Below are 141,078 nucleotides of genomic sequence, written 5' to 3'. Positions count from 1 at the left end.
TAGCTGCAGTAAGCAGGTGTGCCGTCAACTCTTCACGAAAACCCCTGGAGGGACAAAAGGTTCCCCCCCCCCCAGGGCCAGAGAGCAGCGGGTGATGCCCACCAGCCCTCCTTCAGCCAACTCAGACTTTGCATTGCTGGCTCAGCGGGAGGGAGGGGTGTCCGAGGGCAGCGGTCTTTTCGGGTTTACATTCGCTCCAGCCTTGCCGGCCAAGGTCAACATTTCCCCAGCTGTTGGGGCCACTGGCAGGCCTGCTTCTGATGACAAAGTAACTTTTCCACAAGAGGCGCTTTTGCCAGGCTGCCGAAAACACAAGGCGCCTTTCAGCAAAGGTGGAAGAGGCTGGCCGAGAGAAAAGGTTAAGTGGATCTGGAGGGTTCAGGGATAAGGCAGCACAAGAGGCGGGGGGGGGGGGGGGGCTGCTGTTACAGGAATTTCCAGGAACCACCCAATTGCACAAGCACAACACACACACACACACACACACACACACACACACATGAAAATATTTCTTCCTCTATAGTGTTTCTGTTATAAATTCCTATAAATTAACTGTATATCAGATCTAAACCGTTCCACTTTTGTTCTGCACTATCAAAGGGGGGAGACCTGTGATATAAAAAATTCTGTAACTGGGTCCGTCTCCAGAAGGGAGTCCGTAACCCCGGGAAGAGCGCTATAATTTAAGAGCCCCTTCCCGACAACGCAGCACAAAGACAAAGACAATACCGAGTCTCCCAAAGCAAGGCAGATGCCCCTGGTTTACTAGGAACTGTTGCAACAGGGTGTCTTGCAAGCAAAAGACCTAGAACAATGGAGCACAAGCTCCTATATAGACTTTTGAAATTGCCCCCCTCCAGCTCAAGACCACCCCTCCATACATCATACATACATCAGAATTACATCACAAATTGGGATTGTTAGAGGAGGCAACCTGAGAATTCTCACACCTGTGCCATCCCTCCCAGACACACACTTCAGCAAAACAAAAGTGTTCATGGTTTCCTAATGCAGGGCTAATGACCGTCCTTTGTCCAAATCCATGGGAAATGGCCCATCAGAATGCCAAAGATTATCACTCAGGCCTAGAGAAACAGTTTGTCAGTTTGGGAGTGAAAAAATGGTGTGAGGCCTGTTCTTCCTGTGTTTGCTTGGTGAATTAATAATATATATTGTTGTTGTTCAGTCGTTCAGTCGTGTCCGGCTCTTCGTGACCCCATGGACCAGAGCACGCCAGCCACGCCTATCCTCCACTGCCTCTCGCAGTTTGGCCAAACTCATGTTAGTAGCTTCAAGAACACTGTCCAACCATCTCATCCTCTGTCATCCCCTTCTCCTTGTGCCCTCCATCTTTCCCAACATCAGGGTCTTTTCCAGGGAGTCTTCTCTTCTCATGAGGTGGCCAAAGTACTGGAGCCTCAGCTTCAGGATCTGTCCTTCCAGTGAGCACTCTGGGCTGATTTCCATAAGAATGGATAGGTTTGATCTTCTTGCAGTCCATGGGACTCTCAAGAGTCTCCTCCAGCACCATAATTCAAAAGCATCAATTCTTCGGCGATCAGCCTTCTTTATGGTCCAGGTCTCACTTCCGTACATTACTACATATATATTATATATATATATATATATATTATATATATAAATAAAAGACCTTAAATTCTTACAACACCTGGTGTGCCCACAAGGCAGCCATAATCCCCTGAGCATACCAGCACTGTCCACAGCGGAGCCCTGCCAGGGGGGTGTACCCACCCAAAGCTGCCAGACTATGGGACATTTCACTCACAAAGGGCCCACCACTTGGAAATTGGTTCAACTCGGGCTAAGAGAACCTCATGAGAAGAGAAGACTCCCTGGGAAAGACCCTGATGTTGGGAAAGATGGAGGGCACAAAGAGAAGGGGATGACAGAGGATGAGATGGTTGGACACAGTGTTCTCGAAGCGACTGGCATGAGTTTGGCCAAACTGCGGGAGGCAGTGGAAGACAGGAGTGCCTGGCATGCTCTGGTCCATGGGGTCACGAAGAGTTGGACATGACTGAACGGCTGAACAACAACAAAGACAAAGGATGGCCATTAGCCCTGCCCGGGTAGGGCGGGAAACTGTGAACACTCTTTTGTTTTGCAGAAATGTGTGTCTGGGAGGGGGTCAAGGAGGGATGACACAGGTGTCAGAAGACTCAGGTTAGCTCCTCTGACCCTCCCAGTTTGTGATGTAGTTCTGATGTATCCATGATGTAGTAATGATGTAGTTTGGGGATGAATCTTGGGCGATTAGTAAGTAATAAAAGTCGGGGTCTCTTCCTGTTTGGGGCTTGCATCGGGTCTCTTCCTGTTTGGGGCTCGCTTCCATTTTTGTACCACCTGGTGGCAGGTGGGAGCCCTGTCGTGACAGTCTTCAATAAAGACCAAGCCCCCGGCTGCTGTTTCGCTCAGGCATTCCTGGCTGGTGTCCTTGTTTTTTGTCCAAGGGAGCCCTCAGATTTCTCCTTTAACACTGCTTCGGATTTCCCGGGGTGTCCTGGTTTTTACTTTTTGAAATATGGCAACCCTACAAGAGGGTGGCCATGGAAGAAGCAGATCTAGGCCCCGGAACTTGTTTCTGAGGCTGGAGCTGAAGTCCTGGAACCATGCTGTGCAGTAACTTTGGGCCTCTCTGAGCATATGCAGAGCTCGTTTCTAGTCCCACTGAGAAACGAGTGGAACGGGTGACCGCAGAAGATGGTGGACTCTCCTTCAAAAGGACATAAGAAGAGATTGCTGGATCAGGCCAGTGGCCCATCTAGTCCATTGGCCAAACAGTTGCCTGTGGGAACTGAGCACCAGAGCAACTCTCCCCTCCTGTGGTTTCCAGCAACTGGGATTCAGAAGAACCATGCTGGCTAGCAGATATTGAAAAGTCCTCTCCTCCTCCATGAATTTACAGTGGTCCCTTGGTTCTCAAACTTAATCTGTTCTGGAAGTCCGTTCCAAAACCAAAGCGTTCCAAAACCAAGGCTCGTTTTCCCATAGAAAGCAATGCAAAATGGATTAATCCGTTCCAGACTTTTGAAAACAACCCCTAAAACAGCAGTTTAACATGAATTTAACTAACTAACGGGACCATTGATCCATAAAACGAAAGCAATAAACAATGTACTGCAGTCACACCATCAATCACTCAATCAGTAGCTGAACTGGGTTCCACTCACAGTCACAAAAAAAAAGCAAACGAAAAGGCCGCGAAGACAGAAACGCAAAATAAATTACAAAAAGAGACAGACCTCAGCATAACACCCAAAACGGAAGCGTGCCACTCAAAATGGAGCACGTTCGGCTTCCAAAAAAGTTGGCAAACTGGAATACTTACTTCCGGGTTTGCAGTTTTTGGGTTCCAAGTTGAGTACCAAGGTGTTTGAGAACATCACTGCCTCCTGTGGGAAAGAGTTCCATAGTTAAACTAACCTCCATTTTTAAAATAGACCCTTTAGCTTTGAGTCCTGCATTGCATTGGACTAAATGGCCCTTGGGGGTTCCCTTCCAACTCTACAGTTCTTTGATTCTATGATTCTTCTCTGGGCAAAATGAGCCACTGGCTAGCCAAGGAAACAGGAGGCAGTTAACCCTCTGGGTTTGCCTCCCCCCACAACAGCACCTATGGGCCGCTCCGGTGGGGGCTGCATGCTCCCTTCCGCTCCACGGGAAGCCATTCCTTCCTTTTTAATCATCTCCTTTGGTGGCGCTTTGTCGCTTGGCATCTGCTGATAACAAGGGCGATAAGTACCATTGTATTCCGCTCTGGTCAGACCTCACCTGGGATACTGTGTCCAGTTCTGGGCACCACAGTTCAAGAAGGATACTGACAAGCTGGAACGTGTCCTGAGGAGGGCAACCAAAATGGTCAAAGGCCTGGAAACGATGCCTTATGAGGAATGGCTTAGGGAGCTGGGTATGTTTGGCCTGGAGAGGAGAAGGTTAAGGGGTGATATGATAGCCATGTTCAAATATATAAAAGGATGTCATCTAGAGGAGGGAGGGAGGTTGTTTTCTGCTGCTCCAGAGAAGCGGACACGGGGCAATGGATTCAAACTACAAGAAAGAAGATTCCACCTAAACATTAGGAAGAACTTCCTGACAGTGAGAGCTGTTGGACAGTGGAATTTGCTACCAAGGAGTGTGGTGGAGTCTCCTTCTTTGGAGGTCTTGAAGCGGAGGCTTGACAGCCATCTGTCAGGAATGCTTTGATGGTGTTTCCTGCTTGGCAGGGGGTTGGACTGGATGGCCCTTGGGGTCTCTTCCAACTCGATGATTCTATGATTCTATGATTATCCGTTACTTGTGGGACTGATCAGGTTGCAATGAGGCACCAGGGGGTGATTTCCCCAGATAAGGAGAGCCTGCTGGAACAGGCCAATGAAGGGCCCATCGAGTTCAGCATCCTGTTCTCACTATGGCCAACCAGATGCCCATTATAGGAAACTCGCAAGCACAAATTTGAGAACAAGAGCATCACTCTCCCCTTTTGCGGTTTCCAGCAACTGGGATCCAGAAGCCTTGCTGCAGAGCAGAGCCGTCCTGCCTAGGAGCCACAGATACAGCCTTCTACTCCATGAATTTGCCCAACCCTCTGTCAAAGCCATCCCAGTTGGCGCCCATCTCTGCTTCCTGCCGAAGGGAGTTCCACAGGTTAACACCTGCGGCAGCCCTGTTTAGGGAAGTTTTTAATCTGTGATATTTTAATTAATGTATTTTAATGTTTGTTGGAAGCTGCCCAGAGTGGCTGGGGAGACCCAGCCAGATGGGTGGGTACATGGGAAAGGAGTACGACAAGGCTGTATATTGTCTCCCTGCTTATTTAACTTATATGCAGAATTCATCATGCGAAAGGCTGGGCTGGATGAATCCCACGCCGGAATTAAGATTGCCGGAAATAATATCAACAACCTCAGATATGCTGATGACACAACCTTGATGGCAGAAAGTGAGGAGGAATTAAAGAACCTTTCAATGAGGGTGAAAGAGGAGAGCGCAAAATATGGTCTGAAGCTCAACATCAAAAAAAACTAAGATCATGGCCACTGGTCCCATCACCTCCTGGCAAATAGAAGGGGAAGAAATGGAGGCAGTGAGAGATTTCACTTTCTTGGGTTCCATGATCACTGCAGATGGTGACAGCAGTCACGAAATTAAAAGACGTCGTGCTCTGGTCCATGGTGTCACGAAGAGTCGGACACGACTGAACGACTGAACAACAACAATTATTATTATATAACACACAGAGTGAAAAAGAACTTTCTTTCCTCCGTCCTGAATCTTCCAACACTCGGCTTCATTGGATGCCCACGAGATCCAGTGTTATGAGAGAGGGAGAAAAGTGTTTCTCTGCCCATTTTTTCCATGCTGACTCAGCTGGCACTGCGAGAGAATCAAAACCTCTTGTGCCTGCTCTGTGCATCTGATGAGAAGTGGGTTCCTGCATCTGGAGTTGGGTTGCTTTCCAGAGCAGCTGCCAATGACTGGCCGAGGCTGATGCGTCCAAAACACCTGGAGGGCTCTCCATGGGGAACGCCTGTTCTGCAGCAACTCAGAGGAGGAAAACAAGGAGATAGCCCACTCCATCAGCCGCCCTGGAGCTGGGAGGCGACACCGAGGAGCTCAGCGCTCCAGCCCAGAGCCTTCAACGGCCACCGTCTTTGGCTGGCTGTCAGATGATGCTGCCTGGCTGATTTTTCACAGAATCACAGAATCCTAGAGTTGGAAGGGACCCCCAGGGGCCATCTAGTCCAACCCCCTGCAATGCAGGAATGGCAGCAGAAGAAGACCCTGCCAGAGGGCCCCCACCTTCAGAGGCGATCTATTGCACTGTAAAACAGCTTTTACCGTCTTCCTAATAATTAGTCAGAACCTCCTTTCTCGTAACCGGACTCCACTGGAGCAGGTCCTACCCTCCGGAGAAGCAGAAAACAAGTTGACTTTTCGAGGTTTTCTGCTAACGTGATTGAAATTCTACTCTGCAGTCCCTCTGCAACCTTGCCAGCCTCTCCTCCTCCTCCCCCCTCTCCCCTCCCTATATTAACAACCATAATGTGCTACCTTAGCAGAATTTCCATCCCCGCAGAAAAGTATTTCAAAAAATAAATGTTGGGAGCTGCCATCCACAAATAGTGGCCTGTCAGACAGGCAGCCCCAAGCTGCCCCACAGCGATCTAATGTCCTCTTCTGGGAGGGCTTGGAGACCCTCTTTCTTCTCCCCCCCCCCCACTTCCACCCCTTGGTTTGCTGTTGGAGTGCCTCTGCCCCCCCCCTCCCTCTCTCCTTCCCAACGGAGATTTGCTCTCCTTGCCATTGCAGCCTGGAGGGGTTCCAGGAGTTCATGGGAAAGAGGCCCCTTGCTTAGTCTGCAGCTCTGCGTGGGGAGAGCAGTTGTTTTGGAGAGAGGAAGCTGCTCGGGTATTTGCCAGCTCGCCCCTCCTGTGCCCTGGCATGACCTTAAAGCAGGCACGGCCACCTGCGAGGGAAGCCCGGCCAGAGGCAGCAACATGAGTTTATTTGTGTGCCACTTTTCCGTGGCAGAAGCAGGTTTAAAGCAGCTCTTGACAACATAACAATATAGGAATTCTAAGGATTGATGCTTTTGAATTCTGGTGCTGGAGGAGACTCTTGAGAGTCCCATGGACTGCAAAAAGATCAAACTTATCAATCCTTAAAGAAATCAGCCCTGAGTGGCTCACTGGAAGGACAGATCCTGAAGCTGAGGCTCCAGTACTTTGGCCACCTCATGAGAAGAGAAGACCCCCTAGAAAAGACCCTGGTGTTGGGAAAGATGGAGGGCACAAGGAGAAGGGGACGACAGAGGACGAGATGGTTGGACAGTGTTCTCGAAGCGACTGGCATGAGTCTGGCCAAACTGCGAGAGGCAGTGAAGGATAGGCGTGCCTGGCGTGCTCTGGTCCATGGGGTCACGAAGAGGCAGACGCGACTGAACGACTGAACAACAACAACAACAAAGGTCTTATATATATAAATTAAATGTTCATAAATGTACAAGGTAAACACATGCATAAGTATATAAAGTATACACTGAAACAGTATCTGAAGAAGTGTGCATGCTCACGAAAGCTCATACCAAGAACAAACTTAGTTGGTCTCTAAGGTGCTACTGGAAGGAATTTTTTTTTAAATTTCTTTATTTTGTTTTGACTTTGTTGTGTTGTTCAGTCGTTCAGTCGTGTCCGACTCTTCGTGAACGACTTGTTTTGACTACAGCAGACCAACACAGCTACCCACCTGTAACTGGGCATATTTGTGTATGACTAGGGTGAGCCTGTGAACTGGATTCAGGAACTAAATATTTAGCATCTCAAAAGGAATGGCCAGGCTGCCCAGGTAAAGCAATTAGGGACCATATCAGGTATCCTGACAAATAGGATTTCTGTTGTAGACCGCCCCTTCTGTGATGTATGTATGATGCTTTTGGGGGTGGTCTGGAGCTACAGGGGAGGAAATTTCAAAAGTCTATATAAGAGCTTGCACACCATTGTTCAGGGTTCTGGGCATGTGCAGAAGCAGAGGGTGGGTGGCTTGGTTTGGGGGCAGCTCCGAGAAACGAGGTCCAGGTCCGCTCCAGAATCCAAAGGTTCAGCATGGAGTCAGTGCAACAGAGCCAAGGCAGGACACGGGGCAGGAAACCAGGCAAGGACTGTAACGGAAAATCCCAGGTGTGGAACTGCCCAGCCACCTGGCCCTTAGGGATAGGCCCACTGGTTTCTGCGGAGTTAAATAAAAGAAGTCCAGCCACTGGAGCAAGGACAAGACAGGGTTTATTGCGCAATAGGTTACAGTCAAACTGCACACACCCAGAGCAGCATTACAAGAACTTTTAAAAACTCCTACCATATCCCAGAATACAGTTTGGAAACATCATCACTACATCGCGAAAGGGAAGGGTTATACATGATTGACATATAGGAAAAACAAGATTAGCATATGGGGGAAACAGAGCAATATCAGGGAGATAGTCCTGGGCCAATGTGAATTGGTGTTAAGTATTGGCAAGGATACCTTGAGCACTTATCTGGGAGAGAACAATGGGATTCCGGTTGAGGGATATTAGCCCAGTGGCTTCCTGAAGCACCCAGAGATTACCTGCTGAGGCATCTCCCTGTGTACGTGGTCTCTCGCCTACTGGATCATGGCAGAGAGATGGGTCCCCTTAGGGGCATCACTCCATACCCCAAATGAGTTTACTCAGGAGGAGACTTTGCTTAGGTGACCCCCCCCCCATAATTTCCGTAACAGACAGGCACAGGATCTCAACCAGGACCTGGCGTACAGCAATGTTGCTCCCACAACCTGGGGCAGGGTCCTACAGCCTTTTATCTGTGTCGGGGCAACAGCCGGTCCCAATCCCCCGGCGACTCACCTCCCTGTTTTGCCTGAAGGCAAGAACTCCTCCTGCGAGTACTCTCCTTCTCTCAGACCTGAGTCTCCACAGCTCAGGAGACGCCAGTTGGTTACTGGACCCAGGGGCCGCCTCAGCCTCCCCTGACCAAACCGGTGGTGGAACAGCTGTCAGTGATGGCCCAGCTGGCGGTAATAAGGTATTATCTGCATCTGGAGCCAGGACAGGATCAAGCCCCTGACTTGGCCCAGCTGGTGCTTGCTGCAGGGGAACCTGTGCAGACTGGGACTCTTCAGGATGAGGCCTCAGACTTGGTTCAGATGATGTCTGAGGCAGAGGATCTGGTGCGGAGTGAGACTCCTCTGGTTCCGAGTCCGAGCATGAGTCCCAGGCCATCACAGTCGTCCAGTAAACACATGGGACGTCTGGGCCAAGGATGGGCTACTTCCCTTCTGTGATGCAGTGGGGGGGGGAACTTTTGTGGACCAAGAGGTGGGGCAGGAAGTGAGATGGGACTCATCTGGGGCTGATGGGAGTCCAAAACTGCTGGAGGGCACCAGGTTGGCAAAGGTTGCTGTAGCCTATTACGGGTTCTGTGCATTGGGAGCTGAACCTGGCTGTGCACAGCGCTGATTGGCTGGAACCAGTGACATCATGAGCCCCGTTTGCCACCTCCTCAGAGCAGTTTTTATCTGCTTTGGAAATTATCTGGCTTGCTTCTAAATCTCCTAACCATTAACCTGAAGTCCCCCCTTACACACACGCATACTCAAACTCAAATCCATAGAATTTATTTACAGGTAGGTAGCCGTGTTGGTCTGCCATAGTCAAAACAAAATATAAAATCAAAAAATCAAATACCAAAAAAAAAAAAATAGAATTTATGTTGCAAATACAGCAAACTAACAGAAGTTTCATTGCAGGGGTCAGCAAACTTTTTCAGCAGGGGGCCGGTCCACTGTCCCTCAGACCTTGTGGGGTCGGGGCGGACTATAGTTTGAAAAATAAAATAATAAATGAACAAATTCCTATGCCCCACAAATAACCCAGAGATGCATTTTAAATAAAAGCACACATTCTACTCATGTAAAAACACCAGGCAGGCCCCACAAATAACCCAGAGATGCATTTTAAATAAAAGCACACATTCTACTCATGTAAAAACACCAGGCAGGCCCCACAAATAACCCAGAGATGCATTTTAAATAGAAGGAGCCAGGGCTGTCATATGTGGCGCCGGAGTGCAAAGATCAGCCCAGCGCTGTCTCCCCCCCCCCCCCCCGGTTGCCCAGTCCTAGGCGCGCAGAAGGGCAGAGCTGGCCAGCTGCCTCAGTGTCTTGCTAGCTTGGTCGCCCCCAAACGAGCCCAGCCTGGTGCTCCGACAGACGGGCGGGCTCTTCCCCGGACTCAGCTCTCGGGCCCTGGACTCTCGGCCTGGTGCCCCCGTGAGCCCGGTGCCCGGGTGCCCTGCACCCATAGTGGCTATGGGTAAGATGGCCCTGAAAAGGACACATTCTACTCATGTAAAAACATGCTGATTCCTAGACTGTCTGCGGGCCAGATTTAGAAGGCGATTGGGCCGGATCCTGCCCCCGGGCTTCAGTTTGCCTACCCATGTTCTATTGACTTCTAGGACTTCTATTTCTTCCTTTCTTTACTTGTCAGTTCCGGAGTCTGAGCGTTTGAACTTTCGAGACCAAAAGTCGCGTAATGGCCACAGAATTCTTGCAGGCGGAGCAGATCTTGTTCCATACCCTCCAACATTTCCCCGATGAAAATAGGGACGTCCCATTCCATAATGAGAATTTTACTGTTTATACACCCCACATCTTATTGGGTTGTCCCAGGCACTCCGGGCAGCTTCCAACATATATAAAAACATAAAAGAATTAAACTTTTTTTTTTTAAAAAAAACCTTCCCTATACAAGATTGCCTTCAGATGTCTTGGTTCTCGCATAACTCCATGCCCTCCAACATTTCTCCAATTAAAATAGGGGCATCCTAAGGAAAAGTAGGACATTCCGGGATCAAATCAGAAACCGGGGCGGCTTCTCTAAATCAGGGACGTCCCTGGGAAATAGGGGCGCTTGGGCTGGGGGTCTGCATGTTCACCCTGCTTGATCATTCACTGCAGGAAATAAATTAGAAAGGTTGCAAGGACTCAGGCCAGGACGGCAATAAACAACGGTTTTCTCTATTTTTGTTGTTGAAAGTATAAAACAAATTCCAGTCCTTGCAACCTTTCTACTTTATTTCCTGTATTCTCCAAGGACTCCAGTTTTCTAACTGATCGTTCACTGCAGACACATGGCATCTCCCCTAGTGCTCTTGCGCGAATCCCATTCATCTGAATGGAACAGACGCTGGAGGCATCCTTGTCGGGCTGAGCGCTTGCCGTCTTTCAGCTGTGATGCCCAAGCTGCGGAGACTTCAAGAGCTCCGCCGGATGATGACCACTGAGCCCCGCTGCTCTCCACGTTGGTGGTTCTGCGGCTTGTCTCTTCCTCCCCACAGATGCCATCCCCTGCAAGTCTCTTCCTGTGAATGGCTCCCTTTCTCCCACAATCGCAGGGTAGCGTGTAAACCTCGCCTGGACGCCTGTCAACAAGGCCCCCGGCCAAACTTTTCCGTAATGCAAACCAGGCCGCGGAGCTCGGAGGGGAGATTCCTTCCGCCCCAGAATATGCCTGAGCATTTGGATCCTGAAGATGATTTCTCCCTGGTCACGGGACACGGAAACCTCCTTTCCGAGCCTGCTTTCTAGTGCACAGAGGCGGGGAGTGGGGGGGGGCATGGATTACTCCAAGCTGGGCTAGCGACAGAGGCATGTTCACACCACTCCTGCGGGCAAACGGTGGTACCAGTGGGGTTTCACAGGTTTGGAAGAGGATTTATACAAGTCCAGCCTTGATTTGATATCCAACAACATGCTGGTGAAGCACAGACTTTGCAGTGACCTCCAGGAGTTAGAATAATAGAATTGTAGAGACGGAAGGGAAACCCAAGGGTCCTCTAGTCCAACCCCCTGCGATGCAGGAATCCCTGCTAAAGTATCCATGACAGGTAGCCACCCAACCTCTGCTTAAAAACCTCCAGGGAAGGGGAGTCCACCACCTCTCATCATGGGCGTCTGTTCCACTGCCTAACAGCTCGTACTGTTCTTTCTGATGTTTAGTTGGGATCTCCTTCCTGTCACTGGAATCCATTGGTTTGAGTCCTACCCTCTAGGCAGCGGCGGAGCTTGTGGCTGGCGTGACACCCCTCCTCGCTAGTCCACCCGGCTCTGCCCAGGGAGCCCAGTGGCGAAAAAATCCGCTGAAGGGGGGTGGGAGGAAAACAGCAGGCACTTCAAAGCTTGAAAGCGCCTGCTTTGTCTTCCTTTCCCGCCCCCTTTCAGCGGCTGTTTTTGCCGCTGGCTGGAGGCGCCGATCTCGGGGGGCAGGGCCCCGCCCCGAGTGTCAACCCCCCCAGAGCGCTACCTGGGGTGGACTGCCCCCCTGCGGCGGAGCAAGCCGATCAGCTAAGGGGGAGGCAGCAGGTGGACCGTTTGGGGCAGCGTGGAGCCTGCTGGGGCCCAGGCCACCGCGTAACTCCCAGGAGAGACGCATGGCTCGGGCATGCTGCAGGCCCTGTGGTGAGTGCTGGCCGGCATTTGGTCACCCCCCCCCTCAGTGGTGACACCCGGGGCAAACCGCCCCCACTGTCCCTTCCAGGAGCAAACCGTGTGACAGCCCTTGAGATATTGGAAGATGGCTCTCCTATCTCCTCTCAGTCTCCTCTTTTCTAGGCTAAACATACCCAACTCCTTCGACCGTTCCTCATAAGGCTTGGCTTACAGACCCTGGATCATCTCGGTTGCCCTTCTCAGCACACCATCCAGCTTGTCAACATCCTCCTTAAATTGTGGTGCCCAGAAATGGACCAAGGCAGAACAGAGTGGGACTATTCCTTCATTTGACCTGGACATTATAGTTCTGTTGATGCAGCCTGGAATAGCATTTGCTTTTTTTGCTGCTGCATCACACTGTGGACTCGTGCTCAGCTTGTGGTCCACCAAGACCCCTAGATCCTTTTCCTATGTACTCCTAGCAAGCCATGTGTCCCCCGTCTTATATTTGTGCACCCGCTCATTCCTGCCTCATTCCTGCCTCAAGGTCACAACCTTGATGGCAGAAAGTGAGGAGGAATTGAAGAACCTTTTAATGAGGGTGAAAGAGGAAAGCGCAAAATATGGTCTGAAGCTCAACATCAAAAAAACTAAGATCATGGCCACTGGTCCCATCACCTCCTGGCAAATAGAAGGGGAAGAAATGGAGGCAGTGAGAGATTTCACTTTCTTGGGTTCCATGATCACTGCAGATGGTGACAGCAGACACGAAATTAGAAGACGCCTGCTTCTTGGGAGAAAAGCAATGACAAACCTAGACAGCATCTTAAAAAGCAAAGACATCACCTTGCCAACAAAGGTCCGTATAGTTAAAGCTATGGTTTTCCCAGTAGTAATGTACGGAAGTGAGAGCTGGACCATCAAGAAGGCCGATCGCCGAAGAATTGATGCTTTTGAATTATGGTGCTGGAGGAGACTCTTGAGAGTCCCATGGACTGCAAGAAGATCAAACCTATCCATTCTCAAGGAAATCGGCCCTGAGTGCTCACTAGAAGGACAGATCCTGAAGTTGAGGCTCCAGTACTTTGGCCACCTCATGAGAAGAGAAGACTCCCTGGAAAAGACCCTGATGTTGGGAAAGATGGAGGGCACAAGGAGAAGGGGACGACAAAGGATGAGATGGTTGGACAGTATTCTCGAAGCTACTAACATGAGTTTGGCCAAACTGCGGGAGGCAGTGAAGGATAGGCGTGCCTGGCGTGCGCTGGTCCATGGGGTCACGAAGAGTCGGACACGACTGAACGACTGAACAACAACAACATTCCTGCCTCAGTGCAGAACCTGACATTTGTCCCTACTTAAATCCATTTTCAAAACAAAATCGAAAATTCTTTCTAGTAGCACCTTAGAGACCAACTGAGTTTGTTCCTGGTATGAGCTTTCGTGTGCATGCACACTTCTTCAAATCCATTTTGTTACTTTGGGCCCGGTTCTCCAATCCGTTAAGGTCACCCTGAAACCTGATTGTTTTCAAGTACCTCCATCCTATGCTGAGTTTGTGCATTTGTGCAAATAAAACCAAATATCCTAAAGACCCCCACGGTCCCCGCTGAACTTCCTCCAATGCAAGGAAACCGAACTTTCGAAGACTGCTGTGGTGTGCAATAATATGTTTGTGTGTTTGTGTAAGAAAAGCCATATTGCGTGAGGCTGGGTAATTTACTTTGCAGAATGGAAATCCAGCAATGGTCTCTCTCCCCACTTGCTGGAACAGTTCTTCCAGTCTTGGGGGGTGGGGGGTCGGGGGGTTGTGGTTTTATTCAACCCTTCATTTCATTTGAAGGCAGTCAGCACCATGGCTATTTCCCACACTGTTGGCTGCTCCGAAAATGCAGGGTGTGTCTGCGTGTGTTTGGGGGGGGGATGTTTGGAGAAGGGGAGGTGGAGAAGAGCTTTGTTTTAATTCCTCAGCCCTTCATGGCTTTTCTGGAGCCAGGAAGGCTGCCTGGGGTGGATGTGGCCTGGGAGGTGGGGAGATGAAGTGAGATAGTCCTGCTAAGCAGGGATTAAGTTTCAGGGACCCCCAGCAGCTAGGGATGGAAGGCGAGGGTGTCTGAGGCTCCCACTTCCAACGATGATGGCTCTGCTCTGCTTCTACTGGTCGGACAGAAGCAGCAATACTTCGGAATCCCAGTTGCTGGAAAACACCGCAGGGGTGCTGCTCAAGTCCTCTATGTGGGTTTTCCAGGGGGAGTATCTGGCTGGATGCTGGGATAGATGGGACACCAGCCTAATCCAGCGGCCTCTTAAAAGCTGGTCTCCCTGGAAGCCCTGCTGCTGCTCTCTCCCTTTGTGCCTCTATGGGCAAATCTTTGCCATTGTTATAAGAATTTTAAGGTCTCAAACATAGAATAAATATTCATAAATGCACACATATCTGTCTCTGGAATAGAGCAATCCTGGAGCCATTTCAACTCTCCCAGTGACCTCCAATATTCCCCTGCAGGAAGGGAGGCTGTTATGTACTGAGCTGAATAGGATCCAAACTGCAGCAGTCTGACTGGTCCCAGAACAATAGGATTGAGATTGCAGCAGTCTGATTGGTCTGCAGGAGCCACCCAATCCAGCTCCAGGTGGAACTGAATCCGCACTCTGATTGGCATACAGGAGTATCCCGGAATTAGCCAATCACGTGGGGCCCATTGTGTAAATAGTGTATATAAAGCAAACGTTTTGGGGGAACTACACTCCTCACTACTATGAGCAGAATAAAGAGCATGAAAGTCACACTGGACTCCCTGCAAGACTAATTGCAGCCGTTTAGAGTCGTCAACAGGTTTTCCACACTTATCAGCCTATCACCCATTCCCACCACCCTTCTGAGTAATACCCCTCCCCACTCCCCCACTATATTTAAGGATCTGGTGACTTCTGTTTCAGTGTATCTGAAGAAGTGTGCATGCACACGAAAGCTCATACCAGGAACAAACTCAGTTGGTCTCTAAGGTGCTACTAGAAAGAATTTTCGATTTTGTTTTGACTGGACTCCGAGTATCTTTCAGAGGCAAATGGGGAAAGCCTTCATTTTTCCTTGCAAATCCTGTCTTAAGGGAGTATATGTGTGTGAATAGGGTGAGCCTGTGACCTGGACTCAGGAACTAGAGTATTGACCATCACAAAAGAATGGCCAGGCTGCCCAGGTAATGCAATCAGTGACCATTATCAGGTATCCTGGGGACCCCATGGACCAGAGCGCGCCAGGCACTCCTGTCTTCCACTGCCTCCTGCAGTTTGGCCATACTCATGCCAGTCGCTTCAAGAACACTGTCCAACCATCTCATCCTCTGTCGCCCCCTTCTCCTTGTGCCCTCCATCTTTCCCAACATCAGGGTCTTTTCTAGGGAGTCTTCTCTTCTCATGAGGTGGCCAAAGTACTGGAGCCTCAACTTCAGGATCTGCCCTTCCAGTGAGCACTCAGGGCTGATTTCTTTGAGAATGGATAGGTTTGATCTTCTTGCAGTCCATGGGACTCTCAAGAGTCTCCTCCAGCACCAGAATTCGAAAGCATCAATTCTTCGGCGATCAGCCTTCTTTATGGTCCAGCTCTCACTTCCGTACAACACTACTGGGAAAACCATAGCTTTAACTATACGGACCTTTGTCGGCAAGGTGATGTCTCTGCTTTTAAAGATGCTGTCACATCTCCCCTAGATGGCTTTAAAAGAGGGTGAGACAAATTCATGGAGGAGGAGAGGGCTATTGATGGCTGCTAACCAGGATGGCTGAGTTCTGCCTCCAGTCCACAGTTGGCAGCAGCAGCGCTTCTGAATACAGCACCAGTTGCTGGAAACCACAAGAGGGGAGAATGCCTCTCTTGTGCTCAGGTCCTGCTTCTTATGGGTTTCACTTCGGGGCATCTGCTTGGCCACTGTGTGTGCATGGTGCTGGACCAGTTGGGCCATCCTGGGCCTGATCCAGCTGGTTCTTCTTCGGTTCTTTGGTTCTTACGTCTTTGCCGGAAGGACTGACGGGTCGTCCTCCAGCGTTTCTGCATCTGCCTTTCCTTTGCTTAATTTTGCCACATGCTTAGGGCTACAGAACAAATAAGGTTTTGGAAGAAGAGGAGCTGGAGAAGGAGGTGTCTGAAACAGAAGTGTTGGTGGTTTAAAAAGAAAGAAAGGCCTGTTTAATTCTTGGGCAAGAACTTGTGCATTTTTTATTTCTTTCTGTGATTTAAATAGCATACCAGCTGGCCAGCTGTGGCTTGGTTGGTCAGCAAATATCTGGTCCATTTAAGAAAGGCCAGCAAATGATCAACACATGTGTGACTTGACCACAAAAAGGAAAAAGTTGGGCTTGATATTTTGTGCCTGTTTTCCGTTGTCGATCTTGCCCCACCCCCACCCCCACCCCACCCCCCCACTTTGCAGGGGCATCTTAAGACAAGGGCTGGACCTCCTTCTCTTTCTCTCCAGAATCAGGGCCCAGGGGTTGCTTTGAAAAAAATCTGGACTAGCCCTGGTGGCAGAGCAAAGGGCAATGTAGATAATAATAATAATAATAATAATAATAATAATAATAATAATAATAATTTTTTTTTATTTATACCCCGCCCTTCCCCACCAAACAGGGCTCAGACAGGAGACTTTAGCAGGGGGCTCCATTGTGTCCGATGGAAAGCACTCATGGGAGACTGCGCCTTCTTCTCTGGCGATCACTCGTAGCCCAGTAAGGGGACTTCTTGGATCATTCTTTGTCTAGCTCCTTCCCTTGGACCTTACTGCCTTGGGTGACCCTGCTGGGGGTACGAGATTCCCGACAGCCTCGCTCACAAGGGTCATAGGAACGTGCAAGCCCATTCACCACGACGAGGTGATGATCCAGCGAGTAGGAATGGGAGGCTCTGTGGCGGAGCTTCGTTCTCCGGCACCGGGGACGGGGAGCAGGTGGGAGCGGGGCTGGCACGCGTCCCAGGGGCGTGGTGCACCGCCCAAAGGGGGAGGGCACACATACTTGGGGTGTGGACGGGGGGCGGGGGCAGCCACGATGGAACCCCACTGGCATCGCGCCTATGGGGTGGTGTGCTCCCATTGCCCCCCCTTCCTCCGCCCCTGGGAAGACTGCAGTTGGAAATCCAAGCAGGAGGGATTTTGAGTAGGAAAGGCCCTGGTGGCGGGCGGGGGGGGGGAGCTTAAATGCCCCTTTAATACCCTTCCTCTCAAAACTGCAGCCTCTTGAAGCTGCCTTTCATTTTTTAAAAAAGCTCTTTGCCAGGCTGATGAAGAAGAAGACTGCAATTTAAAAATACAATATACAGTGGTGCCTTGGTACACGAACGGCTTGCCTCCCGAACAAATCAGTCCCTGAACACCGCAACCCGGAAGTGTGTGTTCCGGTTTGCAAATGTTCTCCGAACATCCGACGCGGCTTCTGTTTGAGTGCAGGAAGCTCCTGCAGCCAATCGGAAGCCGCGCTTTGGTTTTTGAACGGTTTCTGGAGTCTAACGGACTCCCAGAACGGGTTAAGTTTCAGAACCAAGGTACCACTGTATAAAAATACAAAATATTTCCAATAAATTAAACAAAACAATACACCAACCCCCAACTTCACTTGTCAGGCTTTTTTTTTTTATCATCCTCCTTTGTAACATTTGGGCGCACCACCCAGCTGATGCTCTGCATGCTTACTCAGAAGGTAGCTCCACTTATTTGGGGGGCGGGCAGGAGTTACTCCCTGGTAAGTGTGTGGAAGACTGCAGCCTCAATGCTTCTTGCTCTACGTCTTCAAGAGAGATCCGGCCTGTTGTGAAATCAGTTCCTACTGTCAGGATAAGTCTTGTTATTCTCCTGCATCAACCCCCCCCCCTTATAATTCAGGGCAATCAGACCCACGTCCCCCCGTGGGCCATTCCCAGGCACTCGCCCAAACTGGGAACTGGTCAGAAGTTGGGACGGTGTGATTTTATCGTGGATTGAGCTTGTTGTGTTGCATCACAAAAGCGTTTCCAGATAAATAAACATCCCTCCCACCCCCACCTCCGAGCTCCCAATTTTCCAGAGGCTAAATTGTTTGATTTTCTGCCTAAAAAAAACACACCAAAACACAACAGATTGGATACGGGTTGAAAGATTAGAATGACCCACTTCCTGAATAAAGCCAGATGGGGAAAGAACTGAAGGCAGCTGGAAGGCCCTCCTGCGCAGACCACAACCCCTCTGGGTCCCTCTTTTGCTGTTTATTAATTTCTGGTTATGCTTTTCAATCTTCTTCCTCGGTCCTTGTAGGCTTAGCCTTTGCCCTTTCCAGAAGGGACGGAAGGATCTGTCAACGACTGTTGTCTCTGTTCCTCATTCTTCCATTTGGGTCTGCACATTCCTGGAGCGGGTTTTGTTTTAATTTTTAAGAAAGATATTCTCATGCAAATTCATCAGCATTTCAGTGATCACGTCCCCTGATAAACACAGTTTTGAGTCATGTACACATTTTTGAAAACAACGTGATGCATTTTTGGGTGCTGTGTTCACCATACATTCAGTCGGTAGAACATGTGACTGTTAATCTCAGGGTCATGAGTTTGAGCCCCACGTTGGGCAAAAAGATTCCTGCCTTGCAGGGGTTGGACTAGATGGCCCTTGGGGTCACTAAAGGTAAAGGTAAAGGACCCCTGGACAGTTAAGTCCAGTCTATGGCGACTATGGGATTGTGGCACTCATCTCACTTTCAGGCCAAGGGAGCCGGCGTTTGTCCACAGACAGCTTTCCGGGCCATGTGGCCAGCAGGACTAAACCGCTTCTGGTGCAATGGGACACCATGATGGAAACCAGAGTGCACAGAAATGCTGTTTACCTTCCCGCCACAGTGGTACCTATTTATCTACTTGCACTGCTGTGCTTTCAAACTGCTAGGTTGGCAGAAGCTGGGACAGAGCAACGGGAGCTCACACCGTTGCGGGGATTTGAACCTCCGACCTTGTCATCGGCAAGCCCAAGAGGCTCAGTGGTTTAGACCACAGCGCCACCTGTGTCCCTTTGGGGCCACTATGATTCTATGACTCTATGGCTCACGCTGCCCAGCACAGACCCTCCGAATGCCTGTCCACAAGGCTCAGCGTTCCTCTGAGGATGAGAAAAGTATTTGCTGTCCAGCGGCTACTCTGCTTTCCTTTTCTACATCCGCTTTCCATCCGGGAGCAGGCCTGGGGCTTCGGGGAGCTGTTCTCCAGATGCTCGCAGCTGGGAGTCGAGCGAGGAGGCGCCTGGAAGCCCTTGCAACTGCTGAGCAGAAGAGTCCACGTCTGTCCACGGAAGCCATGTGGATTTGCAAAGGGGGGTTTATGAGCATGAGGCGTGCTGGTGTGGGCACAGGGGGAGCGTGCCCACGTCTTTGTCAACACGGAGGAGGCGGAAACAGGCCCTCCCCTCTCCCGTTAATACACCACGACCATCTGGCTCGCTGCCTGCTCAATACTGTCCTTGGGACTAATAGGGCAGAAGGCAGGGAGCCTGGCAGTAGGTGGCGCTAGAGACAACGACAGGCAGAGACTTCCAATTCTAGTTTGGTCCCCTTTCCTACTCCTCCCTGCTGCAAGGGCAACACAGAGATGATGAAGGAGGAGGAAGATGGTTGGCGGGGCCCATAGCAGCCAACTCCTAGGGACTGAGGTCCATTCTGCAGGGGTGTACCAAGGGGAGAGCGGGGTGGCGGCACGCTCCCTGCGCCACGTCTCCAGGGCTGACTGTCAGGGTTGAGCCAGATGAGGAGGAGTGGTGGCAAGCCCCTCCCTGGTGAGGCTGCACCCACGGAAGAACCTGGGGAAATGGAGGAGTTCGTACCTGGAGAAGACTGGTGGCGGCACTCCTCGGAAGAGGAAGAGTCAGATGGAGAGGGGGAAAGACCAGAACAGGAGGAGGAGGAAGTCGAGCCAGAATCAGGCCCTTGTGAGGAGAGAAACAGGCAGGGCCCTTCCCCTCCTCCCTTCTCAGCTGTAGAGCGTAGAGCTGAGAGACGCAGGGAACAATTAGAGGCAGCTGCAACTCGTAAGAGACATGGTTGCAGGCCAGCTACTTAAGAAAGGCTGACTCCTCCCTTCACTAGCACCTGCAACTGCTATGCTGAGTGCATGGTTGCTCTTGCTCGTTCTGTTCCTGACTCCTGGCTTGTTCCTGACCTCGGCTTGTTCCTGACTCCTGGCTTTTCCCTGACTGACTTGGCTGGTTCCTGACTTGGACTGTTCTGACTTCGGCTTCTCCTGATCCCATACTGATACCTGACTTCCGCTGGCTTCTGACCCGGACTGTTCGACCTTGGCTTATCTGACTGTCTGCTGCACTTCAGCACGCCAACTTGTTGGCACCCTAACACTGACAAGGCATGTGGTTTGCCGCCACTGCTGCTCCAGCGCCGTACGGTCGGTGCCGGGATCCTCTGCTCGCGGCTGCAGCCGCATGTAGAGGATCCTCCGTTTGTGGCCGCAGCCGCGAGCAGAGGATCCTGGCACCGTCTGTATGGCGCTGGAATGCCAGCGCCGACAACCTGCTACGTAGCACGCATGCGCAGTGTTACTACGTAGCGACGCATGCGTCATATGTAGCAATGCTGCGCATGTGCGCTATGTAGCGACACCCCGCCCCCGGGTGCACGTCACGTTTGCCGCTCTGGTTGCCCAAGCGGCTTCCTACACCTCTGCCCTTCCGTCCCCCCGATAAAATATTTGAGGGGGCTTCCCCCCAGTTGATGGGCATTGCCATTCAAATGGTCTGTGTGAGAGCTGCATCTCGTGATGGATTGTGTGGGACGGGGCTTACCCCCCCCCAATATTGTATTCAAGTTGGCACCCCTGGCAGGGCCACTCCCTAAAATGGGCATGGTATGAAGGGAAGGCCTTTTCAGTGTTGGCTCCCAGGCTCTGGAAGTCTGTGCAGGAAACAGGCCGGCTCTTTAATAATAATAATAATAATAATAATAATAATAATAATAATTATTATTATTATTATTATTATTATTAGTACCCTGCCCATCTGGCTGGATTTCCCCAGCCACTCTGGGCGGCTTCCAACAAAAATCAGATACAAAAATATCACACATTAAAAACTTCCCTGAAAAGGGCTGCCTTCAGGTTTTTTCTGAATGTCAGGTAGTTGTTTATCTCCTTGACCTGTGATGGGAGGGCGTTCCACAGGGCGGGCGCCACTACCGAGAAGGCCCTCTGCCTGGTTCCCTGTAGTTTTGCTTCTCGCAGTGAGGGAACCGACAGAAGGCCCTCGGCGCTGGATCTCAGTGTCTAGGCAGAACGATGGGGGTGGAGACGCTCCTTCAGGTATACTGGACCGAGGCCGTTTAGGGCTTGAAAGGTCAGCACCAACACTTTGAATTGTGCTCGGAAACGTACTGGGAGCCAATGTAGATCTCTTAGGACCGGTGTTATGTGGTCCCGGCGGCCACTCCCAGTCCCCAGTCTAGCTGCCGCATTCTGGATTAATTGCAGTTTCCGGGTCACCTTCAAAGGTAGCCCCACATAGAGCGCATTGCAGTAGTCCAAGCGGGAGATAACCAGAGCATGCACCACTCTGGTGAGACAGTCCGCGGGCAGGGAGGGTCTCAGCCTGCGTACCAGGTGGAGCTGGTAGACAGCTGCCCTGGACACAGAATTAACCTGTGCCTCCATGGACAGCTGTGAGTCCAAAATGACTCCCAGGCTGCGCACCTGGTCCTTCAGGGGCACAGTTACCCCATTCAGAACCAGGGAATCCTCCACACCTGCCCTCCTCCTGTCCCCCAAAAACAGTACTTCTGTCTTGTCAGGATTCAACCTCAATCCGTTAGCCGCCATCCATCCTCCAACCGCCTCCAGGCACTCACACAGGACCTTCACGGCCTTCACTGGTTCTGATTTGAAAGAGAGGTAGAGCTGGGTATCATCCGCATACTGATGAACACCCAGCCCAAACCCCCTGATGATCTCTCCCAGCGGCTTCATATAGATATTAAAAAGCATGGGGGAGAGGACGGAACCCTGACGCACCCCACAAGTGAGAGCCCAGGGGTCTGAACACTCATCCCACCACCACCACTTTCTGAACACGGCCCAGGAGGAAGGAGCGGAACCACTGTATAACAATGCCTCCAGCTCCCAACCCCTCTAGCCGGTCTAGAAGGATGTTATGGTCGATGGTGTCAAAGGCCGCTGAGAGATCCAGCAGAACCAGGAAACAGCTCTCACCTTTGTCCCTAGCCCGCCGGAGATCATCGACCAACGCGACCAAGGCAGTTTCAGTCCCATGGTGAGGCCTGAATCCCGATTGGAAGGGATCCAAATGGTCCGCTTCTTCCAGGCGTGCCTGGAGTTGTTCAGCAACCACCCGCTCAATCACCTTTGATTTGGGGAGCCTGGTCGAAATGTTGTTTTTGGCAGCTCTAGAACTTTAATCAGTTCTTATGATTGAAGATCTCTGGCTTTTGTTTTTCTCATTCTTGCTCTTTTGTGTTTTATTTATCTTGTCTTTCTTTTTCCGCTTTGCTGGCTGTTGCACCATTTGTGTATTTTGCAATGCCTTGGTCTCTCTCTCTCCCCCCCCCCATTATTATTATTATTTTGTCAAAACTGAAATGCTGGAAGGAAGGAAGGAAGCTCTTTGTTTCAAGCTCTCCTAACCTGCTCTGCTCTTCTAACCTAGCTGGAAGCAGGATGAGGCCTCAGCTGAGGACCTTAGGTGGTGCATGGCTTTACAATTGCCTAGGGTACCAAAATGGAAGGGGCGCTGGCCAGGCTTGGGCGGGACGGGCTAGCCAGCCCCGTCTCGTCCATTGGGGCAAGAAAGATTCCACCTAAACATTAGGAAGAACTTCCTGACAGTAAGAGCTGTTGGACAGTGGAATTTGCTGCCAAGGAGTGTGGTGGAGTCTCCTTCTTTGGAGGTCTTGAAGCGGAGGCTTGACAGCCATCTGTCAGGATGCTTTGATGGTGTTTCCTGCTTGGCAGGGGGTTGGACTGGATGGCCCTTGGGGTCTCTTCCAACTCTACGATTCTAGGATTCTAAGCCTCCGCTTCAAGACCTCCAAAGAAGGAGACTCCACCACACTCCTTGGCAGCAAATTCCACTGTCCAACAGCTCTTACTGTCAGGAAGTTCTTCCTAATGTTTAGGTGGAATCTTCTTTCTTGTAGTTTGATTCCATTGCCCCGTGTCCGCTTCTCTGGAGCAGCAGAAAACAACCTTTCTCCCTCCTCTAGATGACATCCTTTGATATATTTGAACATGGCTATCATATCACCCCTTAACCTTCTCTTCTCCAGCCTAAACATACCCAGCTCCCTAAGCCGTTCCTCATAAGGCATCGCTTCCAGGCCTTGGACCATTTTGGTTGCCCTCCTCTGGACACGTTCCAGCTTGTCAGTATCCTTCTTGAACTGTGGTGCCCAGAACTGGACACAGTATTCCAGGTGAGGTCTGACCAGAGCGGAATACAGTGGTACTATTACTTCCCTTGATCTAGATGCTAAACTCCTATTGATGCAGCCCAGAATTGAATTGGCTTTTTTAGCTGCTGCATCACACTGTTGACTCATGTCAAGTTGATGGTCTGCCAAGACTCCTAGATCCTTTTCAACTCGATGAGAGTGGGGGAAGCTTTATTATATACAGCTTAGCTCCAACTGTCTGAAATGCCATATTCCCTTGCATGAACCTACCCAGGCCCTGAGGTCTTCTCCAGCCTCCCAGGGCTGCTTGGTGGAAATGTTGGAGAGGCAACTTTGGAACTCCCTGCCTAGAGAAACTAGACTGCTTTCCTCCTTGTTGTCTTTCCACTGGTAGGTGAAGACTTTCTTCTTCCATCAGGCCTTAAGGAACTGGCTTGTTTTTAAGGAAAGGGCCTGCAGCAACGCTGTGCTGCTGCTGCTATTATGATGATTGTTACTATTATCATTTTTTAAATTTCTATACCGTCCTTCATCCAAGGATCATGGGGTGGTTTACAATAGAAAAAGACAAAAATGCATAGCACAGTAACAAACAAAGAATTGTCTGTATATTAATAGATCTACCAGAACTTAATTACTGTTTAATTATTATCTTCCCCACTTGTTTTGGGTTTTATCTGTGTTGTTTTAAATTTTGTGAGCCGCCTTGAGGGAAAAGCTGGGATAAATGGAATGAAAATATGGGTATGTCACACGTCCTTTGCCAGTGAGTATGAAAGAGCCCCCCCCATATATCAAAGGTGAACAGGGACCCCTGACCATTAGGTCCAGTCGTGTCCGACTCTGGGGTCGCGGCGCTCATCTCGCTTTACTGGCCGAGGGAGCCGGCGTACAGCTTCTGGGTCATGTGGCCAGCATGACTAAGCCGCTTCTGGCGAACAGGTACCTATTTATCTACTTGCACTCTGACGTGCTTTCGAACTGCTAGGTTGGCAGGAGCTGGGACAGAACAACGGGAGCTCGCCCCGTCGCGGGGATTCAAACCGCTGACCTTCTGATTGGCAAGCCCTAGGCTCAGTGGTTTAACCCACAGTGCCACCCACGTCAAACTCTTTATGAAGCCTTTAAACAGCTTTCTGGTGGAATGCAGGCAACCAGGTGGGTCCCCTTTGCCCTCTGTCTCTCCTTAGTTTTAGGGTGCTCCCCCCCGCCCTGCACCCAAGGGAGTCAGGCAATGAGGCTCGTACATCCGTATCTTTATTGGTCTTGGAATTATACATGTGGCTGCTGTTACATGATACATGGACACCAGGGTTACACATCGGCGGGGGACTGATGACGCAAACCAGCTGCACCATGGAACGGGCGCACGGGGATGCATGCGCGCACAGAAACAACACAACACGCACGCAGCAGGAAGCACTGCAACCGATCCTCACAACACACACACAGCTGTCGCAAGAACGGGCAGCCTTGTGGGGCAACAATATTTTGGAGGGTGAATATAATCTTGCCCCCCACAGTCCTTTGCATCACTGCAGAGGGTACATTGGGGGCACCTTTTGGGATTGTGGGGTGCACGTGTGCATCCTTTTTGGGGTGTCTGCAGCTGCCTCCAGCCCACTGAGGTCTTCCTCAGCCAGAGCTGGCATGTTGGCGCACTGCCCGCTCCTCATCCAGGCTGACCTGCGGGTGGTGGGGCACCAGTTCCTGAAACGGGGGCCGGGGGGTGGGTGGTTCACCGTGCGAAGGTGAGAGAGGCTAGAACACGCTTGTATATATTCTGTGGATCCAGCCCAGAAGGTCAGACGGAATTCTGTATCCTCTCCATGTGAAAGGTTCCGGGTTCAATCTCTGGCAGGATCGGCAGCAGGTTCTGGAGGAAAAACCCTCCTCTGGCCCGAGTCCCTGGAGAGTCATAGAATCATAGAATCATAGAGTTGGAAGAGACCACAAGGGCCATCCAGTCCAACCCCCTGCCAAGCAGGAAACACCATCAAAGCATTCCTGACAGGTGGCTGTCAAGCCTCCGCTTAAAGACCTCCAAAGAAGGAGACTCCACCACACTCCTTGGCAGCAAATTCCACTGCCGAACAGCTCTTACTGTCAGGAAGTTCTTCCTAATGTTTAGGTGGAATCTTCTTTCTTGTAGTTTGAATCCATTGCCCCGTGTCCGCTTCTCTGGAGCAGCAGAAAACAACCTTTCACCCTCCTCTATATGACATCCTTTTATATATTTGAACATGGCTATCAGATCACCCCTTAACCTTCTCTTCTCCAGGCTAAACATACCCAGCTCCCTAAGCCGTTCCTCATAAGGCATCGTTTCCAGGCCTTGGACCATTTTGGTTGCCCTCCTCTGGGCACGTTCCAGCTTGTCAGTATCCTTCTTGAACTGGGGTGCCCAGAACTGGACACAGTATTCCAGGTGAGGTCTGACCAGAGCGGAATACAGTGGTACTATTGCTTCCCTTGATCTAGATGCTATACTCCTATTGATGCAGCCCAGAATTGCATTGGCTTTTTTAGCTGCTGCATCACACTGTTGACTCATGTCAAGTTGATGGTCTACCAATCTCCTCCTGACTTGGGATAAGGCCGCCTCCTCAGGACATCACTGGAGGCTTTTAAGCAGGGGCTGGATGGCCACCTGTTAGGGATTATTCAGCTGTAAATCCTGCATTGCAGGGGGTTGGGCTAGATGGCCCTCGGGGGTCCCTTCCAACTCTGCAGTTCTGTCCTATGATTCTGTGATTCTGGACAACGGAGGTGTTGCCCTGCCTTGCTCCCTGAGAGGCTGGGGATGAGGAAGACCACTGGGTTCATGGGAATTGCTCCCCCCTCTACCCGGACGTGCCGTTGGGGATTCAACCCGAGACGTTCTGCATGCAAGGCAGCTGCTCTGCTCCCTTAGTGAATGACAAGGCCATCTCCAAACCTGCCTTGCAGTGTGGCTGACTACTCTGACGGCCAGCAGCTCTGCCTAAAAGGGCCTTGTGCAAAGCAAGACATCCATCCCTGATCTGCTGCCTTTCAGCTGGAGAGTCCAGAGATCAAACCTGAGGCCTTCTTCTGCATGCAAAGCCTGGGCTCTACCAATGAACTACGGCCTGTCCTAACCAGCTCTCCTTTTCTGCTGCTGTGGGAGAAACAGGAATCGTGGGGAAACAGCCTGTGGACGTTCTACTGGGAGCGCTGAACATCTGTGCCGCCTGCCCTGCTTCTTTCCTTTCTGCAAAAACCTGCATCTAGAAATGTAGCAGCTAAGGCTTTTCCTGCCATGGGAGCAAGAGGGAGGAAGAGTATCACCAGTTTAGAAGAGCCTACTGGGTCAGGTCAGTGGCCCATGCAGTCCAGAATCCTGTTCTCAAAGTGGCCAACTAGATACCTTAATGGGAAGACTGTAAGCAGGATCCGAGTGTGAGAGCCCTCTCCCCTCCTGCGACTTCCAGCAACGGGTATTCAGAAGCATCGCTGCCTCTGACTGTGCAGCCATCCAAGTTGGCAGCCATCTCCAGTGGGAGGGAGTTCCATAGCTTAACTGTGCGTTTTCATGTGCTAAAAGGCGCAGGAGCAGGGCAAGGGGAAAAGGTGGCAACCTTTCGCACGCACATATGCACACACCCAAATCTACACATGTACACATTTTGCTCTTCCACTGCAATGGAAAACACCCTCCCTTCTTTCCCCGGCTCTCGCGTAGGTTGACCAAAGGAGTCAAATAGCCAGGGATCTGGTGATCTGTTTAGCGGCTGGATCTCAGTGGTCCTGGGGCGGCAGTAGGGGGGGGGAGCGGAGGGCAAAGAAGGTGCTTGAGACAAGGCGGGAGGGTGGCTGGAGGTTAGCAGCTGCAACTCTTTGCCTTGGGTGGTTCTCCAGTTTCCCCGAAGCTGCTGCAAACGGTGCCCTGAACTGTGCAGAATAAATGAGGGCAGGAGCTGGGGTGGTGGGTCTGCACCTTCCATGGGTGTGGGGGGCAGGTGCCTGCAGTAGAAAAGAGTCTGTCCGTCTGCCCACCTCCAACACATCAACCACCAGCCCTTTTGTATGGGGGACAAAGGAACTGCTCACATTCCCGGGGGTCCCGGGGGCCCTGGTAACCCCGGCCGACCCTGAATCCCAGGGTCCCCTTTTGGCCCGGTTGGCCCAATGGGGCCTGGTGGCCCCATTTTCCCTGGGATGCCCGGCTTCCCCTGCAGCCCAGGAGGTCCAAGTGGTCCCGGTGGCCCCCCAGGCCCTGGGGCCCCCACATCGCCCTTGGGGCCCGCTTGCCCTTTGGCGCCCCCTTGTCCGAAGCTTCCCTTGGCCCCTTTGAAGCCAGGGAGGCCTTTTGCGCCCATGGGGCCCCTCTCGCCTGGAGGGCCTGGGTTGCCCGGGGGGCCCTGGGCTCCTGGGGGCCCAGGTGGCCCCAGGCTCCCGGAGTCGCCTTTTGCTCCTCTGCTCCCGGTCGGCCCTTTGACGCCAACATCGCCTCTGAATCCTCGAGGGCCGGGGGGGCCAGGGACACCTGGAGAGGAAGAGAGGGAAATATAGGGAGGGGTCAGCAACAGCAAACTATGCAACAACATCTAGGGCAGTGTACCACTATGAGATTGTGGTGGGGGGTCAGTCTGGATGATGCCCCGAGTCCCCTTTCCAATTTTTGGCCTCCTGTGCCCAGAGAGGCTTGGGATCCTATAGAAGACATTGATGAACTGTACAAGTTTCTTTGTAAGAAAAACGACCACTTTAGTGTCGTCATCAGCATCCCAAAATAATGGTCCGAGTTGTAAGAGCTACAGCTAAGTGCTGGGGCCCTTCAGTGTCTGGAGGCGGTTGGAGGACGGATGGCAGCCAACAGATTGAGGTTGAATCCTGACAAGACAGAAGTACTGTTTTGGGGGGACAGTGGGTGGGTGGGTGTGGTGGACTCCCTGGTTCTGAATGGGGCAACTGTGCCCCTGAAGGATCAGGAGTGCAGCTGGACTCACAGCTGTCCATGGAGGCGCAGGTTAATTCTGTGTCCAGGGTGGCTGTCTACCAGCTCCATCTGGTACGCAGGCTGGGACCCTCCCTGCCCGCAGACTGTCTCGCCAGAGTGGTGCATGCTCTGGTTATCTCCTGCTTGGACTACTGCAATGCACTCTATGTGGGGCTACCTTTGAAGGGGACCCAGAGACTACAACTAATCCAGATTGTGGCAGCTAGACTGGTGACTGGGAGTGGCTGCCGAGACCATATAACACCAGTCCTGAAAGACTTACATTGGCTCCCGGTACGTTTCCGAGCACAATTCAAAGTGTTGGTGCTGACCTTGAAAGCCCTAAATGGCTTCGGTCCAGTATACCTGAAGGAGCGTCTCCACCCCCATCGTCCAGCCCGGACACTGAGATCCAGCGCCGAGGGCCTTCTGGCGGTTCCCTCCCTGTGAGAAGTGAGGTTACAGGGAACCAGGCAGAGGGCCTTCTCGGTGGTGGCACCTGCCCTGTGGAATGCCCTCCCACCAGATATCAAAGAGAAAAACAACTACCACACTTTTAGAAGACATCTGAAGCGCTGTTCAGGAAAGTTTGTAATGTTTGATCTTTTATCCGGTTTTTAATGTCCTGTTGGGAGCTGCCCAGAGTGGCAGGGGAAACCCAGCCAGATGGGCGGTGTATAAATAAGTTGTTGTTCTTGTTGTTGTTGTTGTTGTTGTTAATGGGTGGGCCATTTCTCCAGACCCTTCACCCAGCTGCAAGGTGGGAGAACATGAGCCAGAGTTTTTGGGGTGTGAGTTGAGCCGGAAGCAGGCTGGGAGCTGGAGACACAGAGACCTGCTTGCTCTGTGTTGGGAGACAGGGCAGTGTTGGTCTCCTATGGTGGGAAGCTGGGAGAATAAAATAAGGATCATAGAATCCTAGAGTTGGAAGAGACCACAAGGGCCATCCAGTCCAACCCCCTGCCAAGATCCCAGGTGAAAGCTGGGAGGGGCTACTACCTTTTCCTAGAAACATAGAATCTTAGAGTTGGAAGGGCACCCAGGGGTCATCTAGCCCAACCCCCTTCGAGGCAGGAATCTCCACTAAACTAACTTGTGGGAGGTAAAGGACGACATGTTCTGTTTGTATTTTCCATAGCTGATCTTGTTTTTTATTTACATTCGTATCTTTGAGCACCATGGGGCAAGAAAAACCCTTTAATAAAAATCTTAATAGACAAGCAGAATGCCCTGCTAACCGCGGGATAACCAGTGCCTCTTTTTTTGGAAAAAGGTGCCACACTTTTAACATTCTGGGGAAATGTGATGTTACTGCGTACAGCCTTGAGTACCCCCAGGAAAAAAGCACTAGGGGGTAAGTCTTGCTTGTCGCAGTGTCCTCTGATCTTCCCACAAACCAATCAGAACGACTGCTGAATAAATAGAGCTGAGGTCAAGTAATCTCTGTGCAAACAAATTGGGCCAAATGCTCCTGGAACAGGTCATTTGGAATCAACCTGTGCAGAATGCGGCCTCTAGCAACCCCCCTCTGGAGGGTTCGACAGAAGCAAAGCAGTCTTGCTGAGATTCTTGGCTCTTTTGCTCTCCTCTAGGATTTGGAAGCTGAGCCGGGACATTTGCAAACAAACAGGTCTTTCTGCAACATGTCACGGGCACCTGTGATGTTCTCCTTGCCAAACTGAGGGTGAAGAGGGGAGGATCCAGCCTGGGAGTGTTTGAATCTGGCTACCTGGCTGGGAGGGTCTGGGAACTCAATGTGCTCAGAGATCAACAGCAGCCTCAGCTCCCACCCAGAGAAAGCCAAAGAAAACCTCCAGGAGGTTCGCCCCCCCCCCCAGCTGGCGTTTGCAAGCTCATAGCCCTGCCGGTTTGGGATGCAATCCTGTATTGACTCAGACCATTCTGCCAGGCCACGCACATAACTGGCCAGCCTGAGGCGGTACCCAGGGGTGGTTCTGCCTTGCGCCAGCTCGCTGTGCATTGCACTCTTTTTCCATAGCAATAAAAAATATAAAAATAACAGAGCTCAGCAGCAGGAAGGATAAACAGCACTCGGAGCAGCTGGGCCAGGGAAGTGGGGGAACATTGCTGAAGCTGCGGCAACAGGGCAGCTCCTAAGAGGGTCGAGACTTAAGGGAGGTGGGGGGCGAAGGTCCCGGCTTGGCACCCTAAATCTACGGCTTTGTTTGATCGAAGGCTCAGCTCCAAAATCAGGAACTCTGTCCTGAAAGGTGCATGGAAGAAATAAAGAGGGACTCTGAGCATATGCAGAGTGCTCTCATCACTAAGTAATTATTGCCAGCTTCCAGGCAGCTAGGGAGACTCAGACCAGTATCAGACTTGGTCCACTGCATCAATTCTAGGAAGCCAATGGTTGGTCTAGCCCAGCATCCTGTTCTCACAGGAGCCAATCAGATACCTGCGAGAAACCTCTGCCAGCTGGATTTGAACACAAGAGCAACACTCTTCCCTCCTGGGATTTCCAGCAACTGGGCTTCAGAAGCATTGCTGTCTCTGACTGTGGAGGCAGAGCTAGTGGCATCGACAGCCCTCTCCTCCTTCACGAATTTGTCCAATCCTCTTTCAAAGGCATCTAGGTTGGTGGCCATCACGGCCTCCAGTGGAAGTCAGTTCCACAGTTTAACTATGCACAGGCCCAGGTCTGGAATTTCGGCAGCGCGCAAAAAGTCCAATGCGCTGAGACGACAGCCGTAGCAGCAGCAGCAGCAGCGATTCGCCTTGGGGGGGGGGGTCTGAGCAGATCCTCGCATTGCAGCAGGGTCCCCCTCTCACGCCACAGACTTCCACTCCCTGCTGCAATGTGTGAAGCATCTTTCTAAAAGGCAAACCCTCTTTCTTTCCACCCCAGGAGGCCGGAGTCACAGCCAGAGCGCTGACACTCAGCTGCTTCTAATCAAAGGCCCGTGTGTTTTTATGATGCAGGTTGCAGGGCTTGTCAAATGGCAACCGGCTGCGGGGACCATGTCCTTAATGCTGCTGCGTCCGAACGGCGCACTCATGTGCGAACAGATGAAGGAAGGCTGGCATTGTGCCTTGTCTCTGGCCCACTTAATGCCTAGGTCACTCATGGCCTGGCAGCATTTTCAAGGGATTGTTGTTCTTCAGTCGTTCAGTCGTGTCCGACTCTTCGTGACCCCATGGACCAGAGCACACCAGGCACGCCTGTCTTTGCAAATCCTGTCTTAAGGGAGTATATGTGTGTGAATAGGGTGAGCCTGTGACCTGGACTCAGGAACTAGAGTATTGACCATCACAAAAGAATGGCCAGGCTGCCCAGGCAATGCAATCAGTGACCATTATCAGATATCCTGGGGACCCCATGGACCAGAGCGCGCCAGGCACTCCTGTCTTCCACTGCCTCCTGCAGTTTGACCAAACTCATGCCAGTCGCTTCGAGAACACTGTCCAACCATCTCGTCCTCTGTCATCCCCTCCTCCTCCTCCTCCTAATTTCAAGGGATTAGATAAGGTAAAAGTCAAGGACCCCGGGACGGTTAAGTCCAGTCAAAGGCGACTATGGGGTTGCAGCGCTCATCTCGCTTTCAGGCCGAGGGAGCTGGCATTTGTCCACAGACAGCTTTCTGGGTTGTATGGCCAGCATGACTAAACTGTTTCTGGCACAACGGGACACTGTGATGGAAACCAGAGCGCACAGAAATGCTGTTAACATTCCCGCCACAGTGGTACCTATTTATCTACTTGCACTGCTGTGCTTTCGAACTGCTAGATTGGCAGAAGATGGGACAGAGCAACGGGAGCTCACCCCGTCGCAGGGATTTGAACCGCCGACCTTCCGATCAGCAAGCGCAAGAGGCTCAGTGATTTAGACCACAGCGCCACCAGCTCCTTCAAGGGATTAGGTGGCAGCCTGGCAGCAGATCAGCCCACAAATGGTTGAGGGAATTGGGGATGTTTAGCCTGGATAATTATGGTGAATTATGGTGCTGGAGGAGACTCTTGAGAGTCCCATGGACTGCAAGAAGATCAAACCTATCCATTCTCAAAGAAATCAGCCCTGAGTGCTCACTAGAAAGACAGATCCTGAAGTTGAGGCTCCAGTACTTTGGCCACCTCGTGAGAAGAGAAGACTCCCTGGAAAAGACCCTGATGTTGGGAAAGATGGAGGGCACAAGGAGAAGGGGACGACAGAGGATGAGATGGTTGGACAGTGTTCTCGAAGCGACTGGCATGAGTTTGGCCAAACTGCGGGAGGCAGTGGAGGATAGGCGTGCCTGGCGTGCTCTGGTCCATGGGGTCACGAAGAGTCGGACACGACTGAACGACTGAACAACAACAGCCTGGATAAAAGAAGTGAAAATCTTCACACTGAAAGGTGAAATGACAGACTGAAAGGTGACATGACAGACAACCTTCACACACCTTAAGGGCTGTCCTGTCCCATGGAAGATGGAGCAAGCTTTTCTGCTGCTCCAGTGGGGAGGATCTGAACCAATGGCTTCAAATTGCAAGAAAGGAGATTCCGACTAAACCTTCGGAAGAACCTTCGGATGGTAAGAGCCATTGGACAGTGGGACCGACTCCCTCAGAAGGTGATGAACTCTCCTTCATTGGAGGTTTTTAAGCAGAGACTGGATCCATCAAGGATTCTTTAGCAGTGATTCCTGCACCACTGTGGTTTCGACTAGATGACATTTGGAGGTCCCTTCCAACTCCACAATCCTATGATAATATTCCCAGCAGGAGTTTCTGCCTGCACATTAATCCTCCATCGATCATCTTTGGCCTAAAAGAAGCAAGTTTGGAAACTCGTTCTTTTCCTGCAAGTCACCAAGTGAACGGATGACTTTAATCAGCTGAAATGAGCACATATCTTCTTATGCTCCTGCGACCACCGTAGATTGGAGCTGAAAGGGCAACCCAACATGACACATTGTCTGAACAGTTACAGGTAGGTAGCCGTGTTGGTCTGCCATAGTCAAAATAAAATAAAATAAAATAAATCCTTCCAGTAGCACCTTAGAGACCAACTAAGTTTGTTCTTGGTATGAGCTTTCGTGTGCATGCACACTTCTTCAGATACATGATGCATGCACACAAAAGCTCATACCAAGAACAAACTCAGTTGGTCTCTAAGGTGCTACTGGAAGGATTTTTTTATTTTTTATATTGTATTGTCTGAACAGGCATTTCTTCTGCTGCTGGGGACCCCGCAACTTATATTCCTGAGATGGGGAAGCAGATCTTTCCCATGAGGAAAAGTTGCAGAGTTTGGAGGCTTTTTAGTTTAGAGGAAAAGCAAGAAGGAGGTGACATGATAGAAAGTTAGAAAATTGTGCCTGGTGCGATCTCATTGTACTGGTTGTCTGTTTGCTTCCATGCAGGGTTTTTAATAGCTATTCTGGTTGGTGAATCTGGAATAATAGCAGGCTATCCAAGGCAACTAAAATGACTGAGAGGCTGGAGTGGCTCCCTTACGAAGAACGGTTTGGGACTTTTTGGCTTTGAGAAACAGCGAGGAAGATGTGACACGATAGAAGTTTACAGAATTAAGCATGGCATGGAGAAAGTGGAGGGAGGGAGGATTTTGTTTCTCCGTCTCCTGACGCTAGAACTCTTGGTCATCCACTGAAGCTGAATGCTTGAAGATTCAGGACAGATTAAAGAAAGGACTTCTTCATGCAGCGCAGAATTACTCTGTGGAACTCCCTGCCACAGGAGGCAGGGATGGCCACCAACCTGGATGACTTCAAAAGAGGGTGAGATAAATTCATGAAGGACAGGGCAATTGATGGCTACCAGCTATCACACTTGGAGGCCGCAATGCTTCGGAGTCCAGCAGATTTCCTTATGTTCTTTTCTTATATTATGGAAACCCACTTTGATTAGTCCCCGAATGAAGTTTGTTTCAAGTGGCCAGCAGCTGATGGGAAAGACAGCTCTTCAAATTGGCAAAAACAAGCTTATGAAATATTAGAGGTTGTCGCCCAAGCTCGTGACTCATCTATTTATTTGGGTTTTGCAGACCAAATAAACCTGCCCTGGAGATTCAGGAGAGGCTGCAAAAATCCAAAGCCACGCATCGAAAGCAGCCTTTACCATTCTGCTCCATGGGTGGCTGGGTGACTAGAGTGGCCCCCAGGGGTCCACAGTGTGCAGGTCAGGATCTAGGCCTCCCTGAGTCCGAACTGGATCACCTGGGGTCACGAGAACCCCTGGGGCAGTGAGGGCATAGAGTCCCTGCACAAGAGCTGGCCATGGGGGCAGGGAAAATGTCTTTCATTATTTCATTAATAATAATAATAATAATAATAATAATAATAATAATAATAATAATAATATATTTATACCCCAGCCACTCTGGGCGGCTTCCAACAGACCATTAAAATGCAATAATCTATTAAACATTAAAAGCTTCCCTAAAGAGTGCTGCCTTCAGATGTCTCCTAAAAGTCTGGTAGTTGGTTTTCTCTTTGACATCTGGTGGGAGGGCGTTCCACAGGGCGGGCGCCACTACCGAGAAGGCCCTCTGCCTGGTTCCCTGTAACTTGGCTTTTCATAGTGAGGGAACCGCCAGAAGGCCCTCGGCGCTGGACCTCAGTGTCCGGGCTGAACGATGGGGGTGGAGACGCTCCTTCAGGTATACTGGACCGAGGCCGTTTAGGGCTTTAAAGGTCAGCACCAACACTTTGAATTGTGCTTCCGGCATTTGGGAGCTGAAATGTGTAATGGCCTGGGACTCGGGCTTGGACTCAGAACCGGAGGAGGCTCAGTCCGCGTCGGGTCCTCTGCTGCAGGCATCAGCTGAACCTAGTCTGGGGCCTGATCCTGAAGGGCCTCAGTCTGCTCAGGTTCCCCTGCAACAAGCACCAGCTGGGCCGAGTCAGGGGCCTGAGTCTGTCCTGGCTCCAGGTTCTGAGGATACCTCATTGCCGTCAGCTGGGTCAGGAGAGGGTGAGGCGGCCCCTGGGTCTAGTAATTCTCCTGTGTCTCCCAAGCTGCAGAGACTCAGGGCTGAGAGAAGGAGGGACCTGAGTACTCGCAGGAGGAGTGCTCGCCTTTAGGCGAGACAGGGCGGTGAGTCATCGGGGGATCGGGACCGGCCATTACCTTATCAGAGATAAAAGGGCGGTCAGACCTCATCCCAGGTTGTGGGAGCAACATTGCTGCTAGCCAGATCCTGTTCCTGACCCTGCCTGGATTCCTGCCCTGCACCCTGCCTCAACCTTGTCGGATTGACCCCCTCGTTGACTCCTTGGACTTTGGACCAGACTTGGACCTCACCTCTTGGATTACCCTCGGGACCAGCACAAAATGTTTTAGTATCAAGGTGTCTGGGAACCAAGTTTCCACTGTAACTGTAACCATTTCAACTAGGCTTTGAACTATCTATGGCCTTTTCGAGTGGGTGAGATCCTTTAATGTATATCCTGTCCCCCGGTTTTAATGTATGCATCTATCGCTTTATTTTCCGTAAGTCGCTTTGAGTCGCCATCACGAAAAGGGCGGCTAATGCATTTAACGAGTAATAATAAAGACAGCCCTGTTCCTCCCGCTTGGCCCCCCCCCCCGACGCCGCTTCTCACCTCGCAAGACGGTGACGTTTCGGAGCATCTGCCCGTGGCGAGTGTCGACCGCCTTCATCTCCTCCATGACCATGGAGAGGTTCCGGATGTCAAAGTCCAGGCGGGCACTGAGAAGGCTGAAGCGCTCCCGCAGGAGGTCGGTGGCGCTGAGCATGAGGCCGACCGACCTGTTCAGGTAGTAGAGCTCCTCGGCGTGCGCATGGAAGCCCAGCGTGCACGAGAGCCGGACGTCGTCCAGGTATTTGAGCATGCTGTGGACGTGGCTGTCGGTGGCGTTGATGTTGGTGAAGATGGTGCTGATCTCGATCTCGTGGGAGGTCATGCGGCCCTCGAGGGTCTCGAACCGCTCGGCCGTCCGGTTCTGAGTGTAGCGGGCGTGGTACTGGAGGTCGTGCATGTTCTCCTCGTGGTCGTCCAGGAAGGAGGAGACGTTGTCCAGCTGCAGCTGGAGGCTCATCACCTGCAAGACCAGATCGTGCATGCCCTCCGAGTTCTGGCCGATCCTCTGCGAGGTGATGCCCAGGCTGGTCTGGATGCCCTTGACCAGTTCCCCGGTTTTGGAGGAGGTGGTCCTCAAGCCCCCCAGCAAGCGGGTGTAGTTCTGCCAGTCGGACACGATCTTCTGCAGCGTCAGGGTCTCCTCGTTCATCTTCCTCTGGATGACGTGCACCCAGTCCGAGGTCTGGCCCACGGTGAAGTTCATCTGCTGCACTGCGGCCTCCATGTCGAAGCGCTCTTGCGACAGCTCCTTCAGCGAGCTGCCCAGCTCAGAAGTGGCCCCCTGCCAGCCCCTCACCTGTGCCAGGAAGAGCGCCAGGCTCTGGTTGACTCGCTGGACGGCGGAGAAGCAACTGTCCACCTCGTCGTTGATCTTGTTGCTGGCCGACGAGAGCTGCTGGTGGGTCTGGCCAGCCCGGTCGAGCAACACCTCCTGCGCCAAGAGCTTCTTCTGAATCTCCTCCAGCTCCTCTTGCAACCTGCTGATCTCCTGTCCCAGCTGGCCGGCATCGTGGCAGAAGGAGCAGTTGCCCGCGGATTTCTGATCTGGATTGGAGGGTGGGGTGCAGAAAGAAAAGAAGGTTGAAGTGTCTGGTTAAACAGCTTCCAGCACATACCCAGCAGCCGACCAGGCCTTGTCCTTCCCCATAGCTGAACTGCAGAATGCACCACCGAAATAAAACTCTGCGAATTTGCCCGATTACTGTGCTCTGTTCTGGTCGCCTCAGCTCAAAAAGGGTATCGAACAGCAGGAAAAGGCACGGAAAAGGGCAACGAGATGGATCAAGTCCCCTATGAAGAAAGGATACAGCATTTGGGGCTTTCTAGTATATGTCAGAAGTTTATAAATTTATGCCTGGCATAGAGGAAGTAGATAGAGAAAAGTATTTTTCTCTCTCTCTAGCATAAGACTAGCATTCACAGACATCAAATGAAGCTGGATTCAGCATTCATGCAGTGCAGAGTTAAACTGTGGAACTCCCTCCCACAGGAGGCAGTGATGGTCACAAACCTAAATGGCTTTGAAAGAGGAGAAGGGGGGGGGGCCTTCAGTGGCTGTTAGCCAGGAGATGGCTCTGCTCTGCCTCTGCAGCTGGAGGCAGCAATGCCCCAAAAATTCCCGGGCTGAGCAGGACTGGAGGTATAAATGACTATCAGACTAACAAAAGTTGGTATCACTAGATCAAGTTCATCCGTTTCGTGGAATTAATTAAACTAAATAGTTTTAGCTGGATTTTGAAAAACGTAAAGGCATGCAATTAGTTGCTACTGTTTTGAATTTCATTGTGTTATTATCTTCTCAAGTGGGTTGTTCAAACCACTGTGATGAATAATGCTTTTTATGGGGTAGGAGGGGTAACAGTGGGGATGAGCTGGAAGCACGAGGGCAGTGACACCCCCCCCCAAAAAAGTTTGGGAGCCGCTGGACTAGAGAGCAAGCCCCCTTGGCATCTTGGCTTAGGAGGGGACTGCTAGACCGGCTTCGTCCAGCTCTTGTCAGTGAGTCAGAGACGTCCCTATCACTTGCAGATGCTTGCAAAATCCAACCGTCCGTTTGCTGACTGGCAACAAACTTTCTCGCACCCTCACAAGACGTGTTGCTCAGCAATTAAGCAGATGTTGGCTCTTCTCGTTTCAAAGTCTTACTCATCCACTTCCTCTGCAGCCAAGATCTTGCAAGACCTGCTAAACAGAGACCTCCGAGCGCAGAGCTGTTCCTGAGCACCTGACAGAAGCTCACATTTATAGTCACCAGGGTGGAAACTGCGCATCCCAGCAGCAGATACCACCATGGAAACCTAGCTGTGCGCAGGACCGTAGAATTGTCGAGTTGGAAGGGACCCCCGAGGGCCATCTAGTCCAACCCCCTGTGCAGCCTAGCAATTTTAATCATGCCAGTACCTACAGATCAATAACTCAGAGGAGGAGATGTCCCTTCAAACATCACCTGTTAAAGGAGCTGAGTTAGACACAGGTGGGGGGGGGGAAGTCTCCCTGCTCTGCTCTGAGAGCCAACAGAGAGGTGACATTGAGGCTGCAGCCTTTTCTAGATTTGGCGGAGGAGGCCGAGGTTGGCTGTGCTTTACCTGGGTCCGTGGTTCAAAGGCAGGACACCTGCTTGGCATGCAGAAGGTCCTGGTTTGAATCCCTGTCATGTTCAGGCAGGGCTGGGAGAAACCTCAGTCTGGGGAGCTGCTGTAATCAATACTCAGCTAGTTGAATCACAGAGTCAGAGGGGAACCCCAAGGCTCATTGAGCCCGACCCTCTGCAGTGCAGGAATCACAGGTAAGGAACCCCTGGCAGGTGGACACCTAAGCTTTCTATAAAAATCTCTAACTTACATGGGTGGCTCTGTGGTCTAAGACACAGAGCCTAGGGCTTGCCAATCAGAAGGTCGGTGGTTCGAATCCCTGCAACGGGGTGAGCTCCCGTTGCTCAGTCCCATCTCCTGCCAAACTAGCAGTTCAGAAGCACGTCAAAGTGCAAGTAGATAAATAGGTACCGCTCCAGCGGGAAGGTCAACGGCGTTTCCGGGCGCTGCTCTGGTTCGCCAGAAGCGGCTTAGTCATGCTGGCCACATGACCCGGAAGCTGGACGCCGGCTCCCTCGGCCAGTAAAGCGAGATGAGCGCCGCAACCCCAGAGTCGTCCGTGACTGGACCTAATGGTCAGGGGTCCCTTTACCTAACTTACCCAGCTCTTGGAGATTCTCCTGGACCGACTCAATTTTCTTCTCATAGTATGTCTGGGCGGAGTTAACATCGTCAGCTAGAGAATCCACCTTCTTGAAGACTGCAAGGATGACACAAAAAGTGAGCGCATTATCTTTGGGGCTACCTGGCTGTGAACACACGAGCTCACCTTGATAGCTGTGAATTCTGGGATGGGTTGCTGGAGCCTCCGCAGGAGGAGAACTCCCAGCCTTGGGGGAAAAGCTTCATTCTTTCATTTGCTTCGTTTTCACGCTTATACGGCAAGCAACACATGCTAGAAACGGAAAGGGCAGGTCCACACACTATCCAACACATGTTTGGAACACATGCCTTCCCCCAAAGACCCCCCCTTTACAGAGCTACAATTCCCAGCACCTTGAACAAACTACTGTTCCCAGGATTCTTCGGGGAGAAGTTGTGTGCTCTAAATGTGTTTCATTTAATTAATTATAAAAAAATACTTGTGCATCACGGTGTCAGCAAATATACATATCTCGAAGCAGTTTACAGCAATATAAACATAAGGCTGGATGATAAAAGCTGTACAAAAATAGTTTGAAACAGACATCAATGAACCATTGGGGAAGGATGCAGTCTTAATTTGCCTGCACAGGTCTGGTGGAACAGAAAAATTTTCAACGGTCACTAAAAAGTTGACACTTGCTGAATCTCCAGTGGCAGAGAGTTCCACGGGTCTGGGCTGATGACATAGAAGGCTCTGTTTCCGGTTATTGTCGAACAAGCCTCACCAACTTGGGGAACGACCAGCAACATTCTTGCAAGTGATCTCAGTGGCTGAGCGGGAATAGAAGGAGGTGCCCTGGGGTGCTGCAGGTACTTTAAATAAATGGTGCGGATCTGGCCCAGTATTGATGATAGTCCAATTGATATGAACTTCTGGGAATGAATCAACAAAGCTTTGCATAATTCATCTATGGATTCATTCAGGGCTGGATTTAGGTTTGATGAGGCCCTCAGCTACTGAAGTTAACGGGGGCCTCTATATTTCCAGCTGTCCTTTGTCAACAACAAATTGTCACTGTTTTTGTGTGTTGAATATATGCTATAGGGTCGTTTATGGACCCAACAGATATCTAAAGCCATTTGCACATAACAAATAGGAGCCTACACAACACAAAACACTGTCGCTGTATATAGGTTTTATTTTATTTGTTTTTTATCTTATATTTTGGAAATGTACATCCAGGGTTTTTTTTACCCTTTACATTTTTTGGGGCCCCCCCAAGAGAGTGGGGCCCTAAGCTATAGCCTGTTTAGCTTTTACGTAAATCCGGCACTGGATTCGGTGGACGGGAAGCATGTGGCAGGAATGATGTATCTAACAGCAATCTCTTTTCCTTTCCGCAAGCAGGACGCCCCGCTCTCCTGCCCCCCGATTTGCTGCGTTTTGCCCTTTGAAACTGGTCCGCCTCCTCCTTCCAGGGTGGAGATCCCGGCTGCAGCCAAGGGCTAAGCAGAGCGGAACTGTTTCGCGTTCTTTTGGCTAATGCATCCCCAAGAAACATCCCCTTTCTCCTGGCAATCCCCTGCTTTTCCTGACTCATGTTTCTCGCTTGCAGTCCACCGTATCCCACCGGTTCCTCCCAGCCAGCTGGTTATCTGATCCTCGCTTTTCGCTTAGTATTGTACCCTTGAGGTTTCCTTTCCCGGGGAAAATGAGGTGGAAAATGGGGATGCTGCTTGGTTGATGCAGTGTGTGTGTGTGTGTGTGTGTGTGTGTGTGTGTAGGATTTCATTCTTCTTTTTACGTCAAATCAGGTTTTGGCCAAATGTGCAGATTCCTTTAACAACCTTGCAATGTTGAAAATGCTTACAGTGCAGCCTATCAACAGTTCCCAAAGTTTCCGGCATTTTTCAAAAATGGATTCTTTATTTTTAAAAATACTCCTGACTCAGATCTGGTTTCTTTTCAAATCTATGATTCTATAATTTCCCCTTCCTACCCCCTTGCCAGTTTCAAGGATGGGCTTTGCTTTCCTCTTCCCTCCCCGTGTCATGTTCATTTTGTGCTGTGATTCTCTGTGAACATGCTGGTTGTAATCTCTGTACGGTGCTTAGAAAAGTATTGGTGCTGTATTTTATAAAATCCATCCAACACTTGAGGGTTGTTGTTTTTTTAAAGAAAAAAGCCCCTCAAAGCGATTTATGGGGAAAAAAGGGAAAGCAATAAAATGGTCAATAAGAGAAACTAACGACAGTAATTTAAGGCTTTTGAAAAGTGGAATGTTACATGTGGGTAGCCGTGTTGGTCTGCCATAGTCGAAACAAAATAGAAAATTCTTTCCAGTAGCACCTTAGAGACCAACTAAGTTTGTTCTTGGTATGAGCTTTCGTGTGCATGCACACTTCTTCAGATTTTGTTTCGAAAAGTGGAATGAACAATACGCTAAGAAAAGAACTCGCAGCAACTTTTTAAACATCTGGGTCTAAACAAAAATGTTTTTAGCAGGGGTTGAAAAGTGTACGCCGAAGGCTTGATATCAATAGTCAGGGGGTTCCAAAGTGTAGGGGCTGCTATAATAATGCCATGCTTAAAAGAAGGAGGTGTTTTTTTTTTACAAATGCAGAAAGAGTATTATGATCTCGTAGGTAAACTGGTCCCAAGTTGTTAAGGGTTTTTATTTTACTATTAGCAACATCCTTAATTTGGTCCGGTAGCAAAAAAAAAATATACCCCGCCCTTCCCAATCAAAACTGGGCTCAGGGCAGCTAACAACAAACATAAAAACATTGATTAATAACAAGTTTAAAAGCAGCTTAAAAACAGCATAAACACAACATAAATGTGGCATCACCAGGGCAAAACTGGCCAGATTAATTGGCAACCAGTGCAGATCTCTGATCCCAGGTGTTGTAAGCTGGCAAGGCCTCACTCTGGTCAGCAATCGTGCTGCAGCATTCTGCACTAACTGCAGGTTCCCAATTCCTATGGATAATTTTTTTGTGTTTAACATTTTTTTTTTTTTTTGCAAACTGCTTGGAGGTGTGTGTTTTTTTGGTGTTTTTTTTTTACGGTCAAGCGATGTGAAAACGTTATGAAAGAAAATAAATAAATAAATAGCCAAGCTTTAACCAATTGCGTAGCTTTGAGCCATACAAAGAAATCTGGCAGCCTTCCTCCCTTGCAACCGATGCCGAGATCTTGCCTTCTTCAGAACGCAGGCCAGCTGAGCCTTGCAACTGATTCTTGTAGAGTGGTACCTTCGAAGTCGAATGGAATCCATTCTGGAAGTCCATTCGATTTCCAAAACGTTCGGAAACCAAAGCGTGGCTTCCGATTGGCTGCAGGAAGCTCTTGCAGCCAATCGGAAGCCCCGTTGGACATTTGGGTTCCAAAGAACGTTTGCAAACCGGAGCATTCGCTTCCGGGTTTGCGGCGCTCGGGAGCCAAAACGTCCGAGTACCAAGGCGTTTGGGATCCAAGGTACGACTGTATTGCCAGTTTTAGGTTTGGACTGGCAGCCTGTTGGTGTTGTGGGGGCCAGCTGCTCAAAGTTATTGCATCTGCACCCCCCAACCTGGCCGGCTCTTGCCTTCACTTGCCCACCCCACCTGTCCTCTAGGCAACTTTGGTTGTCAACTGATGGCCTCATTTCTCTAGCCAACTGCAGACCCCACCTGCGTCTCCATCTGGGATCCTTGAATGTTCCTGCTGCTAAACTGGCTCAAGGGCAGGACTCGTTGGAACATGGTGGACTTGGCTAAAAATAAAAAAAACCAACCCTGAATTTTTGCACCAAGCAGACCCGAAATTCTGAATTCTGAGCGAACGTTGCAAACGGAGGACTCTTGCATCCGTCTGCACGATTTGCATCAGGCATCTGCCCCCTGAGGCGTGCTATGTGATTCTCTTCCAAGACCATAAGGAGAGTCTGGTGCTGGATCAGGCCAATGAATATTTGAACGCGGAGCTCTTTCGCCACCCAGGCAGCTGCCGGGGTTGCAGAATTCGTGGCTCTGCAGTGGGCTGGGACAGGACCCAAACCTCAGGCTCCTCTCAGCTGTGTGCCAGGCCCACATGTTCAGTTCAGCTTCGGGGCACGTGATCTCGAGAGAGAGGGTGGCCTCTCTCTGCCCAAAACAACACGGCAGGGAAGGCCACCTGGAGGCAGCAGGGAAGTTGCTGCCTCAGACCAAGGAAGGGCTCTCAGCCCAGGCCACCTGGTCTGCCAGCCATGCCGAGAGGCAGTGGGTGGTCTCAGCCAAGACCCAGAGATGAGGGAAGGGCCTCCTTTCCTGGAGAGCTGGCTGCTGGTCCAGGAAGTTGGATGCAGCGAAAGACCCCCCCAGGCAGAGAGGCCTGGGATGGAAAGAGGGGTGGCACCCTCCCTGTTCTTGCAGATCGGCTGGGAACAGACATTGTCTGCGTGTGCGAGAAGGCTTTTCATAGTAGAGCCTACTGTATCAGACCAGCGGCCCATCTAAGTCCAGCATCCAGTTCTTACAATGGCCGCCCAGATGCCCAAAGCAGGACTCGAACACAGAACCACTCTCTCCACTCACGCAATTTCCAGCAAGTGGCATGCAAAAGCATGGCTGCTTCTGAGTGTGGAGGCAGAGCAGAGCCACCCCACACGACAGGCCGTCAATAGCCTTCTCCTCCTCCGTCAGAGGCGGATTTAGGGAAGCGCAACTGGTTTGCCTGCACTGGGCGCCAAGCCGAGAGGGCGTCCCATGGGGAGCTGCAGCAAGGACAAACAACAGAAGGCCCGTTCTTGTGTTGCCAACCTCCAGACCTCTCATGGAGGAGGCACACGAAGAAGGGTCTCAGAGAATGATCTCAGGGTCTGGGTAGGTTCATATGCGAAGAGGCGGCCCTTGAGGTACTGTGGTCCTGATCCGTTTAAGGCTTTATAGGTCAAAAGCAGCACTTTGAATTGGGCCTGGAAACTCATTGGGAGCCAGTGCAGCTGGACTAGGATCGGTGTAATATGCTCAAACCGTCTTGCTCTGGTGAGCAACCTCCGCAACGACCATCCAAGTAGGATTGGAACCACCGCAAAGCGGTGCCACCCAACCCTAGTTCGGACAGTTGCTCCAGAAGGATACCATGGTCGATGGTATCGAAAGCCGCTGAGAGGTAGAGAAGAATTAACAGGGACATGTTTCCCGTGTCTCTCTCTCAACAGAGGTCATCCTACAGGGCGACCAAAGCAGTTTCTGTGCCAAAACCGTGCCAAAACCCCGACTGAAATGGATCCAGAAGACCAGTTTCTTCCAAAAGTGCCTGGATCTCTTTTAAAGCCCTTCCTTTGTCCCAAATCTTACTGCACTCAGCTTCATTGGATCTTCACTGGTTCTAGCTTTTTGAGAGAGGAAAACGATTCTCTGTCTGTCTGCTTTCTCCATGTGATGCTTAATTTTATAAACTTCTACCATGTTGCCTCTTCCTGGTCTTCTCTCTAAACTAGAAAGTCCCAAGGTTCTGTAACCTTCCTGCGTAGTGGAGCCACTCCACCCCCTTGATGATTTATGTTTCTGTTTCCTGAACCTGAGAGACAGACAGGAGGGTGTGTGTGTGTGTGTGTGTGTGTGTGTGTGTGTGTGTGTGTGTGTCCTACTCACCCAGAGCTGCCAGCACCACCACAGCCACAATGAGCAAGACGACAAAGACATACAGGACTTTGACGGACGTCTGCAGCGTCAGGGTCTTTTCGCACTGGCTGCAGTTGGTCCTCATCCGGCCTGGGTGGGGAGGGGGCATAAAGCAGAGATGGGAGACCATTGTGTGTCTAGCAGGTGTTTGTGTATCAGGGTCAAGTTTAAATGTCTTAATCAGAAATGCCGGAGTTTACGTTTGTCTGGAGGTTTCTCCCCTGGCCTGAACGCTCCACTCCCACCCCCAAAATGATCCAGAAAGTTTGCTGGCATCATAAAATCATAGAATTGTAGAGAAATGCAGGAATCTCAGCTAAAGCATTCATGACAGTCAATTATCACAGCCGACTTCCTGCTCTGTACCTGCCCATGCTCAGCTTCCCTTCTTTAGCGCATGCTGGGATGTGGACACATCGTAACTTTGAAGGACATTCTTTCCCTCAAAGAATTCTGGGCATTGCATGATTTTGTAAACTTCTATAATGTCTTCTCTTGCTTGCCGTTTCTCTAAACTAAGAAGTCCCAAATACTGCAGCCTCGCTTCGCAAGGGAATCACTCCATCCCCTTGATAATTTTTTGATCACGTTCATCTGACTGCATCACGAGCACAAAGTTTTTACAGCTGTTTAGCAGTGTAGCAGGTGCTGATAAGTCACTGTAATTAGCTGTGTCAGCAATTGTGAATGAGATATAATGTGCAGTATGTCCCTTACTCTTCCCTGGTGGGTGGGTGATGATTATAGACACTATATAAGATGTACCGTATTTTTCACTGGACCATAGGGCGCACCTCGTTTTTAGAGGAGGAAACAAGAATTTTTTTCCTGGTTTTCCTCCTCTAAAAGCCCTGTTTTTTTGAGGATCAGCTAAAAGTTTTGCAGCTTTTTTTGCAAAGGGAAAAACCCTGTTTTTTTTGAGGATCAGCTAAAGGTTTTGCAGCTTTTTTGCAAAGGGGGAAAAGCAAAGCTCCTTTTGCAAAGGGGGAAAAGCAAAGAGGAAAAGCCCCATTTTTATGGGGTTGAACTCACATTTCTGCAGCTTCTAAAGGAAAGGGAGCCTTTTCTACAGTTTCTAGACAGATAATCTAATCAGCCAGTCACATGTCCTGGGGAAACAAACAACCTCCCTCTGCAGCACATTCAACAATGGAGGGCGGGGCTGAAAGGGAGCCAGGACTCTTATCTCTCTCCTGATCTCTTGCTGATCAGCTGCTGAGCGGGGTCCTTTCAACACCCCCTTTTCTCTTTGTGAAATAAAAAGCACGATCCTCTTTTGGCCCCTGGGCAATTCAGCTCCAGGGACCACCATTCGCTCCATAAGACGCACAGATATTTCCCCTTACTTTTTAGGAGGAAAAAAGTGTGTCTTATGGAGCGAAAAATACGGTATGTTAGAGGAGTTTTGTTATTAAACCATGCAAAGATATTTTTACGTCTCTTCAGTGTTTCCATCTGTGGGGTCTACTCGGCACGCACTCTGTGGCATGTTTCAAATGCCTAGTACTTTGATGTATGTTCCCTCTCTTAACATCACCACTTGCAAGCATGCGAGCGTGCCCACACACACACACACACACACACACACTCTAATACCCCCCTCCCCCACCCAGCAGCTCTTACCATTTGGCCTGTATCTGAAGGATGGCATCTCGTCGTCTTCTCCAATGAGGTCTTCCTCTGAAATACAAAAACGAAAACATTGTTTTGTTAAAAAAAAATTAAGAACAACAAAGTGCTGGGATCAGCTGCTTCCATGGAACAAAAGGGGCACGGTGTTGAACCTTTTTAAACAAACCATCTGTCCGCTTGGCATGCCAAACTACCCCTTCAAACCCTCGCCCTCACTTTGCAACCAGCACTGAAATTGCCAAACGGATAAAAGCCTTTACGGCTCTGCGTCTCCACTCTGTGCCCTTGGCCATAGCTGAAGAATTGCCAGGTCCCCTATGGAGCGAGAGTTTGCCCACAGTGGCATCAATGTGCCTGAAACTTACCTCACTAGCTTACCCTTGTGGCTTAACCAACCCACTACTAACTTGTTTGCCCTGCCTACGAGGATTTAAGAGCAGCCTTGTACAAAGCAATTAAATATTTCATCTCAGAGATATCAGTTGGGCATCTGATTAACTTTTGATTAGGGGAACGATCCCCCTACACCTCTGTTCTCTACGGGGAGCTGGCCTCTGGCGCCAAGCCCGTTGGCAGACCAACTCTGCAGTACAAATATGTCTGCAAACATCGACATGAAGGCTGGCAAGCGTCAACCTTGCCCCCCCCAGGAGAATCCCTTGCAGACGAGCGCATTGCCTGGAAACTGGCAGTCAGGTTGCGCATCCACAGCAGTGAGCAAAGAAATGACCACTGGCAGGAGCGCAGAGAGAAGAATCGCTGCATCTGCGGCAGCACGACCGGATGCCTTCCTCTGCTCTGGCTGCAACAAAACATGCCCAGTGGAGGAGGAAGGGGGTGTGTGGTGAATGCAGTCCACCCTGGGTATCATCCTGGGGGTGTGTGTGCCATTGCTGCACCGCTCGCCATTGGCGGCACCCCATGGGACGCTCACCACTCGCTGAGGGCAGCACCTTCCTGGGACGCTTGCCCTGCCACCTCGGGCGGCTAGCCACCGGGTGCCAGTGCTGTCAAGTATCCCGTTTTCCCCGGGATTCTCCCTTATTTCAAGCAGTTTCCCGCTGCTCTCCCTTATTTTTTTATTTCCCTTAAATTTCCCGTTTTTAATGGAAGCAGCTCCTCCCCTGCTGGCCAGGGACTGGGTGGGAAGACCTCGCCTACTTGGAGAGAAAAGCCTCAGCCCTCAAAGCAAGTGGGAGCCGTTTCCCGTGCTTACAGGGGGGTGTATTCCTCCCCCTGCATCAGCCCCTATCCGTTGCCGCCAAGCCCCTCAGCCGGCCAATAGGGTTAGCTGGCAGGCAGAGCCTGGCTGCCTTTGAGCAGCTGCTGCTTCCTGTCCTGTTTTGATGGGATCAGACAAGAAGACGATGGGGCTCCATTGCACGGAGCACATGGCTGCCCTCCTCTTTGCTCCGCTCCGAGCCTGCTTGGAGTTTACATTGCTGCTCTGCCCACTTTTGCTTCTGGCTCCGCCCACCACTGACATGTGACTGTTCCCGGGATAGGTGAGACTGCTGATCCCTTATTTTCAAATTCAAAACTTGACAGCTATGCTGGGTGCACAGCATGTGCGCCACTCCAGGTGCTGGAGCAGCTAGCTCCACCTCTGAACATGCCTCTCCTGTATCGCTCTCTTCAGCCACAGCAGGTACTGCAACCTTCCAACGTCTTGACCTCACCCCAGAATGCGCACTCCTTCAATGTCTCCTGAGACAGACAGGTGCCAACCAACCTACTCTGAATTTCTGGTCAGGATCCTCCTTTTGACCCACTTCCCTTGAGGCTCCCAGCCTTTTTCGAAAGTGCTAGATGGCCAAGTACTAGCAGGATGCTTCGGGGGAAAAGAGCTTGCCCCGCCCCACTCTGTGTTTCTTGGACGCTGTGGTTCATTTAAGAGATGAGGGCGCACCAGGGATTTCTTTGCCAGCCGCAAGCTGGGCACTCTGACAAGGAGAAGAAGAGCTGGCAGAGACATTGGCCATCGAGGGATGAAGACAGATGAAAGATTTCAAGAGCCCTCATAGCGGGTTCTTCACCCAAAGCGGGAGCCCAGCTAGGATTATGGTTCACAAACATACACACGAGAGCCAGTGTGGTGCAGTGGTTAAGAGTGGTAGACTCGTAATCTGGTGAACAGGGTTCGCGTCTCCACTCCTCCACATGCAGCTGCTGGGTGACCTTGGGCTAGTCACCCTTCTCTGAAGTCTCTCAGCCCCACTCACCTCACAGAGTGTTTGTTGTGGGGGAGGAAGGGAGAGGAGAATGTGAGCTGCTTTGAGACTCCTTCGGGTAGTGATAAAGCGGGATATCAAATCCAAACTCTTCTTGTGGGTAGGGGTAGGGGGTCAGTCTAGATGATGCCCTGTGTCCACCCTTCCAATTCCTGTATTCGTCAGACAAGTTTCCTTACACAACAAGGACCTTCGCTGGCCCCTTGAGTGCCCTCATCAGCATATCAAAAGAAGGAGCCAGGATGCGAGAGCGGGCAACTAGGCGAGGGGCTCCTCTGGGCTAATGCCACCTAGCTGCTAGGTAGGGGAACAGTATTGTGTGTGAGCAGGGGTGCCAACTTGAATAAAATATTGGGGGCCCCAAGTAAACCCCACCCCACATAATCAAGCACATGACACGGTACACACGCACCATTTGAATGGCAATGCCCATCAAATTTGCCCCCCCCCCGGACACCTCTAATATTTTATTGGGGAGGGCGAAGGGACTTCAGCCCCTAGGAGTTGGATACCATGTGTGTGGGGAACGGTTGGGGGGGGGGGGTTGGGTATGTTTAGAAGGAAAAAGAGGACACTGAGAGGAGATAGGAGAGCCATCTTCCAATCTCTCAAGGGCTGTCACATGGAAGAGGGAAGAAGGTTGTTTTCTCCTGCTCTGGAGGGCAGGACTCGAACCCATGGCTTCAAGAACATTGTGACAGTAAGAGCTGTTCAACAGTATCATGGACTCCCTCGGGAGGTTGTGGACTCTCCTTCCTTGGAGGATTTTTAAGCAGAGGTTGGATGGCCATCTGTCATGGGTGCTTTAGCTGAGATTCCTTCCTTTGCAGGGGGTTGGACTAGATGACCCTCGGGGATCCCTTCCAGCTTTACAGTTCTATGATTCTGGATGGGCCAATGGTCTGGCCTTGTATAAAGCAGATTCCTCTGTTCCTATGGATGAGGGGCAGGGCTTCATTTCCAAAGGCACTCGGGGCACAGTTATTTCAGCACCGTCTGCTATTGATTTTTCCGTTCCCTCTTGATCCTGCCTCATGGCTCCATAAAGCCGAGGGTGGCTGGCGATAGGGCCGTAAAAAAACAATGAAACACCTCAAAGCCAAATAAGAAACGCAACTCATGCCCTATATTTGAAAGTAACATAAGCCGGTCTCCCCCAACCTGGCGCCTTCCAGATGTTTCGAACTACAGATCTGATCGGTCCCAGAATGTACAGGAATAGTGGAAACAGCTCTATGTTGAGTCAGTCTTCCATACACTGGCTGGCAGCAGCTCTCTGGGGTTTCAGGCAAGCCTTGCCTGCAGATGCCAGCGGGGAGTGAATCAATCTGGAACTCCCTGCCTCTTGACACCGGGCAGATGCTCTCCCTGTGCTCTTTTCGAGCACCTGCTAAAAACATTTTTGTTTCGGCAAGCCTCTGCAGACATGTAGAATGTGGACTTCTAAAAACCTGTTTTTGGTTGATTGGTGGTTATATATTTTGAATGAGTTACAGAGTTGTTTTTAAGTCATGTATAAATTTTGTGAAATAAATACATACATAAACCTGGGTACAAAACAGATGGCCCCAGGGAGTTGTAGTTCGAAGCTTCTGAATGGCGCCTGGTTGCTGGAGGCTGAAGGAAGCCTTTAGCAGCAAACCAGTGTCTCAGTTGGGGGGGGGGGACGACGACAAATCATCACCCGTCACAAATTCAGACCCATTCCTTCAAGTGCCTGCTGGGGTTAAAAAATAAAAGAGAGAGGGTTTGACTTGCTCTGTCAGCAACATGCGAGACTGATGGACGTTTGTGAGGCAGAAAATAAAAATAAAAGGGCAATAAAGGAACTCATAGAATCATAGAATTGTGGAGTTGGAATCTAATGAAACTGAATGTTGGGCTTTTGGGCAGAAATAAAAGGAAGGATTTCTTCACACAGCACAGAGTTAAACTATGGAACTGATTCCCACAGGAGACAGTGATGGCCACCTACTGGAATGGCTTTAAAAGGTAAAGGTAAAGGGACCCCTGACCATTAGGTCCAGTCGCGGACGACTCTGGAGTTACGGCACTCATCTCGCGTTACTAGCCGAGGGAGCCGGTGTACAGTTTCTGGGTCATGTGGCCAGCATGACTAAGCCGCTTCTGGTGAACCAGAGCAGCGCATGGAAATGCTGTTTACCTTCCCACCAGAGCGGTACCTATTTATCTACTTGCACTTTGACGTACTTTCGAACTGCTAGGTTGGCAGGAGCTGGGACCGAGCAACGGGAGCTCACCCCATCACAGGGATTCGAACCGCCGACCTTCCGATCGGCAAGCCCTCTGCTCTGTGGTTTAACCCACAGCGCCACCCGCGTTTAAAAGAGGATGGGACAAATTCACGGAGAAGAAAAGGGCTATTGATGGCCCCTAACCAAGGTGACTATGCATTGGCACCATGGTGAGAGGCAGCCATTCTTCTGAATCCCACTTGCTGGAAACCACAGAAGGGGAGAGTAGTGCTCTTATGCTTGAATCCTGCTTGCTGGGTTTCCCACTGGGGCATTTGGTTAACCATGGTGAGAAGTGGGTGCTGGACTAGATGGGCTTTTGGCCTGATCCAGCAGGATCTTATGAGGTCGGGGGCAGGCATCAATACTGGGCCCTGGCAGATGCCCCAGATTGCCAGGTGATGGCGATGGCTCTCCTGGCAGCCCTGCACACATGAGAGAGACAGGAGCCCCTGTCTTAGCCTCACCCAGGTGGCTGCCCAGGGAGGGGGCGGGCATTGTGTTCCCCCAGGCCTTGCGCCCCCGTGGCATTCTCATGGTTACCGGTGGGCTTGTGTTCAGCCGGGCCTTTTATGTGGAATGAAATCAATCCAGCAAACGGGTTTGCAAAGAGCCATGTGTGCCTTTCAACATTTGACAGGCTTCCTTGGGTCAACAGCTTATGAAACCCCCATCTTCCCTTACATCAACAAGGGGAAGGGAGAAGCGGTTCGTTCGGCCAGGTGCAGGCTGTTTTCCAGAGCAGACCTGGCACTTGTGTTTATCCTCCCTTTAGATCATCTTGCGGAGAAGGCAAGCAAATATTTGCCATCTGAAGGACCAAGGGCTGCCAGGTGAAAATCTTAGCTCTGAGGGGCACCCTGGAGATTTGGGGTCCAAAGTTAGAGGTGTACGTTGCACCCTGCGGAAAAAGGTCTGCGAAAGGGGCACCTGTGATCTAGTTAAGTTTCCCATTGTGCCTGACGAAGAGACCTGTGCAGCTCAAAAGCTTGCTTGTACATGCCGACTGAACATTAGGAAGAACTTTCTGGCAGTAAGAGACTTTTGACAGAGGAACGGGCTCCCTTGTAAGATGATGGACTTGGAGGTTTTTAAGCAGAGGCTGGATAGCCATCTTTTGGGGATTCTTTCACTGTGATTCCTGCGGTTGGACTAGATGACCCCTGGGGATCCCTTCCAACGCTACAATTCTATTCCTCCTACCAAATGAGTTGTTTCAGGAAAGGGCCAAGCCACTTCTCTTGCTGGAGGCATAGAAACCGATAGCCTTATTCAATTTGTCTAATCTCACTTTAAAGCCGTAAAAATTAGTAGGCGCCGCAGGAATTTGTGGTGTTGAATTTCCAAAGCGCCATGTGAATCAGAGCTTCAGTGTTGGAAGAGACCCCCAGGAACCATCTTTTTGTCCAGAATGAATCTGCCTGCTTGGCTGGGTGATCCTCACAGGGGTCTAGTTTTAGGAGCTGAGAAGAGGAAAAAGTTTCTCTGCCTACTCTCCCCATGTCTGTGCAGAGTTTTCTAAACCTCTGTCACATACCCCTTTATTTGCCCAAAATTATCATCATCATCAAATTAATAAGCTCCAAACTCAGTCTGGCATCAGCCTAAATGCTCATCAAAGTCCAGCTCAATACTCAGCCCTTCCCCAGGATGATTGCAGATTGTCTCTCTTCTGAGTGATTATAGCATGGAAGGGGTCCACAAAAAAATCAGAGTGAACTCCAGGAGGCCTTTGAAGGAGAGCAAGGAAGGACAAGGCCCTCCATTTGGAAATGAGATGATTGCTAGCTTGAACTCCCAGGACTGGTGAGTTTGCGAGATGCAGGCCTTTAATTTATTTATTTATTGTAAACTCCGGGTTGGGATCTGGTAATGACGGGGTTTTGTTAGCCAAAAATGAAGCCTGCAGTGCGTGCAAGAGGGAGAGAGCTCCAGATTCTTGTTTGGAGAGGGCAGCCTTTAAGCAAAAGAAACGAGGATTGTTTCTGCATATCAGCTGGGTCAGGGTAGGGGGCTGGAATCCAAGGATCTGGCAGAATGACTCAGGGTCTGGATCGGTTGCCCAGCTCCCATTCATTTGCAAAGAAGGAGACACCCGCAGGCATCTGAATGCTGGAAGATTGGGGAAGATAAAAGAGACTTCATCTTCATGCTGCACATTGTTAAACTATGGAACTCCCTGCCACAGGAGGCAGTGATGGCCGCCAACCTAGATGGCTTTGAAAGAGGATTAGACAAATTTGTGGAGGAGGATATAAGGCCATCCATGGTAATACCTTCTGAATCCCTGTTGCCGGAAAGGGGAGAGGGGCTCTTGTGCTCTGACCCTCCTTCCCATCAAGGCACCAGGGTGGTCACTGTGAGAAGAGCAGGCTGTGATCCATGAAGAACCTTTTAATGAGGGTGAAAGAAGAGAGCGCAAAATATGGTCTGAAGCTCAACATCAAAAAAACTAAGATCATGGCCACTGGTCCCATCACCTCCTGGCAAATAGAAGGGGAAGAAATGGAGGCAGTGAGAGATTTCACTTTCTTGGGTTCCATGATCACTGCAGATGGTGACAGCAGTCACGAAATCAGAAGACGCCTGCTTCTTGGGAGAAAAGCAATGACAAACCTAGACAGCATCTTAAAAAGCAAAGACATCACCTTGCCGACAAAAGTCCGTATAGTTAAAGCTATGGTTTTCCCAGTAGTAATGTACGGAAGTGAGAGCTGGACCATAAAGAAGGCTGATCGCCGTAGAATTGATGCTTTTGAATTATGGTGCTGGAGGAGACTCTTGAGAGTCCCGTGGACTGCAAGAAGATCAAACCTATCCATTCTCAAAGAAATCAGCCCTGAGTACTCACTAGAAGGACAGATCCTGAAGTTGAGGCTCCAGTACTTTGGCCACCTCATGAGAAGAGAAGAATCCCTAGAAAAGACCCTGATGTTGGGAAAGATGGAGGGCACAAGGAGAAGGGGACGACAGAGGATGAGATGGTTGGACAGTGTTCTTGAGGCTACTGACATGAGTTTGGCCAAACTGCGAGAGGCAGTGAAGGATAGGCGTGCCTGGCGTACTCTGGTCCATGGGGTCACGAAGAGTCGGACACGACTGAACGACTGAACAACAACAACAAGCTGTGCTCTTCTTGGGTCCTTGTTAGACCTTCCCAGTCAATTGATTTCATTGTGTTCCTAATGACTAGGAATTCCCACTTACTGCCCCATCCATGGCACCTGATGACGCCCTAGTTCCTGTCTCAAGACTAGGATGTAGGTCAGGGCATCTTTGTGTATGTAAGACACACACACACACACACACACAGAGAGAGAGAGAGAGAGAGAGAGAATGCTTGCCTACATAGGCCACAAAATGCAACAATAAATACCATCTTTAACAGTGCACTTCTAACCATGTCGGCTCTACTCAGAAGTCCTATTGAAATCAGTAAGTTTACTCCCAGGTGTGTAGGGTTAGCACTGCTGTTTTCCCACAAGTCAGGTTGTGATTGCAGAGTTGGAAGGGACCCCAAGGGGCATCTAGACCAACCCCCTGCAATGCAGGAATCACAGCTGAAGCATCCATGACAGATGGCCATCCATCCTCTGCTTTAAAAAAAGATAAAGGTAAAGGACCCCTGACAGTTAAGTCCAGTCACGAACTACTCTGGGGTTGTGGCACTCATCTCGCTTTACTGGCCGAGGGAGCCGGCTTACGGTTCTGGGTCATATGGCCAGCATGACTAAGCCACTTCTGGCGAACCAGAGCAGCGCATGGAAACGCCATTTACCTTCCTGATGGAGAGGTACCTATTTATCTACTTGCACTTTGACGTGCTTTCAAATTGCTAGTTTGGCAGGAGCTGGGATCCGAGCAACGGGAGCTCACCCCATCATGGGGATTCGAACCGCCAACCTTCCAATCAGCAAGCCCAAGGCTCAGTGGTTTAGACCACAGCGCCACCCGTGTCCCAACCTCTGTTTAAAAACCTCTAATTAAGGCATTCTTCAGCTGTGATTCGTGTACTGCAGGGGGTTGGACTGGATGACCCTTGGGGGGTCCCTCCCAACTCTACAATTCTGTGACTCCATGGCGGCAGAACCGGCACGCAGCAATCCCAGAGGGTGGCGCTTGCAGGATGAGAGCGAGGGAAAAGGAAACCTCAGGGCGTGTTCAGGACTGAGAAGTTGCCTGGGCCAAGAGCAGATTCAAACGGCGCTCCTGCAATTTCCTGCACCAGGAACCAAGCGACATTTGCGGGGTCAAGTTTCAAGCCCGCAATTATGAGTATCAGCGCTAAATGATGCGCCTTGCACACGGACGAGAAACAGCCCCCCCCCCGCCTCCATCTGTTTTTCTGGTAATTTGCACTCTGAAATCTGAGCTGTACTTTTGATCTCTGAAGTCAGACGAAAAGGGAAAAGAAGTGGGAGTGGGTGGGTAGGTGGGTGGGTGGATGTCCTGAGGACTGGAAGGCAAGCAATGAGCCGCTGTTGTAGCCAGAGCTGTGAGCCCTCTGCGTAACCCCGGACTCCCTCCGCACCCCGGCCCCGCCTCTCCCGTCCACTTCCCCCTCCCCACCCCCGGCTCCTGAGTTTCCTCAGACCCCTGGTAACAATTCCTGACTGCGCTTCCTCGCCCAGTCTCCCTCTGCATTGCCTCTCGAACTCAGGCGCAAGGAAGAAACGTGCTAAGAGGAATGCACGCTTGGCAAACCCTCACCGGTGATCAGCTCCCGCACGGAAACCTATGTCCCCACTGTGGAAGGACGTGTGGATCCAGAATTGGCCTCCACAGTCACCTACGGACTCATTGTTAAAACCGTGTTTATGGAAGACAATCTTCCTGGGCTACGAGGAATCTCCAAAGAAGAAGCAGCATTGCCTCTCTCGTCTCCGGCATTTGCAAAGGGGACGCTCATTTCGAATTAAGCGCCTGGGAAGATTTAGTCTGTGAACACATCCCCCGTTTAAAACGCAGCTGGGAGTTTCTTTTGCCCAGTTTGGATCAAAGCTGGGGTAGTTTTTTTTTGGGGGGGGAATACATCAAAACACAGCCTTTCGTAAGAAATGACAGGATAGCTATGAATTATAGAAATGTGGAGTTGGGAGGGACCCCAGGGGGTCATCTAGCCCAACCCCCTGCAATGCAGGAATCTCAGCTAAAGCATCCCCAACTCCCCCAACTATTCCTCGTAAGGCTTGGTTTCCAGGCCCTTGATAATCTCGGTTGCCTTCACCTGCACATGTTCCAGCTTGTCAATATCCTTCTTAAATTGTGGTGCCCAGAACTGGACACAGGACTCCAGGTGTCGGTCTGACCGAAGGCACAATAGAGTGGGGCTGTTCCTTCCCTTGACCTGGGACACTACGACCTGTTGATTGCGGCTAACAGCACGTCTGCAGAGTCAACCACCACGACGTCAGACTCAGAAGTGCACCACCAGGACTCCTTTCACAGTGGGTGCCGAGTTCTGTGTTCGATCTGGGCCAGCCCAAGTCAATTGGACGAGCAGGGCAGAAAATCCAAATGAGATCTACTACACCTTTGCCCAGATTCCACCAGGACCTTCTCCAGTGCGAACCTCAGGGCAGATGGCAGATCCTAACTGTGGCTCTGAAGAGCTGCATCGATTCTAAACAAACCTCAGATCACTAAAGGGAGACCTTTTTCCTTTCATTTCCAGAAGGGTCGCCACCGTTTCTCTTGCAGCAGAAGCGACAAAGAGCTCTGTGTGGCTCTCAGCAGCCTCGCTGCCTCCGACTCACCTTTCATGATCCTCTCCCCGAGGAGGTCTGCGACCACCACGGCCCAGTCCGAGCCGCTTCTAGCGAAACAAGCGAGCGAGGGAGGGAGGTTTGACTCCCGTAGGCCTTGCAGGTGAAGAGGCGAAGCTTGCCAGACGTCTCTGGTCCTCGAGGATGGAGCTCAGAGGATCGCGCCGCCGCATCCCAGCAGCACATCCCAGAGACACCGGATGCGGCTTGGGGAACAGAGCACCGCGGCTCCGGAGCGTGGAGTGGGCATCCTTCCCCCCGCACCCTACTCCACAGCAGAAGCAGAAGCCTGCAGAAGGGGGTCCCTCGCTTCCATCCACCGCTGCTAATAGTGGGCCATTTTTTCACCTGGCCGTCGGTGCGCCGAGGGAGGTGGCGGCGAGACTCAGCCCTTCAGTGCCCCGTGAAGGTGGCTGCGTTCCCCTTCCTCCTCCTGGCTAAACATCCACCCCCTGTCCGGCTCCCCTCGCCCCAGAGAGTGGCCTTCTTCCCTTCAGTCAGTGCGCAAGGAGTCCGCATCTCTGCTGCCTCGTGGGCGCACGGCTCTCTCTCCTCTCCTGCGGGCTCCCCCTGGGCCATTGCCCAGACAAACTTCCTCGCGCTTTCAAAACAGGGCGAGTGGCTGGCTCCTCTATATGCCAGCCGCCTCTCCGGCTGGCTGGAGCCTTCCCTCCCATGGCCGCTGCCCCCAAATCCAGCAGGGGGTGGGGGAGGGAGGGAGGAGGGAAGGAAAGGGAGGCGAGGCGGCGTTGGAGCTTTGCCGAAATATGCGCTGGGTCCCCTCCCTCCAGCCCTAATTGCTAACAAATGTCCTCTTCACCGGGGAAGGGGGGAGAGGAGGGGGGAGAGAGAGAGGCAAGCAGGAGGCAGGCAGTGTGTGTGTGGGGGGGAGGTGGGGGGGACCCGGGGTCTCCCCACCCCCCAAGCATGCCCTTTCTGGAGGGGCCTAACTTGAATAGCCTGCTGGGTCAGCCCAATGGCCTACCTAGTTCAGCATCCTGTCCTCACAGGAGCCAACCAGATGCATGTGAAAAACCCGCAGGCAGGATTTGAACTCAAGGGCAGTACAGTACTCTCCCCTCCTGTGGCTTCCAGCAACTGGGATTCAGAAGCATAGCGACCATGGAGGCCACCAGCAACAGCCCTCTGCTCCTCCCAAACACTTGTCTAATTCGCTTCTAAAGCCATCCAGGTTGATCATCGCTGCCTCCTGTGGGTGAGAGTTCCATAGATTAACAATGTGCTGTGTGGAAACATCATTTCTTTTGCCCGTCCTAAGCCTTCTGGTGTTCAGTTTTCGTTGAGTGCAGTGTTTTAGTGTGTGTGTGGGGGGGGACGAGACACTGGGATGTTCCGGTGTGAATTTCATGGGGTGTGATTTTGGAAGCAAGGAGAGAGAGCGTGTGTGTTTGTGTGCATTGCCTGTTATGCAGCCGTGTCCTCTGCAATGCATCCACTGTGAAGCGGAATTAAAACATGCAAGCCCTGAGCAAATGGAAAAGTATCGCCGCTGCAACACGCCATCCCATGGCCCCGGCAGCTGGTTCTCCATACTGTCCTGCCAAGCACCGAGGGGGATTTTTACCAGCCTTCCGAACTTCGAAGAGGTGCAGGATTTTGGCCAAAATGCCTCCTCTCTGCTCTGCGGGACGTTTCTGTATGACCAGCTGTATGAGGAAAGCTCATACGCTCAGGGATAGAGTGCTTGGCTTCCATGCGGAAGGCTCGGGTTCAATTCCTGACATCACCAACTAGGCCTGGGCAACGATTCCTTGCCGGTAACCCTAGGGAGCCACTGCCAGGCGCCGTTGATAAGTGGCCTGGAGGTCTGAATCTGTCCAATATCAGGTGGGCAGATGATACACACAGCTGTTTATCATCCAAAGCACACAACAACACACTTTTAAAAGCACATGACTTCCCCAAAGAACATTGGGAACTGTAGTTTACCCTGCTCTGAGGTACCAGCTTTCTTAGCAACTGCAGATCCCAGGATTCTTGGGGGCCGTGTGCACTGAATTTGCTTTAAATATGTGTGGTGTGTGGAGCTGCTAGCCTCAGTTTTCCCATCTGTAAAGTGGCAGCAAAGCCGACTTGCCCTGCCACAATGGAGGTTTGCAGACTCGTTTGAAATAAGCAGCATTGTATAGGGCAGATCCCTGAAGTTGAGGCTCCAGTACTTTGGCCACCTCATGAGAAGAGAAGACTCCCTAGAAAAAGACCCTGATGGTGGGAAAGATGGAGGGCACAAGGAGAAGGGGACGACAGAGGATGAGATGGTTGGACAGTGTTCTCGAAGCGACTGGCATGAGTTTGGCCAAACTGTGAGAGGCAGTGGAGGCTAGGGGTGCCTGCGTGATCTGGTCCATGGGGTCACGAAGAGTCGGACACGACCTGAACGACTGAACAACAACAATACAGTAGAACAGTGATTTCTTTGACAGGTCAAGGTCTTAGAAAATGATACTGTCTTGGTACACAGTGTGTCAGTTGAGCTGATTTAAGTTTGGGGGACCTTCAAACAGTCACACCACTCAGCCTTTTTAAAAACTCACTGCCATCATGACATACTGAGTAGGCACACAACAGCATACACATGTAAACATACAAATGCCCTTATGCAGATGCATTACAGACCCTATACGTAAATAGAAATCTGCATTTATCACAGTTTTACATTTATCTCTTTCCGAGTCTCTTGAAATGGGGATTTCTAGAGCAGCTGGCCAAATGCTCATTTCTTTTATTTAAAGAAGGAATTAAAATGTTGTAGAGGTTCCAGCTCTAACGTTCTGGAACACATTGAGAACATGTTCATATTTTTAAAATTGCAACCATCATCACTTCAAGCCTTAGGGACCTTCGGTGGGGGTGAGTCTGTAGAAGGCCTTCCTGGATTTGTTCCTTACAAGTTGTTTTCACAAACTTGGGTTTCTAAGGAACACACACACACCACAACACACACAAGCAAAGATAGCTTTGCTGGTTCATAAGGAAAATCTCAAAATCAATAACTGGTCTTTATTAGCCAAGCAAAACATCCCAAAATAGTGTCCAAGCATTCAAGTTTCCATTACTCTTCACTGGGAGGGTAAATGAAGTGAAGGGGGTGGGGGCAGGAAAAGATGTGAGATGGGAGGAGGCATTCAAATGAGGCTCTGGGTGGGACCATGCAAGGTTTCAGGCAGCACCTAGGACAAGGGTTGGCAAGGCTTTCCGGGCACGGGCTGGATCACTTCCGCGGAGATCCTCCATGGGCTGGGCCGGCGCAGCGTGATGCTGGAAATCGCTTCTGCTCATGCCCAGACGCCTGTGCAGAAGTGATTTTCGGCATCTGGGCATGCGCAGAAGCGATTTCTGGTGCTGTGGACATAGGCAGATGCAATTTCTGGTATCTGGGCATGTGCAGAAGCAATTTCCGGAGCTGCGGAAAGAGTAGTCCCCGCACTCACTGCGCCACTTTAGTGCAGCGCGTGGGGACTCGGTTGGGGGCAGCTCGGTTGGGGGCGGCTCGGTTGGGGGGCAGCTCATGGGCCAGTTAAGCGACCCTCATGGGCCGCTTCCGGCCCATGGGCCTTAGGTTGCTGACCTCTGATCTAGGACTTCTGGGAAGAAATAACATACAGTGGTTGCTCCCTCCTTCGGAAATTCCTGCATTGCATGGGGTTGGACTAGATGACTTGGGGACCCCTCCCAACTCTACAATTCCATGACCCCCCCCCATATTCCATTTCTGGGACGTGACCCACATGCACACGCCACACATTCACCATCAGTCAACTGTTTCTCCCCCCCCAACCCCCCCATCTTGGTTTGTTTACCTACACAACCTGAAGAGTTGTAGAGAATGTAGAAGTTTGCACACTTCATGGTGAGCTTTGGTGTGGTTTCCTCACCAATAGTGCAATCAGTCCCACTGAACTGAATGGGGCATTCAATAGTGCATTCAGTCCCACTGAACTGAATGGGGCTTACTCCCCCCCCCAGTAAGTGGCTTTAAGATTGCAGCCTAAGATCCTAACGCCATCCAATGAAGCGGAATGCTTGAAGATTCAGGAGGCGCAGAAAAAAGTCCTTACACAGCAAGTGTTTAAACAGTGGAACTCCCTCCCACAAGAGGCAGGGATGGCCTTGGATCAGAGAAGTTCCCGGAGGAGGAGAGGGCTGTCAAAGGTTTCTAGAGCCAGGATGGCTCTGCTCTGCCCCAATTTTTTTTTTTTGGGGGGGGGGGAGCAGTTGGAGCCAGCAATGCTTCTGAATACCTGTTCCTGGAAACTGCGGGGGGGGGGGGAGTATTGTTGTGCTGGAATCCTGCTTGCAGATATCCCATAATGGGCATCTGGTTGGCCGCTGGGAGAACAGGATGCCTGACTTTTTGGGCCCCCTTTGGCTGACCCAGTCGCTGCAGGGCTCTCCTGGTGATCTTTCTTGCAACAGGCTAACAAGAGACCCTCAGAGTCTTCCCACAGAGGGCTTGAGCCCTTGGGTCTGCTGCCCTCTGCTGACAGAAGGGAGGCCCATCAGGAAATGGAGACTCACTTTCAAGGCCCCCCCCATGCTTGCTCATTTTTTCTTCCTCGCCCCCCCCCAACCCCAGCCTCTGTGTCCCCCCTTCAGGTGATTACTCTGCATTGAGCAGGCACGCAGCAGCTCAGAATCTCAGCCACCTTGTCAGCTGCTGAACACATCTTGTGCATTTCAGGGGGTTGGACTAGATGGCCGTTGGGGGTCGCTTCCAGCCCTAGAAATCTACGATTCTGTGAATGGCCCCAGCTAGGCCAAAGCCCTGCTCTCTGATCACACCAAAATTTCCTGCATCCGAGAAGGAAGGGCTCATTTTGCCACCGGAGGAGTGAGTCTCACTCACTGAATTTCATGCACCGGGTTGGATTTTGTAGTTATTTGTGCACCATAGTGCGAATGACACATCTACAGCTACCCTCTTTTGGATTTGCTTCCTGAGATACACACAACAAGAGAAGGGGTGGCGAGAGAAGAAATGACCTGGTGCATCTGCAGCAGCGCAATCGGACGCCTTCATCTGCCCCGGCTGCAACAGAACATGTCTCTCCTGTATCGGCCTCTACAGCCACAGCAGGCGCAGAAACTCTCCAAAGCGTGATTTACCTGTGAAGGTGCACTCCTCCACTGTCTGCTGAGAGAGACGTATGCCCACAACAATAACAGCTGCCCCTGGCTCCAGAGAGCAGTCTTTGGCGATGCCCCACTGTGCACTGAAGAAGAGCAATGCATCGCAAGGGGTTGGACGAGATTTACCTTTGAGTGGGATGTAATCCACTGGGAGCAGTCAAATACAACATTCCTTGTTTTCCTAGAGTGGACATGCAAAGGAATGTTGGCTGGCCAGTCAAAACTTCCTGTTCCTCCTGGCCTGGAGCATCCTTCCTTGCATGTGAGTAGAGGTGGGCGTGACCTTACCTGTCCAGGTAAAAAAAAAGGACAAGTCACACAGCACTCTCTCTCTTTTTCACTTCCTTCTTTGTTTGACCAGCTTCTTAGCTAGGAATGCCCTGCTCAGCTAGCAGAGGCACTGGGATTACCCCCCTCCCCCAATATGGGATAGATGCACATGTACATACTTGTAACTAAGCCTGCCTTCAGGAATCCAACTGAGAACTGATTTGAGTAAACTTATTTTATTGACTTTGAATAAGATTGTTGTGTATTTATTCTTTTAAGAGGGATTAAACGCAGGGGTCAGCAACCTTTTCCAGCAGGGGGCCAGTCCACCGTCCCTCAGAGCATGTGGGGGGCCGGACTATTTTTTGGGGGAAATGAACGAATTCCTATGCCGCATAAATAACCCAGAGATGCATTTGAAATAAAAGGACACATTCTACTCATGTAAAAACACGCGGATTCCCGGGACTGTCCGCGGGCCAGATTGAGAAGGCGATTGGGCCGCATCTGGCCCACGGGCCTTAGGTTGCCTACCCCTGGATTAAAGGGAATTTACCAGGAACTATACAATTCAATCTGAGACAGATGATTGTATAACAGTGAGAGGCTCACACGAGCCTGCAACCAGCTATCTGCTGTGCATGTAAAAAGGGGAATGTAGACTCTGCTAAGTTAGGAAAGATATTAATAAACAATATATCTCCTCCTGCCACCCCTCAACATTCCCACATTGGGGTCTATCCCCACTCTAGAATCTTATGATGCTATCCAGGGAGGTTCCTAAGGGGTGTGTGCGTGTGTGTGTCCCCTTCTGCAGGACTCCCCTCTCTCAGATCTGACAAACCCCAAAGCCAGACAGATCTTGTGATTTGGCAAGAGGTCTGTTGCCACAGCTGAGCAAGGATTTCTTTTATTTTTAACCCCCTGTCCCAGTTTCACTTCCACCACTGGGACGTGCAGACGTCAGCACCCTCACAGCTGCCCGACTGCTGCAGCCACAACCGCTCAGCCTTTGAACCGACCCAGACTCTCGCCCACAATCAATTCTTTGGGTTATCGCAGGTTCTTGTGGAGATGGGACAGTGGTACCTCGGATTACGTACTTAATTGGTTCCGGGGTGCTGTTTGTAACCCGAAAAGTACGTAAACCGAATGGCGATATCGCGCATGCGCGAAAGCATGATATTGCACTTTGCGCATGCGCAGATTGCGCGCGGGGCGAAAAACACTTCCGGGTTACAGGAGTACGTAACCCAAAAAAAGTAACCCAAAGCTTACGTAACCCGAGGTACGACTGTATTAGTATTATGATTAGTGTTACTCATGGTATTGTAAGAATTTTAAGGTCTTTCATATATAATAATTGTTATTAATGTACCAAACAAATAAGGCCACATGTCTGAAAACAGCACAGGAAGACAGGCCTCACTCCATTTTGTCTCCTAGCTGGCCTTGTGTTTTCATCTGCAGGGAGGAGGTGAGAAGTCTCTGCCTGAGGATGGGCCATTTCCCTCACAAAGGAACAGCCAGGGCAGGAAACCTTTTGTTTTGCAAATATGTGTGTCTGGGAGGGGTCAAGGAGAGATGGCACAGGTGTGGGAAATTCCCAAGTTACCTCCTCTGACCCTCCCATTTTGTGATATAGCTCTGATGTAACTGGGGGGTGGTGGTGGTGGTCTTGGGTTACACCTCTTCTGTGATTGATGTTTCTGGGGGTGGGCTAGACTCCAGGAGAAGAAGAAGAAGAAGAAGAAGAAGAAGAAGAAGAAGAAGAAGAAGAGTTTGGATTTGATATCCCGCTTTATCACTACCCGAAGGAGTCTCAAAGCGGCTCACATTCTCCTTTCCCTTCCTCCCCCACAACAAACACTCTGTGAGGTGAGTGGGGCTGAGAGACTTCAGAGAAGTGGGACTAGCCCAAGGTCACCCAGCAGCTGCATGGGGAGGAGCGGAGACGCGAACCCGGTTCACCAGATTACGAGTCCACCACTCTTAACCACTACACCACCACCACATGGCTCTCAGGAGGGATTTTGAAATGTCTTTATAAGAGCATGCTTGCTTTGTTCTGGGTCTTTCCCCCTGAAAATCACCTCTGTTGCAACAGCTTCAATAAAGATCAAGCTTACTAAGCTTCTTTGCTTCTCAATCTTCTCCGGTTGGCCTCTTTTTCACTCCTACCAATGGAGAACCTGCAAAGGACTTTGCAAGGGCTCTTGTGTACCCCATAAGGGAAAAAGGGCAGATTTTTTTTCTTATTACAGTATATAACGCCCTTAGCAACTTGGGAGCAGTTTACTTGGGTTCGAATCCCCGCTCAGCCATGAAGCTCACTGGGTGTTTTTGTGCCAGTCTCTAATCCACCTCACAGGGTTGTTGTGAGGGTGAAATGGGGACAACCGTGTACGAGATCTCTCTGAGCTCCTTGGAAGAAAAAACAAGGTCTGTAAATGGTAATCACAGAATCGTAGAGTTGGAACGGATCCCAAGGGGCATCTAGTAAATAAAAAATAAAATAAGCAAGATGGGGGTGCTAATAACCCCCTCCCACCTCGCATGGCTGTTGCAAGGCTTCCATTGAAATGGATTTTGACAAAGTCCCCCCCACGATATTCTTTTGGAGAGGTAGGCAAAATGTGGGCTGGGTGAGGCAATCCTGAGGTGGATTTGCAGACCCAAACCCAAAGAGTGCAACTAAGATGATCAAGGGTCTAGAAGCCAAGCCTGATGAGGAACGGTTGAAGGAGCTGGGCACGTTTAGCCTGGAAAAGAGGAGACTGAGAGGAGATAGGAGAGCCATCTTCAAATATCTAAAGGACTGTCAAGAGCAAGCTTTTTTCTCCTGCTCTGGAGGGTAGGACTCGAACCCATGGCTTCAAGTGACAAGAAAGGAGATTCCGACTAAACATCGGGAAAAACTTTCTGACAGTCAGAGCAGTTGGGAGGTAGTGGACTCCTTCCTTGGAGGTTTTCAAGCAGAGGTTGGACGGCCATCTGTCAGGGATGCTTCAGCTGAGATTCCTGCATCGCAGGGGGTTGGGCTAGATGACCCTCGGGGTCCCCTTCCAACGGTACAATTCCATGATTCTATAATTCATCATGCGCACGGAGAAGACTTTGGAGAAAGGGGCTTTGCGGCGATAGGGGGCGGTGAGAAGGTCTGTGCGGGTCGCTCTCGCTCCCCTTTTACGAACGGACCCCAGATGCTTGAACAAACAGCGGGAGTCTCGGGGAACCAGAACCGGTTTGGGGGCGCCCGGTCGGCGGACTCCGCCTGCGCGGAGCGATGGAGCGGGAGCTCCCCCTGGCGGCAGGTCGGGGAGCGGCGCTCCGGCGGCTGCTTTCCCAGGCTCCATCCCGGGCAGGCAAAGCGGGCGGGGGGGGGGGGAGGTTGGTGTCTGTCTGCGATGAGCTCAGAGCAGCCGAGGTGGGGGGAAGAGCCCGCCTATAAAAGCGCGGAGCGGCCACTGCGCCACGGATCGACCGGGCGAGGAGGACAAGCCGAGACCGACTTGAGAGGTGATGCTGCTTCAGCGCTTTTTTTTTGCAGGAAAAGTGGAGGAAACGCCCCCCGGAGCGTGCAAAGTCGCCTTGATTTTACGCCCCCTCCTCCAAACAGCTGCAGATATCTGCGCAGGGTTTGCAAAGGACTGGGAAGCGCGCGCGAGGAGAGGCAATGAATGATGCTTGATTTGCAAAGGCAGAATCCCCTTTCCTTTCCGTAGCAGCGCATTCACACGTGCACGGAACCGGAGAGGAGGGTTCTGCAGGGCTCACCTGCTTCTGAGCAGGTCAAGTGGGGAGGGAAGGGATGGTCGATTCAAGAAACGATCACCGCACACCCCTCAATCTGTTGTGTGGGAGGATGTGTGTGGGGGGGGAGCCCTAGTCTGACCTGCGCGGGCACACGCGTCACGTGTGAACGCTTTCCCTTAAGGACGCTTTTTGGGGATGGTGGGAAAGGAGCGGGTCCTTGCGGGAGAAGTCGGGCTGGGACGTCTTGCGTCGTAGGAGGGGTGTCTGTGCGCGCGCGTGCTCGGCGTGGGGTGTGGGGGAGAGGATGGGCTGGGTCCGCCCCCGAGACGGAGCGTGCTGATTGCCGTAGAGTGGCACATTGATGGGAAAGAGGGCAGGCTGTGTTGCCTAGTGGTGAGGCTCTAGGGAGGTCGGTGAACGGAGCAAGCTGTGGTCAGGTTAGGAACCAGGCTCCTGAATGCAGTGTCCAGGGGATACGCTGGAGGGAAGTGCCGTATAGTGGTGAGAACCCAGGCCTTGTGCTCCCCCATTCAATTCAGAGTGTTTCACTTCCTGATACTGAACGGAGTTCCTTATCCCGAGTCAAACCGTGGTCCCACCTCTCCCTATATCGCCAGCACTGGCCGGGCAGCATCTCTCTGGGAATTCAGGCAAGGGAGCCTTTCCCTTTGGAGATGTGGGAGGCTGCGGGAGGGGGGAGGTGGGCGTCTGCACCTGGAGCAAATGAGCCCTGAGCCCTGCCTTCGTTGCCATGCAGAATCCGCCCACGGCCTGGGCAAGTCTTTGTCCCCGCAGCAGTGTTGGTCAGATGAAGTGGACCAGGGACACCATGTTCTTTGGGAGGCTGGGCACCGTGTCCCTGATGCAGTTTCTGGCTTCGTGGCAGCCTTTGGGAAACAATACTCTGCTGACCCCGGACTGGCACTCAGGCGGAGAGTTGTTGACGCATCAGCGGCGGGCTTTCTCCTGGCAAGGTTTCTAGTCCTCATGACCATTCGAAACATGCCCCTGAATGCCTATCTGGGGCTTTGGCAGAGGGAGGAAGTGGACAGGTCCTGGCCAGTCTAGATGCCGACATGGGGGAAACGGAGGAAGGGGCGGGTGGGGTGGAGTTTGAGGGTGGGGGCCCGGCACCATCTCAAATTGCAAGAGGAAGGAGAGAGGGCACCCCACCCAGTCCCTTCCAGCGCCCTCTCCCCTCGCCCGAGTTGCAGCCTTCATCCAGCTCAAAAAGGATATTGTAGAGCTGGGAGAAGTTCAGAAAAGGGCATGACTGAAGGGATGGAGCGACTCTATGAAGAATGGTTGCAGCCTTTGGGGCTTTTTAGTTCAGAGAAAAGGCGAGTAGAAACAGAACTCTGGAGGAGGGAGGGAACCCCAAGGGTCATCCAGCTCAACCCCCTGCAATGCAGGAATTGCAACTGAAGCATCCCTGACAGATGGCTACACAACCCCTGCTTAAAAGCCTCCAACCTCATGGCTGCTATAGTTGGGATTCTTGCCTTGGAGGGGGTTGAGCTGGATGACCTTTGGGGTCCCTTCCGATTCTATGATTCTACGATGGAGAGTGTGCTGTCTTCCGAGGGAATTTGTGGACACCCAATGAAGCTGAAGCTTGGAAGATTCAGGACAGATTCACACAGGGCAGAGTCTCTGGAACTCCCTCCCACAAGAGGCAGGGATGGCCACCAGCCTTGGATGGCCTTAAAAAAGAGTGACCTGATCCAGCAGGTTCTCCTTCAGCTCTTTTTTTAAAAAATGAAATCATTTTTATTTGACTTTACAAACATAAAATTACAGCAATCCAAATGTTTATCCATATATCCTTATGCATTACAAGTGAGATTAAAACCCTGCTGCTTTCATCTGCTTGCAACGGTCTCTTAAATAAATAGATTATAAATTTCCCCCATCCTTCTTTAAAGTTTTTGTCCTCTTGGTTCCTTAGCTTTCCAGTCAGCTTGCCACCTCTTAGCTTGCCATTCCTCCCTGGTAGGGACTCCTTTATTTTTCTTTCCATCCCTGGGCTAGTAGCACCCGTGCAGCTGTTGTCGCGCACATAAAAAGTCTTTTCTGGTCTCCTTTGGAACGTCTGCACCTGTAATTCCTAATAGAAAAGCTTCTGGTTTTTTCTAACAAAAGTTATTTTAAACATTTTTCTTTTCATTTCATTATATATCATCTCCCAGAAAGGGCTCTCCTTAGGTTCCGATGAGCATTAAAACGGGCGATTGCAACCTACCAGCCATGCCGTTTCCTTTTCTGCTACTGCAGCATTTTGATACTTCTCTTCCTTCCTCCTCCCTCCCTCCCCCTCTTATGCCTGGAAAATTGTTGCAGATTTTTAGGTATTTGGGGCAGCTTGTCCTGACGTGCAAGACCAGGGCAGGACCCGTTTGATCTCCCACGACGGCCTTTGTTCCTGCTCTAAATGCGATTGCACCGGATAGCTGTGCTCGAGTGCTCAAAGAATAGCAGGGAAGGTTGCCAAATGTGCGAGAGATGACAATAGTGATCTTATCTCTCTTGCACCCCTTGTGCCGGACTGACTTATTGGTTGCCCCATTCAGCCACCTTCATTTTGACACTGGGCCTTGCCTTGAAAGGCTTTTGGCCCTCGTCTGTTCTCGCAAGTTTGCAGGCAACGTATTCTTCTGTATCAATGAGAGCTAGAACTTGCTTGGTTTTTTTTTTTAAACCCAAATCTCAGATTCCTGGAAGGGTATTCATAAAGGCTGGTCAAATTTGCTCCTCTCTCCCCTGCAAAGGGGACGCGGGTGGCGCTGTGAGTTGACTACAGAGCCTAGGGCTTGCCGATCAGAAGGTCGGTGGTTCGAATCCCCGCGATGGGGTGAGCTCCTGTTGCTCGGTCCCAGCTCCTGCCCACCTAGCAGTTCAAAAGCACGTCAAAAGTGCAAGTAGATAAATAGGTACCGCTCCGGCGGGAAGGTCAACGCCGTTTCCGTGCACTGCTCTGGTTCGCCAGAAGCGGCTTAGTCATGCTGGCCACAGGACCCGGAAGGCTGGACGCCGGCTCCCTCGGCCAATAAAGCGAGATGAACGCCGCAACCCCAGTGTCGTCCGCGACTGGACCTAACGGTCAGGGGTCCTTTACCTTTACCTTTACCCCTGCAAAGGAGCCTGTCATGTCTCTGCAAACAGGGAACGCTTGCTGTATCCAGAGTGCCGCAATGGCTGACTTATTGCTGTCAAATAATACAAAGATTATGCCTGCTATTGGAATAATATAATAATAATATTTATTATTTGTACCCTGCCCATCTGGCTGAGTTTCCCCAGCCACTCTGGGCGGCTCCCAATCGAGTGTTAAAACAATACAGCATTAAATATTAAAAACTTCCCTAAACAGGGCTGCCTTCAGCTGTCTCTTAAAAATAGGATAGCTGCTTATTTCCTTGACATCTGATGGAAGGGTGTTACACAGGGCGGGTGCCACTCCTGAGAAGGCCCTCTGCCTGGTTCCCTGTGACTTGGCTTCTCGCGGTGAGGGAACCGCCAGAAGGCCCTCGGAGCTGGACCTCAGTGTCTGGGGTGGAGACGCTCCTTCAGGTCTACTGGACCGAGGCCGTTTAGGGCTTTCAAGGTCAGCACCAACACTTTGAATTGTGCCTGGAAACGTACTGGGAGCCAGTTTAGGTCTTGCCTGCTATTGGGATGGAAGGACTGGTCCACATTGCAGAGATGGCATCATGTAAGAGGAAGGGCTCACCTGCTTCTGAGTAGGTCAAGTGGGGTGGAGGTTTTTAAGTGGAGGTTGGATGGCTCTCTGCCAGGGATGCTTTAGCTGAGATTGCAGGCTTGCAGGGGTTTGGACTAGATGACCCCTGGGCAGAGTTAGAAACTAAGGAATATAAACTAGGTTATAGTCAGCAAAGCGGAATGTCTTGCTGCCATTTGAGGGCAAGACGGCTCCAAAGTCTTATTTTCCAAATGATGGACTGACTGTGTTTGTTTCTCAGTTTAATATCTGGCTAGTTCAGATGACAACCATGAGCTAGGTTAAGAGCTTTGAGAACTTAAAGGAGAAAAGTCACTTCTCCCAGGGACAGCCCTACCTCTTTCTCTTAATGGTGACACGGACCATTCATAACGTAGGGATATTCTTCACAACTGTGAGCGGGGGGGGGGGGGGCAAGTGAAGATGAGCGGCGAAAATTAGCTACCGTGTTTTGCACTGCTGCTGCTCGGGCTGCGCAGAAAAGGCGTCTTGGTTCCTGAAATTCATTCTGTTTGTGCAGATGAAATAAAACGGATAGAATTCCAGGACGTTGCATTAGTGTGCGAAAAAGCCCGGATTCAGTGATCCGCAGATGGTGGATACGTCAGGCGCCAATCCTGGCATCCAGGCATCTTCACTTGGTTGCAAGTGGCCGAGAGCCGGGTGCAAAATGCTCCTGGGGTTTTGTACAGCTCTAAGCGGTGGTGGGAAGCAGGGCCGGTGCTAGGGGTGTTTTTTTGCGCCCTAGGCGAGATCACCTTCTGCCGCCCCCCCCCCGCCAATCCCTAGCTCTGGCCCTGCAGAGAAGCCCGATTTCAGGCTGCTCCCCCCTCCCCGCCACTCTGCTGCTGGCGGAGCGGCACCGGGCGGGGGGGGGCAGGCTGGCCAGCGCCCCCTCCATTTTGGCACCCCAGGCAACTGCCTAGTTCACCTAAATGGACGCGCCGGCCCTGGTGGGAAGGAAAGAGACCGGCCTTCATATTTGCCAGGGCCCACTAGAAATCAACACACGAGCATGGGAAGAATAGTGCAGCCAGATGGGAGGGTATAAATAAATTAATAATAATAATAATAATAATAAAATAATAATAATAATAATAATATCACTGAGCAACTGGCCTTCCAGGGCTTCCAGGCAGGCCTGAGCTACTTGCTTTTCTCATTCGAGGTGCAGAGGAGGCAGCTTGGTTGGAGAGAGGGCCAGCGATGCGCAGCCAGTCTGTGGAACGTGATTCCGGCAGATTTGTGTGGCTGGCTTCTGCGCGTGAAATGCCGGCCGCTGTGAAACGCAGCCGACACCGTTCCGTGTTTTTCACCCAGGCCCTGGAATCGGAGAGGTGGTGTGGGCAGCTGCGTGTGCCGTTTGTGTTTGGAAGGGCATGGATGGAAGATCATTACAGTCTCTTGTTTGCACAATCAAGCAAGGGCGCAGGGCTTGAGTCATGAGGCTTCTCTCTCTCTCCCTGTTTTTATTTTTGTTTGCAAATGCAGGGACAATTCCCTCCTCCTCTTCCCGTCTGGCGCCTTATCTTCGGGAGGAATTTACTTTGTCCCAGGGCTGTTTCCCTGCCTCTTTTGTTTTGCAGCCTGGGCAGAAGGGCAGCCGTCCAGCTCTGCTGGCATCCACCAGCCCCCTTTCTCTGCCCTTCAGCTCCTCTCCCTTTCCGCTCTCGTTGATGCCTCGTTGGTCCCAGAGAATAAAGACAGAGACAAAGCAGGTGCTGAGATCTCAGTTGCTGGACCAGTTTCCTTCCCCTGCCATTTTGCCTAAAAGGCACCAACCAGTTCCGAATGATGCTGAAAAGAGGGCGAGGCAAAATTCACGGAGGAGGAGAGGGCTGTCGAGGGGAGAGCTGCTCTTGTGTTCGAATCCTGCTTTCAGGTTTCCCTTGGGGGCATCTGTTTTGCCACAGTGAGAACTGGAGGCTGGGCTAGATGGGCCCCCTTTGCCCTGATCCAGCAGGTACTCCTCACGTCCTTAAACGCGGTATACGGTGTGGATCTGCCAGGTTTTAGCAGAGTCCCACTTGTCGTTTCCTGTCTAGAGGGAAAACTGTGTTTGTGGCTCAAAAGAGATAGTGCATTGTCCCAAGACCCTGGTCCATTTAGCCCAGAATTGTTGGCAGGCCTCCTGGGCAGAGCCGGGCACATATTTCCCACCCCCTGCTGCTACCCGATCCCTTTAACTGGAGATGCTGGGGGGTTGAACCCGGGACCTTCTGCTTGCTGAGCAGGTGGAAGGAGAGGAGGGTGGGAGAGAGATGCTCTTTGCCGGCTACACGTTCCCAGGTGTCTGCGCCAGGGCTTGAGACAGGGACCTCTGGCATCCCTGAGCAGCTGCTGTGCCATTGAGCTGTGCGCCTGAGCAACACGATGCCTGTCCGGCTCCCTTCCCACGCCACCGAGCTCTGGGGAGGCCAAGGGCGGCTTGGGATACACTGGCTACTTGTTGCAAGGATCCAAAGCGCACACTCCTGTGTGGGGCAGCCCACTGGCAATCAAGGAGAAAATGGTTCCCTTGGAATGTGCATTTTACTCCCTGCCCCGTGATGGGCAGCCGGTCTCCTGCTGCTGCGAGTTCCCCATGGAGTGTGCTGCCTTATTGGGACTGTGTGGCAGCTGGCGAGGAGCATCCCCGGATAACTTAGTTGGTACTGATAACATCACGGTTGCAGGTTCGATCCCCATATGGGACAGCTGCAATATTGCAGGGGGTTGGGCTAGAATTCATGGGTAGGCAAACTAAGGCCCGGGGGCTGGATGCAGCCCAATCGCCTTCTCAATTCGGCCCGTGGACGGTACGGGAATCAGAGTGTTTTTACATGAGTAGAATGTGTCCTTTTATTTGAAATGCATAGAATCATAGCATCATAGAGTTGGAAGAGACCCCAAGGGCCATCCAGTCCAACCCCCTGCCAAGCAGGAAACACCATCAAAACATTCCTGACAGATGGCTGTCAAGCCTCTTCTTCAAGACCTCCAAAGAAGGAGACTCCACCACACTCCTTGGTAGCAAATTCCACTGTCCAACAGCTCTTACTGTCAGGAACATACCCAGCTCCCTAAGCCGTTCCTCATAAGGCATCGTTTCCAGGCCTTGGACCATTTTGGTTGCCCTCCTCTGGACACCGCATGTCCATTCTCTCTTTGCCAGGCCCCCTTCTGCATTTCTTCATCGGGGAATTTTTTTGCTCAAACCCTTGATGGTTTGGGTTGGCTTTTCCCAGCTCTCCTCTCCCCCTTTCCTCTCCTGCCGGGATCCATCTGCCAGTCTTGCTGAAGGCACAGGCACAGAATCAGAGAGAGGGGGGCTCAGCCTGTTTCTTTCCTCCCCCCCCAATCATGCCTGCTGATTCAGAGGGCACACGCAGCCTGCTTGCCAACCTCCCCCCCCCGCTCTCTTTCTTTCTCCGTGAGAACTGTCTGCCCTCCCCGCTTTCCTTGGATGGCAGCGCCATCTGTTACGCAACCCTTCCTCCCAACGGGCACATGGGAGGGAGTTTCCAGAAAGCGGGACCTTGGCACAAGGCGGCACAATTTCCACCCCCCCGATTCCAGATCGGCAGAATCTCCAGGCCCTGGAGACAAGGGAGGCCGGCCAAGACCCTTCTCTGTATCTGAGCTCTGTGTTTCTCTCTTCAGACACTCAGAGCATGCTCACCTCTGCTATTTTGTGGCTCTCGGCCGGCTTCTTTTTGGGGTCTTGCAGCTGGTCTCTAGGGCGGCAGGGGGACGGGGAGAGTGACGCAAACTCCAGCCACTTCCAAGGGCCGCAGGTGGGAGCGCTTTTCAGCCGTAATCTCCTCTGCGGCCAAGTTTCCTGTTTATTTTTCAATGGCTGGACTAGATAAGGCACAGACTGCACGGCCAGAGCGCCAGCTGTTCAGAGAGCATGACAGCAGCCTCTACAATTAAGGCAATCTCTAAAATTGGTTTGTTGCTGTTCTTATTTTTACTACCGTATTTTTCTCTCCATAGGGCGCACTGGACCATAGGGCGCACCCTCGTTTTTAGAGGAGGAAACAAGGTTTTTTTTTCTAGTTTTCCTCCTCTAAAAGCCCTGGTATTTTTGAGGATCAGCTAAAAGTTTTGCAGCTTTTTTTGCAAAGGGAAAAGCCCTGGTTTTTTGAGGATCAGCTCAAAGTTTTGCAGCTTTTTTTGCAAAGGGGGAAAAGCAAAGCTCCTTTTGCAAAGGGGGAAAAGCAAAGAGGAAAAGCCCCGTTTTTATGGGGTTCAACTCACATTTCTGCAGCTTCTAAAGGAAAGGGAGCTTTTCTACAGTTTCCAGACAGATAATCTAATCAGCCAGTCCCATGTCGCTGGGGAAACAAACAACCTCCCTCTGCAGCACATTCAACAATGGAGGGTGGGGCTGAAAGGGAGCCGGGGGACTCTTATCTCTCCTCCCGATCTCTTGCTGATCAGCTGCTGAGCGGGGTCCTTTCAACACCCCCTTTTCTCTTTGTAAAATAAAAAGCATGATCCTCTTTTGGCCCCATGGCAATTCAGCTCCAGGGACCACCATTCGCTCCATAAGACGCACAGATATCTCCCCTTACTTTTTAGGAGGAAAAAAGTGTGTCTTATGGAGCGAAAAAGACGGTACTTATTTTGTGGGTTTTCTTAGTGTTTTGAGCCCCCCTGAGATCTGCAGATGAAGGGCGATATGCAAATGTAATAATTAAAGATAGAATGATGCCTGGCATGGGGGGGGGGAAAGGGGACAGAGGAAAGTTTTTCTCTGGTACTTGTGGACATGCAATGAAGCTGAATGTTGGAATGTTCAGGACAGAGGAAAGAAAAGACTTCTTCACGCAGTGCAGAGTTAAACTGTGGAACTCCCTGCCACATGACGGCCACCAAATTCATTGAGGAGCAGAGGGCTGTCAATGGCTACTAGCTGGGATGGCTCTGCTCCGACTCCAAAGTCAGAGGCAGCGATGGTCCTGAATCCGAGTTGCTGGATTCTAAAAAATAATAATAATTATCATTCTCTTATCATTTTGACATCCTGTTTCTATTTCTGCATTTGTTTTGTTAATTGCAAGTGTTTGGTCAAACCCTGCAAGTGAGCCCATTTCTTTACATTGATTCTGTAAATATAACATAAAAATCTTGAAATCTCCATTGTCTTATCTCGGAGTCTTTCCGTTGGTTTTGCCATTTCAGCGTATTCCATCACTTTTCCTTGCCCTTCTTCTTTAGTGTATATTTCAATACTTTCCCATCTTTGTGCTAGCAATATCCTAGCTGCAGTTGTGTCTGATGTGGCCCTCCCGTCTTCCTGATGCCTTTTCCTTATCTTTTCAGGAACCTGGGATTGTTTCTGCGGAGAAAATGACACCTGCTGGATGGCTCCCTCTGCTGGGGCTCCTCTTTCTCTGGGAGGGCGGGCACTGCCTTGTTCCTCCGGAAGAGCTGCAACGTAAGGCTTCCGCTTCTATATTTCTGCATTCTTCTTAAATGGGACGCGGGTGGTGCTGTGGCCTAAACCACTGAGCCGAGGGCTTGCAGATCAGAAGGTTGGCAGTTCGAATCCCCACAATGGAGTGAACTCCGGTTGCTCGCTGCTTGCTCCTGTCCACCTAGCAGTTTGAAAGCACTTCAAAGTGCAAGTAGATAAATAGGTACCGCTCTGGTGGGAAGGTAAACAGCGTTTCCGTGCGCTGCTCTGGTTTGCCAGAAGTGGCTTTGTCATGCTGGCCACATGACCCGGAAGCTGTACGCCGGCTCCCTCGGCCAATAAAGCGAGATGAGCGCCGCAACCCCAGAGTCGTCCGCGACTGGACCTGATGGTCAGGGGTCCCTTTATCCTTTACCTTAAATGTACTGGAAGTGCTTCTCATTCCAGAGCAGTCCAAGGAGCCCCGGACTGGAAAACTCCTTTGCATTTGAATCCCAAATCAATCAGGTTTGCTAAAAAAACAACAACACCCTTCTTTGTGCTTTTCATTTTTGGGCAAGGATGCAGGATGGGCAGAGAGGATGTGTTGGAACTGCGGCTTGATCGGAGCTGTCCTGTGACACCCATAATAGATGCCAAGAGTCTGCATTTCCAGCCACACAATAATTATTAGGATTAAAAGAAATGCTCTTGCCAGTTTTAGGCTCCAAGGGCATAATTTCTAAACTCGACACCTGCCCCATGAAGTCATTTCCCAGAACTGTGACTCACGGGCTGGTGGGGGGAATCATTCCTGCCTTGCGAGGTTTCACAATGTTTTGCAAGGTTTGTGGTCAAGGGTGCAGGGCGGAGGCTGCTGTTTCTGTGTGCATGTAGATCATTTGGGAATGTTTGTTGCCACTTGAAAAGCCCCAGACAGGATGCAAAAAGAAGGGCAGGAAGAAGGCAGCAAGAACTCGCCAGTCGGTGGCTATTCCCCACTTTCCCCAAGTTCTGGGGCGCATGGTAGGTTTATAAATTGCATGAAATAAACGAGCTGCTTGGCTGTAAAAAAAAAAGCAGATTACAAAAAAGGACAAAACAATAAACTTACCAATGAGACAAATAAGAAACAACAACAAAACAAGTAAAAATACAAACAAGAAAAATGAATAACTTAAAACTTTCAAAAAGTTTAAACAGGGTTTTAAAAGAGGATGAGAGAAACTCATGGGGGAGAAACTCATGGGGGATTGTGGCTCCTAGCCAAAATGGCTATGCTCTGCCTCTACGGACAGAGGCAGCAATGCTTCTGAATAGCAGGAGGGGGCAGGGCTCTTGTGTTCGAATCCTGCTTGCAGGTTTGCCACAAGGGCATAGGGTTGGCCACTGTGAGAACAGGATGCTGGGCCGTTGGCCTGATCCAGAAAGCTCTTATTCATGGAGGGGAGGGCTATCGATGGATGTTTCTGTAGTTTCTGCTGCTTGTAAATAAAGCTTGTACGGTGGTAAGGTAAAGGTAAAGGGACCCCTGACCATTAGGTCCAGTCGTGTCTGACTTTGGGGTTGCGGCGCTCATCTCACTTTACTGGCTGAGGGAGCTGGCGTACAGCTTCCGGGTCATGTGGCCAGCATGACTAAGCCTCTTCTGGCGAACAAGAACAGTGCACGGAAATGCCGTTTACCTTCCCGCTGGAGTGGTACCTATTTATCTACTTGCACTTTGAGGTGCTTTCGAACTGCTAGGTGGGCAGGAGCTGGGACCGAGCAACGGGAGCTCACCCCGTTGCAGGGATTCGAACCGCCAACCTTCTGATCGGCAAGCCCTAGGCTCTGTGGTTTAACCCACAGCGCCACCCTCGGGTTAAGAACTTAATTCGTTCTGGAGGTCCGTTCTGAACCTGAAACTGTTCTTAACCTGAGGTACCACTTTAGCTAATGGGGCCTCCCACTGCCATCGCACGATTTCTGTTGTCATCCTGAAGCAAAGTTCTTAACCCGAGGTACTATTTCTGGGTCAGCAGCGTCTGTAACCTGAAGGGTCTGTAACCCGAGGTACCACTGTAGTTTAGGAAGCAGCTGGACTGTGTGAGTTTATTGCTGGCTAAGCTCTGGGCCCAGGCACACCGATGCGCTGCACGGAGGAACTCTGCTGCACTCTGCTGAAGCACGGGAGCCGCAGGAGAATGCAACAGAATTCCCAGGCTCCGTGTCGATGTGCTACACACGGTTTTGGTGTTTTACCGATTAAAAACACCACACTAGCTAGGACGGCTCTGCCCTGCTTCCATGATCGGAGGCAGCCATGCTTCTGAATCTCAGTCGCTGGAAACCCCAGGAGGGGAGACTTGTTCTTGTGTTCGAATCCTGCTTGCAGGTTTCCCTTTGGGGAATCTGGTTTTTCACTGTGAGAACAGGATGCTGGACCGGATGGGCCGCTTTCCAGTTCTGGGCACCACAGTTCAAGGAGGATACTGACAAGCTGGAACGTGTCCAGAGGAGGGCAACCAAAATGGTCCAAGGCTTGGAAACGATGCCTTATGAGGAACGGCTTAGGGAGCTGGGTATGTTTAGCCTGGAGAAGAGAAGGTTAAGGGGGGATATGATAGCCATGTTCAAATATATAAAAGGATGTCATCTAGAGGAGGGTGAAAGGTTGTTTTCTGCTGCTCCAGAGAAGCGGACACGAGGCAATGGATTCAAACTACAAGAAAGAAGATTCCACCTAAACATTAGGAAGAACTTCCTGACAGTGAGAGCTGTTTGACAGTGGAATTTGCTGCCAAGGAGTGTGGTGGAGTCTCCTTCTTTGGAGGTCTTTAAGCGGAGGCTTGACAGCCATCTGTCAGGAATGCTTTGATGGTGTTTCCTGCTTGGCAGGGGGTTGGACTGGATGGCCCTTGGGGTCTCTTCCAATTCTAGGATTCTATGATTCTATGATTCTATGATTCTATGATTCCTGATCCAGCAAGGCTCTTTTTCTGAGAGCCAGTATGGTGCGGTGGTCAGGAGCTGGGGGAGACCAGGGTTTGAACCCCCCACCCACTGGGTGTGACCTTGGCCTCTCAGCCTTACAGGGCTGTTGTCAGGATTGAATGAGGAAGGGGGAGAACCGTTTACACAACCCTGAGCTTTGCGGAGAAAAAGGTGGGATAGAAATGCTACAGATAAATAAATAGATAGATGTTCTTATGCGAGACGACGCCACAAAACGGGAAACGATTTGTCTCCCCGTTTTCTGAAGTGTGCGCGCTTCCCTCCCGCAGAGATGTCTGAAACGGGAAGCAAGTTGGTCGACTCGGAGCTGGAGAACGCCATCAACGGGGTCCGGCAGATGAAGGTCCTCATGGACCAGACGAGCAGAGACCACCGGGATATCTTGAACGCCTTGGAGGACACCAAGAAGAAGAAGGAGGTCTGTCTGCGCGAGGCCCTGTTGGCCGCAGGCCGAGAGAACTTCCCCCCCCCCAAATGCCCAGCTCTTGCAAAAGTTACAGCTTAAAGCTGACCAGCAGCGCCTTGGGGGTGAGGTCAAATGGCTGCAACCTTGCAACAGCTTGACCTCGCCCCCAAAGGTTCATTCCTCCATTGACTCCCAAGACAGAAGTAACACCCCCCCCCAACACACTGGTTGCCCTCCTCTCGAGGGGAATGGAACAGTATTTTTCTTGCTATTCCAACCCCCCCCCCTTGAACTTCTCTCCCTCTGCCCTCTTAAATGTGTGACGTTTTAATTACAGGTAGGTAGCCGTGTTGGTCTGCCATAGTCAAAACAAAACAAAATAAAAAATTCCTTCCGGTAGCACCTTGGAGACCAACTAAGTTTGTTCCTGGTATGAGCTTTCGTGAGCTTTTTGGTATCTGAAGAAGTGTGCATGCACACCAAAGCTCATACCAAGAACAAACTTGGTTGGTCTCTAAGGTGCTACTGGAAGGAATTTTTTATTTTATTTTGTTTTGACATTTTAATGTATTTTTAATCTTTGTTGGAAGCTGCCCAGAGTGGCTGGGGAAGCCCAGCCAGATGTGTGGGGTACAAATAATACCGTATTTTTCCGTGTATAAGACTTAAGTTTCCCCCCTAAAAAATAATGTCAAAAATTAGGGGGCGTCTTATACATGGATACATCTGCCTCCCCATTTTCTTAAATCTGAGTCCCCAAAAATAGGGGGCATCTTATACATGGGGGTGTCTTATAGACGAAAAAATACAGTATATTATTATTATTATTATTATTAATTATTAATAATTATTAATTATTACAAAGAACTTAACAGCCCCGTTTGGCTCTTTCAGGAGGCTCTCCTCCTGGCCCAGGAGACGGAGAAACAGCTGACAGAGAAGGAGGTCTGCAACGAGACCATGCTGGCCCTCTGGGAAGAGTGCAAGCCCTGCTTGAAGCAGACCTGCATGAGGTTCTACACCCGGACGTGCCACAGCGGGGCCGGTCTGGTGGGCAGGCAGGTAAGCATGTCAATTGGGTACCCCAAGAACCCCAAGGTGAGCATGTCAGTTGGGTACCCCAAGAACCCGCCTGGAGAACCAGGGCAACATCTGAGGTGGAAAGAAATATCTGGATGGGGCCAGGCGGGGCACCCAAGGGCGGGCATGGCAAAGCAGCCGGAGAAGGCTCTGTTCCTCGTGCCCACTTGTTGCGCCAGGGGCCAGGGCCGGGGATCAGGACCTCAGGTGATGAACGGGGTGCCCAGGAGTGAGCATATGGAAGAAGGTAGTCCTTCAGGTACCCAGGCAATGCGAACTGTTTTGGGTTTTGAAGGGGAGAAGCAGCCTGGGGCTGGAGTTGTATCTTCAGAGAGTTCTGGTCGCCTCTCCCCCAAAAGGATATCGAAGAGTGGGAAAGGTTCAGAAAAGGGCATCCAGAATGATCTCACGGGGATGGAGCAGCTCCCTTATCTGGAAAGGTTGCAACATTGGGGGCTTTTTATGTCGGGGCATGCACAGAGTGCCCCATCCCAATGCCAGCGGAGTGTGCCAAAAGAACACAGCAACGCCAGACTGTTTGAGGAAGAGTCACTTGCTTTGCTGACAGTATAATGCAGTTTCACACAGTTGCAGATGCAGCCTCCTTGCAGCATATAGACGATGCTCTGAAGCTTGCCTCAAACACATCAGCATTTATTCAGTGTATTGTGCTGAGTCATTCTCACATGCTTAACTAGCTGCAGGTGCAGGACGAGTCACGGCCAAATTCAACACCACACCAAAACCGGCCCTTTCTCGTCCCTCTCCCTCTGTGCGCATAAACCTACACTGACATTTTAATTTAAAGAAAAGGCGAATAATAATAATAATAATAATAATAATAATAATAATAATAATAATAATAATTTTATTTATACCCCGCCCTTCCCAGCCAGAAAACCGGGCTCAGGGCGGCTAACATCAATTAAAATCACAGCAAGAAACATAAAAACAATCAATTTAAAATAACAGATTAAAATACAAATTTAAAAATTCAATTAAAACTGCAGGTCTCAATTTCAAAATAACCCACCAATAAAAGATGAAGCATAAATATTAAACAGAAACCAACCCAAATAAGAGGCGTTACGGCGGAAGTTCGTGAAATTATGCGCAGTGTCGAGAAAGGGGTTAGAGAAAAGTTTTTCTCCCACTCTCCTGACACATTGAGTGAAGCTGAATGTTGGAGGATTCAGGGCAGAGAAGAGAAAGGACTCCTGAACATAGTTAAACTATGGAACTCATTCCCACTGGAGGTAGAGAGAAGAACCAACCTGGATTAGGAAAATTCATGGAGGATTGGCTCCTAGCCAGGAGGACTCTTCTCTGCCTCCACGGTCAGGGGCAGCGATACCTCCGAATCCCAGGTGCCCAGCAGGGAGAAGGCTCTTGTGTTCGAATCCTGCTTGCTGGTTTCCCTTTGGGACACCTGATTGGCCACTTTGAAGGCGCCAGGCGAACTTCCCTGGGGAGAGCATTCTGCAGACGGGGAGCCACTGCAGAGAAGGCCCCGTTCTCATAGTTGCTGCCCTTGTTCAGGATGGACGGACCCTTGTGGGTGCAGAGTGGCCCCTCTTGGTAGTTCCTCCACCCTCGGGGGGGGGGCATGGGGAGATGACCTTCTCCATGGGACTCCTATTATTGAGATTATATACTGCCCTATACTCAGAGGTCACAGGGTGGTTCACAGAAAAACCCCCCACAACCTATATAATCAGAATAAAAACAACAACCCAATAACACCCCCCAGGGGCGTAGCAAGGGGGCGGGGGGGCCGCCCCAGGTTCAATAATGGAGGGGGTGACAAATTATCAAGGAATAATTTTTTTGGGGGGAAAATGTAGATTTTTTTTTTAAAATGCCTGCTCCGAAGGTCCTATCTTACTACACTAGGGATTATATAGCTATATATGAAATTTCATGCATATCGGTTAATATCTTGACCCTCCTCCACCAAAATAGCTGTTCACTTGGCTGTTTTCCTATGTCATGAAGGCTGAAATTTCAGTCCAGTGGAGCACTTACTGTTCCCAACCCTAACCCTGTGGAAAGACATCTAATTAGACTTTAATTTGATTTTGAGATGTTCTCAGGAGGTAATTTAATTATTGTTTGATTTTATACCAATGTTATGTATCTGATGTTAGCCACCCTGAGCCCGACTTCGGCCGGGGAGGGCGGGATATAAATAAAAGTCTTTTATTATTATTACTTGTTATTATTCCTTTGTAAGAAAATATGAAATAACATAAAACAATTTTTGCGGGGGGCGGGATTCAATGGGGGAGTTGACAAGAAATTTTCCACACCGGGTACCACCTGACCTTCCCATTCCTCGGGGGGGGGGGGTTACAAATTTTTTTTTGCCCCCAGGTACCGATTTACCTTGCTACGCCCCTGAAACCCCCTCCCCCCCGAAAAGAGTCATTTTAAAAGGGCATAGGATGCCAAACAGATCGACCAAAGGCTAGCTTAAAAAAGGAACCTTTTTGCCTGGTGCCTAAAGGTGTGTAATGAAGGTGCCAGGCGAACTTCCCTGGGGAGAGCATGCCACAGACGGGGAGCCACTGCAGAGAAGGCCCTGCTCTCGTGTTGCCACCCTCCGGACCTCTCGAGGAGGAGGCACACGAAGGGGGGCCTCGGAAGGTTATCTCAGGGACCAGGTAGGTTCATAGGGGAAGAGGCGGTCATGAGCTTTATAGGTGTTGAAGATGAAAAGATGCATTGCTCAGGTCTTTCCTCCTCCTGCTCTCGCTGCTGCAGCTGGAGGACCTCCTCAACCACTCCTCGCCCTTCACGATCTGGGTCAACGGGGAGCGCATCGACTCCCTGAAGGACGCGGGCGAGGACCAAGGGCAGCGGTTGGACGAGCTGGAGGAACGCTACAGCCTGGTTGAGGGTGGCGTGGACGACCTCTTTCAAGAGAGCACCCAGGCCTATGGGCACTTCGCCCCCTTCTTCCAGTCGCCCTTCAGCGGCTTCCGGGACATGTTCTGGGGTCCCATCCGCAGCATCCGACTCCCGGGCTCCCGCCTGGCCAGGGACGTGGCCCCCTTCCCCGCCTTCCCAGGCCAGTACCGACCCCACCAGGACTTCCACCAGCTGTTCCAGTCGCTCCACCAGATGACACAGCAGCTCATGGACGGGGTGCAGAAGGGGCCCTACGGTCAGTGGCCGGAGGGACGGCCGGGGCTTTCCTTTGGGAGGTTCCCGACAGGTGAGTGGAGATTGCGGGCAGGTGAGCAGGTCTGGCCTCCGACACCCGCCCAGAATTGCCTGCCTGCCTGCTGGGCAGTAGATATAGAAATATGAAGTAAATTGGAGCTCTTGTTAGTATGCACACAAACAAACAATTTGGAGAGTCCAGTAATCCAAAACCAGCACAGTGGTACCCCGCAAGATGAATGCCTCGCACAACGAAAAACTCGCAAAATGAAAGGGTTTTGCGAGTTTTTAGTTGACTCGCGAGACGAATTCGTCTATGGCTGTTTTTCGCAAGACGAATTCGTCTGGCGAGGTACCCCTGTAAGCCGCCACCGGAGCCGCGCCGCGTTTTAAAGCTGCAGCGAGCGAACAGCAGCGCTGCAGGCTTAAAACGCGCCGCCGCGTGGCTCCGGTCGGGAGAGGCGGGTCGGATCGCGCCCCCCCCATCCAAGATGGCGGGCGCGATCTGACTCCGCCCCCCCAACCGGCACCGGAGCCAAGATGGACGCGATCGGACATCACCCCTACCAACCGGAGCCAAAAGGTAAGCCTTTACAGCTCCCTGTATGGCGTGGCGCCGCGTTTTAAAGCTGCAGCGGGCGAACAGCAGCGCTGCTGTTTGCTCGCTGCACCTTAAAACGTGGCACTGTGTGGCTCCGGTGCCGGTCGGAAGGGGCCCCCGGACTTTCCCCCCCATAGGAACGCATTAATTAAATTTTAATGCGTTCCTATGGGAAACGGTGCCTCGCATGGCGGAATTTCCGCAAGACGAAAAGTCTTGCGGAACGAATTAATTTCGTCTTGCGAGGCACCACTGTATAAAAGTCCAGAGAATAATTAGGTACACATTGACCTTTTAAAGGTTAAAGATACCGAAACTGTGGACCCCACCTTGCTTTGAAAGACTTCTTATCAAACGCTGCATTGACATTTTGCATCAAAAGACTCTGATGGAACTGGAACATTTGTTTAAATATTATTGAATTGAGACTACGTTTTAAAAAAAAATCAGTATGTGAAAACTATTTAAAGTTTATCCTCTTGATTGGGCATATACTCTTGAAGATCGCATCGTGATATAAATTGTATGTTTGTATGCTTCTTGTTCTCTATGTTTACTGTTGAGTTTTGAATAGGGATCATTCTCATTATTGAATGTTAATTGTTGGCCTAAGTTCTTTGTTTGCTTTCCTAATTGTGGGCAATAGATACAGGGCATAATGTAGATTTTTAACCTCCGGAAAAAACTTTGGAAAAGCGATTTGAAGTTTACAGCATGTTACTCCCTGAGGGAGAACTACATGAAAATGATTTACAGATGGTATTTTAAAAATTGTCCAGTAGCACCTTAGAGACCGACTAAGTTTGTTCTGGGTATAAGCTTTCGTGTGCATGCACACTTCTGCAGATACCTACCTGAATGTAGATGGTATTTAGCTCTTGAGTAGTCTTGCTAAGATGTATAAGACTGAATCAGATAGGTGCTGGAGATGCAACGAGGCGGAGGGAACGTTCTTTCATATGTGGTGGACTTGTAAGAGGGTAAAAGAGTACTGGGAAATGATCCATAATGAATTGAAAAAATGTTTAAAAGCACTTTTCCAAATAAAAACCAAAGGCATTTTTGTTGGGGATAATTCAGACTGAAATTCCCAGGTGTCAAAAAAGGTTATTTACCGTATTTTTCGCTCCATAAGATGCACTTTTTTCCTCCTAAAAAGTAAGGAGAAATATCTGTGTGTCTTATGGAGCGAATGGTGGTCCCTGGAGCTGAATTGCCCAGGGGCCAAAAGAGGATCGTGCTTTTTATTTTACAAAGAGAAAAGGGGGTGTTGAAAGGACCCCGCTCAGCAGCTGATCAGCAAGAGATCCGGAGAGAGATAAGAGTCCCGGCTCCCTTTCAGCCCCGCCCTCCATTGTTGAATGTGCTGCAGAGGGAGGTTGTTTGTTTCCCCAGCGACATGGGACTGGCTGATTAGATTATCTGTCTGGAAACTGTAGGAAAGGCTCCCTTTCCTTTAGAAGCTGCAGAAATGTGAGTTGAACCCCATAAAAACAGAGCTTTTCCTCTTTGCTTTTCCCCCTTTGCAAAAAAAGCTGCAGAACTTTTAGCTGATCCTCAAAAAAACCAGGGCTTTTAGAGGAGGAAAACCAGATTTTTTTTTCTTGTTTCCTCCTCTAAAAGAGGTGCGCCCTATGGTCCGGTGTGCCCTATGGAGTGAAAAATATGGTGTTTATGTATGGTACTACAGCGGCCTGTGTTTTGTTAGCCCCAAAATGGAAAACGAGCGAAGTCCCAACTAAAGAACAATGGCAACTTAAACTGATGGAATATGCACAGACATATGGAATAAGCGAACAAGGAGAGCATACGATTAAAGAAGATTGGGAAACGTTTATTGAATACTGGGGGGAGGGATTGTGTACACCTTAAATTGTTGGCAGCGTTAAGATAAATTCAACAGTGTAGATAGGTTTTGATGGATGTAATAATGGAATACTGAATGGTATAGTTATTGTAAGATATGCAGGGATTTATGCAAAATGAACCATGGAAAGAGAAGAAGGGAAGCCATGGACATTTTAAGTATGTTTAAATGAGTACTCTAAATTGTAAAACAGAAAATTTAATCAAAATTATATATATATATATATATATATATAAAACAAATTTCCTGCCTGCTCCGGGCGTGTTGCAAGCATGGAGGCAGAGGTGGCCCAGTTGACATGGGGTACTTGGACTTTTGACCTTGTGCCTCACCAAAGAGTCCTGAGCAAGCTTAGCAGCCTAGAAATAAGAATCATAGGATTGTAGGGTTGGAAGGGACACCCGGGGTCATCTAGTCCAACCCCCTGCAATGCAGGAGTCGCGACACACGGTCCCCCATCCAATCTGAAACTATGCCGGACAAAGCGTGCATGCACACGAAAGCTCATACCAAGAACAAACTTAGTTGGTCTTTAAAGTGCTACTGGAAGGAATTTTTTAATTTTGTTTCAACTACGCCAGACCAACACGGCTACCTACCTGTGACTGTATGCTGGACCCTGCTTAGCTTTGCAAATGGCCTAGCAGGTTTAAAAAAATAAAAAATAATAATCAAAGCTGACATTGGATTCCTTGTGGAATTGGTTAAGTTGTAGGAAGAAAAAGGAGGAATAAATTGAGAGTTCTCTGAATGGAGAGAAGTAGAAAGTGTAGCCCCCCCGCCCAAGTCAGAATTGGGACCTGTGCTTTTTGACTTGTTTGCAAATTATCTAGGGTCCCGGGTGGTTAGAACAGAAAGGGGTTGCCAAGAGCTCCAAAAGGAGTGAATGGGTGGCAAAATGGGAAATGCAGTTAGATGTTGACAAGTGTAAAGTGTTAGTTACAGGTAGGTAGCCGTGTTGGTCTGCCGTAGTCAAAACAAAATTAAAAATTAAAAAAAATTCCTTCCAGTAGCACCTTAGAGACCAACTAAGTTTGTTCCTGGTATGAGACTTTGTGTGCATGCACACTTCTTCAGATACACTGAAACAGAAGTTACCAGACCCTTATATATAGTGAGAGAGGGGTATTACTCAGAGGGGTGGTGGGAATGGGTGGTTGGCAGATAGGCAGGGCCGGTGCTAGGGTTTTTTGCGCCCTAGGCGAGACCACCTTCTGCCGCCCCCCACTCCCCCGCCAAAGCCTGGCCAGCGCCCCCTCCAATTTGGCACCCTAGGCAATTGTGTAGTTCGCCTTAATGGACGTGCTGGCCCTGCTGATAGGTGTGGTAAAGTGATGCATTTTGGCGGGGGAGGGGTCTTAGTTTTACATATGCACTCATGGGGTCTGAACTGATGAACCAGGAACTGAGGCTGGAGTGGAGAGGAATCATTAGGAAAGGAACTGGAAATGAACCTGCCAGCAGCATCATTATGCTGTTATGCAATGAGTTGGCTCAGTATTGTCTGCACTGACGGGCAGCAGCTCTTCCGGGTTTCAGGCAGGAGATACGCCCAGCTCTACCTGGAGATGCCGCCAGCGGGGACTGAACCTGGGAACTCCTGCATGCAAGGCAGCTGCCCCCATCTCCCATTGCGATACTTGCAGGTCCATTTGGCCTTGGCTTTAATGAATGATGCCCAGCTTGTGCCTCAGGCGGATCAGGCAGGGGCTAGAAGCCCCTGCCATTAAGAGTCACCGTCTCTCTCTCTCTCCTTCTCTGCCAGGGACCCCCAGTACTGGGGACGACCGCCTGGTGTGCCGCGAGATCCGCCGCAATTCTGCCGGCTGCCTGAGGATGAAGGAGAGGTGCGAGAAGTGCCAAGCCATCCTGGAAGTCGGTGAGTCGGTCAAGGCTGCCTCTTGATTCATGAAAACAACTTCCCTTGGGGGGGCAGTATTCCCTTTTTGGGATGGAGGCCCCCCCCCGCCCCCACACTGTCCCATCTCTCATCCAGTTTTCTTACAGAGCCAGAATTTGGGGGTCAGGAGCTGAAATGGATTTGGTGTAACTTTGCAGGAGATGGGCCACTTAGTGCTTCCTGCCTTGATTGCCCAGTTCTGGGTGCCAAAGGTGGGGAAGGGTCTATGGCAGAGGTCGGCAACCTAAGGCCCGTGTGCCGGAAGCAGTCCATGAGGGTCGCTTAACTGGCCCATGAGCCACCCCTGAACTGGGCCGCCCGTTTGGCGAGTCCCCACGCGCTGCGCTAAAGTGGCGCAGTGCAGCGTGGGGACTCTCTTCCGTGGCTCCGGAAATCGCTTCTGCACATGCCCAGACGCTGTTGCGTTCTGAAAGCGACACTATGTGCGGTTTGCATGTGATTTCCGGCATCACGCTGCGCCGGCCCGGCCCACGGAGGATCTCCGCGGGAGTGATCCGGCCCATGCCTGGTAAGCCTTGCCGACCCTTGGTCTATGGCATCATAAAATCATGAAGTTGGAGGGGACAATGAGGGTCGTTTAGTCCAACCCCCCAAAATGCAGGAATCTTTTCGCCCAAGGTGGGGCTTAAATCCACAATCCTGAGATGAAGTATCTCCTGCTCTACTGACCGAGCGTTTTGCTCTGGATCAATTGCTTTTGAAATTAATATTTCATTGACAATTCCTTATTGTTTCACTGGGGGCGGGGGTGCCTAATTTTAAAAAGACACGTTTATTGCGGTACGGCTTGATTTCGTATCCTTTACAAATAAGGAGGCATGTGGACGATTGGTCGATCCTGCGCGCGCTGAAGTATGGGTTTCGTGAAAATGCAATCAATAAGACGCAATAAACCCACGCTCATTTATCATATCTTATTCTGGTTGTCTCTCTATTCAAATGATGTATGTGCACATGATTAGAAAGCAAGGAAATTAAGATGAACATTTTTGTTTGATCCAGCCCAATGTATTGGTAATTACTGGGGTGTTTTACCTTTCCAAATATTTGGAATATTCTCAAACGTATTCTGCTGTACTCATGTACCATGCATAATGAGGCTGCATAATACTTCTTTTCCTGGCATATTTTCTCTCTCTCTTATTTTCTTTCTGTAGTTTTTTTCCTTTTCCTGTAATTTTAAAACACAGTGGTACCTCTGGTTGTGAACACGATCCGTTCCGGGGTGCCGTTTGCACCCTGAAAAGTCCGCAGAGTGGTGGTTTTGCGCATAGCGCTATAGTGCGCTTCTGCGCATGTGCGGCGAAACCCGGAAGTAAAGACGTCCGGGTTTGCCGCGTTCTTAACCTGAAAAAACGCAACATGAAGCGTTTGCAAGAAGAGCTATGATTGTATCAGTAAAAATTATATAGAAAAAAGAGGTGAGGACGTTTTGCTCTGGATTGATCGCTTTCCAGAATGACCTTTGATCAAAAGATTCTGTGCTCTACAATTTTACGATTCTTTGATTCCCTTGGCCTTTGCTTCCCTGCCTCCAAACCTCCTGCAGATTGCTCCCAGACAGACCCAGAGCAGACCCTGCTGAGAGAGCGTTTTGAGGATGCCCTTCGAGTGGCGGAGCGCTTTACCCGGAGATACGATGAAATCCTCAAGACTTTCCAGGAGGAGATGCTCAACACCACGAGTCTATTGGACCAGCTCAACCAGCAGTTTGGCTGGGTGTCCCGCCTGGCCAACGTCACTCGGAATAGCGACAAACTTCTGCAGGTCACCATGGTGGGTGTCTCCTTGCCCCTGCGCTGTGTGTGGGGATCTGAGCTGTAACCGACTAGGCATTTCTCCCATTTGCCCAGTACACCCATAATGCTTTGCCATGCTTTGCTCAGCCTAACTATGGTTTGTTTGTATGTGCAGATACAGCCAAGCACGCTGACCATGGTTTGTTTTCTACCAGCGAACCATGGTTTGTTTGCATGTGCAGATGCAGCCAAGTACGCTGACCAGGGTTTGTTTTCTACCAGCAAACCATGGTTTGTTTGTATGTGCAGATGCAGCCAAGCACGCTGACCATGGTTTGTTTTCTACCAGCGAACCATGGTTTGTTTGTATGTGCAGATGCAGCCAAACACGCTGACCAGTTTGTTTTCTACCAGCGAACCATGGTTTGTTTGTATGTGCAGATGCAGCCAAGCATGCTGACCATGGTTTGTTTTCTACCAGCAAACCATGGTTTGTTTGTATGTGCAGATGCAGCCAAACACGCTGACCAGTTTGTTTTCTACCAGTAAACCATGGTTTGTTTGTATGTGCAGATGCAGCCAAACACGCTGACCATGGTTTGTTTTCTACCAGCGAACCATGGTTTGTTTGTATGTGCAGATGCAGCCAAGCACGCTGACCATGGTTTGTTTTCTACCAGCGAACCATGGTTTGTTTGTATGTGCAAATGCAGCCAAGCACGCTGACCATGGTTTGTTTTCTACCAGCAAACCATGGTTTGTTGCCTTGCGGACCATGGTTTAACAGTGGTTTGGCATTATGTCCAAACATGATAACCTTGCTTAGCCATGGTTGTTTATTGTTGTTGTAATTTATTGGGGTTTTTCAAATAAAATTTTAAAATAACGTATCAACATACAATATCCAAACAGAATCTCCTGGGCTTCCCTCCTCCCCTTTGTGGGTCCTATTGTTAGACCTTTCCTCCTGCATCTTTTCTAATAGCCCAAATCTTTTGCATCTCCATTATGTCCAAAATTCACCATTAAACTACAAATGTTACCGTATTTTTCGGTTAATAAGGCGCTATGGACCACAAGACGCACCTGTTTTTTAAAGGGGGAAAACCAGGAAAAAATATTTTCCTGGTTTTCCTCCTCTAAAAGGCAGGGAGGGGGGGCGCATCCCCGCTGTTTTCTTCATCACCCCGCGCCTTGCACCAATCCCAAGCCTGCTTTTGGGATCAGAGGGCAGCGCGTGGAGTGGTGGAGGAAATCCTCCAACAACCTCCCTGCCGCCCACCGATCCCAATAGTAGCCATCGCAGCTGCCTCCCCCCACCTCCTGCCGAACGTGGCGGGGGATGGGGGGAGGCAGCGGGAAACGCAGAGGATGCTGCTGGATCATGCCATCCCCTTCGCTTCCCGCAACCTCCCCCATCCCCCACCGTGTTCGGCGGGAGGTGGTGGGAGGCAGCGGTGATGTTGCTGGATTGTGCCCAGCACCTCCGTTTGCCGAATAGATGCTTCTTTCGGCGAACGGAGGTACTGGCACGATCCAGCAACATCGCCGTTGCCTCCCACCACCTCCCGCTGAACGCGGTGGGGGATGGGGGAGGCTGCGGGAGCGAAGCCTTCGTTCCATAAGGCGCACAGGGATTTCCCCTTCCTTTTTAGGAGGGAAAAAGTGCATCTTATGGTGCGTAAAATATGGTATTGCAATCCCACAACAATTTTAGCTGTTTACAAGGGTTTTTAAGATAGATTAGAAAATTTCCCCATTCCTTATTAAAATTTTGGTCTTCCTGATTTCCGATTCTGCCGGTCGTTTTTGCCACCAGTTATTGATCTGCTCCCCCCCCTTCTTCAAGGTGGCAACCAAATCTTCTGACCCCGAGGACCCATCCCAGCCAACAGACACACAGGTGACCGTCCAGCTCTTTGACTCCGAGCCACTGACCCTGCTGGTGCCGGGAGACTTGGAAGTGAAAGACCCCCAATTCATGGACCTGGTGACCAAGCAGGCCATCCGCCAGTTCAAGGCCAATGAAGTGTAAGTGTCCGGAGGGTGCTGTGGCTCAGGTAGGGCTGGGGGGCGGGGGACTCTATGCCTGAAACCCCAGACGGCCATGGCTGCCAATCCATGTAGACCAGAGTTTCCCAAACTTGGGTCTCCAAATAGGCTATAAGGAGTTAAGATTTGAAATATGATTTTATGTGATAATAATAAGTTGAAAGTCATAAGTTGTATAAGACGTGTATTTGAAGATTAAGAATTATGATGAATGATTGTTAAACTAGTTACAAAGTTACTAAAGTAGATTTGAAATAGAACGCAGAAGAGAGAACGTGGGAAGTCCCCTAATTAAGATTTGAAACAAGAGATTAAATAATAGATTCCTGTGTTTTGGTGTTGTGAGGTATGTATAAGTTTTATTTCTTTTTATTTTATTGTTATTAGTATTGTTTATTGTATTAGGTTTGTTTTATATGTTGATTGATTGTTTTTATTTGTTGTTTTATTTGTTGTTCTTTTATGTGGAAACACCAATATTTTTTTTTGAAAACAAGCAAACAAACAAACAAACTTGGGTCTCCAGCTGGGTTTTTTTTTGAACTACAATTCCCATCATCCTGAGCTAGCAGGGAATGATGGGAATTGTAGTCCAGAAATAGGAGAGAGAGCATTGTGGAGCAGACCTGGTCCCATTTTTCTAAGCAGGATTTGGATGGTTACCTAGGATGGATGCTTTAGCGGAGATTCCTGCCTTGCAGGGGGTTGGACTAGATGACCCTGGGGGGGGGATTCACGATTCTTATCCCTGCACAGGCAGAATTCCCAGAGTTCCCTGTAAATGACTGATTGTTAAAGCACTCCTAAGGTCACATTCACACCATTCATTTCAAGCACTATCTAGTTTATAAAATTTATACACCGCTTGATTTAAAGAGAGAAAAAAAGACCTCAAAGTGGTTTTTTTTTAATGATAAAAAAATTAACAGAAATTTTAAGACTTTTGAAAAGTTAAAATAACGGTAGACCAAACAACAGACTAACTAGATACCACTTTAAACAGTAATAGCTTCCCCCAAATAATTCTGGGAGTTGTAGTTTAAGGGCGCCCAATGTTGTTCGCAGATCCTTATTTCCCCCACAGAGCTACAGTTCTCAGAGCGATTTATGGCTTAACCACCCTTCCTTCTCCACTGCAAACTCTGGAAATTGTAGCTCTGCTCTCCTAATAGCTCTGCACGCCCTGAGCAAACTACAGCTCCCAGGGTTCTTTGGGGCCAGCCGCGACTTGTTTAAAGTTTAAATGTACCGGGGTGCAGCTAGTTGCGGCTCTTTGGGCTCTACCATTCGGGACCGCGGGAGGGGTCTTGCGTGGGATCCGTCCTCCAGGCAGGAGTTTGCTCACTGGCACGTTCCATCCCGTGACCCCCCCCTGCACCCAGTCCGAAGGGGAACCAGCCCAGGCACAGGGCTACTTAACCTTTGGGGGAAACTGAGCCCCTTGAGCTTTAGCAGAGGCAGATGGCGCAGGGTCTCCCAAGAGGCCATGCCTCAAAATGGTGTGCCCCCCCTCTTAGAAACGAGCTGGGCTACATGGGCTCTTCTTATGGAACTTCCAAGGCCAGAGGCAGTCTATCTGGATTCCTAGCTTCCCAGGGGTATTTGGCCACTGTATCTGTCTATTTAGTTCTTCCTGAAACTATTCCGCAACAAATAACTTTCATTTCCCTTCTCTCCCCCCCCCCCACTTCCAACAGGGAGTAGCTTTGCCTCCCCACCCCGCCACCCCGCCCCGGATCTCAGGCCACGACAAGGGAGAGAGAGAGAAGCCATAGCCTTCTGCCGTTCCTGCTGCCGACGCTCTCTTAGCGCGCCTCAGAGGACCTTCGCCCACCAAGCGCAGTCCGTCTGTCTTAGTAGTTTACACTGTACCGCTTGCCCTGTTTTTGCTGCTGGGTCTTTGCCGATCCGAACCCGAAATAAAAGATTATATTAGGCCCAACGCTCTGGGACGTATTGGTGCTGTGTGCCTGTGTGTGTCTTTTCTGGGTTTGGTGTGCTAGAGGAGAAACATTAGGAACAAATTTCTGAGACTAAGAACCATTGGAATCCCTCTGAAAGTGGATGCCCCTTCCCCGGAGGTTTTTAAACAGAGGTCCGTGGACGACTTCCGGGGGTTCATTAGCTGCGGTTTTTGCATTGCGGAGGGTTGGGCTAAAGACCCTTGAGGTCATCTCTGAATCTCTGTCTGATTCAGTCAGTGAGCAGTAACCGCAGGCATGTGAGTTGCGCTCTCGACACTTGTATACTTAATAAGTGTGTGCCTTTAAGGTAAAGGAACCCCTGACCATTAGGTCCAGTCGTGTCCGACTCTGCAGTTGCGGCGCTCATCTCGCTTTACTGGCCGAGGGAGCCGGCATCCAGCTTCCGGGTCCTGTGGCCAGCATGACTAAGCCGCTTCTGGCGAACCAGAGCAGCGCACGGAAACGCCGTTTACCTTCCCGCTGGAGCAGTACCTATTTATCTACTTGCACTTTGAGGTGCTTTTGAACTGCTAGGTTGGCAGGAGCAGGGACCGAGCAATGGGAGCTCACCCCGTCGCGGGGATTCGAACCGCCGACCTTCTGATCGACAAGCCCTAGGCTCTGTGGTTTAACCCACAGCGCCACTCATGTCCCACAGCGTGTGTCTTACCACCTTCCAAAACGGGCCTGCCCTTGTAGCTTAGCCCTTAACACACTTTTAAGACGCAGTGGTCCCTTGGTTCTCAAACTTAATCTGTTCCGGAAGTCTGTTCTGAAACCAAAGCGTTCCAAAACCAAGGCGTGCTTTCCCATAGAAAGTAATGCAAAATGGATTAATCCAGGCTTCCTCAACCTCGGCCCTCCAGCTGTTTTGGGACTACAATTCCCATCATCCCTGACCACTGGTCCTGCTAGCTAGGGATCATGGGAGTTGTAGGCCAAAAAACATCTGGAGGGCTGAGGTTGAGGAAGCCTGGATTAATCCATTCCAGACTTTTAAAAACAAACACTAAAACAGCAATTTAACATGAATTTTACTATCCAACAAGAGGACCATTGATCCATAAAATGAAAACAATAAACAGTGTACTACAGTCACACACCCCTTCATGGATCACTGCCTTGTCGTGGCGAAGGGGCTTGAATTACTCAGGGAAGCTATGGACAGGTCAAGAAGGACAGGTCATAGTGGAGAGTTTGGACCAAACGTGATCCACCTGGAGAAGGAACTGGCAAGCCACTCCAGTATCCCTGCCAAGAAAACTCCATGGACAAAGACAACAGGCATATAAAAGATATGCCAAACTGCGAGAGGCAGTGAAGGATAGGCGTGCCTGGCGTGCTCTGGTCCATGGGGTCACGAAGAGTCGGACACGACTGAACGACTGAACAACAACAACAGTCACACAATCAATCAGTAGCTGAACTGGGCTCCACACAGTCACAAAAACAAAACAAATAGAGCCGCGAAAACAGAAAACGCAAAATAAATACCAAAAACAGACAGACCACAGCGTGACACTCCAAACGGAAGCGTGACACTCAAATCGGAAGCGTAACACTCAAAAGGGAGCATGTTCGGCTTCTGAAAAAAGTTGGCAAACTGGAACATTTACTTCTGGGTTTGCAGTGTTTGGGTTCCAAGTTGTTTGAGTACCAAGGCGTTTGAGAACCAAGATACCACTGTATAGAGACAAATAACAAGATTCACTAAATAAGATTTAAAAAAAAAAATCCTTCCAGTAGCACCGAAGAGACCAACTAAGTTTGTTATTGGTATGAGCTTTCGTGTGCACGCACACGTCTGATAAGATTTCACGGTCTCTGCCTGCAAACACGCCATCATTGTAATGTGCATTCCCCCCCCCCCCCACTAGATTCCACGGAGGGAAAATTTGCTTTAAATTTATGGTGTGTCCGTAACCCTGGACTCGATTTGCTCTTCCTCAGGCTGAAAAGTCACTTGCAGTTTCAGGACGCATCGCTGACAATACAAATTCTCAGCACCCGTAGGCCGATTTCACAGGTCCGGGATAAAAAGGGTTTGTTCACAGGTTGGATTTTGTTGGGAACAAAAATGCAGTCAGTGGCTCAGTAGCCCAACTTTTTAGCTTTATTCCATATTTCACACAACAGTTGCGAATACAAGTGCATGAGCAGACCTGCATTTGCCTTCTCTGTCTCCAGCGCCACCCCTGAAGTGTAGCTCTAATTTTACGCCTTCCTTTCAGAGGCTTAGAAATCCGAAAGACCCCCGCCGCCAATACAAATCCAGCCATGCACACACATACAAGCAGAAGCATAGAGGGTGCTCAGGTCTCCATCGTCAATGCAGCGGCACGTTTGGCAACCGTGACAACCTTCACACAGTTGCATGTGCTCCTGTGTGAAAAGCACATATGCACATGGTTGGACATTTGCAACTGGGCTGCAACCCGGCTGCAGGTTTTGGATGTCCAGGAGGGAACGCGAGTGACCCAAATTTCTCAACCACCACTGTTGGCACTCGAACCCCAATTGCAATTCTAAAACCCCCCTGATTTCAAAATTTCTAACTGTTTGCACTTCTCTCCTGGAGCAACCAGACTCGAGAGCCGTTCCGGCCGTGAGACTCAATGTGATTTTGTAACGCAAAGGCTGGTTTTTAGCTCCCTGCAGGTAGCATCATGGCTGGAAGTGGGCCGATGGCTTTTGGAAACTTGAAGGTGACGTTCTCCCCAGCTGAAGGCAGACAACCCTGTGGCGAGAGGGAAGAGCTATAGCCCAGTGCTAGGACACCTGCTTGGCCTGCAGAAGGTCCAAGGTAAAATCTCCACTGGCAGCTGCAGGTAGGGCAGGGAGAGAACCCTGCCAGCCAGTGTAGAGTTAGATGGACCCGAGGCTCCGACTCTGACAAGGCACCTTCTTCCGAGAGCTCGGCACCCGTATCGTGGCATCCCAGCGTGAGTGGACGCAGCCTTGAGGTAGCAAGCCAGGCCAGGCCAGTCCGAAAAACGTCCATTGCAGTGAGCACCCTCGCTCCCCGAAAACTCCCATTTTTGCACGCCCACCGCGGTCAGCCACCCTATAGAAGTCGGAGCGCTGGGTCTGTAGCTCAGCTCCGCCTATGCTGCTCCTGGATGGCCTTTGCCACAGACGCCACGGCGGCCTCGTTCATCTCGCAGGGGTAGAATCCGTCCTGCATGCTGTAGCAGGCATGCACGGTTCGCACCAGGGCTTCGTGCTGGACCTGCCGCTGGGTGTCCAGGATCTCTTGGGTGCTGCCCTTCGACTTGTGGTGCAGGACGACCAAGACGGCCTTTCGCACTCCTGGGGCGGGGGGAAACGGAGCAGAAAGAACATTATTATTATTATTATTATTATTATTATTATTATATTTATTGAAATTATATACCGCCCTATACCCGGGGGTTTCAAAATAAAATCAAGATACAAAATGACAACCCAATAGCACCCCCCCCCCCAAAGAAAAGAACCACATTTTAAAAGGGCATAGGATGTACCGTACATCAAATCAATCAAAGGCCTGGTTAAAAAGGAACGTTTTTGCCTGGTGCCCAAAGATGAATAAAAAAGGTGCCAGGCGATCTTTCCTGGGGAGAGCATTCCACAGTCAGGGAGCCACTGCATAGAAGGCCCTGTTCTCGTGTTGCCACCCCCCGGACCTCTCCGGATGTTTTTGATTTGTATACTGCCTTTCACCCTTAGATCTCAGGGCAGCTCACAACATAAAAAGCAAGGTTTAAAAATATCAAAATGCAAAGCAAGAACAAAATTTACCTTAATATCTTTTTTTTAAAAAAAACAAACAAACATATAAAACAAAACCATTACAAACTTTTTTTAAAATACAGACTTCTTTCGAACCCTTAGACCTCCTTCCCTCCCTCCATGGGATTCCATCTTTAAATTTGCTGCATCTTTTACCCGTATCCATATATTATATAACCATAAATAATTCCACGTTACTAGTGTCGTTCCATCCCTGCCAAAGATTTTAGCTGTTTACAGTGGTCTTTTAAATAAATTACAAATTTACTCCAGTCTTTAGGAAATACTCCATCTTCCTGGCTTCTTAATACCTTTTTAAAGCCCATGGCATGAGCCTGTCTGCTGGATCAGGCCAGAGGATGCTCACGCAAGGGGGGACATGAATGCAAGCTGTTTGTCTGCATGGGGCAGAGCGCAGACCTGCTTGCCCTGGAAGAGCTACTCACTGTTCAGTGCCTCGAGGGCACAGAGTGTGTCACTGCCCACGCGGGAGTAGACAGGGCAGAAGAGGAGGAGGAAGTGGTCCGACTTCTCTTCGTAACCCTCCTGCCGGAGGGAGATCCCGAGGCCCGCCAGGAACTTGGAGACGTCGTTGACAATCTCCTTCTCGCAGCCTCCCGTCTGCCCAGTCGTCCAGACCTGCACAGGGAAGGCTGGGGACAGGAGGAAGGGAAGAAGGGATCGGGGAGAGAGACCCCTTTCAGTTCATGGCTGGAATCCCCCCCCCCAACTTGGCCACATCATCATCATCATCATCATCATTATTGATTTACAAGGTGAGCCAATGTGTCTCAAACCCTCAGTGAGTTAGGGATCTTGTTGTTGTTCAGTCGTTCAGTCGTGTCCGACTCTTCGTGACCCCATGGACCAGAGCACGCCAGGCACGCCTATCCTTCACTGCCTCTCATAGTTTGGCCAAACTCATGTTAGTAGCTTCGAGAACACTGTCCAACCATCTCGTCCTCTGTCGTCCCCTTCTCCTTGTGCCCTCCATCTTTCCCAACATCAGGGTCTTTTCCAGGGAGTCTTCTCTTCTCATGAGGTGGCCAAACTACTGGAGCCTCAGCTTCAGGATCTGTCCTTCCAGTGAGCACTCAGGGCTGATTTCCTTCAGAATGGATCGGTTTGATCTTCTTGCAGTCCACGGGACTCTCAAGAGTCTCCTCCAACACCGTAATCAGCCTTCATTATGGTCCAGCTCTCACTTCCATGCATCACTACTGGGAAAAACATAGCTTTAACTATACGGACCTTTGTCGGCAAGGTTAGGGGACCTCACCTGCATGCAAAGACAGGCTCCGGTGGATGGAGCGGACGAGACCAAAATTGGGTCCAACTGTCAAGAAGGCAGTTTTTGCATGAGGTGTAGAGGGAAGAGAGGGGCAGGTGGGCCTCCTCCACCTGGGAAGGGAGCCCATCTAGAATGAGAACTGTGGTCCTAAATCTCTGCTGCCTTGCGGAATATCTTTAGGGGAAGAAAAGGCTAAGGAGTGAACCCTACACAAATCCAGAGTGGAGTCCCTAAGCCGGTTAGATGGTGCCTTGTACGCCTCCTTCCGCCAACTCCCGAAGCCAAGTTGTTGCCAAATGTCTTCCTCTGCTTTCCTTTGGACCACATCAGCGAGGTCGAGAGGGGGGTCTTATCTCCTGGGCAGCCCAGGACCTCCAGACACACTGCCCGGCTTGTGCCCCCTCGGGGGGGGGAGGGTTTCACGCAGCCAAAGCAACGCGGGAGGCAGCAGTTATGAGTTACCATTCTCCGCAGCCACAGAAGGCGCTGCGATTCTCCAGCGGTTTCACTTTACCCCTGGAGGCACACTCCATTGCTCCTCGAGACAGACAGGTGCCAACAACTATTGCAATTAAGTGTTCTTAATCACCTCCTCAGCCGCCGCCTTGAGGGCCGTTGGCAAATCAAATAATTTAAAACAGTTACAAAACCAAGCGAGGACAGAAGTCAGCAAGCGACATTTGACTGCTCTGAAAATGTTTTGGACTACAGCTCCCAACAGCTTTGAGGTTGATAGGAGTTGTAGTCAAACCATCTTCCTGGCACCATACTAATACTAATACTAATACTACTAATACTACTACTACTAATAATAATTTATTATTTATAACCTGCCTGTCTGGCTGGGTCTCCCCTGCCACTCTTGTGTGGCTCCCAACAGAATATTAAAAACACAATAAAACATCAGACATTAAAACTTCCCTAAACAGGGTTGCTGTCAGATGTCTCCTAAAAGTCAAATAGTTGTTTATCTCCTTGACATCTGATGGGAGGGCGTTCCACAGGGCGGGTGCCACCACCGAGAAGGCCCTCTGCCTGGTTCCCTGTAACCTCACTTCTCACAGGGAGGGAACCGCCAGAAGGCCCTTGGAGCTGGACCTAAGTGTCTGGGCTGAACGATGGGGGTGGAGATGCTCCTTCAGGTATACTGGGCCTTTGAGGCCGTTTAGGGCTTTCAAGGTCAGCACCAACACTTTGAATTGTGCTCGGAAATGTAACAGGAGCCAATGTAGGTCTTTCAAGACCAGCGTAATATGGTCTCGGCAGCCACTCCCAGTCACCAGTCTAGCTGCCGCGTTCTGGATTAGTTGTAGTTTCCGGGTTACCTTCAAAGGTAGCCCCATGTAGAGCGTATTGCAGTAGTCCAAGCAGGAGATAACCAGAGCATGCACCACTCTGGTGAGACAGTCTGGGCAGGTAGGGTCTCATCCTGCGTACCAGATGGAGGAGGAGGAGTTTGGATTTGATATCCCGCTTTATCACTACCCGAAGGAGTCTCAAAGCGGCTCACATTCTCCTTTCCCTTCCTCCCCCACAACAAACGCTCTGTGAGGTGAGTGGGGCTGAGAGACTTCAGAGAAGGGTGACTAGCCCAAGGTCACCCAGCAGCTGCATGTGGAGGAGCGGAGACGCGAACCCGGTTCACCAGATTACGAGTCCACCGCTCTTAACCACTACACCACACTGGCTCTGATAAACAGCTGCCCGGGACACAGAATGGACCTGGGCCTCCATGGACAGCTGTGAGTCCAAAATGACTCCGTGACTGCGCACCTGGTCCTTCAGGGGCACAGTTACCCCATTCAGGACCAGGGAGTCCTCCACACCTGCCCTCCTCCTGTCCCCCCAAAACAGTACCTCTGTCTTGTCAGGATTCAACCTCAATCTGTTGGCCGCCATCCATCCTCCAACAGCCTCTAGGCACTCACACTCAAAATAGCTGCATTTTGGCTATGCTTACCTGTGAGTGCAGGAGCAGAACTGGACCAGATGGAAGAAATCCATCCCTGGGATCCGGGGCCCCTCTGGAGTCTCGCGTTCTCTTGACGGAGCCAGTCATTCTCTTGCACCAGGTGCAAAACTCTACAGTCCTTCTCCTCCAGCTCCCGCCGAAGATCCCCATTCCTTTCCAGCAGCTCGGACACCAGTTTCTCCTGGTCCTTCAGCTTCTCCTGGACTTGTTGCATCTCCTTCAGCAGACGGGACACGTTCTCTTTCTGCTCCCGCAGCTCCCTCCGCAGCTGCCCGTTCTCTTCCAGCCTGCCGGCCGTTTGCCCTTCCTGGCTGCTCTGCAGCTTCCGATTTGCCTCCCGCAGGCAGAAAACTAGCTCCTCTTGATCGCTCAGCTGCTGGCGGAGCCGCTGGTTGGCTTCCAGCAGGCTGGGCTTTGCGGCTGGCTGGCTTCTTCTTGGGGGATGATTGTCGGCCAACAGCTGGGCAGCGATTCGGACAACCACCTCCTGGGCCTGGAGGAATTCAGAGGCCAAGGGGTGCAAGGAACCCCTCAACATCTGCAAAAGAGGGAAGGTCCCAGGCTGTCAAGACCAGGGGTCACCAAGGTTTATCTTGCCTGGGCTAGATCGGTTCCACAGAGATCCCTCCGTGGGCCGGATTGCGTGTGCACATGAGTGCACCCACCCACATTTGCACATGCACAGATGCGATTTTCAGCGTCTGCGCAGACGCGATTTTCGGCGCTGCGGAAGCGAGTCTCCACGCCGCGCTGGTTTAGCGCAGCGCACAGCTCCGTTTGGGGGCAGCTCATTGGCCGGTCGAATGACCTCCGTGGACCGCTTCCGGCCCATGGGGCTTAGGTTGCTGACCCCTGGTCAAGACAATCTAAGCAGGGCACCACAGTTCAAGAAGGATACTGACAAGCTGGAACGTGTCCAGAGGAGGGCAACCAAAATGGTCCAAGGCCTGGAAACGATGCCTTATGAGGAACGGCTTAGGGAGCTGGGTATGTTTAGCCTGGAGAAGAGAAGGTTAAGGGGTGATATGATAGCCATGTTCAAATATATAAAAGGATGTCATATAGAGGAGGGAGAAAGGTTGTTTTCTGCTGCTCCAGAGAAGCGGACACGGGGCAATGGATTCAAACTACAAGAAAGAAGATTCCACCTAAACCTTAGGAAGAACTTCCTGACAGTAAGAGCTGTTGGACAGTGGAATTTGCTGCCAAGGAGTGTGGTGGAGTCTCCTTCTTTGGAGGTCTTGAAGCAGAGGCTTGACAGCCATCTGTCAGGAATGCTTTGATGGTGTTTCCTGCTTGGCAGGGGGTTGGACTAGATGGCCCTTGGGGTCTCTTCCAACACTTGGGCTTTTGGGGGCTTCTATTGGGCATCACATTATTTTTGTATCTTTATTATTATTAATTTGGTTGTGTACTTTCTGGCGCTTTATTTATTGTTCATGACCAATTAATTCAACAAAATCATTTTAATTGAGTTTTGGAAAAAGAAGAAGATGCAGTTAACTTTCCCTGTTTTGAATGTCATCGGGCAGTTATTCCTGTACTGCAGGGGGTTGGACTAGATGCCCCTCGGGTTCCTTTCCAGCGCTACAAGTCTATGATGCCTCTCAGCTACTTGCCTGCAGCTGTGACTCCAGAGAGCCCGCCTCTGTCCGACTCGGTGCGCCGTTTCCCGCGGAGCAACTTCCGCTCTCTGTCATGTCTCGAACCTGGTCCTGTGAATAGAGGTGAGCACAAACAGGTTCGTGCTCCTTTTAAGAGTCCTCTTCTCTGTTTGCTGGGCTCCAGATCTCATTATCCTCGACCCCCAGCCATGCTCCCTGGGGCTGTGGGAGCCTCCCAAGATACTTGTACGCCTCCTTCCGGCAACTCCTGCAGCCAAGTGGGTGCCCAATGTCTTGATGTGCTTTCCTTTGGACCCCCTCTTTGAGGCAAAGGGGGGGGGTCTTGTTACCTGGGAAGCCCAAGACCTCCAGACACGCTGCCCAGGATCAAAACTAGGGGGGGGAGCAAGCCATGGTCGTTCAGGTTGTGACATTTCAGCACGGAAAAGCGAATGAAACCAAAATTTTAGGAAAATTATATATAATTATAGCAGTGCTTTATTATGGTAGTTATTACAATTATTTGCTTGAATTTTTTTTTAATTTTTATTCTAGTTACATGTCTTATACCAGGGGTGGCCAACTCCCAAGAGACTGTGATCTACTTTCAGCAATGATCTACCCCCGTTTTTTGGGGTTCAGCTCAAAGTTGTTGACCTTTTTTGGGGATGAGGAATGCCCTGTTTTTTAGGGGTTCCGCCCCCAAACAGAAAGCCCCCAAAATGGCTGAAAAACTCAGTTTCCAAGGATCCTCAGCCATCGCAACTCACCATACAAGGGAACTGTTTCCAAAGCTCCTTTGCAACGATCAGCCGGCACAACACACACACACACACACACACACACACACACAGTGGCCGGCTGCCGTCGGCAGAGCTCAATTGTTATTTAGATTTTGGGATGGGGAGAAAGACCGGTAGTTGAGCTTTTTAGGAGAGCTTTTTTCCCTTTTAGGCTGCCAATAACCATTTAATTATTATTATTTTTTGCTTCTGGGGGGGGCAGGTGCCCCCTCCTGCCCCCCTTGGGTACGCCCATGACCCAAGGAGGTTGCTTTGGCACTGGAAAGACAGCGATTTGACCTCACCCCCGGAGACGCACTCCGTTGTCTCTCAAGACAGAGGCGAATGCCAGCAACAGCCCCTTAATATCATCATCACCACTAATTTATTGGGTTTTTTTTAACCTGCCCTCCAGCATAAGGTCCCAGGGCAAGTAACAATGATGTAAAAGTACGGTATTGAAATTTTTTTATGAGCTTCCCTTCAGTAGCTTAAGAAGATGACTCTGCTACTTGCCTGCAGCTCTGACTCCACAAAGTCTTTTTCTGTCTTACTCGGTGTTCGCTTTGACGTTGAACCACCTCTGCTCTCTGCCTCATCTTCCTCCTGGCGCTGCGAACACAGAGCGTGACCCTCAAAAACAGCACAGACAGGTATTGCTGAACTCCGTCGCCCATGAGCATTGGCCGTGCTGTCCGCGGCTGACGGGAGTTATAGCGTGAGGCGCCAGAAGGGCGCCAGGTTGTACTATACTATTGCGTCGGGAAATCAGCCTCCCTGCCTCTGGTTTCGTCTCCGCCACATGGAACAGCAGAGCAATAATAGTAATAACGACCAGTAATAGCAGCACACCGTCTCACATAATAATAATAATAATAATAATAATAATAATAATAATAATATTTATTATTTGTACCCCATCCATCTAGCTGGATTTCCCCAGCCACTCTGGGCGGCTTCCAACAAAAAACAAATACATTAAAATATAACACATTAAAAGCTTCCTTAAACAGGGCTGCCTTCAGATGTCTCTTAAAAATAGGTTAGCTGCTTATTTCCTTGACATCTGATGGAAGGGAGTTCCACAGGGCGCGTGCCACTACCGAGAAGGCCCTCTGCCTGGTTCCCTGTAACCTCACTTCTCACAGTGAGGGAACCGACAGAAGGCCCTCGGCGCTGGATCTCAGTGTCCGGGCTGAACGATGAGGGTGGAGACGCTCCTTCCGGTATACTGGGCCGAGGCCGTTTAGGGCTTGAAAGGTCAGCACCAACACTTTGAATTGTGCTCGGAAACATACTGGGAGCCAATGTAGATCTCTCAGGACCAGTGTTATGTGGTCCTGGCAGCCACTCCCAGTCACCAGTCTAGCTGCCGCATTCTGGATTAATTGCAGTTTCCGGGTCACCTTCAAAGGTAGCCCCACATAGAGCGCATTGCAGTAGTCCAAGCGGGAGATAACTAGAGCAAGAACCACTCTGGCAAGACAGTCTGCGGGCAGGTAGGGTCTCAGCCTGCGTACCAGATGGAGCTGGTAGACAGCCGCCCTGGACACAGAATTGACCTGCGCCTCCATGGACAGCTGTGAGTCCAAAATGACTCCCAGGCTGCACATCTGGTCCTTCAGGGGCACAGTTACCCCATTCAGGACCAGGGATTCCTCCACACCTGTCCCCCCAAAACAGTACTTCTGTCTTGTCAGGATTCAACCTCACATTCCTGCATTGCAGCGGGGCTGGGCTAGATGCCCTTTAGGAGTCCCTTCCAACTTTGCAATCCTGCGATTCCAAGGAGGCAAGTGACATGAGGAATAATAGAATCGTAGAGTTGGATGGGACCCCTGGGGGTCATCTAGTCCAACCCCCTGCAAGGCAGGAATCTCAACTAAAGAATCCATGACAGCAAAGCAGCCCATAGACCCCACCCATTGACGGAACACACAGAAGAGGGTGCCTGGAAGTTAAAAAGCAGCCCAGGGGTTTCCTGGCGTTTATTTTAGGACTTGCCTGCATCTTTGACTGTGGAGGGTTGGTTTTCGTCTGGCTTGAGGTGCCTCCCATTAGTAAATGATAGCGGCTGTTCGATTTCGAAGTCTGCAGATACGAGAAGAAACCTCTTAAAAGCAGCGTGGACATAAAGCAAACAGAGAGAAGACCAGCCTCACGAAGGGGGAAACAGCCAGAAATCAATAATAATTTAATAATAATAATTTATTATCTGTACCCCGCCCATCTGGCTGAGCTTCCCCAGCCACTCTGGGCGGCTCCCCAACGAATGTTAAAACAACACAACATTAAATATTAAAAACATCCCTAAACTGGGCTGCCTTCAGATGTCTCTTAAAAATCAAAACCAAAAGATAGGGACTTTGAAAAAGAATGGGGAAATTTTTAAAAAATTATCTAGGTGAACACTGTAAGCAAATTAAAACTTTAAAGGTAAACGTAAAGGGACCCCTGACCATTAGGTCCAGTCATGTCCGACTCTGGGGTTGCGGCGCTCATCTCGCGTTATTGGCTGAGGGAGCCGGCATACGGCTTCCGGGTCATGTGGCCAGCAGGACTAAGCCGCTTCTGGCGAACTAGAGCAGGTCATAGAAACGGCATTTACCTTCCCGCCAGAGCGGTACCTATTTATCTACTTGCACTTTGACGTGCTTTTGAACTGCTAGGTTGGCAGGAGCTGGCACCGAGCAACGGGAGCTCACCCCGTCACGGGGATTCGAACCGCCGACCTTCTGATCGGCAAGCCCTAGGCTCTGTGGTTTAGACCACAGCACCACCCGCATCCCAATTAAAACTCTAAGACTCACCTGTAATGTAATGAAAACTATGGATAATTTGACAAAGTGAAATTTCGACAACGGACTGATATGTAGCTATAAACATTGTTTAAGGACCCGTGTAGGGGATTGGGGGGGGGAGAGTCAGGAGATTCAGAGCATCTCTGAAATGATTATACAGCCGTACCCTGGATCCTGAACGCCTTGCGAGTCGAATGTTTTGGCTCCCAAATGCCACAAACATGGAAGTGACTGTTCTGGTTTGCGAACGTTGTTTGGAACCCAAACGTCTGACGTGGCTTCCGGTTGGCTGCAGGAGCTTCCTGCAGCCAATCGGAAACTGGACCTTGGTTTCTGGACTGTTTTGGAAGTCGAACGTGCTTCCGGAACGGATTCCGTTTGACTTCCGAGGTACCACCGTATAAACTGTTTGATTGTAAATTTGTATTGGTAATAACAAATGCGTATTTTAAAAGAGAAAACCTAAGGAGAAAACAGCCACGCACCGGTGGAATGCTGCCTTAGAAGAGAATCGTAGCATTGTGGAGTTGGGTGGGACCCCCAGAGTCATCTAGTCCAACCCCCTGCAAGGCAGGAATCTCAACTTGCTCATACAAGAACCCTGCAATGGATTAAAGGGCCAAAGGGGGCCCAGCGAGCGCAGGATCCTGTTCCCACAGTGGCTGCCAGATGCCCCAATGGGAAGAAGCCTGCAAGCAGGACCTGAGATTCCCAGCAACTAATGGTCGACCCAAATCCTAAAAACAGCCCTGTGAGGTAGGCCAGGCAGAGGCACAGGGACAGGCTCCAGGTCAGATGGGAGGTTTGTGGCCCCAGCTGGGATCTTGAACCTGGGTTTCTCCACTCTGAAGCAGAGATTACTTTTTCCAGGACAGCACCTGCACTTTGGAACTCCCTGCCAATTGACGCCAGGCAGGCTCCATCCCTGTACTTTTTAGGGGGCTGGCTGAAAAGAGGGGTGCGGGTTTTCAAGGTGGGGAGCTTGCAAAACTACGATTCCTGGCACCCCTTAGATTTTGGCCCAGGTTTTAAGGGGTGTGATGCTGGGGCCAAAATGGTCCACCCCATTTTATGTTCACGACAGGCCTGCAAGGTGGGTTGAGGGTGGGTGAGGTGTCCCCCCACCCCACCTTAGGCACACCAACACTTTCACTTTCTTCATAGCCGCTTTCACTTTCCAAGAATTGGGCGGGGACTTTGCTCGGGTTCAGGAACACCCCCCCTCTTCCCGGGGTCCCGTCAGCAGCAAAGGAAGCTTTGCTCCCCCCAATTTCTGCATTGGGTGGGGCTCTCTGCACGTGAGGAGAGGCGTCTCCCCTGAAGCCGCCGCCGCCGAGCATGTGCAGAGAGCCTCATCCATCCCTCGCCTCCCCCCCCCCCAATCTCACCTGGCGTGGGGGTGCTTTTCGGGGGCACTCCTCTGCCTTGCCCCGGGTCTCCCCTCCGGACATGACTCGGTGGGGCGGATCCAGCGCTCAGTCGATCACCGACCCTGTCTGCTTCGCAGCACCCAGGGCCGGAAGGGATCCAGCCGCGCCCTCCTGGCTGGATCTCTCTCCTTGCCGGCCGGGAGTTGACTTGCGGAACGCGCTGCAGGGGGAATTGGAAGCCGGCTTCTCCCAAGCTGGGAACCCAGGGGCGCGGCTCTCCCTCCGGGATTTGGGGTGCTGGGACCCCCTGGGTGGATTCCCCCACCGCTCTCCACCCCACCCCACGGCCTTTAGCGCGCACGGTTCCCGACAGCGTGCGCACCGTGGAAAAGGAAAGCGAAAGTCCCGCGAAGGAAGATCCGTCGCAGCTGGTCTCTTTCGCCGCCCCCTAGAGGTCACCCGCCCCATAGATCCACCCTTCCCCTTCCTTCGCTGTCTTTGCGCCTTGGACAAATGCTGGTGCCTCTGGGCACGTGCCGAGCGCCTCCCTTCCCTCGGGGGAAAAGGCGTTTTTATTCCAAACGGACCTGGTAGCTTAATGCTCATAAGAGCCCGACGGATCAGGCCCGTTCGGCTTCCTGTTCTCACAGTGGCCAGCCAGTGTTGTTGGGGATCACTGCCTCAAGTGGCAGAGAGTTCCAGAGTTTAACTTTGTGCTGTGGGAAAAAGTCGGAATTGGGATACAGGAATGAGAAGCTTTGCTGCCTCCGACTGAAGGCAGCAGAGCACAGCAGTCAATTGTCCTCTACCCCTCCACAAATTTGTCCAGCTCTCTCCAGGCCACCCCCCCCAGCTCCCCTTTTCTTGCCACCCTCCCTTGCCCAACCCCCAAAGAGAGCTCTGGGCTCTTACATGCCATCAAAAACCCACGTTAAAAAAAAAAAAAGTCCAGCCAGTCTTGTTTTTTAAAAACGGCCTTACGATCAGACAAATTTTTATTGGTGAATAAATGCATTCTTGTTCATAGTCCCAAGGCAAAGACAAGCCCATCCCTCCCTCTCATCCCCATAGGCACCAAAGTGGGTCTGCTCAGCATCTGAGAAGTTTGTTGAGGAGACGGATGCTCGTCTCGGCTGCGCAGCTTAGACCATCTGTTTTCGTGGCTTGGATGCAAGAGAGGGGGGGGTGCCCTCCATACGACCGGACCCCCCAAATTGCCCCAGAGAGCTCTCTTAACTCCCCTACAACTGGGCAAGCTCTCGCCTTTACCTTGCTAGCAGTGGGAAATTAAGAGGTCCCGGGACTCGCAATAGCTGGGGGGGAAACACCTTTTTGCAGGCTCCGAACAGAAGGGCCAGTTCAGGAGAGGGTCACATGACGGACGAAGGAACCGGGGTGTTGCCTCCTCTGAGCATATTAAGGGAGCATCGAGGATTCCTTCGACGTCCGTCACTCAGATCCAGCCTTAGGAAGAAGCAGAGACAGCCCTGCACCCCGCCCCCCAAAAAAAGTGGTCAAGGCAGCATCAGTTTCATATGTGTGGGCAGGCCTGGGGTGTTCCCTTTTTCCCACAGCCCCCAATCACAGCTTTGTGTTCTGTCAGGGAAGGAGCCAGTGTCAATGGGTTTCCCCAGTAATTTCGGCAGCCCGGAGGCCTTCACCGAAGCTGATTTGATAGGCAAGGCCCAGAGACTTGCCGTGCCACGGGGCGAGGGACTTTCAGGTCACCCACAACTGCACCCAGTGCCGCTGGTGTGAGGGTTGTTAAGGGATTCCCATGCCACTAACTCGAACCTCAAGGGGACCGATCTGCGGCGATGCCTCCTGCAGAACCCCAACAAAAAAATAAATTAAAAAATTCCTTCCAGTAGCACCTTAGAGACCAACTAAGTTTGTTCTTGGTATGAGCTTTCGTGTGCACGCACACGAAAGCTCATACCAAGAACAAACTTAGTTGGTCTCTAAGGTGCTACTGGAAGGAATTTTATTTATTTTGTTTCAAACTACGGCAGAGCAACACGGCTACCCACCTGTATGCAGAACCCCAAGTGTGATATAAACAGGAGAGGCCCAGGTTAAAAGATGCTCAGCTCTCCTTACGGAGGTTTTTTTCCAGGGGGAACAGACCCAGTGGGACGAAACACCAAACTGCCAAGTTAGAGCAGACTTCATCAGCCTGGGACCCCCTTTCGAGATGTCTGGGGCGGCAACTTCCATCCGCCAAACACCTTGGAGGATGCCAGCCTAGGGAAGGTTGGGCTTTGTTGCTGCATCAGAGGGAAGCCTGGGAAAGAATGCATTGCGGAGGAGAGTTCTGGACTCTGGGCATCTGTACCACTCCCTCCTTTTGGGTGGGGATTAGAGGAAATCGAAATATTTTGTTTGGCAGAAGGGGCGAAAAGAGGGAACTCCTTCCGGGAAAGGGTTGTTGGGAAACCTCACCGCGACGGCCTTCCTTCTCACCTTTGGGTGAAGGAAGCGGGGGGAAAGGACGAAGTCCCGGAAGGTGGTGTCAGGCCCCCCCCCCCACAAAGCAAGCCAGTTCATTCTGAGAGTCAAGATGCCCAGAGGTGTCTCACATGCCGATTTCTGAAGGCAGTGTGGTTTCTCCTACCAACCAACAACAGAAAACCCTCCACCAGTTGCTTAAAGCAGGAGACGTCTGAGCTCATGTCGGGGCTCCAGCTCCCATCCCGGCCAGGGATGATGAGAGATGCGGTCGAGCAAAAACAGAGGGCGTCTCGTTGGCGGTTGCTCTTCCTGCAGCGAGCAAAGGAACCAGATGGCAGAGCAACGTCCCGACATTTCGCAGCAAAAGTGCGCAACGCAGACCCCCCCCCCAAACCAGTCTCGTGCTCCAGCCTGAGAAGCTGGCCGGCCCACCCAGCAGAGCTCTGGCCAAGCTCTGGAGCAGGCAAGGGCCCTGCTATCAACTGTCCCCGTTGACGGAGGCTCCGTCCGCGGCCAACAGGCCCTCTCTATCCGCATCTGCATCCGCCGCCGCCGCCCTCCGCCAGGGCAGCCGTGCCAGCAGGGGCTGGTGGAGGCCGTTGTAGATGGCGGCGCCCAGCAGGAGGATGAGGAACCCGAGGATCTGGAGGCCGTGGAAGACCTCCCAGCCCACAGCCAGGCTGACGCCCCAGATGACCACGGTGCGCAGGCTGTCCAGCACCATCCTGGTGGTGGCGCTGATCTCCTTGGTGACGCTGATGCCGGCAAAGTTGAAGAAGGCGATGCTGCTGATGTTGCCCAGCAGCGCCACGGCGATGAGCGGAGCCCGGCCGATCTGGCAGAAGGCGTCCAGGGCGTCCTCCAGGACGCGCCGCGGCCCGCTCCCGAAACTGCCCGCTGGGATGAAGTACATGGGGACCAGCAGGAGGGAGAGGATGAGGAAGCCAAAAAGCCCTGAGCAGGGAGGAGAAAGAGATGCTCAGAAAGGGGGACGCGGGCCGGACAAACGAGAGGTGTAGACTGAAATGATGACCCTCCCACTGTATGGGCAATCTATCCGGAAGATAAATGGTATTTCGTGATCTGACCTGGTTACCCTTCCTGCCTCTGTTCCTTCTCCCTCCCTGTCTCTTGTTCTTTGATGGCGGAGAACACCCTTTAATGTCCTAATCAGTTGGGAGGAAGTGATAGTTCTGGGCACCTTCTTTGATGCTGGACATAGTTTTGAGAAAGTGAGGCAGTGGGAGGGGGTGGCTAATGAATGGTCTGCATGTGGCCAGTAATGAATGATCTGCGCAGAGCCACAACAGTGGCACCTTGGTTCTCAAACGCCTTGGTACTCAAACAGTTTGGAACCCAAACACTGCAAACCTGGAAGTCAGTGTTCCGGTTTGCCAACTTCTTTTGGAAGCCGAACATGCTCCGTTTTGAGTGTTACGCTTCCGATTTGAGTGCCACGCTTTTGTTTTGAGTGTTACGCTGAGGTCTTTCTGTTTCCGCTATTTATTTTGCGTTTTTTGTTTTCGCGGCTCAATTTGTTTTGTTTTTGTGACTGTGCGGAACCCAGTCCAGCTACTGATTGATTGATTGTGTGACTGTAGTACACTGTTTATTGCTTTCATTTTATGGATCAATGGTCTCGCTAGATAGGAAAATTCATGTTTTAGGGGTTGTTTTTAAAAGTCTGGAACAGATCAATCCATTTTGCATTACTTTCTATGGGAAAGCGCACCTTGGTTTTGGAACGGACTTCTGGAACGCATTAAGTTTGAGAACCAAGTTGCCACTGTAATGAATGATCTGCACGTAGCCAGTTGGGCAAGTCACAAAGGCTAGCTATCTATAAATCGGATGATTGTGAGCGGAGTTTTGGAGAAGCTCGTGCACGGACTGATAACTGCAAACTGAGGCTACCTGGGGGACTCACTTCAACGCTTCTTGAGGGCTTCCAAGTGGCAGATTGAAGTACTTGCTTGGTATGTATATATTGCTTGCTGTATAGAATAAAATCTTTCATCTTCTCACTCACTTGTGTTTTGTATTGCTTCTGAATCTCATTTAAAAAGAACCACCTTGCATCTGGCAAGCTCCAGGCTGGGGTCCTCTCTAGAGCAGCCTCTATGTGCTTGGGAAGATGACACTCAGCAACCCTGACCAGCCCCTTAAAGGACCCCTTTGGCGCTGTGGTCTGAACCACAGATCCTAGGGCTTGCTGAACGGAAGGTCAGCAGTTCGAATCCCCGTGACAGAGTGAGCTCCCGTTGCTCGGTCCCTGCTCCTGCCAACCTAGCAGTTCGAAAGCACGTCAGGTGCAAGTAGATAAATAGGTACTGCTCCGGTGGGAAGGTAAACGGCGTTTCCGTGCGCTGCTCTGGTTCGCCAGAAGCGGCTTAGTCATGCTGGCCACATGACCCGGAAGCTGTACGCCGGCTCCCTCGGCCAGTAAAGCGAGATGAGCAACGCAACCCCAGAGTCGTCCGCAACTGGGCCTTTACCTTTAAGTCCAGTCAAAGGCGACTATGGGGTGTGGTGCTCATTTTGCTTCAGGCCGAGGGAGCTGGCATTTACCCGCAGACAGCTTTCTGGATCATGTGGCCAGCAGGACTAACCCACTTTTGGCGCAACGGGATGGAAACCAGAGTGCACAGAAACCTGTTTTCCTTCCCGCTGCAGGGGTACCTATTTATCTACTTGCACTGGCGTCCTTTCGAACTGCTAGGTTGGCAGGTGCTGGGACAGACCAACTGGAGCTCACCACCATCAAGCCGATTCAAACCGCCGACCTTCCAATCGGCAAGCCCAAGAGGCTCAGGGGTTTAGACCACAGCGCCCCCCGCCTCCTAGAGCAGCCTCCAGGGGCTTGGGACTAAGACACTCCGCAACGCTGGCCAGCCGGCCCCCACAGAAGGCAGTGAGGGGCCCCCAATTCCTGTGGCTTTCAAAGGGGACGGGGCAAATTCATGGAAGAGGAGGGGGGTCTTATCCAGGGGCCAGAATGAACCACTTCACTTCTTTGGCATCCTGGCCATTTTAATTGAATTTAACATAGTTGAATTAATTTAAGTGGCTCTGCTCTGCCTCCACAGTTGGAGGCAGAAACGCTTCTGAACCTGGAAACTGCAGGAGGGGAGAGTTGCTCTTGTGCTCGGATCCTGCTTGCAGGTTTCCCATAAAGGGCATCTGGTCAGCGGGTGTAGAATCTGGCAGCCGGGTTGCTCCCTGGGGCAAGACGGTTTGAGCCTACAATGTCAATCCTCACCCAGCTGCACTGCCTGGTTTCCGGGCCCCATTCAAAGTGCCCCATTCAAAGTGCTGCTCTTGACCTATAAAGCCTTAAACGGCTCAGGACCGCAAGACCTCAAGAACCACCTCTCCCCATATGTACCGATCCGGACCCTGAGATCATCCTCTGAGGCCCTCCTTCATGTGCCTCCTCCTCGAGAGGTCCGGAGGGTGGCAACACGAGAGCAGGGCCTTCTCTGCAGTGGCTCCCCGTCTGTGGGATGCTCTCCCCAGGGAGGTTCGCCTGGCGCCTTCATTATACACCTTTAGGTGCCAGGCAAAACCATTCCCTCTTCAACCAGGTCTTTGGCTGGTTCATATTCTATACAGCCTTTTAAATGCTACTGAGAAAAAGGAACTCCCAGTGGGGGGCATGAATTTGGAGAACAGGACAGGAGCGACCCACAGATACGTCTCCACCAAGCTTCTTGTCCCTCCACCCCCCCAAATCAAGGAATCTGCAGCAGTATCAGTATTTTTGGGGGTGGGCTCCTATTTCCCCCCTCCCCACCCAGCCTCAATTGGGGCACACTGGCTTAGGGCACTGCCCAAGGGGAGGGTCTTCTGGTCCGGCGGGTAGGCGTGTATTGGAAGCACTCTGAGTTCTTTGCTTCCATGGATTCGGTTCCCGACAGGTTTCTCTTGAGGGTGACTTGGCCCCGGATGTCCGAGAAGGGAGAGACGTCTAAGAAATAAAATACCAGCCCCCAATCCGCTCCCCCGGCGCGTCTGCTTGCTCACCTTCCGTGCCCACAGCCTGCAAGGGGTGGACGTTGTGCTTGTAGACAAATTTCTGTTCCAGCACCATTTGGATGGCCACAATCACTTGAGCCATGATGATCAGAAGGTCCCCTGCGGGAGAGAAAAGGGGGGTTTGGGGGCAGTCCTGAAAGGGCCTGGAGCCCCCACTCCCCCGCTAAACGACTGCCCAATACTGGAAGGGGTGCTTTCCATTTGGCCGTAGTCTGGAGACTGGAGGAAGCACTAAACCAGGGGTAGAAAAACTAAGGCCTGGGGTCCGGATGCGGTCCAATCGCCTTCTCAACCTGGCCCACGGACGGTCTGGGAATCAGCGTGTTTTTACATGAGCAGAATGTGTCCTTTTATTTAAAATGCATCTCTTGGTTATTTGTGGGGCAAAGGAATTCGTTCATTCCACCCCCAAAAAAATATAGTCTGGCCCCCCACAAGGTCTGAGGACCAGCCCCCTGCTGAAAAAGTTTGCTGACCCCTGCACTAAACACAAAGAATCTCAGGATTCTGCGGAGTTGGGAGGGAACCCGAGGGTCATCTAGTCCAACCCTGCCTGCAGTACAGGAATTGCACCCCCCTGACATGTGGTCATCCAAAAAAAGAAAGAAAAAAAAAACCTCCAGTGAAGAAGAAGAGTCCACCACTTTTTGAGGGAGTCTCTCGAACGGCATTTGCAGCTGGAATCTCCTTTCCTATAATTTGAAGCCATTGGTTAAGGTCCTACCCTGCGGAGGAGGCGAAAACAAGCTTGCTCCTTCTGTATTAGGTCAAGTGGACAGCCCTTTAGCTACTTCAGTGGTTCCCAATTAGCTAAGAACTGCAGACCCCCTTTTTTCAAGAGCCAATCCATGGATCTCTTACTTTTGAAAACGCTGATAAATCTAGGGTAGTCATTGTTATGTGGCTGGTGCCACGGACCCCCTGGGTGGGTTACGTGGGCCCTCTGGGGTCTGTGGACCACCAATTGGGGGGGAAAACAGAGATATCTGACGATGGCTATCTCCTATCTCCTCTCGGTCTCCTCTTTCCCAGGGTGAACATCCCCAGCTCCTTCAACCATTCTTAATAAGGCTTGATCTCCAGACCCTTGATCATCTTTGGTCTCCCTCCTCTGCCCACCTTCCAGCATTTCCACATCCTTCTGAAACTGTGGTTGAAGGCAGGGTTTCAAGGCTCTATCTCTTCCCAAAGTGAAGCAGGCAGAAGGGGGAAATTCAGCCAAGTGTCCAAACGGGAGCAGTTAAGAGCAGTGGCTCTCAAACTTTTCCTGGCCACCGTCCTCTTGGTCCCCGAACCCATCCCTTGGGCCCCCTACCCTACAAAAGAGCACCATTCAGAACAGCAGTTTGCACGGCCCACTAAGGAAGAGAACGAGGTAATAAAATGCAAAACGGTAGCAAGGAGCTGCACATTTCGGAAGGTGGTGGGCTCTCCTTCCTTGGAGGTTTTCAAGCAGAGGTTGGACGGCCATCTGCCAGGGATGCTTCAGCTGAGATTCCTGCATTGCAGGGGGCTGGACTAGAGGACCCTCAGGGCCCCTTCCCACTCTACAATTTATTCAAAATCCAATTCAAACTTATTGGATTTCAAAGAGGTCCGGCTGGCCCTTTCATCATGCCCTCTTAGGGGCCAGGCAAAAGCATTCCTCTTCAACCAGGCCTTTGGCTGATCTTTTAAATTACTGACTTGTTTTTCTTATTATTTTTCTTATATATTTTGTGTTTTCTTATATTATAATTTTAAGTTGTGAACCACCCCAAGATCTACGGATGATGGGTGGTATACAAATGATGATGACGATAATTAATAATAATAATAATAATAATAAGGTAAAGGGACCCCTGACCATTAGGTCCAGTCGTGGACAACTCTGGGGTTGCGGCGCTCATCTCACTCACAGGCCGAGGGAGCCGGCATTTGTCCGCAGACGGCTTCCGGGTCATGTGGCCAGCATGACTAAGCCGCTTCTGGCGAATCAAAGCAGCGCACGGAAACGCCGTTTACCTTCCCGCCGGAGTGGTACCTATTTATCTACTTGCACTTTGACGTGCTTTCGAAGTGCTAGGTTGGCAGGAGCAGGGACCAAGCAACGGGAGCTCACCCCATCGCGGGGATTCGAACCGCCGACTTTCTGATTGGCAAGCCCTAGGCTCTGTGGTTAAGTTTAATTAATCCAGGAAAGTGAACTTGATTCAGTGAAGCCAGCTTTTCAAAGTCTGATGGGCCTTTACTCCTCCAGCGCCCCCCTGCTTCCTAGCGACCCCCACCACCAGGCGGTGCCCACCAATTTGAGAACGGCAGAAATCAGGAGCAGGAGAGAGAAGCAAGGGCCCCGAAGGAAAGGAGCGCCGCAGGACGCCAGCAGATCAATCCTCCTGGTGTTGGCGACCCCCCCCCTTGGCTCCCCCTGCCCTGCCATACCTGTGATGACCTCGCTGAGCTTGTGCTCGTGGTCCCCGTTGCTCATCAGGTCTGCCAAGCCGACCACCACCAGCCCCACGATGGTCACCAGGATGCCCAGCCACTGGCTGAGCACCAGCTTCTGCCCAAGGAAGGCTACCGAGAGCAGGCCGGTGAAGATGATCACGGCCCCTCGCAGCATCTGGAAGCTGGACGCGCTGGTCATGTTCAGAGCTGGAAAGGGGGCAGGAAAGCGGGGTGGTGGAGGAAATCATTCAAGGAGGGATATTTAGCATCAGACACACACGTGGGAAGAGTTTGCTCTGGATTGTTCTGGAGGTTGGAGGATGGATGGCGGCTAACAGATTGAGGTTGAATCCTGACATGACAGAAGTACTGTTTTTGGAGGACAGGAGGCGGGTGGGTGTGGGGGACTCCCTGGTCCTGCATAGGGTAACTGTGCCCCTGAACACAGAGCCAGTGTGGTGTAGTGGTTAAGAGCGGTGGACTCGTAATCGGGGAACCGGGTTCGCGTCTCCGCTCCTCCACATGCAGCTGCTGGGTGACCTTGGGCTAGTCGCACTTCTCTGAAGTCTCTCAGCCCCACTCACCTCACAGAGTGTTTGTTGTGGGGGAGGAAGGGAAAGGAGAATGTGAGCCGCTTTGAGACTCCTTCGGGTAGTGAAAAGCAGGATATCAAATCCAAACTGTTCTGCTTCTTCTTCTGAAGGACCAGGTGCGCAGCCTGGGAGTCATTTTGGACCCACAGCTGTCCATGGAGGCACAGGTCAATTCTGTGTCCAGGGCAGCTGTCTACCAGCTCCATCTGGTACGCAGGATGAGACCCTCCCTGCCCGCGGACTGTCTCGCCAGAGTGGTGCATGCTCTGGTTATCTCTCGCTTGGACTACTGCAATGCGCTCTACGTGGGGCTACCTTTGAAGGTGACCAGAAACTACAATTAATCTGGCAGCTACTAGGAACCAGATTAGTAGCCCTTTTGAGGGAGATTGACAGGTTCCCTTTAATGTTGGTACCCTATGACTGCAACGCGCTCTACGTGGGGCTACCTATGAAGGTGACCCGGAAACTACAACTAATCCAGAATGCGGCAGCTAGACTGGTGACTGGGTGCGGCCGCCGAGACCACATAACACCGGTCTTGAAAGACCTACATTGGCTCCCAGTACGTTTCCGAGCAAAATTCAAAGTGTTACTGCTGACCTTGAAAGCCCTAAACGGCCTCAGTCCAGTATACCTGAAGGAGCCTCTCCACCCCCATCGTTCAGCCCGGACACTGAAGTTCAGCACCAAGGGCCTTCAGATGTCTTCTAAAAGTCAGATAGTTGTTTATTTCCTTGACATCTGATGGGAGGGCGTTCCACAGGGCGGGTGCCACTACTGAGAAGGCCCTCTGCCTGGTAACCTCACTTCTCGCAGGGGGGAATTGCCAGAAGGCCCTCGGCGCTGGACCTCGGTGTCCGGGCTGAACGATGGAGGTGGAGACGCTCCTTCAGGTATACTGGACCGAGGCCGTTTAGGGCTTTCAAGGTCAGCACCAACACTTTGAAAAAACCCAGAAGCCTTCCTTTTAGGAATTTTAGGTACTGAAATCCCAAGGGAATGGAAAAGGTTATTTTTGTATGCGACGACAGCGGCGTGGATGCCACTAGCCCAGAGATGGAAAGAAGACAAAGTCCTGACAGGCAGATCAAGTTGATGGACTATGCCAAAATGGCAAAAATGACCAGAAGAATCAGAAATCGGGAGGACCAAAACTTTAATAAGGAATGGGGGAAATTTGTAATTTATCTTCAAAACCATTGTAAACAGTTAAAATCGTTAGTGGGATTGCAATAACACTTGTAATGTAACAAAGAACTATGGGCATAATGGAGATATGAAAAATTTGGATCATTATAAAAGATGAAGAAGGAAAGGACTAACAATAAGACCCACAAAGGGGAGGAGGGAAGTCCAGGAGATTCTTAGGAATCTTGGTTTTTTAAATAATATATTGTTGTGTGAATGTGAATTTTAATATGGAATATCAAATACAGGGGTACCTTTGTTCTCAAACACCTTGGTACTCGTTGCAGGTGGGTAGCCGTGTTGGTCTGCCATAGTCAAAACAAAATAAAAAATTCTTTCCAGTAGCACCTTAGAGACCAACTGAGTTTGTTCTTGGTATGAGCTTTCGTGTGTATCTGAAGAAGTGTGCATGCACACGGAAGCTCATACCAAGAACAAACTTAGTTGGTCTCTAAGGTGCTACTGGAAAGAATTTTTTATTTTGATTTGACCTTGGTACTCAAACAACTTGGAACACAAACAGGGCAAACCCAGAAGTAAGTGTTCCGGTTTGCAAACTTTCCCCCCGGAAAAAGCTCCGTTTTGAGTGCCACACTTCCATTTTGAGTGTTACGCTGAGATCTGTCTGTTTACGCTATTTATTTTGAGTTTTCTGTTTTTGCGGCTCTATATGTTTTGTTTTTGTGACTGTGTGGAACCCAGTTCAGCTACTGATTAACAGATTGTGTGGCTGCAGTACACTGTTTATTGCTTTCATTTTATGGATCAATGGTCTCGTTAAGATAGTAAAATTCATGTTAAATTGCCGTTCTAGGGGTTGTTTTTAAGTCTGGAACGGATTAATGCGTTTTGCATGACTTCCTATGGCAGTGTTTTTCAACCACTGTTCCGCGGCACACTAGTGTGCCGCGAGATGTTGCCTGGTGTGCCGTGGGAAAAATTGAAAAATTACTTTATATATAGTCAATATAGGCACAGAGTTAATTTTTTTAACATTTTCTAATGGTGGTGTGCCTCGTGATTTTTTTCATGAAACAAGTGTGCCTTTGCCCAAAAAAGGTTGAAAAACACTGTCCTATGGGAAAGCGCGCCTTGGTTTTGGAACACTTTGGTTTCAGAACGGACTTAAGTTTGAGGACCAAGTTGTTCTTTTAGGTTTGTTTTTATTGTAGGTATGTTTTCAGTGTAGGTTTGTTTGTATCGTTGTGTTTATGTTTGATTGTGTTGTAGTTCTTTTTGTTTTATAAAAACCAATAAATATATTTTTTAAAAAAGTTTGAGAACCAAGGTACCACCGTAAATAAATTTGAAATTTCCCCTCCCGTCTCATCCTTTTATAAAAATAAATATAAATATATAAAAGGATGAGAGGGGAGGGGAAATAGAAAGGTGGCCGAGGGGGGGGGCATGATCTGCCGAGCTTGTGTTTGCTTAGCAAGGAAAGAACAATGTCAGGACAGGCAGGTTTTGCACTTCCTTACCCAGTCCAGGCATATGAAATTGCAGTAAATACTCCAAATATTAAGAGGCGTATTGCAAGTATTTCCGCTCGAAAAATATGAGTTTGTGAGAGACTCCCAGCAGGACTCTCCACCCCCCACCCCACACCCAAGTTTTCGCAGAGGAGAAAGCAACCCCCAGGCAACACTTACCCACATACATGAGGCTAGTCCCTGTCATGTCGCACAGGGCGGGAGCCAGGAAGAGGAGCGGGTTGTAGGACTGAGGGGGGTCCATGGTGGGCTCTGGCCTCCTCCGGTCAGTGCAGAGCAGGAGGTAGAAGACAGCCAGGCAGGAGAACTCCCCCAGGAACATGCCCACGGCCTAGGAGGCAAGGAAGGGGCTCTGTGAGCTTTTTGGATCATGACCAGTAGCAGATCGGCAACACGATTCCCGCATTGCAGGGGGTTGCATCCAGCTCTGAAGCTCTGTGCTTCTAGGACAGGGGTCAGCAAACTTTTTCAGCGGGGGGCCGGTCCACTGTCCCTCAGACCTTGCGGGGGGCCAGACTATATTTTGAAAAAAAAAAAAAAAGTGAACGAATTCCTATGCCCCACAAATAACCCAGATGCATTTTAAATAAAAGGACACCTTCTACTCATGTAAAAACAAGCTGATTATCGGACCGTTTGCGGGCCAGATTAAGAAGGCGATTGGGCTGGATCCGGCCCCCGGGCCTTAATTTGCCTACCCATGACCAAGAGGGTCCCCTCTGCTGATCTCGGCACCCGAGAGGGTCTGCCGGGGAGGAGACTTTCAGGTATGTGGGGGCCTGAGCCATTTAGGGCTTTGAACACGGACACGAGCCAGCCCCCCTGAATTGTGCGCAGAAACGAACTGGCGACCAGCGCAGGGGTTATGTGGGATCTGAAGGGAGCCCCTGCCAGCGACCTGTCCATTTGGGGGCAGAACCCCAGGGCCGAAATGGGCAGATGCGGAATCAAAGGAGGGCGGAAGCCTCTACGCCACGTGGAAGCAGGCAGAGTCCACCCGGCAGTACCTGGAGGAAGGGATGCTGGAAGGTGTGCTCCTCACTCGTGGCGTTGCATCCCCGCGCGCTCAGCTTGTCCGCCCACCTGAAAAAGAGGGGCATTGGTTAGAACGCCCCGCATGCACCTCCTTGGGCTTCCATCATCATCATCATCATCATCATTTACTATTTACAGGTGAAACTCAAAAAATTAGAATATCGTGGAAAAGTCCATTTATGTAAGCAATTGTTTTCATTACCTACTGGAGTTTAATATATGAGATAGACTCATGACATGCAAAGCGAGATATGTCAAGCCTTTATTTGTTATAATTGTGATGATTATGGCGCACGGCTGATGAAAACCCCAAAGTTGAAATTGTTAAGTTGGGGTTCTCATCAGCTGTACGCCATAATCATCACAATTATAACAAATAAAGGCTTGACATAGCTCGCTTTGCATGTCATGAGTCTATCTCACATAATAGTTTCGCCTTTTAAGTTGAATTACTGAAAGAAACGAAACTTTCCATGATATTCTAATTTTTCGAGTTTCACCTGTATAGCTCGCCCACCTGGCTGGGTTTCCCCAGCCATTCTGGCGGCTCCCAACCGAATATTAAAAACACGATAAAACACCAAACACTAAAGACTTCCCTAAACAGGGCTGCCTTCAGATGTCTTCTAAAAGTCAGATAGTTGCTTATCTCCTTGACTTCTGATGGGAGGGTGTTCCACAGGGCGGGTGCCACCACCGAGAAGGCCCTCTGCCTGGTTCCCTGTAGTTTTGCTTCTCGCAGTGAGGGAACCGCCACAAGGCCCTCGGAGCTGGACCTCAGTGTCCGGGCAGAACGATGGGGGTGGAGACGCTCCTTCAGGTATACTGGGCCGAGGCCCGCCCTCAAAGGTGGAATCTGGGGTCTCACACATATTTCAGTACCTTGAAAACCTCATAATCCTTGCTATATTTCAGAATGCATGTTTTTAAATGCTGTCTTTTGAATTTATTTCTTTGAGGTCAGTTTGTTCTTACCTTTTTAAAAAATCAATTAATTATAGAGTATCATGCGGTATACCAGGTCTGTCCAAAACAGAATACAGTACATGGGAGAGTTTCAGCAAGGAAACTGAGCATAACAGCAGCAGGGTACCTGGAGGCCTCCCAGGTACGGAACCCAGCGGGAGGGGGTCCCAGGGGTCATCTAGTCCAACCCCCTGCAAAGCAGAAATCACAACTAAAGAACCCCTAGCCGATGGCCGCATAGGCCATTGCTTTGCCTTTGCCTAAGATGGTTTGGTGTTAGAGCATCTGCTTTGCATCCCAAAGGTCTCTGGTTCAAATCCTGGCATTTCCAAACAGGGCTGGGAGAAACATTTGAAACATCTGAGAAACCTGGAGAACCACTGCCAGTCAGTGCAGGCAGAATAGAGCTAGCCGGACCAACGGTCCGTCTCGGTACGAAGCAGCTTCCTGTGTCCTGGAAAGGAATTGTTCCTCGTTCCGTGTCTGGACTTGCCCCCCCAGCCAAGGAGCAAAGGCAGGGGCGCCTGTCCGCTGACGTCACGCCAAGCGCCTGCCAGGTTCCTGGAACCGGAGACGTGGATATAACAACAAGTGCAGAGTCTGCCGCAGATCGGATGTCCGGCCTGCCATTCATCTCTGCCAGAAATGAAAGGCAAGGAGATGCTCCGCTTAGCAAGGCTGCTCGAGACACCTCTCGGGGAAAGCGCACAGCAGTTCCTCAACCGTAAGAACATGGCTCACAGATGCTCAAGCCGAGATTCCTGCATTGAAGGGGGTTGGGCTAGATGACCCTCGGGGTCCCTTCCACCAGTTCTATGATTCTGTGTTCCTCCTCTACAGAACTGATGCCGTCCAAAACAACTGGCGGGCAACCAGCTTGCTGGAGGCTGGTTTGGGGAGGGTGCAGGGCCGGATTCAGGTCTGATGAGGCCCTAAGCTCCCGAAGGTAATGGGGCCCTCTCCATGTCCAGCTGTCCTTTGCCAACAACAAATTGTCTCTCTTTTGTGTGTGGAATATATGGTATATGGCAATTTAGGGACCTAATACAGGCATATGCAAACTCGGCCCTCCAGATGTTTTGGGACTACAACTACCACCTTCCCTTGCTAATAGGACCAGTGGTCAGGGATGATGGGAGTTGTAGTATCTAAAGCCATTTGCACATAACAAAATAACCAGTCCATGCAAAATGTAGGCACCTTATTTATAGAAATGAGAAAACCCGTGATATTTCAGGGAGCAGGCTAGCAGGCGGGGCCCATGACTTACATCACAGGAGCCCGCACAACACAAAACATGGTTGCTGGATGTAGGTTTTATTCTATTTGTTTTTTATCTTATATTTTGGAAATCATAGAATCTTAGAGTTGGAAGAGACCACAAGGGCCATCCAGTCCAACCCCCTGCCAATGTACATTGGAAATGTACATCCAGTTTTCTTTTCCTTTATTTTTTTTTGGGGGGGGGTCTCTCAAGAGAGTGGGGGCCCTAAGCTACAGCTTGCTTAGCTTATTTGTAAATCCGGCACTGGGAGGGTGGGGCTTCATTCCTCCTGCCCCCCGTGGTCTCTGGACTTTGCCTCCCTTGGTGCTTGTGAACATGGAGACGGCGTTCGTACAGCTGCAGGGGTTTTGAAACCTGTGGCCTTCTGGGTTTTTTGCCCCCCCCCCCTCCAGACCAAAGCAATGAGTAAGCTTTGTGTTTCTGGGGGCTGCTTCTTGCAAAATCCGGAGCTGAGTAAGCGAGCGAAAGATGCACCGTCAGGGGAGCTCCACATTCTGCTGGCTTAGCAAAAAAAAGACAAGGGCACTGCTGCTGAGGTGGCTGCCTTTAGACTCCATACTTAGTTAAACTGTGGAACTCCCTGCCACAGGAGGCAGTGAGGACCACCAACTTGGATGGCTTCAAAAGCAGACTGGACAAATTCATGGAGGAGAGGGCTATTGGCTGCTGGCCAGGATGGCTCTGTTGTGCCTCCGTGGTCAGAGGCAGCGATGCTTCTGAATCCCAGTTGCTGGGAAACACAGGAGGGGAGAGAGTCGCTCTTGTGTTCGAATCCTGCTTGCGGGCTTCCCTTTGGGGCACCCGGTTGGCCACTGTGAGATCTGGATGCTGGGATAGCTCGGTTGGCAGGGCACGAGACTCTTAATCTCAGGGTGGTGGGTTCAAGCCGCACATTGGGGAAAACTCTCCTGCACTGCAGGGGGCTGGGCTGGATGATCCTTGGGGGTCCCTTCCAACTCTACGGTTTTGTGATTCTGTGACTCGGTGCGTCATCACAATGATGTATCGGGCTCTTGTTATGTTCTTAGTAGTGAAGTCAACCACGAGAAGCGGACAATGGAGCCCTTTTTAAACAAAGCACCAACTTGGACAGCTTTCAAAGGGGGTCGGGCAAATTCACGGAGGAGGAGAGGGCAGCAATCGGCGGCTCCTAGCCAGGGTGTCCCTGCCCTGCCCTCCACAGCCGGAGGCAGCAACGCTTCCGAACACCAGTTGCTGGAAACCACAGGAGGGGCTCTTGTGTTCGAATCCTGCTGGCGGGTTTCCTATAATGGGCATCTGGTAGGCCTCTGCGAGAACAGGATGCCGGACTGGCTGAACCAGCAGGCTGTCCTCGGGTTCCTACTGCTGGTCTTCAACTCCCACCCCCACCCCACCCCCCAGCCATCCTAGCCAGGGGCCAGGCATGATGGGAGTCGGAGTCCAACAGCATCCTAGAATTAGGAACGACTCTGCAACGCTGTCTCTTCAAAAGTCTCCATTTTGCCAAATCAAACCAAGAGGTTCCTCTGCTCCACCTCTCCAGAAACACGGGCTATTGCTCCGCACTCCATCTCTGATTTAAATCACTAGTCAGTAAGGCTCAGGGTGGATTTAAATAAAATAAAAAAATCCGATTTAAATTTTAAAAAATTTAAATCCACCCTGAGCCTTACTGACTAGTGATTTAAATCAGTTTGACTTAAATCAAATCCACCCTGATTTCAGGCAGGGCATCTCTCCCAGCCCTACCTGGATTTTTGAACCCGGGGCCTTCCTTCCTTCTACATGCCAAGCAGGTGCACTGGCCCTGAGCTTGGGAGGTCAACGGCAACAAGCCCCCCACCCCACCCCACCCCGACCTCCTCCTTCCCCCAAATCCCGCCCGCCTGGACCCCTCGCCCCAGCATTCCCTTGGAAGGGACCCCCAAGGGTCATCTGGAACAACCCACGAGGAAGAGGAGGAGGCAGTGGGGAGGGGGACCCGGACTTACTTGGCCGAGAGGGTGTTGATGGAGCCGGTGACCAGCATCAGCCCGGCCAGGAACAGCTGGTATTTGGTCCACGCCATCGTCGCTCCGCAGCCGAGCCTTGTTCCTCAAACGCCCAGGAATAAAATGAAATAATAAACCCCAGCAGCTCCGGCACAAAAGCAGCTGCTCCGCTCAGCCACAGCCCGGGCGCGTTTCCTCCTTAGGCAGGTCACATGACCGCAGCCAGTCAGCTGACGGGGGGCTGGGGGAGGGCGGGGGTGGAGGCTCCCAAATCTGGGCACCGCCCCCCTCGTGCCAATCACCCTGCAAAAAGGGAGGGGGGCTCGCTCACTCCTCCAAGCTTCGCCCCCCCCACCCCCCCGCACACACACTTGCAAACTTGATTTTTTTGCAATTGCAAAATGCAAACGGGGTGGGTGTCTCTTCCTGGTATTCTATTAATGCAGCCCAAAAACCTCGCTTTAAATGAATATTTTTAGTCGGGTCCGGGGGGCGGGGGGACGGGCGGGCTATGTCCTGTAAACGTTATCGCAGGATGAGTGCTTTTAGTTAATAATGGACTTCGTTTATCTCCTGGTGTATTTTAAATTTAGCAATGTGTACTTTTTTTTTAAAAAAAAATTGTAAGCTTTGGTTGCCATCTGACATTTAGAAGATATATGAAGGCAGCCCTGTTTAGGGAAGTTTTTAATGTTTGATGTTTTATCGTATTATTATTATTATTATTGTCTTGGGAGCTGCTGAATGTGGCTGGGGAATCCCAGCCAGATGGGCGGGGTATAAATAACAAATGATTATTATTATTATTGTTGTTATTATTATTATTATTGTTGTTGTTGTTATTATCCGCCTGACTCTGAAGACAATGGGAGAGTGTGTTGTTTGGTCCCAGTGATGCTTTGAGCTCCAACCACTCAATGAAATAGGTGGACAGGGGTCGGGGGTCAGGTCAGCACTTCTTTGACCAGTGGGCAGTGCTGTAGCTATGGGTGGGGGTGCAGATAGCTGGGTTTTTCACCCCATGTGACGCCTCCGGAGGTAGCTAAAGGTAAAGGGACCCCTGACCATTAGGTCCAGTTGCGGACGACTCTGGGGTTGTGGCGTTCATCTCGCGTTACTGGCCGAGGGAGCCGGCGTCCAGCTTCTGGGTCATGTGGCCGGTATGACAAAGCCGCTTCTGGCGAACCAGAGCAGCGCACGGAAACGCCGTTTACCTTCCCGCCGGAGCCAGTGTGGTGTAGTGGTTAAGAGCGGTGGTCTCGTAATCTGGGGAACCGGGTTCGCGTCTCTGCTCCTCCACATGCAGCTGCTGGGTGACCTTGGGCTAGTCGCACTTCTCTGAAGTCTCTCAGCCCCACTCACCCCACAGAGTGTTTGTTGTGGGGAGGAAGGGAAAGGAGAATGTGAGCCGCTTTGAGACTCCTTCGGGTAGTGAAAAGCGGGATATCAAATCCAAACTCTTCTTCTTCTTGCCGCCGGAGAGGTACCTATTTATCTACTTGCACTTTGACATGCTTTCGAACTGCTAGGTTGGCAGGAGCAGGGACCGAGCAACGGGAGCTCACCCCGTCATGGCGGGGATTCGAACCACCAACCTTCTGATCAGCAAGCCCTAGGCTCTGTGGTTTGACCCGCAGCACCACTCACATCCCTTCCAGAGGTAGCTCCTCTTCCTCCTCCTCCTTCTTTAATTTGTATACCACCCTTCATCCGTACCTTGTGCCCAAACTAACAAAATGAATTTCTATAGGGGCAAATGTCAGGTTCTGCACTTAGAATCATAGAGCTTGAAGAGACCATAAGGGCCATCCAGTCCAACCCCCTGCTAAGCAGGAAGAACCAGATGCACAAATATAGGAAGGGGGGGCCCCATGTGAAAAGGATCTCGGGGTCTTGGTGGACCACAGTCAACAGTGTGATGCAGCAGCAAAAAAAGCAAACGCTATTCCAGGTTGCATAGTGTCCAGGTCAAATGAAGAAATAGTCCCACTATATTCTGCCCTGGTCAGACCCAACCTGGAATCCTGTGTCACCACAATTTAAGAAGGATATTGACAAGCTGGAAAGTGTGCAGTGGAGGGCGACCAAGAGGATCAAGGGTCCGGAAACTAAGGCTTATGAGGAACGGTTGAAGGAGCTGGGTATGTTTTGCCTGGAAAAGAGGAGCCTGAGAGGAGATAGGAGAGCCCTCTTCAAATATATTCTCTTTTTTTTAATTATCTTTATTAAATTTTATAAAACAAAAACAAGAACAACATAATCAAACATAAACACAACAATACAATTATTTAAAACCAATAATACAATAAAAACATACCTAGAATATATTCAAATATATTCTCAAGGGCTGTCACACGGAAGATGGAGCAGGCTTGTTTCCTCCTGCGGTGGTGAGCACCTGAAACGATTGATTCAAGTTACAGGAAAGGAGATTCGATTAAACATTAAGGACTTTGTGACGGTAAGAACTGTTTGATAGCGGGACAGACTTCCTCTGGAGGTAGGGGGTCTCTTGTTTGCTGGAGGCTTTTAAGACCCATGTGAGGCAATCGCATGATAAGCGCTAAGTGAAGCAATCGGGGAACTACCGTTAGAGAAGTAATCAAGCATCAGGGTTGGGGGGGGCAGGGGGCGGGGAAGGAACCCAAGACAGAATATAACATCACTTGAAAGATAAAGTGGCATGACTTGGGGGAAGATAAGACTATCGGAAAGAACAAACAAAAGCATGTCTTCAGAGGGGCGTAGCCAGAATCAAAACTAGGGGGTGTGGGGCAAGCCATGGTCGTTCAGGTTCAAAAACAGCTTCAAAAAACAGAAAAACCCCCCCCCCCCAACAGAAAGCCCCAAATGGCTGAAAAACTCAGTTTCCCAGGATCCTCAGTCCTCGCAAAGGAACTACTCACCATGCAAGGGAACTCAGTTTGCAAAGCTCCCTTGCAATGATGAATCCCGGCAACGATGAATTCGCCCCCTGACACTGCCCAAGTCTCAGCCTGCATCCCCATTTGACCAAGCAGGGTGCAGGCTAGGATCCAGTCTCTGATAGGCACGCCAGCTTTTTGTCGGCATGAGGGAGGGGGAAACAGCCGGCACAACACACACACACACACACACACACACACACACACACACACACACAGAGTGGCCAACTGCCGGCAAGAGCGGAAGAGCTCAACTGTTATTGAGATTTTGGGAGGGGGGGAAAGACCAGTCTTGAGCTTTTTTTTTCCTTTTAGGCTGCCGATAACCATTTAATTTTTTTTTGCTTCGGGGGGGGGGGGGCTGCCCCCCTGCCCCCCTGGGTACGCCCATGTGTCTTCATGCAGCGCAGAGTTGAAACTGTGGAACTCCCTGCCGCAGGAGGCCGTGAGGACCACCAACTTGGATGGCTTTAAAAGATTAGACAATTTCATGCAGAAAGAGAGGGTTGCGTCAGTTTGCATTTCTTAGTGCAGAAGGTATTGATCTGATTTGTAGAGAGATCTTTCCTATTCTAATTAATTCAAGAGGCTTCTGGAAGCTTCTCTGCGTGAAAGAAACAAGCAGAAGTTTCCTGATGTTTGGGTTATTCCTTCAGAGAAGATGAGTACAGCTGCCTTAAACTGGTCCTGCTATCTCTTCTGTCAAGCTTTCACTTTCTCTCTCTCTCTTCCTTGTGGTGTGGTATTCTGTATATAGTGTTAAGGTTTAGACAAATTATTATAAGCTATTGTAAGTTTAAGTTAAGTCTGCTGCAACTGGATTTCTTACTATTGTTGTTGTTCAGTCGTTCAGTCATGTCCGCCTCTTCGTGACCCCATGGATCAGAGCACGCCAGGCACGCCTATCCTTCACCGCCTCCTGCAGTTTGGCCAAACTCATACCAGTCGCTTCGAGAACACTGTCCAACCATCTCGTCCTCTGTCGTCCCCTTCTCCTTATGCCCTCCATCTTTCCCAACATCAGGGTCTTTTCTAGGGAGTCTTCTCTTCTCATGAGGTGGCCAAAGTACTGGAGCCTCAACTTCAGGATCTGTCCTTCTAGTGAGCACTCAGGGCCGATTTTCTTGAGAATGGATAGGTTTGATCTTCTTGCAGTCCATGGGACTCTCAAGAGCCTCCTCCAGCACCATAATTCAAAAGCATCAATTCTTCGGCGATCAGCCTTCTTGATGGTCCAGCTCTCACTTCCGTACATTACTACTGGGGAAATCATAGCTTTAACTATATGGACCTTTGTCGGCAAGGTGATGTCTCTGCTTTTTAAGATGCTGTCTAGGTTTGTCATTGCTTTCCTCCCAAGAAGCAGGCGTCTTCTAATTTCGTGACTGCTGTCACCATCTGCAGTGATCATGGAACTCAAGAAAGTGAAATCTCTCTCTGCCTCCATTTCTTCCCCTTCTATTTGCCAGGAGGTGATGGGACCAGTGGCCGTGATCTTAGTTTTTTGGATGTTGAGCTTCAGACCATATTTTGCACTCTCCTCTTTCACCCTCATTAAAAGGTTCTTTAATTCCTCCTCACTTTCTGCCATCAAGGTTGTATCATCAGCATATCTGAGGTTGTTGATATTTCTTATGGACAGGGCCAATCCTGAATGTATTGGATTTGTGACCATGATGCTCATTTGCCTTCAGTAGCAGTAAAGTTGTGCTGGATGAAATACAATGGCCTCTGGTCTATTTTGGGGGGATCCTGCAATGTGTTTTAAGTTTTTGCTCTGCTAACTATACATCGGAATCAACATTGAGTAGAATTTTCATAGAATCCTAGAGTTGGAAGAGACCACAAGGGCCATCTAGTCCAACCCCCTGCCAAGCAGGAAACACCATCAAAGCATTCCTGACAGATGGCTGTCAAGCCTCCGCTTAAAGACCTCCAAAGAAGGAGACTCCACCACACTCCTTGGCAGCAAATCCCACTGTCCAACAGCTCTTACTGTCAGGAAGTTCTTCCTAATGTTTAGGTGGAATCTTCTTTCTTGTAGTTTGAATCCATTGCTCCGTGTCCGCTTCTCTGGAGCAGCAGAAAACAACCTTTCTCCCTCCTCCATATGACATCCTTTTATATATTTGAACATGGCTATCATGTCACCCCTTAACCTTCTCTTCTCCAGGCTAAACATACCCAGCTCCCTAAGCCGTTCCTCATAAGGCATCGTTTCCAGGCCTTGGACCATTTTGGTTGCCCTCCTCTGGACAGGCTGTTGCCCTCCTCATGACAGGCTGTTGATGGCAACTAGCCAGGATGGCTGTGTTGTGCCTCCACAGATGGAGAAAGCCATGGACACAACTGTCGCTCTTGGGCTCGGATCCTGCTTACAGGTTTCCCATAATGGGCATCTGGTTGGCCACTGTGAGAACAGGATGCTGGACTAGATGGGCCACTGGCACTTCTTGTGTTCTTGTGATGGTGGGAAGCCAATCTTACCCTAGGAATGAAACATATTTAATAAAGGAAATTCATTTTCCCGTAAGCTTCTACTGGCCTTCGCCAAGGTGCGGTCTTCCTTATTAAAGGGACTTGATGGAAGCAAATCAGGAGGGTGAAATGAAAGAGAAACTCCGTGGGAGGCAGTGCGGCCTAGTGGTTAGTGTGTTGGGCTATGGGAGATCTGGGTTCAAATCCCCACTCAGCCATGAAGCTCACTGGGTGGGACGGCCTCTCAGGCTAACCTACCTCACAGGGTTGTTGAGAGATAAACTGGGGAGGAAAGGTGGGATAGAAATGGAATAATAAACCGCAATAAACAAATACAAATCTTTTTTGAAGTTGCACAAGGTCAAGGCACTCCTAGAGTGGTGACAGCGCGTGGGATTCTTGTTGCGCTCACTTCAGCACTGACACGCGAGTTGTGGATTCCTGTCGATGTCGTCGTGTCCAGGTGCACACAACTTGCGCCAGCCCTGAGCTGGTTCAGGAGAAGCAATTAGATGCACTCTCAATGTGCAGCCAACCGAGGCTGTGCTGATGCGCTGGACCAGCAGGGGGGGAGGTTGCAGCGCCGCGGTGAGCTGTCTTGCAGACTGAGAACACAGGCGAGCGCAAAATTCCCCGGAAGAAGCCCATTCTTTGCCACCCTCTGTGCCACTTCTCAGTTTGGTTCCCTCGAAAGAAGTACAAAGAAGCAAAGTGGCTGATAAGGCAGAAAAGAAAGAACAGATGTCTAGTGTCCACATCAAAGGAAGACATAAAGGTAAAGGGACCCCCGACCGTTAGGTCCAGTTGCGGACGACTCTGGGGTTGCGGTGCTCATCTCGCTTTACTGGCCGAGGGAGCCGGCGTACAGCTTCCGGGTCATGTGGCCAGCATGAGTAAGCCGCTTCTGGCGAACCAGAGAAGCGCATGGAAACGGCATTTACCTTCCCGCCGGAGTGGTACCTATTTATCTACTTGCACTTTGACGTGCTTTCGAACTGCTAGGTGGGCAGGAGCAGGGACCGAGCAATGGGAGCTCACTCCGTCGTGGGAATTTGAACCGCCAACCTTCTGATCAGCAAGCCCAAGGCTCTGCTGTTTAACCCACAGCGCCACCCGCATCCCTAACCCTTGTATACCGCTCCCCATTTGTGACACGCTAGTGATGTAGTGATGATGTATCAATGAAGAAGAAGAGAAGAAGAATTTGGATTTGATATCCCGCTTTATCACTACCCGAAGGAGTCTCAAAGCGGCTACATTCTCCTTTCCCTTCCTCCCCCACAACAGAGACTTCCGAGAAGTGGGACTAGCCCAAGGTCACCCAGCAGCTGCATGTGGAGGAGCGGAGACGCGAACCTGGTTCACCAGATTACGAGTCTACTGCTTGATGCCTCTCAAAGTGTATTCTGGGGGAAAGAGGGAAGTTTTCAAAGTTGGTGTCACCCCATGCTTGGGGTTCTTACTCCTGGGGGGACCTGTTGCACAACAATAAAGATTGTGGTCTATTGGCCGTTGTTTTGCTCCAAATTACTTGGCTGGAACTTCCTGGGCCCGCGGGGGACTTGCACCCTGAGGATCTGGGCTGTTGAGTAGTCTCTCACCCTGGAATTTTTCCGTAACAGGACCTTGTTGTAGTAGCGGGCATCTGAGACTGCCGGTGCCCCACGCATTGAGGGCCTCCCACCAGAGCCATCCTCTGCCCACCCCTCTTTCCAAAGAGTGAGCTGCCTGCCTCCTCACCGAGTTCCCGGCCGGCAGCCCAAAGGACCACCCTCCCATCCTGGAGCGATGGCGATGGAGAGGACCCCAGGGATGCATGCGTCACACGACCCGACCAGCTGCTTTTGCACCTGGGGTGGAGGTTTCCAGCCAAGGCTCAAGCCAGCTGGACTGCTGCTGCTGCTGCTGTCTTACACTTCACCCCCCCCCCGCCGTCCCAGCTGCCAACCCACCCACCCCCCTCGCCACAACCCGCTCCAGGGCTCAGCCTGGAGATAAATGGTTTTTCCATACCGCGTCAGCCTCTCTCTCTGGGCCGTGACCTGTGGGAGGCCGGGAGAAGAGGGGGGAAAGATGGAAAAACACTAAAAGGCCCTTGCCAAGGCTATTTTCAAACCTGCCTTCTATCAGCGGCTCAGGGAGCGAGTGAGGCCTGGGTGCTGGACCTGGGGGGGGGGTCCCAGTTAACCCCTCCTGCTGCACCGAAGACGAGAGGCACCTCGCTTGTGGGAGAAACATCTGCATTAAGGACGAGAAGAATGGGTACAGTGTGCAGTTGCCATTGCCCTATCCTAGTTTAAAAGATATCGCAAGATTGGAAAAGGTTGAGAAAAGGGCAAGCCATTCTTTTAATAAGTAAATCAATCAATCAGTTATTTGAAAAGGGAAATATTCCGTACCAACCCAGAAAGAATGGCAGAACAAATTGGCTGAATATCTAGAGACGGCAAAACTGACTAATCGGATAAGACAAAAACCAAAAAAATGTGATTCAAAACCAATGGAAATGTTTTAATGAATATTTAAGTAAACAAGGATCAAATGAGAGGTTTTGGCTATGTTTGGAGTAGAATGTTTAAAGTTGAATTACAGTAATATTAAAAGAAAAGTATGGTGGTAAAGAAAATAATGGCAGAAAATTTCAGTTAATATCAGGTAGTGATACGCAGTGGTGGAAGTCAATCAATGCAATGTAATTTTAAAAACTGAACCAAATTTTTCGTTTACTCTCTTATCTTTCTCTTCTTCTTCTTCTATTTTTTAATGTAAGTTTGTATGTTTATGTAAATTCATAATCTTTTGTATATTTGTTTGTAATAAAATTTAATAAAAATTAAAAGAAAGAAAGAAAAGGGAAATATTAACAGTTAAAAAGGTAAATATGGAAAATAAATGGGTCACCTATGATGACTTGATAGTAGATACTGAAAAAGGTTGGAAGATAATGATGTGGGTCATAATATCCAATTTGATATGTGGCGTCAACTATGGAATCAAAACATTAAATTCACAGCATGTATAATTTTAAAAGAAAACATCATGAAAATGATTTATCGTCGGTACATGACCCCGACCAAACTAGCGAGAATGCACAGAATGAACAATAAGAAATACAGGATGGGTGACCCCTGGCTTGAGAGCAGTACATGTGAAAAGGATCTAGGAGTCTTGGTAGACCACAAACTTGACATGAATCAACAGTGTGATGCAGCAGCTAAAAACGCCAATGCAATTCTGGGCTGCATCAATATAGCGTCTAGATCAAGGGAAGTAATAGTACCACTGTATTCCGCTCTGGTCAGACCTCGGCCACAATGGGCCAGGATGTGGCTATAGCACTGGACTGCAGCCCTGGGTGAACCCCTGCACCTGTTTTTGAATGCCTTTGAAAGTGTTTGAGACTCCTTTTGCATTAGGCGACCAATGCATCTTATACGTTTCCGTGCGCTGCTCTGGTTTCGCCAGAAGCGGCTTTGTCATGCTGGCCATATGACCCGGAAGCTGGACACCGGCTCCCTCAGCCAGTAAAGTGAGATGAGCACCACAACCCCAGAGTCATCCATCATGCAAAAATTATTGCTGCCCATTGATTTTATGGGGTGACCCCCAAATTATAAGAGGGAAAAATAATATCCACTCTCAGCACAATTCCAGATTTTACAAGCTTCTTTCACAATCCCCTCTAAAATGGCCTCATCTCCCTATCCTCGCAGGGCAGGGACTCCAGAGCCCATTATGTTTTCAGTTAAAGGTAAAGGGACCCCTCACCATTAGGTCCACTCGTGTCCGACTCTGGGGTTGCGGCGCTCATCTCGCGTTACTGGCCGAAGGAGCTGCTTACATCTTCTGGGTCATGTGGCCAGCATGACTAAGACCCTTCTGGCGAACCAGAGCAGCACACGGAAACGCCGTTTACCTTCCCGCCGGAGCGGTACCTATTTATCTACTTGCACTTTTGACATGCTTTCAAACTGCTAGGTGGGCAGGAGTTGGGACCGAGCAGTGGGAGCTCACCCCGTCGCGGGGATTCGAACTGCTGACCTTTCAGTTACATGTGTTTTTAAAAGAAATTGTGGCTACAGTTTTGCTTTTAGCAGGGAAAGCAGTTTGAATGAACTGAGACCACTCTTGCTATGCACTGCAGATAAAGAACCTTGACTTTGGCAGGTGAGGGAAGTGTTTCTTCTTTGGCGATCCCTCGTAACCGAGTAAGATGGTCTTCCATGAACGCAGGCTTAACAGGGAGTCCGTAAGTAACTGTGAGGCCAATTCTGGATCCACACGTCCTTCCACAGTGGGGACATTGGTTTCCGGGTGGGAGTTGAGGGTTTGCCAAGCGTGCCTTCCTCTTAGCACGTTTCTCCCTTTCGTCCCGAGTCTAAGCATCTTCAAAGCCCATGACACCTTTGGTAAAGGCTGTTTTCCAACTGGAGCACTCGCAGGCAAGTGTTTCCCAGTTGTCAGTGTTTATACTACATTTTAAAAAGATTTTCCTTGAGACAGTCTTTAAACCTCTTTTGTTGACCACCAATATTACGCTTTCCATTTTTAAGTTTGGAATAGAGAGTTGCTTTGGAAGGCGATTATCAAGCATCTGCAAAACATGAACAGTCCAACGAAGTTGATGTTGAAGAATCATTGCTTCGACACTGGTGATCTTTGCTTCTTCCAGTACACTCCAGTACACTTCCAGTACTTCCAGGAATTTGCTGCCAAGGAGTGTGGTGGAGTCTCCTTCTTTGGAGGTCTTGAAGCGGAGGCTTGACAGCCATCTGTCAGGAATGCTTTGATGGTGTTTCCTGCTTGGCAGGGGGTTGGACTGGATGGCCCTTGGGGTCTCTTCCAACTCTAGGATTCTATGACTGGCATTAGTTTGCCTGTCTTCCCAAGTGATGTGTAAAATGGAGCTGATAATGTATTGAGGCCTCAGCATGTGCCCTGACACTTGCTGCTGGATATGTCCCGAATGGTGATCATCATCAGCCATTGACACGATGGCAGAAATCTCGCATGCACACTCTGGCGTTAACTGCAAACGCCATGAATCCCAGCCGCAGATGGCATACAGAATGAGAAAACGGGAGAAAGAGGGAAAGGGGGCTTGGCTAAGGTGCAGAGGATGCGCTTTGTATGATTGAAGGTGGTGTTTGGTTCATTGTATTTCCAGGTAGGAAAGAATCACAGAATTGTTGAATTGTACACTTAGAAGGGACCCCCAAAGGTCCTCTAGTCCAACCCCCTGCAATGCAGGAATGGCAGCTGAAGAATCTCTGGCAGATGACAGTTCAATCTTTGCGTTAAAAAAATCCAACCGAGGAGAGCCCACCTTCCGAGGACGTCCGTTCTGCTGTCAAACGGCTCTTACTATCAGAAAGTTCTTCCTAATATTTAGTGGAAATCTCCTTTCATGTAACTTGAAGCCATGGGTTTGAGTCCTACCCTCCAGAGCAGCAATAGACAAGCTTGCTCCAACTTGCATGTGATGGACCTTCAGATATTTGAAGGTGGCCCTCATAACTCCTCTCAATCTCCTCTTCTTCAGGCTAAACATACCCAGCTCCTTCAACCATCCCTCATAAGGCTCAGTTTCCTGACCCTTGATAATCTTGGTTCTCCTCCTCTGGACACCTTCGAGATGATCCATATCCTAAGCAAATGTCTCCAGCTTGAAACTCGGGGGACCAGATGCTGATCTGTGTAGACATTATTGAGCTGGTTGGATGAATTACTCAGTATAAGGCAGCTTCCTAGGTTCCTATAAAATGGAGCCCTTCTCATTCCAACGTTTGCTAGAAGTTTTTGACAGCAAGAGCTGTTAGACGGTGGGAAGGTCTCTCCTTCCTTTGAGTTTTTAAGCAGAGGTTGGGTGGACATTTGTCAGGGATTCTTTAGCTAAGATTCCTGCATTGCAGGGGGTTGGGCCAGATGACCCTTGGGGGTCCCTTCCAACTCTACTATTCCATGGTTTTATTCTCTTCCAATTCCACCCCCACCAACCAGCCCGGACACGGAGGTCCAGCTCCGAGGGTCTTCTGGCGGTTCCCTCCTGCGAGAAGTGAGGTTATAGGGAACCAGGCAGAAGGCCTTCTCGGTGGTGGCACCTGGCCTGTGGAACGCCCTCCCATCAGATGTCAAGGAAATAAACAACTACCTGACTTTTAGGAGACATCTGAAGGCAGCCCTGTTTAGAATAGAACAAATCTTTATTGTCATTGTCCCCTTGCGGGAGACAACGAAATTCCTCAGTTGCTAGATCAACTCAAAATAAGGCTCTCCACATTATTTAAAAAAAAAAATTAATAAACACAATACAATACAGGACAATATAACAAATAAAATAAGATGACTTCGGAGACCAGAGTTTCCATTTAAGGCCAAGATTGCTCTAGGAAAGAAACTGTTCCTGAGACGGCTCGTTCTCGCCTTCCTTGTTCTGTATCTCCGTCCCGATGGCAGAAGCTCAAAGAACTGGTGACCGGGATGCGATGGGTCCCTTGATATATCTAATGCCTTTCTGTGGCACCTGATGGTATAGATAGGTTCTAGGGTAGAGAGCGGACAGCCAATAATACTCTCTGCTGTTTTGATAATTCTTCATTTAGGGACGTTTTTGATGTTTGATCTTTTATCGTGTTTTTAATGTTCTGTTGGGAGCCGCCCAGAGTGGCTGGGAAGGGTATAAACAATAAATTATTATTATTATTATTATTATTATTATTATTATTATTATTATTATTATTATTACAATCCCATGGTTATACAGTCATACCTCGGGTTACAGCTGTTTCAGGTTGTGCGTTTTCGGGTTGCGCCCCACGCCTAACCCAGAAGTACCGGAACAGGTAACTTCCGGGTTTTGGCGCTCGCACATGCGCAGAAGCACTAAATCACGCTTTGTGCAAGCGCAGAAACGCTGAATTGCGCATGCGCGTGTGCAGAAGCAGCGATAGGGGTTGCGAATGCGCCTCCCGCATGGATCTTGTTTGTAACCCGAGCGTCCACTGTATTACCTCCAGCAGAGACTAAGCACCCAGACAAACGCATACAAAAACTTAAGCAGGATTCCTGACCCTTTGCAGCCGATGGGAGGGGGGGGCTCCTACGGACGGCCCCCTCCTTACTGCTGCGTTCCTATAATAATTAGGTACAACGGGGTGAGTTGCAGCTGGACCTGCCTGGAGTTCGCGTTGTGCCCCCTCCAATCCGCCTCCCACCCCCCTCCCGGCCTTCTCTAACAGCTCCTTCAAGCTCCATCACTTTCTCCTTCTTTGGTGACACGGAGAATGTATTCATTTTTCATAATCCCTCATCCGAGATGCAAAGACAAACACAAGCAGGCCGGAGATTTATAACCAGTGGAAAATAACAAGATGATAAGATCAGCTCCAGGCCCGGCCAGCAGGATACATCCGGGGGGCTGGGGTGGGGGGCGGAGATGAGAGGGAGAGAGTCACACCATGAGGGGAGAAGGAGGCGCTGTGTGTGCTTGTTTGCCCTCGAGCTCTGCAAAAGTTTGGCTCAACTAAAACATGCTCAGCGAGGGATAAAGAGGATGGCGCGTCGTGCGCTTGCCTGATGGTCAGTCTGATAGGCGAGGAGCCGGCCTTTTCCATCCCGGTGCCCTCTGAATAACAATAACAATAACAATAATAATAATAATAATAATAATAATAATAATAATTTATTTGTACCCCGCCCATCTGGCTTGGTCTCCCCAGCCACTCTGGGCAGCTTCCATCAAATATTAAAATACATTTAAAATATCACGGATTAAAAACTTCCCTAAACAGGGCTGCCTTCAGGTATTTTCTGAATGTCAGGTAGTTGTTTATTCCCTTGACCTGTGATGGGAGGGTGTTCCACAGGGCGGGTGCCACCACCGAGAAGGCCCTCTGCCTGGTTCCCTGAAACTTTGCTTCTCGCAGTGAGGGAACCGCCAGAAGGCCCTTGGAGCTGGACCCCGGTTTCCGGGGTGGAGACGCTCCTTCAGGTATACAGGACCAAGGCCATTTAGGGCTTTCAAGGTCAGCACCAACACTTTGAATTGTGCTCAGAAACGTCCTGGGAGCCAATGCAGATCTCTCAGGACCGGTGTTATGTGGTCCTGGCGGCCGCTCCCAGTCACCAGTCTAGCTGCCGCATTAGTTGCAGTTTCCAGGTCACCTTCAAAGGTAGCCCCACGTAGAGTGCATGGCAGTAGTCCAAGCGGGTGATAACCAGAGCATGCACCACTCTGGCAAGACAGTCCGCGGGCAGGTAGGGTCTCAGCCTGCGTACCAGATGGAGCTGGTAGACAGCCGCCCTGGACACAGAATTAACCTGAATGTTTTCAGTGGCCGTTCCCATCCGGATTTAGGAGAGATAAAGTAAAAGCACTTATTAGCGCAGCACATGGCTGAACTGCGGAACTCCCTGCCACAGGAGGCGGTGACGGCCGCCAACTCAGATGCTTTTAAAAGAGGATGAGACAAATTCATGGAGGAGGGGAGAGTTATCGCCGGCTACTTGCCACAATGGCCGTGCTCTGCTTCCACAGTCAGGGGCAGCGATGCTTCTGGATAGCGGTTGCTGGAAACCACAAGAAGGGAGAGTGTTGCTCTTGTGTTCGAATCCTGCTTGCTGGTTTCTCTCTCTCTCTCTCTTTTTTTAAAAATTATATTTATTGACAATTTTTAACACATAAAATAAACATACCTACATACATTTAAAACTAACAAAAACAAACATAACAACATACATATATATCTTATACCTAATATGTCTTCCTCACATTGTAGTGGACTTCCTCCTATCTCCTCTTCCTGTGTTCCTTGTCTATCATCTTTAGTAATTTCTAAACATCTTACCAAATCATATTTTAATATAAAACTTACTTAAATATTCAATCTTATGTATTTTTCTTAACTTATAATCATCTATCTTAACCACTTAACCTTACTCTACATCTACAGCTCTGCTTGCTGGTTTCTCACCAGGTATTTGGTTGACCACTGTGAGAACAGGATGCTGGCCTATACGGGCCATTGGCCTGATCCAGCAGCCTCTTTTTACATTCATATCTGCCAGTACGTTGCTGTCAGTGGCGGCTGGCGACATTTTAACTTAGTGCAGCTGCAATTTTTAACCTTCCAGTTTTCATTGCAATAGGACTTGTGCAGAACCTAATTTAAAAAAGAGTGTCATTACACATGTGCAGAGTGCCACTGCCTCCTCCTCCTCCTGCTTGCTAAAAAAAAACTATTACCCCAATCTCTGAGCAATGAGAGATTCCAGGTTATCCAGGTTTGGTTTCCTTGGAATGAACGTCAGCAGAGCCTGTGGTGTCTTTGGGATGTATGGTTTTATCTGCACATATACGCAACCTGAGCATAAGATGGAGGGGCTCACAGCATTGACACCCCAGGAGATCTTGCTTCTCTATTCTTCACAGCTTTGGAGCCAGCACAGAGCAAACAGGTCTCTGTCTCCACTTTCCAGCCTGAATCCTGCTTGCAGGTTTCTCACAAGTGTTGGGTTGGCCGCTGTGAGAACAGGATTCTAGACTGGAGCCAGCAGGACGTTTCTTATGTTCTGAAGGCTGTCCTCCTGTACTTTCTTTCTTTCTTTCTTTTTTAAAATTATTTTTTATTCATTTTAGAGGATATAAAACATTCAAAACAAATACAAACAAACACAAAACATAAATTTCTTATAAATCTTCACATTTTCTCTGTAACATTTTAGGGTACTTTTTTTAAAAATAAGAATTTATTGGATTTTCCAAATTAAAATACACAAAATACACAAACACAACACAAACTACACAAAATAGACACAAACAAAACAATTAATTCCCCATCCTAATCTTCTTTATAATCCTAAATTTGGGACTTCCTCACATCCTCTCTTTTGCGTTCATTTCTAATCTTCTTTAGTAACTTTGTAACATTGTAAAATCTACTTTTTTACATCTAATCTTAATCTTACAATTATAATCGATATATCTTAAACCTTAAACCTTATTCTTATCAACATATCTCAAATCTAAAATCTTATTTTATCAAATAAAACATCAAATTACACATCTCTACCTCTTTTATCCTCTCTTCACTTTGTTATGCTGTGGCCTATATTTCTTCTGATTCCAATTCCAAATATATAAAAAAAGAAAACCATCACATTTTAACAAATATCTAGATATTTTTTCCAATCTCATATTCCGTTTTCCCTCTGGTGTCGGAGTACATTTTAGGGTACTTTCAGCCAATCCAGCCCCTTGCCCATTTGTGAAGTTCCAGGGGATGGAAATTTCTTGGGAGTAAGCCCACTGTTCATAGTGGGGTTTACGTCTCGGTAAACGTGCGCAGGGTGTTCCGCCTATGCTCTATTTTTGTGTGTGAGAAACCGCCATCCTTGAGGATGGCCTCCATTTATTTATTTGCTACGGCTTAATCCTGCCCTCTGTCTGTGGTAACAGACCAGGCTCAAACCCAGGCAAGCCGAGGCTGCTCTTTTAAATATCTGTATCTTGAAAGCAAATCCGTTCAGAGGTTTTGCATTGCCATGCTAGAAAAGAAAACGTCTCATGAAATTAGAGAGTCCGCTTGCAGGACCTTCAATCTGGTGAGCAGCCAAAGTTTAGCAACATTCAAGTGCAGAGAGAGAGAGAGAGAGAGAGAGAGAGCTCTGCTTAACATTAGCAATAAGTCCAGCTTTTGCAAGGCGCATCTTCGTTTGCATGCTGAGGTGCAGCTTTGCAGAATGCTTTGCTTCATACTGGAACATAAGACGAGCCCGGCTGGATCAGGCCAATGGCTCATCTCAACGGCTTAGGGAGCTGGGTATGTTTAGCCTGGAGAAGAGAAGGTTAAGGGGTGATATGATAGCCATGTTCAAATATATCAAAGGATGTCATATAGAGGAGGGTGAAAGGCTGTTTTCTGCTGCTCCAGAGAAGCGGACACGGGGCAATGGATTCAAACTACAAGAAAGAAGATTCCACCGAAACCTTAGGAAGAACTTCCTGACAGTAAGAGCTGTTGGACAGTGGAATTTGCTGCCAAGGAGTGTGGTGGAGTCTCCTTCTTTGGAGGTCTTTAAGCGGAGGCTTGACAGCCATCTGTCAGGAATGCTTTGATGGTGTTTCCTGCTTGGCAGGGGGTTGGACTGGATGGCCCTTGGGGTCTCTTCCAACTCTAGGATTCTAGGATTCATCTCGTCCTGCTTCCTGTTCTCACAGCGGCCGACCAGACGCCCCAAAGGGAAGGCCTCCAGCAGGACTCGTGCCCAAGATCAACTCTCGCCTCCTGCAGTTTCCAACAACTGGGATTCAGAAGCACTGCTGCCTCCAGCTGTGGAGGAGAGAGCACAGCCATCATGCCTAGTAGCCATGGATAAGTCCTCTCCTCCTCCCTGAATTCACCCCATCCTCTTTTAAAGCCATTCAGGGTGGTGGCCGTCACTGCTTCCTGCGGCAGTGAGTTCCATAGTTTAACTCTGTGTTGAGTAAAGAAGTTGTTTCTTTCACCCGTCCCGAATCTTCAAATATTCAGCGTTATTAGATGTTCGGACAACTTGAAGCAGGCCAGGCTGAAGTGACTGCGAGGGAATGGAAGGTAAAGGTCAAGGACCCCTGGACGGTTAAGGCCAGTCCAAGGTGACTATGGGGTTGCGGCGCTCATCTCGCTTTCAGGTCGAGGGAGCCGGCGTTTGTCCACAGACAGCTTTCCGGGTCATGTGGCCAGCAGGACTAAACCGCTTCTGGCACAACGGGACACTGTGACGGAAATCAGAGCGCACGGAAACGCCATTTACCTTCCCGCCGCTGCAGTACCTATTTATCTACTTGCACTGGCGTGCTTTTGAACTGCTAGGTTGGCAGGAGCAGGGACCGAGCAACGGGAGCTCACTCCGTCGCGGGGATT

At 50.3% G+C, this 141,078-nt stretch overlaps 4 protein-coding genes across 4 annotated transcripts; 1 reads left to right on the top strand and 3 right to left on the bottom strand.

Moving 5' to 3' along the window:
- Positions 1–26,933: 26,933 nt before the first annotated feature.
- SCARA3 (scavenger receptor class A member 3) lies at positions 26,934–56,786 on the bottom strand. Its single transcript, XM_033145231.1, has 6 exons — positions 56,634–56,786; positions 46,383–46,439; positions 44,730–44,849; positions 39,124–39,222; positions 35,932–36,975; positions 26,934–27,913 (listed from the first exon to the last, which is right to left on the bottom strand). The coding sequence occupies exons 1-6, from the start codon at positions 56,638–56,640 to the stop codon at positions 27,474–27,476; spliced, it is 1,767 nt and encodes a 588-aa protein (XP_033001122.1). The 5' UTR covers positions 56,641–56,786; the 3' UTR covers positions 26,934–27,473.
- Positions 56,787–65,502: 8,716 nt separating this feature from the next.
- On the top strand, positions 65,503–92,713 carry CLU (clusterin). The gene is made up of 9 exons (XM_033145230.1): positions 65,503–65,582; positions 74,869–74,983; positions 78,208–78,356; positions 79,239–79,406; positions 82,188–82,641; positions 86,823–86,936; positions 88,528–88,754; positions 90,567–90,748; positions 92,467–92,713. The coding sequence occupies exons 2-9, from the start codon at positions 74,896–74,898 to the stop codon at positions 92,471–92,473; spliced, it is 1,389 nt and encodes a 462-aa protein (XP_033001121.1). The 5' UTR covers positions 65,503–65,582; positions 74,869–74,895; the 3' UTR covers positions 92,474–92,713.
- A 2,948-nt stretch (positions 92,714–95,661) lies between these two features.
- Positions 95,662–101,607, bottom strand: LOC117044685. The gene is made up of 5 exons (XM_033145496.1): positions 101,387–101,607; positions 99,756–100,305; positions 98,258–98,330; positions 96,951–97,201; positions 95,662–96,042 (listed from the first exon to the last, which is right to left on the bottom strand). The coding sequence occupies exons 1-5, from the start codon at positions 101,465–101,467 to the stop codon at positions 95,828–95,830; spliced, it is 1,170 nt and encodes a 389-aa protein (XP_033001387.1). The 5' UTR covers positions 101,468–101,607; the 3' UTR covers positions 95,662–95,827.
- A 7,415-nt stretch (positions 101,608–109,022) lies between these two features.
- SLC35F6 (solute carrier family 35 member F6) lies at positions 109,023–123,922 on the bottom strand. The gene is made up of 6 exons (XM_033145229.1): positions 123,774–123,922; positions 119,522–119,597; positions 118,674–118,845; positions 115,232–115,444; positions 112,799–112,909; positions 109,023–109,729 (listed from the first exon to the last, which is right to left on the bottom strand). Exons 1-6 carry the CDS (start codon positions 123,848–123,850, stop codon positions 109,254–109,256), a joined length of 1,125 nt encoding a protein of 374 aa, XP_033001120.1. The 5' UTR covers positions 123,851–123,922; the 3' UTR covers positions 109,023–109,253.
- Positions 123,923–141,078: the final 17,156 nt, after the last annotated feature.

This window comes from Lacerta agilis, chromosome 3 (assembly GCF_009819535.1).
Source record: "Lacerta agilis isolate rLacAgi1 chromosome 3, rLacAgi1.pri, whole genome shotgun sequence".
Classification (NCBI taxonomy): domain Eukaryota; kingdom Metazoa; phylum Chordata; class Lepidosauria; order Squamata; family Lacertidae; genus Lacerta; species Lacerta agilis.
This window is presented reverse-complemented; position numbering and strand designations above follow the sequence as displayed.

Bases quoted from the DNA above. Each gene is read 5' to 3' on its own strand.
- SCARA3 (XM_033145231.1), bottom strand. The intron at 44,850-46,382 runs GTAAGAGCTGCT...CTCCCCACCCAG, and splicing joins CTTCAGATACAGGCCAAATG to GCCGGATGAGGACCAACTGC. The intron at 36,976-39,123 runs GTAAGTTAGGTA...CCTCCAATCCAG, and splicing joins GGAGAATCTCCAAGAGCTGG to ATCAGAAATCCGCGGGCAAC.
- CLU (XM_033145230.1), top strand. From the start codon at position 74,896: ATGACACCTGCTGGATGGCTCCCTCTGCTGGGGCTCCTCTTTCTCTGG. The intron at 78,357-79,238 runs GTCTGTCTGCGC...TGGCTCTTTCAG, and splicing joins ACACCAAGAAGAAGAAGGAG to GAGGCTCTCCTCCTGGCCCA. The intron at 79,407-82,187 runs GTAAGCATGTCA...TCGCTGCTGCAG, and splicing joins CCGGTCTGGTGGGCAGGCAG to CTGGAGGACCTCCTCAACCA.
- LOC117044685 (XM_033145496.1), bottom strand. From the start codon at position 101,467: ATGACAGAGAGCGGAAGTTGCTCCGCGGGAAACGGCGCACCGAGTCGG. The intron at 97,202-98,257 runs GTAACTCATAAC...ATGAACTGAAAG, and splicing joins TTCTGTGGCTGCGGAGAATG to GGGTCTCTCTCCCCGATCCC. The intron at 96,043-96,950 runs GTGAGTAGCTCT...CCCCCGCCCCAG, and splicing joins TGCCCTCGAGGCACTGAACA to GAGTGCGAAAGGCCGTCTTG.
- SLC35F6 (XM_033145229.1), bottom strand. From the start codon at position 123,850: ATGGCGTGGACCAAATACCAGCTGTTCCTGGCCGGGCTGATGCTGGTC. The intron at 119,598-123,773 runs GTAAGTCCGGGT...CCTCTTTTTCAG, and splicing joins ATCAACACCCTCTCGGCCAA to GTGGGCGGACAAGCTGAGCG. The intron at 109,730-112,798 runs GTGAGCAAGCAG...CTCCCTGCTCAG, and splicing joins GCAGGCTGTGGGCACGGAAG to GGCTTTTTGGCTTCCTCATC.